At 35.9% G+C, this 135,865-nt stretch overlaps 3 protein-coding genes and 2 long non-coding RNA genes across 10 annotated transcripts; 3 read left to right on the forward strand and 2 right to left on the reverse strand.

Annotated features, from left to right (window-relative positions):
* The first annotated feature begins 1,336 nt into the window (after positions 1-1,336).
* LOC121417548 lies at positions 1,337-13,759 on the forward strand. Of its 2 annotated transcripts, none has more exons than XR_005970381.1 (3): positions 1,337-1,552; positions 11,604-11,817; positions 12,976-13,759. It is a non-coding gene; the product is annotated as an uncharacterized LOC121417548 (long non-coding RNA). The 2 variants fall into 2 exon arrangements; XR_005970382.1 differs by lacking the exon at positions 1,337-1,552 and adding an exon at positions 2,734-3,801.
* A 1,912-nt stretch (positions 13,760-15,671) lies between these two features.
* LOC121417546 (THAP domain-containing protein 5-like) lies at positions 15,672-30,189 on the reverse strand. Of its 4 annotated transcripts, none has more exons than XM_041611284.1 (6): positions 29,974-30,189; positions 23,437-23,642; positions 20,529-20,669; positions 19,875-20,209; positions 16,906-17,022; positions 15,672-15,707 (listed from the first exon to the last, which is right to left on the reverse strand). In XM_041611284.1, exons 2-5 carry the CDS (start codon positions 23,593-23,595, stop codon positions 17,019-17,021), a joined length of 639 nt encoding a protein of 212 aa, XP_041467218.1. In that variant the 5' UTR covers positions 23,596-23,642; positions 29,974-30,189; the 3' UTR covers positions 15,672-15,707; positions 16,906-17,018. The 4 variants fall into 4 exon arrangements, with proteins under 4 accessions (XP_041467218.1, XP_041467217.1, XP_041467219.1 ...); XM_041611283.1 differs by lacking the exon at positions 29,974-30,189 and adding an exon at positions 28,557-28,810; XM_041611285.1 differs by lacking the exon at positions 29,974-30,189 and adding an exon at positions 26,731-27,109.
* A 5,662-nt stretch (positions 30,190-35,851) lies between these two features.
* On the forward strand, positions 35,852-39,533 carry LOC121417549. Its single transcript, XM_041611287.1, has one exon. It carries the CDS (start codon positions 36,247-36,249, stop codon positions 38,980-38,982), a length of 2,736 nt encoding a protein of 911 aa, XP_041467221.1. The 5' UTR covers positions 35,852-36,246; the 3' UTR covers positions 38,983-39,533.
* An 11,325-nt stretch (positions 39,534-50,858) lies between these two features.
* LOC121417550 lies at positions 50,859-53,813 on the forward strand. The gene is made up of 2 exons (XR_005970383.1): positions 50,859-51,333; positions 51,418-53,813. It is a non-coding gene; the product is annotated as an uncharacterized LOC121417550 (long non-coding RNA).
* Positions 53,814-57,274: 3,461 nt separating this feature from the next.
* On the reverse strand, positions 57,275-118,359 carry LOC121417551 (kinesin-like protein KIF21A). 2 transcript variants are annotated; one of them, XR_005970384.1, is made up of 35 exons: positions 117,881-118,359; positions 106,181-106,360; positions 105,176-105,401; positions 104,140-104,199; positions 103,407-103,499; positions 102,569-102,694; positions 102,063-102,245; positions 100,037-100,152; positions 98,930-99,125; positions 97,402-97,594; positions 94,807-94,839; positions 93,648-93,717; positions 92,452-92,598; positions 91,641-91,766; positions 89,799-89,983; positions 88,967-89,161; positions 88,315-88,517; positions 87,818-87,994; positions 86,219-86,458; positions 84,421-84,684; positions 81,865-81,966; positions 81,328-81,493; positions 80,637-80,685; positions 74,408-74,522; positions 73,250-73,434; positions 71,520-71,594; positions 69,491-69,601; positions 67,369-67,505; positions 66,886-67,066; positions 65,921-66,082; positions 64,392-64,509; positions 63,849-64,019; positions 62,232-62,431; positions 58,802-58,913; positions 57,275-58,205 (listed from the first exon to the last, which is right to left on the reverse strand). XR_005970384.1 is itself a non-coding variant. In XM_041611289.1 (35 exons), exons 1-35 carry the CDS (start codon positions 117,922-117,924, stop codon positions 58,154-58,156), a joined length of 4,917 nt encoding a protein of 1,638 aa, XP_041467223.1. In that variant the 5' UTR covers positions 117,925-118,359; the 3' UTR covers positions 57,275-58,153. The 2 variants fall into 2 exon arrangements, 1 of the variants encoding a protein (XP_041467223.1); XM_041611289.1 differs by lacking the exon at positions 58,802-58,913 and adding an exon at positions 71,202-71,237.
* Positions 118,360-135,865: the final 17,506 nt, after the last annotated feature.

The raw sequence follows: 135,865 nt of genomic DNA on the forward strand, positions 1-135,865 counted from the left end.
TATGGTCCTTTGTTTATGTTCTCTTCAAGCGATATAAAGGGTCTTTCGTGAGGAATTTTTCCGAGACGACTGTAACTGTTTCTTCAACGAACATTTTCCCCCCTTTAAAGTACAGAAACAGAGTTATAATTTGTGCCAGAAGAGACCACAAAGGAATAAAGTTTTACGACTTTTACAAACTTCTTCAAATAGTCAGAAACTTTTTTCGGAAAGGTTTTGCTCAACTTACATTACCATGCTTCCGGCCGAAAAAGTACTCTGAAGGTGTGTACATCTGAATACGCCCAATTACCTTTGATATGTACGTGTTTTTTTTTTGCTGCCCTTGATCGTATGTGTATAAGGTATATGAAAACACCCGTGTTCTGTCATTAAGAGTGTGGTATGCCTTTTTCAAAAGACGAAATGCCCTTTTTCCTGCCCCCCCCCCTTAACCTCGCTCAGCCATCCCTGCTTACCCTTATCGATAAAAGATACCAGTAATTCCAATATTCAGTATGGAGTGGACGATTGTGAGATATAAATAAAATGCGATTAAACTGTTTTTTGAATTATTTCTTGATTACCTAGAAATAAACTTGCCATGCTAACGGGGAAGTAGTAAAATGAGAGTACATTTATATGGGGCGCCAAGTGTCCGCCAGTATATTCTGTGCAATTCAAGCAATTCCGTACACAAAATGTGTTTTTATTCAGACGAAAATCTTTTCGTCATGACGCTGTTTTATTTCGTACACGAAATTTATTTTGTGTCACACAAAATTAATTTTGTCTCAACGAAAAAAATTTCGTCTAGACGAAATGTAATTGCGTCCACAAACTTTTTTTGGCGTGCCATACTCCGTCCAATTCACGCCATTCCGTACACAAAAGTTTTTTTGTTCATATGAAAATGATTTCGTCATGATGCAATTTTATTTCGTATACGAAATTATTCTTGTCACACAAAATAAATTTTCGTCGAGACGTACAAAATGTAATTTCGTCCACAAAATTTATTTCGTACACACGAAATGAATTTTGATCTAACGAAATGGCACCCCAAGTGTTCAAAGGAAAATTCTGTAGGAAAATTTGTGTTTCACTCCAACGAAATTCATTTCGTCATGATGCAGTGTGATTTCGTATACGAAATTTATTTTGTGTCACACTTATAATCAATTTCGTCGAGACGGAATAAAATTGCGTCCTCAAAATTCATTTCGTTGCGATGCGAATATCTATTCCGTCGATGAAATGATTTTGTGTCACATCACAAAAAATTCTGTCGACAAAATGATTTTGTGTCACATCACAAAAAATTCCGTCCATGTAAAATAATTCTGTCTCCTCTTTCTGGCAGGGTATATGAGATCGTCGCTGATTGGCTGCACCTTGCTCAAGCCGATCTTCGATCGATCGATATCCGGCCGCGGGACGGTCACACTCACAGGTCGGCATGTTGGTGAACCTTTCCTGTTTAGCTTAGATTTCACGTTATCATGGTTATTCATGCCAACAAGAGCTGCAAACAACTTCTCTAATTAGTAGAATGTGGACGGACATTGCATTCGTAAGTTCAGCTATGTTTGAATTACGTTGAAAACAAAATGGGAAATCGTAGTGGTTGCCATACCTGCTACTTTCATTTGCAAGAAGCTGTGTACTGTAAAAATTATAGTCCCATGTATTCAAGTTTGTGTACTGTAGTCAGACAAAGGGGGGGGGGGGGGGGATTGGTCTTTTCTGCACACCTAAAATGGTGAGGAATTATACAGGCTGAAGATATTTTGGCCTAGAACTTAGCAAATAATGTAAAATTCATACAGAGCAAAATGCTGAAAATTTCATTGAAATCAGATGACAAGTATATTTTTTTTTAATTTGAAATAACAAATTTATTCAACAGTTTGGGCATGTTGGGCGGGCTTGGCCGCAACTTGGCGCAAGTTTACCCAGCCTCACTAACCTCATACCCCGGGGCCGGGGCACTTGAACAAAAAAGTGGTGGGGGTGTGCCGCAGGAGAGACAAAAACGGGGGGCTTGGAGCGGGAGTATTGTAAAAAGGAGGGTCCTCGGAACGGGGTTTGGAACTAAAATTTTGTGAAATGGGGGTCCTTGGAAGTTGGAACGGATCGATCGCCAGCGTGTGAGTACGTGCGTATGCATCCCTATAGGCTATGGAACGGGCATCCGTGATGCAGCTAGCGCAGCCTCCGCCAGGTGCGCTCGCTCAGAGACGATGGTCGGACAGCGCTCTGTGGCCGCTTTTCACCAAAATTGCAGCAGATCAATGCGACCGGAATGGCGTAACGAAAAATATGCGAAGCTTTGGAGCGAATTTCTTCTTTTTTCTAGATGAGAACAAAATGCTTTGCCTTGGAGCAGCTTTCTTTGTTTTTTTCTCAATAAGACAAAAATGCTATGCCTTGGCTTGGAACGGAAATTTGGGTGTAAAAATGGGGGTCCCCTCCGCGGCACATACCCACTATGCATTATATACTGAGTGCCCCCCCCCCGGGCCTCGTACTAGTGTGAGTGCCCTAGCCTACTCCACTTAGTACTTACACGTATTGCGATGTTTCAGTCTTGATTCAGGCCCTCTTCAAATTCAGCTCCTCTGTAATTATGCTCTCGCAGACAAAGTCCGGAGGGGGCATTAAGCGTTCCACCTGTCCATTGATTTGCCTGCCTCCCCCCCCACCCCCACTTGGTTTCAGTGCAATAAATTGAAATATATTTGATTGTTTTTTTTTAAATTTAGGTGTGTTGGTAGATGACACTCTAGGCACCGTGCCTATTAATTCCTGTGTTAAAAAAGTGAGTGCACGCGAATTAAAAGTTGGACTTAAATTACTAGATTTTAACATGGAACTCCATTAAGAAAACTATTTTTAATTAGTCCCTAGATACTACTTCTTTTCTTGGGGTATTGAAGCCTATTCGTCCAGAACTTGCTCAACTTTTGCGACTAGCCTTGTCGCCATAGGGTTGTACACATCCTCGTTTAATACTGATTGTCACGTGACACGGCAATGTGTGTGTGTGTGTCGTTAGGCTGTTTGGCCTGTATTCAAGGCGTTCTATCCGTTATGATTTTATATTGAAGCAGAATACATCAGGTATAGGCCCATGTCAAGTCAAATCGATACAGGGATCGAGGAGGGGGGAGGGGTAGAGCAAAAAATTCCCAGTCACATGAAAAATGATATTTTTTAATGATTGTTCATGCATTAGGGCAAACCCCTGTGTGGCAGGAGCATGATGAGTAAAAAAAATGAAATAGTAGAAAGAAAGAGGCCGAAACATATGGCACGTGGGAATAAAGTTGCTTTATATGTTCCAAGCGAATGAAGCAAGCGAGAAAAAACCTTTCGTGCAAATCTAAATTTGAGACAGTTATCTTACCTTACACTTTTCCTAATTTTGGTTTCTTTAATTCCCTTCATTTTTTTATATCTTGGTTGTACGTAGAACATTCGGGGGGCATGCACTGGGCATAACCCTGGCTTGTGTACCCCAGTGCTAAATCAGCAGGTGGGTTTTGATATCTCTGGATCTTTAGCAATTTTAAAACTTTTTATAGTTGTAATGGATGAGAAAATCCCTGCAATCTGATTGGTTGAGAGCAATGCAAAAATTTTACTGGGCTGCATGAACGATATCCCGATAATCAAAACGCAACGATATCCACTGTAAACAAGCAATCGTCCGAAAAGGTCATTGTGATGTCATCGCGCATGTACTGTTACCGTCGCTTGTTTACATCAAAATTTGAATTTCGATCAAAGCAGAATGAATCAAAGGATGCAAAATGATCTGTAAGTACAAATACGGTACCGTAATTGTCATTGGGATTAAAACTGCCCACATACTCGTTAGTTGAGAAGTCCAGACATACATGTACGATCTAACGTTAGATCTATACTGCCCTGGGCTGGCTGTGCACAGCGAAATATCCACTGCAGGCCCAGGCAGGCGCTGGCCCCCGGCGCGGCCCGCATACACACACACAGCTACATGTATTGGAGGTCGGAGGCTGCCTCAACTGCTCAAGATATAGTCAATGCAAAGCTGTATCTGGCATTTTGGGTATAACAATATCTTTGTGGCAACATTATCCAGTTAAGCCCATATTTATGTTGTCCAGGGTTATCAAAGTGTCTGCGCTCTGCATTAGATTTTGGAATTTTCATGCATCGATCCGGTAAATAAATCATGCGTCCAGTAAATAAATCATGCGTCCGGTAAAAAAAATCATGTGTCCGGTAAATTAAATTTACCCGACGCATGAAATTATCATGCATCCAGTAAATCATTAATTTTTGTGGTTTATTAAAAAAAAATTCCATTCTATAAAACAGATGATGCATGGGTTTCTTTCGTGGGTCAGTGGAACTGTGTGCATGTGGTTACCTTGTACACAGAGTTCCTACTGACCCACTCTAACGCATCATTTGTATATAGATGGCTACTATTTTTTATTAAATCGCGAGTGTAGACCTAAATGTAATTATAGAAAAACATTTCGTTAAGGTTTTTATTTTTTTGACCCCCCCCCCATCAAAGAAGGAAAAACAATTATAAATGAAGTTATAATATACACCCCTTTAATGATTTCGCTTTTTCTTCTCTCTTTTCCCCTCCTTTTTTTTTGGGGGGGGACCTTTTCGTTTATTTCCCAGTCTTCCCTTTCTCCCCCCCCCCTCTCTCTTTCTTTCTTTCTTTCCTTTTCTCTTATCTGGATTTTTTTTCCGGTGAAATCCACTAGGGATCAAGGGCCAGCCTGCATGCCCCTGCAGCGGTTTACGCCTCTGCCGTGGTATACGCATGATCTTAACCCTAAAAAGACTGAATCAGCCCCCCCCCCTCGACATTTTTCGTGATAAATCCGCCGCGCAAATCTTTTTGACCGCGTTGCTCGCTGACTTTTTACTTTCAAGTCTCGCACAACTTTTGAGACCAAAATTGTGACCCCCGGGTACACACTTTCGAAATTACGCAACATTTCGTTCGTGCATGCAGACCCAAAATTACTCAAAAACGTGAATTTGTGTACAAATCCAATACAAATAGTGTTTTTAGCCAAAATTCATAAATGTATTATTATTTTTCCTTTTACTGCTTAAAATCAATTTATTTTATCTTTTTCATGGTCAAAATAAAGTCCCTGACAATTTCCATTGAAAAAACAATGAAAAACAAAGTCGAAAAACAATGAAATACATAAGAAATTTAGAAAACAATAGAATACATAAGAAAATAAACATGATGTTGAAATTTTTTAAAAATAAATTTGATCAGATGCCTATCTAGAGTAGGTGAAACAAAAATTAGCATTTCAGGGGCATTATTTTATTAATTAGAGCAAACTAATGATTTTACGCAAAAATTAGCATAATTAATGAAACATGGGATTTTTTGCATAATTTGATGTGATAATTTGGTAGATTATGCCATGGGTAATGTGTGCCAATTTTCGTCGCGATCGCGCAATCGACGTCCGAGATCATAAGGGGGCGCTGAATCAGCCCCCCTCCCCAGTCTTCTTAGGCATCAAAATAGCCCAGTCTATTTAGGGTTAATCATGATTAAAACTAGAGGTAAATCCAAGATTTTCCAAAGTAGGGGGGGGGGGTGGGGTGAATTTTCTCAAGTACAATTAGACAACTCCCAAAAAAGGTTCTCACTTAAAAAAAACCGGTCATTTTGTCTCACGTAAAGTGATGGTCACTAAAAATGAAAGTCATTTCGTTCGCGTGATATTCGGCAAGCTCCCCCCAAAAAAATAAATAAGAAAAGGGAAAGTCATTTTGTCCATGTTATATTTGGCAACCCCCCCAAAAAAAAATTAAAATTAAAAAAAGGTTTTAACTGTAATTATGATCGAAGGTAATTTTGTCTTGCGTAAAATTTGACAAATGAAAAATAAGATTGTCACTAAAAAAATGAATGTAATTTTGACCCACATAAAATTTGGCAAGCCCCCCCCCCCAAAAAAAATGAAAAGGTTTTAACAAGCAAAAAAAAGGCTAAAAAGAGAAAGAAGAGACAAGAATATGAACGAAATATATCCCCATTACAAATAATGCTGTGATCATCATGAGGGAGGGGTCGCATAACTAATATAATTCCAAAATATTTACTATAAATCTCAATAGGGGGATCGTGTAGAAATGCTCACCAACAGTGAGCATTAATAAAATCCATTTTAATTTCAACTAATTTTATAAAGTATTAAATGTCTTCCCACCAAATGAAAGTCATATCGCATAACTCCAATTTGTATTAAGGCGTACATTTACCAAAGTCTTGAGTTTGAAATCAGATTCAGAACAGCATTGTCCAACCGGCAACCCATATTTTGGGTAATGTCGCCTATGAGGTCCAAACATTAACATTAATCATTGGTACTAGGAGTGTGTGTGTGTATTTTGAGTTTTTGACAGACGTATATCAATCAGGTTTGATTATTTACGTCTGGGACCGACCTTTAATGTCACAATCCGAAAGACGTGATCAGGGCTCGAACCTCTGCATCAATGTGTAACTTCCCCACAGCTTGGAGTGGGTGACACCATAGGAGTGGATGACACCATAGTAATAATAATAATATTCCACATATTTATATAGCGCTTAATGCATCGGAACGACGTCTCTAAGAGACTAAGCGCTTTCCAGACTCAGTATTACCACGGTCATCAGAACCTTGTATGCCTGCGTACAATGTATGCACCTTCTCCACTCCCTGGGGAGCACTCCAACAAGAGTTCCAAGACTCAATTGCTAGGCATACTACATTATACATAGGCTTTCACATCCTACCAGGTACCCATTTAACACCTGGTGGAGAGTGGCAAAGTGGATTAACCCCTTGCCAAAGGACGCTAGTCCATGGCGGGATTCGAACACACGACCCTCTGATAGTACAGGCCAAGTTTGAATTTGGAGTCGGCAGGTCAAAACACATTAAATATGCAATTTAGTTTCCGCATGATAATGTCTTTTTTATGAGTTATGAAATATTCTACTTATTTGAACAAATTTGGGTGTGTAGGTAGATGATACCAATACAGGCTAAGTTCGAATTCGGAATATGCTGGTCAAAGATCACAGCTCATTAAATATGCGAGTTGGATTCCTCACGATATCTTATCAAAAGTCATCAGATTTTTTAAAATTTGGGTGTGTTGGTAGATGATGATGCACAGCATTTATATAGTGCCATATATCTGTTAAAGACATTCCAAGGCGTATTGGAGGAGCCAGCCAATCTGGGTCGCCTACAAGGGTGCGCACACAGAACTGTGACCCGCAGGTATCTCCTCCCAATTACTGGTTGGGGGTATCCGGGTGGACCACTACACTGGGTCATTAAATATGCGAGTTGGTTTCTTATAAAATAACATCAATATGAAATAATCACGTAGGCCTTATATAAAAAGTGCAAAGGCAAGTAATTTTTTTTCTTACTTTTTTTGGAACTTTTATATATGTATTTAGGATGTATTTTGTCCTGAAAATTTAACATTCTAGGCACCGTTTGTGATCCTGAACAAGATGTGTGTGTTCTAGATAATTACTGAGAATGCCAAGCACGAACATAATTTTTAATAAGTGTTCTAGCATGATCCTGTTAAGGACTGTTTAACCATGAGGATGGTACATATTTCAATAATGGGAATGCGAAGCACGAGCTGAAAATTGTTGACATTCCGACCTAAAAAAAATGGTCATTTGTTCTATGCACTAGATCATAAAATGATAGGTACGTAACTAAATAATTGATGCGAGTGCAAATTGGGAATTTGAGTGTGGCAAACTGATTCTGTTTGGTTCTGCTTGCGTAGACTGGGGCCCGTTTCTCAACACCGTTAAGTCTTCTAACTTCTTAACTAAATTGGAAATAGTTAGCTACCTGTTAGCGAACTGTTTCACGAATCCCTCTTTGCCAAGATCGGGGACAACTTGACCAAATAGTTATATATCTCCAAACCTGTCATAACTTACTTCTTTCTTAAGGGTCAAGTCCACCTCAGAAAAAATGTTGATTTGAATCAATGGAGAAAGACCAGACAAGCACAATGCTGAAAATTTCATCAAAATCGGATGTAAAATAATAAATTGATGACATTTCAAAGTTTCGCTTATTTTGAACAAAATAGTTATATTAACGAGCCAGTTACATTCAAATGAGAGAGTCGATGATGTCACTCACTATTTCTTTTGTTTTTTTATTGTTTGAATTATACAATATTTCATTTTTTACAAATTTGACAATTAGGACCTCCTTGCCTGAAGCACAAAATGTTAAAATAATGTAATTCCACGTGTTCAGGGAGGAATGACACTTCATTTCACATGACAATGACGAGAAATAAAAATAATTCATATTTCATATAATAGATTACAAAAGAAATAGTGAGTGATGTCATCAGTTTCTCATTTGCATATCGACCGAGATGTGCATAACTGTTTTGTGAAATGAAGCGAAACTTTAGAATGCCATAACTTTCTTATTTTACATGCAATTTTGATGAAATTTTCAGTGTTATGGTTGTTGAATTTTTCTCTTTTTATTCAAATAAAGTTTTTGTTGGAGTGGACTTGTCCTTTATGTAGTGATATCATGTGGATAGACTGTGACATTCAAATGAGCCTCGAAATTTGAAAATTTTATTACGTAATAATTTAAAGAAAAATGAATTATATAGCAAACAAGTGGGATAAATCATTCAATAGTAATTGTAATGCACAGAAATTATAACAAGTGTTAATTTAAGGTAGTAAAATAATTGAATTGACAAAGATTCTACCACTTCAGGTCATCCATAATTGGACTCGTTTTCAGACCCTTATCAAAATTTTAATAAATTCTTCCTCTAATATACGCATAGCATTCATAAAATTGTGCGTTTAGGTATCTAAAGAGTTTAACAATCCATGATAATATATTTTTTGATGATGTTTGGAATCCTGAAAATCTGTTTGATTATCATCATGTTAAAGGCAAAAAGAAGCTGCTGAAAACTGCTTATCTAAAAAAAAAAAGAGCCAATGGAGTAAATTAGAGAGTCAAAAGGGGGCCTAAGCTTTCGATCCTAGCAGAATCTTCGTCGGAGGCAAAATGACAAACATATAAAGTGGAACAACCATGATATAGACCACAAACATCCAACAGCAACACTAGAAACCATCATGTTAGGAAGAAAGCCTTATGGTTTACTTACGTAAACTATTCAAATTTTATATCTTGGGATAAATATCTCAATGTCCACTTACATGTGATTTTTTTTATCATGATATGAATTAGTGTTAATTTCATTTCCTCAGAAATTTAATGCCCATGTCTGCATGTTTAAGTACTTTTTAAGCATATTTTGCCTCTATTTTTTGCAACTTTTGGAAAATTTGCTATTTTGTGACTAAGGCTACGTCTGGTATGTACTTTCCACCAATAGTATCAATATGATATTAATGGATTCTAGTTAATCCTTTTGGGTAATTTTGGAACTAATTCTGTGTTTGGTAGATAAATAGGACTAACTTGTCCAGGTGTTGAGAAACGGGCCCCTGCTGATGAGTAGGCCTAGAGTTTTTATGCCCCTGCAGATGAAGCCCGGAGGGGGCATTAAGTGTTGCCCCTGTCAGCCCCCCCCCCTTGGTTTCCGCGCAATAACTTGAAAAACATTCAATGGATTTTAAAAAATTTGGTGTGTAGGTAGATGTCACCAAAATACAGGCTAAGTTCACAGCTCATTATGCAAGTTGGTTCAAAATTTATTTTTTTGATTATATTTATATGCGTATTGATTTCTGCATGATATTAAGTTCAATCATATTGAATGGATTTCTGATCGCGTTAACTGGGGCCCGGGTTGGCACGTTTTAACCAGTGTGTTTTAAAACACATTTTTTTTACTTGTGTGTTATAAATAAATCCTCTTTCTCTTCCCCCCTTTACTCTTTCTTGATTGCTTTGTCATGTTCCTCTTCTCCCTGTTCAATCTTGCACAGCAATCAATATTAAGAATATCATTTTAACAAACAAATCTATGTGATTAGCTCACTTTTATCTACAATAAATTCGTAAACATGGCAGGGCCACACAACATTCAAGACTATTTTTGGAATGCATGCATGGTTACGCAGTTATGATATACACAAGTGCATATTATCAGATCCCGAATTGCTTAAAAACTTGATTTCATGTACAACTCAATGTGAGTCATTGCCAAAATTTGTATCTGTATCATTATTTTCAGAAATTGCTGAAAATTTCTATTAGTAATAAATTTGAAAATCTGTACATAAGAAAAATGAAAAAGTAAAAAAAAAAACATTACCAGTAACCTACATAGACTGGGCTATTTCATTTCCTAAGAAGACTGGGGGGGGGGGGGCTTTATGATCTGGGCAGTCAATCATGGGATCACAGCGATGATTGGCAAACGCATTACCCATGGTATATTCTAAAAAACTATAATCAAGTTTTGCCTAAATCTCATTGCTAATTTACGCGTAAAATCAAAAGTTTGCTCTAATTTAACTAAATAATGCCCCTGAAATGATCACTTTTGGTTCACAGACTCAATATATTTCAACATCACACTTATTTTCTTATGTGTTTATTGTTGTTTCAATGGAAATAGTCGGGGACCATATTTGACCGTAAAAAAGTTGAAATTAATTGATTTTAATCAGTAAAAGGAAATATAATGGCACATTTATGAATTATGGCTAAAAACACTATTTCCATAGATTTGTATGCAAATTCACATTTTTCCAGCAACTTTTGGTCTGCATGCACTTCCAAAATGTTGTGTAATTTCGAAAGCACATACCAGGGGGTCGCAATTTTGGTCTCAAAAGTTGCGCGAGACTCGAAAAAGTGAGTGATGCTGTAAGTCTGTGAGTGATGCGGTAAAAAAAATTGTGCAGTGGATTTATTGCAAAATATGACAAGGGGGTAAATCAGCCCCCAGTCTCATAAGGGTTAAAAACATTATATAGGCCTACTGATTGTTTTTAATATACATTTGATCAGAATTCCTGAATTAAAAAAATAAGTAGTTCAAGGGCTATATTTATAGGTTTGAATTGAATTTGTATTTTATGCCCTAAAATTGGTATAATTGATTCAAATGAAATAAAGCATATTGATTTACCCGAAATGAAATTAAGCTTTGAAACCCAATGTATATCAATTTTTCCATTGTGCAAATTCTCCTCGCCCCCCCCCCCCCCTCGATTGACAAGACTCAGGACACCTAGGGACAACACGTATATAATCATGTATTAGGAATGAAATGTCATATTACTTATAAAGTGTTTTTTTTTGTAGGCATTCAATTTCCATGATTTAGTAATTTGGGGGGAAATATCAACTTTTCTGTTCAAAATTCATAAACAAAATTGTGGTAATCTCTTATTAAAACATCAAGAACTGAAATCTTATTTTATTTAGTGTATAGTTTAATTGATTTACAGAAAATTGCATCATAAAACAATAAAAAAACATTTTGTACTACAATTCTGCGGGGGCATCTGTTTCCTTTGGACACGTCAAACTTTCTTAATTATGTGTAATTGATTCTATGACATGTGTTTACATTTGCTGCAGATTCCCATTCAGCCATTGGACTGAACCGGTACCAAGACCGGAACTGTAACACAGTAAGGATGGTCAATATGAAGCGAGCTTCATTGAATTCCTCCAAGAGCTCTGTACTCTGTTCTGATCATTTTGAAGATGCTTGCTTTGACCTGGGCAGACGATACGTCTTAAACAGGATGCTGTCCCAACCATATTTGATTTCCCGCCTCGTCTTCAGAAGGTACAGTGGATCTATATCATACATGCGTTCTAAAGAAATATATATTCTGTTTTATCTACCTTTGTTTTGATAGAACATTGCTTTAATTATTCAATTTTCAGTAGCAAAATAGAGATGAAAATTATCCTAATCAGGAGGATAACCATGGACCGGGGCCTATACTGTGTATTTACAGTAAACTACTAAATAAATATATTTTTTAAAATTTGGTTTAACTCATAATCCTGGGCTACTTTGAGATTGCATAGCCCAGGGAGGGGGAGGTGGGCTTTTTTGGTCCCCCTCTTCAGATCTTGCCTCTGATCAAAACGAAAACCAATGCACACATCAACATCAATGTAATCTGCAAGCATGGAACTAAAGGTTACAGAATTCATTAAAATTTATTGTTAATAAATTATTTATTGTTAATAAATTAGTAATGCTAATTTATGCGTAATAGAGAATTCTTTGTTTTAAAGGTTAATCTCTAAAGAATTCCCGAAATTCTATGATTTCTAACAAAGTTGCTCAAAAATAAATGGTAAATGACATTTCTAATCTTATGTATTTTATTGTTTCTATAATTCCATATGTATTTCTTTGTTTTGGGGCCTTATGTATTTTATAGTTTTTTTAATGGGATCTGTTCATGGCACTATTCTGATTATAAAAAGCAAAGATTTGATTATTTTCAACCAATAAGTGCAAGAATAATGATAAATTTGTCAATTATGACTGAAAATAGAATTTCCATTGGATTAAATGTGTATACAAAATAATATTTTTGAGCAATTTTTGGTCCGACATAAACTCATAAAATGTTGCGTAACTGAATATCCGGGTGTCTCAAAAGCTCTGCAGAATTGACCAAAAAGTAATCATGGTACCTCATTTCTCATTGTGGACTTATCATGAAAAATGTGGATGGGGAGGGGAGCTTATTAAGCCCCCCCCCCCCCGGCTAGATAGGGTTTATATATCATCATGTATATTTTTAAAAAAATTATCTTGTTGCAAGTCACTGCAAAAGGTTTGATTTCTAAACGAATATTGTTCTTCATGGATAATCGAATATTTGATTGAAAAATTATCTTTGAATAGTTATCTTTTCATTCTTGTATCTGTTTTTGTTCAATATTCTTTTTTCTTATTTTTTTATTAATTCGTCTCCTACAGAATTCACCCAAACCAAGGTATTTCCCAAAAGACTTTTCGATTCAGCAAACAACCTCCCAGATACTGCAAAGACACCAGTGCCAAAGTCTTCAGCACCTTAATTTCTCGAAGACCACTCCTACTGAATACCAGAAAGTCCAAGAGGGGTAAAGTGGAAGTCAACAACAATAATGGACTGTATTAAAACTTGGAGAAGAGGCTGAAAACCACACAGAAGTCCTACCTTATACATTACTTGCTTTTAAGTTTGGACAAACATTGATTTGCACAACTTTACAACAAAAAATTTACGCTGTGTGGATTCTGATTATTTAAAATAGCTCAATGAAAACGTTTATCACTGGGCATGTAACAAAAATGAATTCATTGAATTTGAAGATGTCTTACAGTATATTCATTCTGATTTGAATGTCAGAAGAGAAAAAAGTTTGTGAAAAGTAGGAATGACGGCAAGCTGACAGAAGAATAGAATACATGTAGGATAGAACAAGGCCACAGTTATAAATGAGCTGTTGGATAGAGACAAAAAGATGAATTAAGAATGGGGGTGATAGAGAAATAGAGACAGGAATTGGGGAGCCTGTGATGAATGCCTGAGAAAGTAAAAGTTACCATATTTTATTTTTTTAAGGATTTGAACAGTCAGGAAGAATGTGGTCTTTTTTCTGTTGTTATTTCTCAAAATACTGGTATGTTTTGTGTACAGAAAGGGGTATAATCCTTTGCAATAATCACTCTCACAGAAAATATTAACTAATCAAAAGAAAAGTCAAATATTTCACTGATTTACAATTGTTCGGTCACTCTCATATCTAAAGTTACCCCCCCCCCCCCCATCATTTCAAGGTATTGGAGAGAGAGGTTGGGCAGGACATGGCTGTCAGCAGAAAAAAAATGCAGGGTGGGGCAAAACAATTTTGGGATATGTGCGAGGGAGCGAATGCGACAGAGCAGAATTTTGTGGGGGGATATATGCGAGAGAGCAAAATGACAGAAGGAAAATGCAGGGGCCAAGAGATTTGAGGAATATGTAAGAGGGAGCGAAGTGACCAAGCAGAAGAAATGTAGAGGACAACAAATTGTTGGGTATGTGAGGGAGCAAAGCAACCAATTAAAAAAGGAGGTTAGTCAAAACGTTCTTGAATATGAGTAAGGAAGCAACTTGTTCACTTCCGAGCAGTAGGACTCGTTTTAAAATAGCTTAGGAAATATGTGTTTCCTAAGCATGGTAAACACATATTGTAGGCCTATAGTACAATTTAGGTGCTCTAAGAGTTAAATTCTGAATGAGCTGCATTTGCTGGTAAATCATGCGCAGAGGATCTTTGTCTTTTATCCATTTCTACACTTTTCTTTAGATTTCAGTTTTAAGGCGGGAAGGATCCCACCCTCCTGTGGATGCTAATATTTTGACTGACCCTGGGTAAATAGAATAATTACAAAAACAAAAATGATGTTTTAATATGAGATTTTTTAATGCCCCTTGAAAGTCCACCATCTTTCTCACTCTCTCCATCTTTCTTTTTATTCATTTTAACTTTCCAATTCTTTCTCTCTTGATATCTATAAAGTTCAGGTTCACCCTTTTAACTTGCACTATTCCAAGCCCCCAACCAATTGGCATCCACAGGAATGGGGGAGTGGGGCTTCCCCTAGAAAATAAAGTCAAACAAAAGAAAAATGTGGAAAATAGAAATGGATAAAGACAAATAATCCTCTACGCATGTCTTACCTACCAATACAGTTCATTCACAATTTAATTCTTGCAACACCTAAATTCTACTATGAGTTTACCATACTTAGAAAATGCATATTTCCTATGCCATTTTTAAACAAGTCCCTATCGCTGGGAGTGAACGTGTTGCTCACCAGCACGAATTCGAAAATATTTTGATTGACCTGGGGCCCGTTTCATAAAACATTTGCCGCAGCGGCAACTCCCATTTTCTGCGGCAAATCTCAAAACAGCGGCAAATGACAATTTCTGCGGCAATATTTGATGCAGCTATTTGAGCTGCGTCAAATATTTGCCGCAGATACTTTCAGGGGCAAATGACAATTTCTGCGACAATATTTGATCTATTTGAGTTGCGTCAAATATTGCAGCAGAAACGGCTTTTTCATCAAAATATCAACAATTTGGAGGGCCTAACAACCATATTGCTAAAGTTTTTGATGATATTGAATTGATAAATTGCTTTTTGTCATTCTAAATAGAAAATACAGGTATTTTCACTCATTGACAAATAAAAGTAGATATTTATTGAATCACTAAATTTATTGAATTGAATTTACTGAATTTATTAAAGTCAAATTTATTTCATTAAATAGATACATAGGAACATCCATTGTGTTCCTGCAAATTTACACTTTAAAAAAGTATTTCTTTATCCTGTAAAAGAATGAATAATTGTCTCAGTTTGTCAAAGATGTTGCGTCATTGGCTTTTGAGTTTCAATTAGATTCATTTCATTATTCATAAGTGTTTTTTTTGCTGCTGTTGGTTTTTTTCTGATGTGTTTGTTGAAACTCCAGCTGAAGCTGTGGTTGCTGTTAACGTTCCCGGAGTGCTTGTTGGACACCTTGATGTTGTTGAGGTTGCCAGTGTGGTTTTTGCATCTCCTGCAGAAATTGTTGATGCTGCTGTAGTTGTTGCTGTTGGTCAATGTAGTGTTACATCTCCTGTGTGTTTGCTGCTGTTTTTGCTCCTACTGTGCATGTGATTGAAGTACCTGAAATAGTAATTAATTTATAATGCATATGAGCAAGATACTCCCGGGGGGGGGGGGCACTCGACCAAAAATGTGGTGGGGGTGTGCCGCGGGCGAGACAAAAAACGGGGGCCTTGGAGCGGGCTTATTGTAAAAAGGAGGGTCCTCGGAACGGGCTTCGGAACGACAAATGTTTGTGAAAACGGGGGTCCTTGGAACGGATCGCCAGCGTGTGAGTGCGTATGCATCCCCACGGAACGGTCATGCGTGCATGATGCAGCTAGCGCGGCCTCCGCCGGGGGAGCTCTGCGGCCGCTTTTCACCAAAATTCGACTCGTTCAATGCGATCGGAGCGGCGTAACGAAAAATATGCTAGCTTTGGAGCGGATTTCCCTCTTTTTTCTCGATAAGAAGAAAATGCTATGCCTTGGAGCGGCTTTCTTTGTTCTTTTTATCAACAAGGCAAAAATGCTATGCCTTGGAACGGAAATTTGAGTGTGAAAATGGGGGTCCCCTCCGCGGCACATACCCACTATGCATTATATACTGAGTGCCCCCCCCCCCCCGGGAAGATACTAAACTTATTCCTAATTTCAATTTCATTGTTAACCCTTAATAGAGTGGGGGGGGGGGGGGTGGAGGCACCTCTTGGTACTTTGCAAGATTTATCCAAATGGACAAGATCCTCAGGCACTCCCGGGATGACCTACCAGAATAGCCTCACAGTAAGGTGTATTAACAGGATTTTGTACTCATAACATTCAGTTGATTTTGCATGAACTCAATTCATCAAATGAATGTAAAGGGTCTACCAGTAAAAAAAATTCTGTGAGCTTTTTCGGGTAATCTTTCTGAGTCCTTTTACTCCTTTAATGAAATATTAATAATTAAATACATGATGAAGTGAGTTTGACAGTTATTTGACATGTTGCATCTTATGTGCTAGTGGTGGGGTCAATCATTATAGAAATGCAGAATATACATGTACATGTACCAATTTGGCAAGAGAAAGCAAGTCACATTATCGACCAATGATTGATATTGGTTTGTTACTTTTGCAGCTGAAAAAAAAATCATCAACACCTCAAACTAAGAGTTTAATTCTAAAATTTGGATTCCTGACAAAGAGCAAATCAAGAAGACAAAAATAATTCAAATTGTTATTATGACTTACTTTCTATGCCAAAATGAATCAGAATTATAAATAAGTTTAACTTACCTTTAAAATCACATTTCTCGGCTCTTTATCTGGCTCTTCAAACCCTTCAGTTGTTGATTCTGGCATGACTTTCTGATACTATTTTGTGTCCTTCTGGAACTGTGGACAAAACCTCACCTGAAGGAATAAATTAAAATTTTCAAAAAATGTTTGGCACTATAATTTTTTTTCTCACATGAATACATTACATGTATATCAAAAGAAAAGAAAAGGAAACTTCATTTGACTATTAGGTTTTTGTCAGGGGGGGGGGGGTAAAGGGGTCAAGATGGGTCAATATGATGAACAAAAATGCAATAGTAAATAATATATAAGGATCAATCTCTGGTTGAAAAACGTCAGTTCATGCAATTATTCCTCATAATTCATCTTGCACACACATATACACATAGTGAGGATGGGTGAGAGAGAGCGAGCATCGTCATCGTACATGCAAAAAGTATTAAATCCATCACTGATGTATAGATGGGGGCCATGCCCCCCAGTCAGACTGCAGGTCCCAAGAGAGTGGCTTCTTTCATCCAAATGATATTCATGACTTGAGATGTTTTGTATATTTAATGAGCTTGACGCGGACCATAACACCTTTTCATTCGGTCATTGCTGCTCTAACTGTGCATCGAATTTCATGAATTTGGTACCATTGTAAAGAAGAAGAATCATTCTTTCATGTCATATGTTTGGATTTATTCAAAGATTTTGTAATATAGGTTCAAAGTTTGATCTAAAATATGCTATAAAATAAATATTTTCACCAGACAAAAGTTGCTATTTTCACACTTTATTTGTGTTTGAGCCCAAATGATTTTTATATCATGATAAAGCTGAATATGTATGCTTTGAAACGATATAGGTTTCAAAATAAGAATTGGTTTAATCGGGTCAAGATCACACTTTTCATTCGCCAAGTACATAAAGCAGTTTGAAAACAAGAATACTGCATTCTGATTGGTCAAATAGACCACCCAGTGGCAAATTCCAACGGTTCCAGTGCCAGGGTTCGTAGGAAGGTCACACTTCCCATGTGGTAATCTCCTCAAATACCCTGTGCCTGTTGTTCTGTGAACCTTATCCAGCCAATCAGAACTCTGGATTTCATGCAAGTACAAAATTACAGAAATCTCGTATTGTACCTTAGTGGGAAAAGTGTGATCTTGACCCGATTAAAAGGTGCCGCATATCAAGAGTGGCATTGTGAGAAAGAAAAGAAGTTCAGCTTTATGGTGATATGGATATCATTGAGGCTCAAAATAAAAAGTTTGCACAATGTGCAAAAGAAAATGGAAGAAGAAAATTAAGTTTTGAGGCACACTTTCAGGCCAGAAATTTACTTATTTAACAAAATATTGTATACAAAATAAATGACCAATATGAAAGAGTAACTTTTACTCTATCTGATAGTGCAATAATATTTAATTTAACTTGAGGTTAAAAAGAAATGCCAGTAGTTGCAGTAAACACTGATTTCATGAGAAAGTCTGGCTTAATTGTCAGTATATCATCGAGGATCTAGATTTGGTAAAGTTACATAAACTGAACTTTGTGAAATCTTGAAATCTACGCTGAAAAATGTTCACACTGAAGATCACCAACACAGATAGGCACACGTGGGACAGTGTATTATTATTGCTGGAATATGAGCTTATTTTGCTTATTTCTCAGCAATTACACAATTTCTTCCAGAATCCTTTGGCACATATTTTTTATTCATACAAACAGACACTTGGGTGGTCATTATATTAGATTCTGTAAAAAGTCATTTTGAGATCGTTACCAATACTGGAATTTCTCTTTAAAACAGGTAAATTCTTAGACTCGAGAAAGAAAATCTCATGAATCACAAGATTTTGCAAGGATTCAGCCACGAGATGATTTGGATGTATCTGGACTTTTTGCTCATTAGCATAGGGACCTGCGGTCTGACTGCCCCCCCCCCCAATGTTTAACGACCAAGAAAGAAAAGGAGAAAAAGAAAGCGAACGAGAAAGGGTGAAATAGAGAGTATTTACTGGATATTATTACGTCAAAATCTTTCCAAATTTTGATTTCTGTATTAAAAAGTTCTAAAATTTTGCACACTCCCTTCGCTCTCTTTGGAGAACTTTTGTTCCATTCGCCATATTTAGCCCTCTCAAAATATTTGGCTCATTACGCCACTGAATTCAATTGTAAGAATTTTATGTTTGCTTAATGTAGACTTAATCTAACCCTAATAAGACTGCCAGGGTATTTTGGAGGCAGGAAAGATGGGCGGAAGGGGAGTGGGGGCCCTCAATATTGACCGTTAATTGCGCAATTGTGAAGAAATGCAAAATGCCTGCCACAGATGAAAAAATTGTATATTTGATCATTCTAAAATTATTTAGAATTATATGTTTTACTAAATCATGCATGAAATTAGAATTTGGCTGGAAATCTATAAACACAGACCTTGAAGTTTTTGTTCAGACACATAAAAATTAATTGATATCACATACCTTTCATATGTATTTTTTTCCTTTCTTAAGTATTTCTTTGTTTTTTTTTTACTTTTTTTATATTGTTGACAAAATTTTCTGATCATAAGCACAATGAAATTAATAGATTTTAATCAGTAAAAATAAACATTAACCGGTACGATACAATTATGAATTCTGGCTAGAAACAGATTTTGCATTGGATTTGTCCATAAAATCACATTTTAGTGCAATTCTGACATGTGTACTTACACAATGCACAATGTTGCATAATTGCAGAACCGGGTACCCAGGTGTCACAAATTTTGTCTGAACACTCATAAACTTTTTTTAAAAAAGGCTTTATAATGACGCGGCACAATCTTTCACGTTGTGGATTTATCGTGAAAATTTTTGGGCTCCCACGGTCTTTTTAGGGTTAAATCAGATAGCACATCATGATGGGTTTTACTGATATTCATTCTGCAACCCATATTTCAAAGACTATCCATCATATCTGACATTGATTTTTACCTGTGGCAGTATGTTAGTCTCTGCATTTCTACAACTGTGGCCAAATATTCTACTACTAGTTCATTAGATGGGCCCATGGCATTTTTCTTATTGTAGGAGACTGGCAAGCCCTGGCTTTGAAGTTCCTGGTATATCCTTCTCCAGCTGCAATATCTGGTCAGTTGAGGACTTGGGGGCTTTGTGTCAGGAGTGGTCTTGGTAATGGCGGTGGCAATGGTGATGGCAGTGACAGAAGCAGACTTGGTGGTGGTGACTGCAATTGCAGCATTGTTGATGGTGGTATATGCCTCATCACGACCAACATTAGCTCCTGCTGCCATGCTGCTGGTCTCCATCTATTATGTTTTAAATAGAATAAAACATTAAAACAATTGATTATTAACACATCAACTTCAGAACACTAGCATATTGATAATAAAACTTATAGATTAGCAGTCAAAGCATAAAATGAACTTCCACAGAAGAGTACATGTACCTTCTAATAGAATTTCAGACCACCTTGAGGATGTTATGCTCAAAGCAAGGTTTTTATTTGACAACATTGGTCAGAGGGACATGGATTTAAATGTCAGAATACAACTGGTATCATTGGTTGATCAATCATACTGTACAATACCCCATTTAGATATATGTTGCTGTTATCTTCCACTTTACCCCTCTTAGATTTTTGGCATTGAGTAGTAGTCCCAGGGAAGGTGCTGAAGACTTTGGTACAGGTGTCTTTGCAGTATCTGGGAGGTTGCTTGCTGAATCTAAATGACTTTCTTTCGAGGGTTTCCCTGGTTTGTGTGCATTCTGTACGAGAAGAGTGAATAAAAAAAAAAAAACATTAAAAAAAAAAAAAAAATTGAATAAACCGAGATGCAAGAATGAAAAAATGACTTTAAATTTGTCAAATTAATATTCAATAGTACATTTAGAATAATATTTGTTTAGAAATGAATCCTTTTCAATGGACGTGCAGCAAAATAAACATGTTTAAATATTCATGATGATTTATTAACCCTATCTGGCCCCAAAGGAGGAAGGGGGGGTCTTAAAGGAATGGTCCAGGCTGAAAATATTTATATCTTAATACATAGAGTAGAATCCACTGAGCAAAATGCTGAAAATGTCATCAAAATCGGATAACAAATAATAAAGTTATTGAAGTTTAAAGTTTAGCAATATTTTGAGAAAATAGTCATATCATGAATATTCATTAGGTGGGATGATGTCACATCCCCACTTTCTGTTTGGTTCATAAAATCATAATTTTTTCATTATTTCATACATGTGTAAATGATGTGTCTCCATTATGATGAAATAAGTTTCAGCAATTAATATCTAATGTACTAAATCAGTTGTCAATCCAATTTTTCTAGTTCTTGGAGGATAAAATTTAATAAACATAATTTCATATAATAAAATTCAAAAGAACAATTTGAGATGTGACATCATCAGCCCACCTAATGAATATGCATGACGACCGTTTTCACAAACTACTGTTATAAACTATCAAATTCAATAACTTGATTATTTGTCATCTGATTTTGATGAAATTTTCGGCATTTTGCTCAGTGACTTCTACTCTATTTATTAAGCTACATGTATAAATATTTTCAGCCTGGACCATCACTTTAATAAGCCCCCTCCACATGTTTTGCAATAATTCCACAGTTAGAAACATGTCCTCATATTTTTTTGTTGGTCAAGTCTCGCAGAAGTTTAGGGACCAAGTTTGCGGCATCCGGATACGCAGTAATGCAACAATGTATGAGTTCATGTCGGACCTTGAATTGCTCAAAAACATTATTTTTCTTACAAATCTAATCCAATGGAAATTCTATTTTAAATCATAAATGACAAATGCATCATTATTCTTGCACTTATTGGTTGAAATTATAAAATCTTTACTTTGTCTCAAAATATTATATCTATATTTTGATATTAATAGATGCTCTAAGATCTTATCTTTGAAATGGCATTTAAAAAATAAATTCATGCTTGAGCGAACACGGGACGTTTTATACTTTTAGACTTTTGGCTAATCAGCAGACTTATAATATATTCATTATCTTTGCCATAATTTTCGAAAAATGCTGTCAAATTCCACTAATAAATTTATTCATTTACCTGAATTACATTGGTTTTAATTTGAACTTCTTTTACCTTTGAATTTTCCTTCATAAGTAAGAAGAGACTTTCTTGTCAACCCAAGTGAGAAGATTTGCATTTTTAATTGGGATTATTTGTAATCATTCAAATCCTTTTTATTATGTGAAACAAATTATGTTATGGTACCTTTGATAATAATTATGTGAAACAATTTATGTAATGGTACCTATAAAAGACATGAATCCTATTTTCAAGGGGTCATTGAATCCTTCACCAAGTTTAATTGTGCTTGACAGGACAAACAAGAAAATATTCATGTCTTTCAATGGCAATGGTGTATTGAGTCAATTTTGAAGGAGGAAGATATGGCAGATCAGGTAAAATGCATTAAAAAGTTGTGAAGCGAGCAAGCAAAAATTTCCAGTTTTTACTAAAATATCCAATTTTGTGATTTTGACATAATATTCAGAATAATATCATATTTCACTTTCTATGTTTTCTGTTATTTTTCTTTCCACTTTTTTCCTTGGTCATAATTTTGTATTGGGAGGGGGGGGGAGCACCCCGAGCCCCCACCCCTCAGTATGCCACTGTTCAAAGGCATCATTACCTTTGCAGAACACAATGAAAGGATTCGAAAAAAAACACGCTCTACCATAATTTGGTTTAAAAAAATGTTCTTGCCTAAGGAATATTCAAAACTAAAAGAGAACATATTAAAAAGGAACAACACCACAACTATCCAAATAAATAAGTAGATTTGGAAATGAATTTCGACTGCATAATTCGAAAATTATGGCAAAGATAATGAAAAGGTTAAGAGGAATTCTGCTGATAGCAAGAAGTCCGACCATCATATTATGCCATTTTGGCGCAAGCTTCCTTTTTTACCCCAGACAAAACAAAAATTTGTGTTTGCGTAAGCACGAACAAAACCAAATTATTTTAATAGCATTTGAAGGATAAGACTCCATAGCATGTATTGACACCAAAATATTGAGATCATAATTTGAAACAAAAATTTTATAGACTTTTCAAATCTATCCCATTTTTTCATACGCACTGTAGAACTTGGGAACTTATTTAGAGATTTACTTAACTGTACAGCAGAGAATTCTTTATTTATGCATAAAATAATTTATCAAAAATGAATTTTAATAAATTATGAAAAATCAGCAATACACCCTTAGCTTTGCAATTTCAAAGAAGCTCATGCTAATTATGTAGGGCTAAACCAAATTTTTAATTTGTTTGATCATTTAGTAAGCGTTAACTTAAAATACACAGTCCCCTGGTACACAGTATAGGCCGAGGTCCATGGTGACCCACCCGAATAGGATAATTTTCATTTCTCTTTGGCTACTGAGAATGGAATATTCAAAACATTGTTCTGTCAAACCAAAGGTAGATAGATAATACAGAGATTATATTTCTTTAAAACACGTATGATATAGATCTACTGTACCTTCTGATGACGAGGCGGCAAATTAAATGTGGTTGGGACAGCATCCTGTCTTAGACGAATCGTTTGCCCAGTCCTGTCAAAGCAAGCATCTTCAAAATGATCAGAACAGAGTTCAGAGCTCTTGGAGGAATTCGATGAAGCTTGCTTCATATTGACCATCCATACTGTGTTACAGTACCAGTTCAGTCCAACGGCTGAATGGGAATCTGCAGCAAATGTAAACACATGTCATGAAATCAATTATATATAATTAAGAAAACTCTAGGCCTACTCAGCAGCGGCCCGTTTATCAACACCTGGACAAGTGAGTCATATTTATCTACTAACCACAGAGTTAGTTCCTATCTTTAGGATTTTTTACAAGAAATAATCCATTAATAACGTTATATTGAGACTATCGGTAGAAAGTACAAGAGATGTAGCCTTAATCACATAATAGCATAATTTTCAAAAAGTTAAATCATGATAAAACTTGCAATTATTGTGATAAATCAGGAAATACATCCAATCAAAAAAATAGCAGAGCCAAAACTAGAACAAAAGCTTCAATCTCTGTTAAAGGGGAATCCAACCCAAATAAAAACTTGTTCTTAGGGGAATAAGAAAAATCAGTCAAGTTGATAGGTGAAAGTTTGAACACTATCTGACAAATAATAAGAAAGTTATTTTTTTAAAGTTGTGAATATTGGTAATCCCTAGATCCACGAGACTGCAAATTGGCCACATATGTGATGTCACAGTGATGTAAGGCAAGGACTACTCTTCCATGTACTCCAATACATAAAATGGCTAATATGTCATTTTTTCAAATGTTTTACTTCAAATTTTTATTTTTCTTTCACATGAGGACATAAAACAATATACTACCAGGGTTATATTTAGATTACTGCCCCAGGGGAAGGGCAGTTAGGAGAAAAACACAAATCCCTGATAATTAAGTACATGGCCTATGGGAAAGTTGTCCTTGCCTCTTGTCATAATTTACTTACCCAGTTGCCACTTTGAAATCTACATAATCATAGGGATTTCAATTTTAAAGCAGCCATAACTTTCTTATTGTTGGTCCGATTTCTTTCAAACTTTCACCATTCTGTTTTATCTAATTTTCTCCTTTCCAACACTATATTTTATGACCAAGGCTGGATTCCCCTTAAGTGTAAAGGCATCCGGCCGAGCGTTGTTGGAGCGGTCGTGGAGCGGAGAGAAAAAAAAATCATCACTGCTCGCTACCGTTTACCATTTTCAAGTTCGATTTTAGTTTTTTTTGTTTTCGATTTTTTCCCCCCTTTTGAGAGAAAAATTCTACCCTCTTTCCCTACCGCTCCAACAACGCTCGGCCGGTGTGACCATGCCTTTATGTTGGTTGTTCAGCTGAATTTCGTTGGCTTCACTCACCAAATACAGAAAAAGATATAAAAATACTCCTCGAGACAGAGGGCTGCCAGCTGTCTACTAAAGGCAAAACATGCATCAAACATAATTAAACCATGCAGACTTGGGGATTAAAATGCCGAGAAAAATGAAATCATCACTAATTCATTTTGAACATGACTAAAAAACAAGGCAAAAGCAATTTTTGTCTCGCCCACTTATGAAAATAACCAGAAATATTGTGATTTGCGAGGGCACGCAAGAATTATATCGAAACTTCATTGTGAAATTACTGGGATGGAATAACACTTGTCATACCAGCCTTGCACGTAAACTTTAATATTGACCTGAAAATGACCTTTGACCTTACCATGTGACATCCGACTGCAGCATAAGTCTGCAAGTTTGGTTGAAAAGTGACTTACGGTTGCGGAGTTAGGTGTCATAAGAGAGTCTTGCATGTAAACTTTAACCTGTAGATGACCTTTGACCTTTCCATGTGACCTCTGACTGCAGCATAACATGCAGGTCCCCCAAGTCCATCTACCTTCCAAGTTTGGTTGAAAAGTGACTTACGGTTGCGGAGTTAGGTGTCATAAGAGAGTCTTGCATGTAAACTTTAACCTGTAGATGACCTTTGACCTTTCCATGTGACCTCTGACTGCAGCATAACATGCAGGTCCCCCAAGTCCATCTACCTTCCAAGTTTGGTTGAAAAGTGACTTACGGTTGCGGAGTTAGGTGTCATAAGAGTCTTGCATGTAAACTTTAACCTGTAAATGATATTTTACCTTACCATGTGACCTCTGACTGCAGCATAACATGCACGTCCCCCAAGTCTATCCAACATCCAAGTTTGGTTGAAAAGTGACTTACGGTTGCGGAGTTAGGTGTCATAAGAGTCTTGCATGTGAACTGTAACGTTGACCTGAAAAAGACCTTTGACCTTACCATATGACCTCAGACTGCAGCATAACATGCAGGTCACCCAGGTCCATCTACCATCCATGTTTGGTTTAAAAGCGACTTACGGTTGTGGAGTTATGTGTCATTACAGGTTTGTGACGGACGGACAGACGACATTTGGATCCCTTAGTCTCGCCTTCACCTCTGGTGGGCAGGACAAATATGTCATACGGACGTTGAGATATGCCGCGAGAGCTTTTCTCGAAAGGGTGGGTTGAGGAGGAAAGTCAAACAAAACAAACCTTTTCGGGACAACCGGGGGAACTTTCCATGAAAGGCTGCATGTGTTTAATATTTTTTCTGAACCAATCGTTTCTATGAAAATTAGTCTTGAAATAACAATATAACAGTAATATAGACACTAGACAGAGGTGCATAGATGGGGGGAGGCTTGGGATGCTCTCCCCCCCCCCCAAAAAAAAAGGGAAAGAAAAATGAAATATAACATTTTCTGAATATTTTTATGTCAAGCTACAAAATGTGATTTTTTTTAATGAAAAGCTTGCTCGCTCACAACTTCTATTGAATTTTGCCTGATATGACACATCTGACTCCCTCAAAATCTTGGGCTCATTTTGTCTCTGATTATTAGGAGAAAAAGAGAGCTTGCAGTTTTTGTGATTCTGAATAAAATTTCATATTAATGAAGTAATTCTGGACACAAAATAATTACACAAAGCCATATGGAATTATGAGAAATAGTAAACAAATATATCAGGCTTTGAGAAAGTATAGTTGAATTATTTATCCGAGGTTGGTCTGACAATTACTTCCTGAGGGGCGAAGCCCCGAGGGAAATATAGTAGTTTTGCCAGTCCAACCGAGGATTAATAATTCCCACTATGCTTTCGAATGAAACGCCTGATATATTTGTTTTTTATCCAACTTTTTATAATTTATAACCAAAATCTATGTGATGAGCTTGCAAAGTCCGGTTACTTGAGTTGAATTACCTACTTTTCTCTGAGCCATCGTGCTCAGCAGAACGCAGATCAGTGCCTGTGCCGACACATCGCTGGACTTGCCGGGAGAGAGAGCGCGCTGGCCGGTGTGCCTGAGAGTTTAGCTAGATCCAGTTTTGTGAAATAATGATGTCAGACCTCGATATACTAGTATCCAAAAATATATCGAGGTATGACGTCAGAGTTGAAATATATTCGGTCACATGATGCTACTTGAACCAATAGTACTATACATGATTTACTCTATGTAGGATATAATGTATTCTATTCTATAGGCGTAAGTATTTGCATAGAAGTGTGATGAAACAAATCAGTGGCGAAGTGAGCCAAAGTTTTGAAGGGGCTAGATATGAATAATTGGGCAGATCTTTTTTTTGTGAGCGAGCAAAAAAAATAAAAATATTTAACTTTATAAATATCCAATGAAAGCATAATATTCAGAAAAAATATATTTCACCATTTTCTTTTCTACTTTCTTGGTCATAATTTATTTTTGTAGGAGAGGAGAGGGGGCAAGCGCCCGAAGACCCCCTCGCCTCATCTGTGCACTGAAGAAATTACTTTGAAACTGACTTTCCTTTGCAAGCTGCTGGATAATCTTTATATAATAGTTACCATGCAAGGACGGCTGCACTGCCGAGACTATTGAAAATAAATACATGAAAATGCACAAAATTTGTGTTTTCCCTTCTTTCCTTCCGTTTTGTTTCACCTGCATAGGAGAGTAAAATTATATTATAGGCGCTGTTTTTCTGACGGTGGCGGCATCAACACCAAATCTTAACAAAAGGTTGTGTTTTTTAAATGAAAACTTAGAAACCTAGTTCATGAAATTTGGGCATAAGGTTAATCAAGTATTGCTAAACGTCCTGCCTGAGTTTCAGGTCACTCAGTTGTTGTGTGTCCGTACAGGTTGTGTGTCCACACGATCAATGTTAGAAAGTCATTTGAAAAAAGTTAGAAGCGAAGTTTCATCAAATTTTAGTACAAAATGTTGGGAAATATAAAGAACAAAATAGAAGATGATAACAAGTATTGAATTCATATTTTTAGTGTAATCCAAAGACAAAAAGGAAGGCTTCAAAAAGATTGTTTACATTCATAATTCCGAAGCTTCGTTATTCCGAAGGTTTGGATATTCCGGAGGTTCGTTAATCTGAAAGCGAAATAAGGTTCGTTGTTCCGAAGGTCCGACAATCCAAAAATTGAAATGACGTTCGTTGTTCCAAAGGTTCGTTAATCCGAAAAGGAATAATGAGAGTCATAATTCCGAAGGTTCGTTAGTCCGAAAAAAAATGAGGTTCGTTGTTCATTTAGTTTTTTCGGATTAACGAACCTCATTTCGTTTTCGGATTAACGAACCTTCGGAATTACGCCACAAATGTTCGGATTAACGAACCCTTTTTCGATTTAACGAACATTGTGGTTCAGGCAATAATGAATTCACGTGTTTTGGAATTACGAACCTTCTGAATTACGAAGTGTAACCAAAAGATAACATGTCCGGACACTGGACCCCCTCCTATATTAGTTTTGTTTTTAAAGATCGTGATGTTCCATGAGTTTTATATTTCCCCATAAAATCCCACCTTTGTCACTCGGAATATCAGATCGACTTAACGGACACGATGTTCAGCCAGATGGAGCGTATAGTAGTGGTGGTGAAGTGGAGCCGGCACAAACATCGCTCGAAGTAACTAAACTTGTACTAGTAATGAGTGGGGCTAGGACCTAGGCCAAACATACTTAGGCTACCACAACAGGCGATAGGCTTTCTTACCCCTCCAAAGATAACTTCTTAAATTGGAGATAAAATTTTACCTTCTAGGGTGACCTTTTCTTGGACTTGCCCTATACCCTGTACCATGAACCGTTTTGGCAGTGGATATCTAAGTCAGTGGGTCGCGCATGGGATCTCATTCTTACTTCTGGTGTCCATACCACATGATTTTTCTGTGCGCGGTGGCGCATCTTTGGGCCCGAGCCGAGATAGGCCTCGACTCTAACATTAGAGTCTACGGACAAGCCCAACTCATAGTCAAGGGTTCATTACATGCAGAAACAGATCTAGAGGGGGGGTTGCAACCCCCCCCCAAAAAAAAAAAAAAAATCTGGGGACCATTTTTTTTAAATCTTATCTTTTTTAAAAAACTTGTAATTTTATTTTATTCTATTTCTATGTAGTATTCATTTAATTTATTATTATTATTTATTTGGGGGGAGGGTTGGGCGAACAAATGTCACATAGTCCTTTTTGCCCCCCATCAGCTTTTTTGAGGACACGGGCCACCGCGGAAGTGACAATCTAGGCCAGGGTTGCTGATTCTCATCCCCAAACAAAAATCCCCCCATTAAAAAAAAAAAAATGGGGGATTGCAACTTAATTTTACAAATTTTCATGGGGGTTAATTTGGCAACGACCTCTATATCAAAAATAGTGGTGTTTTAGATGCAAGGAAACGCCATTTTCACACACAGATTTTCAAAAATTTTCCCTACGTGGGAGGGGGGACACCCCCCCAAACACCCTCGCTTGCTCCGCTCGCTTGGACTCGGTCGCTACGCTCCCTCACATACCACCCCAACCCCCCCTTTATAAAAGCTGGATCCGCCCCTGACATGCCACAGGCACAGCGCACAGAAAAACCAAGCCATTACTTAGAAGTGGTGTGTTTAATGCCTTATGGACGTGGACATCACTTGCAGAAGTGGGATCGCAGCAAGCCAGCATGCGCGACCCACTAACTCATTAACTGTCAATTCGAAATCCACTGCCAAACATGGTTCAATGGTTTAATTTACCAGTATTAATACTAACCTCGCAATGCGTGTGGGTGCCCAAGCTAAAGCTGTTTTTAATAATCTAAAAATAAAATCACGTCAATCACTGACTCAGTCTCAGACAGTCAATAATTATATAAAATTTGTCATCCAATGAAGTTTCCAATTTCAACATGCATTTTGCTCTGAGTCAGTCTGAGTATGAATTTTACACCATTTATCAAAATCTAGGCCTAAATATCAGCCTGTATAATTCATTACCATTTTAGGTGTGCACAAAAGACCAATCTCCCTGGCCTGGCATGGGCATGGTCGACTACAGTAGGACCCTACACAAACTTGAATACACGGGACTATAAATTGCACAGCTTCTTGCAAATGCAAGTTTGGCAACGACTAACGAATTCCCATTTTGTTTTCAACGTAATTTTGAAGTCGAAAACATAGCTAAACTTACGAATGCAATGTCCGTCCACATTCTACCAATTAGAGAAGTTGTTTGCAGCTCTCGTTGACATGAATAACGTAAAATCTAAGCTAAACAAGAAAGGTTCACCAACATGCCGACCTGTGAGTGTGACCGTCCCGCGCCCGGATATCGATCGAGCGAAGATATCGGCTTGAGCAAGGTGCAGCCAATCAGCGACGATCTCATATTCCCTGCCAGAAAGAGGAGACAGAATTATTTTACATGGACAGAATTTTTTGTGATGTGACACAAAATCATTTCGTCGACGGAATTTTTTGTGATGTGACACAAAATCATTTCGTTGACGGAATAAATATTTGCATCGCAACGAAATGAATTTCGAGGACGCAATTTTATTTCGTCTCGAGGAAATTGATTATAAGTGTGACACAAAATAAATTTCGTATACGAAATCAAACTGCATCATGACGAAATGAATTTCGTTGGAGTGAAACACATATTTTCCTACAGAATTTTCCTTTGGACAATTGGGGTGCTATTTCGTTAGATCAAAATTCATTTCGTGTGTCCGAAATAAATTTTGTGGACCAAATTACATTTCGTCTCGACGAAAATTTATTTTGTGTGACAAGAATAATTTCGTATACGAAATAAAACTGCGTCATGACGAAATCATTTTCATACGAACAAAAAAACTTTTGTGTACGGAATGACGTGAATTGGACGGAATTTACCATCGGACATTTGGTGCGCCATTTTGTATGGCACGCCAAATGAAGTTTGTGGACGCAATTACATTTTGTCTAAACGAAATTTATTTTGTGCATTTCGTCGAGACGAAAATGATTTTGTGTGACACAAAATAAATTTCGTGTACGAAATTGGAAAAGCGTCATGACAAAAAGATTTTCGTCTGAATAAAAACACATTTTGTGTACGGAATTGCTTGAATTGCACAGAATATACTGGCGTACACTTGGCACGCCATACATTTAGCAATCTTTATCTCATTCATATGGTTTAGAAAGAGGAAATAGACAGGATGCTCTAGCGGAAATAGATAACGGTATATTGTTTTGTTGAGAAACAGGTCTAGCCTATGCCTGAACGTGGCGAAATGACAGTAATGGGAGTTGGGTACGGAGCAAAGAGGAGTTTGTGTGTGTGTGCGCGCATGCGTATGAGGGGGCAACCTTGGGAGTAGCCATTAATAATACATGTACGTTTTTATTTGTCAACTTACTTCATTTGTTTATGGCACGCCCATAGGGAATCAATTTAAGATACATTTCACTTGAATGTATATATGTTTTTTTTTCTTATGTATATATGTTTCTCTTCCACTAGACCATTTAATTCAAAGAAATTTATATTTCACTTTCAAAAATACATTAATGATGATAATAATAATAATATAGGGTATTTATATTGCGCACATATCTACCTTGTTAGGTGCTCAAGGCGCTTATTACACTGCTTAGCTAGGCGTTCACAGCACAAAAATATGTGTTTCATTTCTTGTGCCAAAATGTATTTCACTTGTACACAAAATTATATTTCACTTCTCACAAAAATCTATTTCACTGTCCAAAATATTTCACTTCTCCAAAAAATATATGTATATCTCACTCTGAAAAATATATATATTATTTGAAAAAAATATATATATTTCACTATTCAAAGAAATATTTCACTTTGAAATGAAATATATTTCACTAAAAAACATGTATACATCACTTTTCTGAAATACATATTTCACTGTAAAATGAAATATATGTACCTTAAATATATATATATATATATATATATATATATATATATATATTTCACTCAAGAAATACACCGTTCACTTTAAAATATACATATATTTGAATATTACATAGGTTAACGCGGAACGGTTTTCAAAGTAAGGGGGGCTGAGCCAAAAGTGGGGGGCTGTCCATGCGAACAATCTTATGGTCATTTTTACGTTTTTGTACACAGTTATGGAAAAAAAAGTAGGGGGCTAAGCCCCCCCCCCCCTTCCGCGTCCCCTGTATGACATTTAATTTCATTTTGTGTTGGACCTATAAATGTGTATCAAGACACTTCAAGCGTAAGTTATGCTAAAGATGTGTGGGGGTATTAGCGTATGCGTCGGACTTCGTGTGCTGATAAGGATTTGAGGAAAGCACGATCAAGAGTTTTTGTCTCGATCTCTAGGGGAAGGCGGGGTAAGTTGGGCATAGGGGCAAGTTGAGCCACCACCCCCAGGCCAATAATGAATGAGTCAGACATTGTGGTGGTGTCATGTATTGATGACCCATAGCATAACCCCTAACCCCACCACATTGTTTTCCACTTTGAAACAATAAGTAGTTTTTTAGAGGGAAAAGTATGAATATCAGCCAAAAAAGTAAAAAAGAGTATGAAATAGATAAGTACATGTACTTTATTCACACACACACGTCTTTAAATATAGTAAAGACATGATAACAACATTGTTAGTCCAGGTATGGATCTTCATTCTTGTCATAGTCTTTTATATGATGGATGCATAATAAAATGTGTGGATACAAAATTACCGCACTAAGTTCGGACTGGGGTAAGTTGAGCCAAACAGCATGGGGCAAGTTGAGCCATGGTAATTCTCATGGTAATGTATCTTAAAAAAACAAACAAACCATAAAAATCGATTGAAATGCAGGCTGAGAGGAGCAAATTTACATAAATGCTCTTTTCCTTTTAAAGGATGTTAGTATTTATAGATAATTAGCAAGTGAAAAGACTTCAAACAAAAAATTGACATGCGGGTTCTCCCCCCATACATTTTGTACGTAGTTTTTGTGGCTCAACTTACCCCAGACGGTTGCACAACTTACCCCATATATGGGGCAAGTTGAGCCATTTGACATCGTTTTTATCAAAGGTCACGATGACTTTCAGTGTGGGGGTAGAAAGTTATATGTAGGTGAAAAACATTTCCCAAGAATCAAATTTAAAGGCAAGGTACTTATTTCTACAATAGTACTAGTCATATCAATTCTAACATGCAAAATACAAAAAAAGTGTCACAACTTACCCCGCCTTCCCCTACAGATGAATGATTCTACATGTACTTTTAAGGTAATTGGGAGTGTCTTGATCATGAAACTTGTGCTTTATCCTGACGAAAATGGTTATGATGATACTTTGCATGCATAACTTAGCATCTGTTCTAATATTGGGCCATATGCCTAAAAAGTAGCAATTGCTTTTTCTAGGCTTTTGCTTGATTCCGTATGCATTATAATGAACGAAAAAAATGCTTTGCGAGAACATTCAAGCAATCGCTGACTGCTAGCATTTTCTCGAGGATTAAGCCGTTGCTAAAGAAAAAGCGTATGCATAAAGCGAACCATTCGTTTTAATCATGTTTATGCAGGTCCTCAGAGAGAATCACAAGGTGTAACGTAGCCTACATGTATGATGTTTTCTTTCTGATAAGTTTAAAATCAGATGCCAAATATATGAATTTATCAAAAATAAAATAAGTTAGTGCCAGCAATAACCCCTTGGTATATGACCCAATCTATGAACGGAGGGGCGTTGCTCCCCGTGTAGATCTACTGTTTCACTGGGTCAGATGCATAAAAAGTAGCAATTGCTTCAAGCACAAGCAATAGCTAGCTAGCCAAGCAAAATGTCATGCTTAAGCAATATCTTTATTTCATATTGCTTAAGGCTTTACAGTGCTTGAACCCTTTCCTTGCCTTCAGAAAGCTAACGGTTTGAACAATATCGACGTCACGCTGCAGCGCGCTGGACGGACAGTGCGAACACGACTCACGGAAAAGGCGTGACTCGAACGAAAAGAACCACAAAGAACTAAGCAGCAGTGAAAATTACCCAAAGGCGGCGGAAGCAGGAGGGACGGGGGAAATGTCCCCCCTAAATTTGAGGTAGGGGGATGGTCCCCCTCCCCCTACATTTTTTGTTGAAAACCTTTTTTTTTTTTTGCTTGTCTAAAATTATGGTTGATAACCAAAATTTCATGTGGACCCTCCTTAAACGTTTGGCCTTCAGCAGCCAATGAAATTACCTCTTCTTTTTCTCAGACGTGGTGTCAAACAACCTTATTTTTGATAAATTCAAATAGGGAGAAAACATGTACATGCAGGCTACGGTACACCTTGGGCTTCTCTCTCAGATGACTAAAAAACGCAAACGTCCTGATCAAGCAAACGCTCAAGCTTTACTGACGAAGTTTGAAAAGACCCAAGCAAGTACTTAAACGCACAATCGAAATGTTCGCTTCATGCATCATACGCTTCTTAGCAATAGCTTAATCGTCAAGGAAATGCTAGCAGTCAGATAGCGATTGCTTGAACTTACTAGCAGCAGCATTGGCTTACTCACTTTTATGCATACGGTGTCAAGCAAAAACAATATCTACTTTTGACCCATTGACGAGGTTACTGATTTCGACGAAGCTGACCTTTTAAGGTCACTAGTTAAGAACAAACCCAGGAAACAGGAAGACAGAGAAAAGACGGATGTCTGGGAAATGATACCTGTTATAATTCAACCAAGTCTCATGCACTTTGCGGATTTTATACGATGATTTTGGCTTTGTTTATTATTTTATTTCCATAATATTGATGAGAACAAAATACTCAAACAAAAACGAACAAAAGAACCAATAAGATATATTTAAAAATCTAAAGCTATAGGATACAGTCATAAGAAATTAATAAAACAATAAAATACATAACAATAAAGTTGATGTCAGATATTTTTCTACGCTTGAAGGCTTCTACAATACTTTAATTCCGTTCTGGCCGGAGATCTGAGTGCGAGGAGACCCCCCCCCCCGGCCCCCCTGCCATGTTTTCATGGAGTGAAATTATAGCAGTTCAGTAAAAGTTAAGGTCACCACAATGCACACACAATAGACTAGTCTACGATCTGATTTCGCTTCCTACCTACTTCGATTCAGAATTCGGAGACTTATTCATACCACTCATCTGCATTCAAAATTAAATTGTGCAGGTTTATTCAAAAATTTATTTTGGGGGATATGAGGGTAGTTCTTATTGTCAATCTAATTATCATTTTTGGTTTCATTTCGTGTAATATTTTCTTTATATACAGTCAGCATCATATTCACTTCTTTTTTATTCGTTCATTATTTGTGTTGTATCTCATTTTTTGTGTTTACTACTTTTTTTTACTTTTCTAAATTCCTTTATTTATTTTTTTATTCAGTTATTTAAATATCCTTTTGATGGCGGTCTCTGTTGGTCAGGGGCTTGCAATGTCAAACAGTGTGGTTTGATTGAATATTTGTAAAATCTTCATGAATTTCTTCAGAAAAAAACGAACGGATTATTACATCCAACTTAACAAGCTCTATCACAATTTAATGATTTAACACATAACGCCAGATCCGAATGTTATTGTCATATTATTCTCATATTATTTCAATTGCAATATAATGCTTCTATAATTATCATCCAAATCAACTCGTATTTGTTTAATAATAATAACAATAATATTTGACATTTATATAGCGCATAACAGTAGAAAGACCTTCTATGCACTTTACAAAATATATTAAATAACTAAATTATGCAATAACCTTATCTAAATTTTCCAGTAAATCTAAACCTTAAACCTTATATACATACATTTATAACAAAGTAAATCAGTACATAAAAGTTATATAATTAACGAAATGAAAACCTACAATATTAAACAAAATAATAAATTGAATATTATAAACATTATTTTTGAAAATATTAAGTGAGTTTTATGTATAGATTTAAATATGGGGAAGGCTGGTGCACTTCTAATATTTAGCGGTAGATAATTCCAGAGTACAGGGTCAGATATGGAAAGGGCTCGTTGACCATATGTATTTGTATTTATGGAGGGAACAGTGAGGATGATCGAAGGTTACGTCTTGGTTGATATGGTGCTATGAGTTCTGATATGTACTGTGGGGAGAGGTAATTCTGGGCTCTATGATTGTGATAATGATAATATTTTGTGATAATTTGATGTCTTATATCCATGTTTTGTCTCTTAATTTACTATCCTGTTCTCTCTCTCTTTATATTCTTCTCTTCAGGTCACCTTCCGGGATTCTTGACATGGTTGTCGCTTCTTTCACCCTGTGTTTTGTAAATCATTGATGCTCACTTCACCTAATTCAGACCTCTTGGGGAATGCCTTCTAATTGCTGATTAATAGATTTCTGCGGAAAACTGACATTCGTACAACTCTGAAGGATATCAACAAATGAGGATGACTTTGGTTTGATAAGAAAAAAAATTAACGATGGAAAAAATGAAACTGAACATGATGCTTTTTTTAATTTTTACCTTGATTTCAAACTCATTTCTGCCTGCAACTGCAGTCCCTAGCTTCGATGTAGAACCTAGGGATGTTGATGTCGTAGAGGGCGGGCTTGCCACATTCTGGTGTACTGTAGCTGACCATGGAGATGCCAATCTGTACTGGCGTTATGTTGACGGTGAAGGTTACTACGGAACTTTATCCGAGAACGAAGACACACAGACCTATGCTCACCTACACGGTGAATTAACGCAAAGGATCTCAATAAAAGGAGACTTTAACCATGGTGTCTACAACCTCTTTATTAAGAATGTTACCATGTCGGATCAGAAACAATATTTTTGCTCTGCCATCACACAAGATTTTGTTTCTTTTGATTCAAGAAAAGCCAGGCTCACCATTCAACCAAGGACCCGTCCTGAAGATCCCTTACACGCATGTTCGGCTAGAGCAATATCTCCTCCAAACATATTCAACGTTGGGTCGTTAGTACGCTTCACATGCGCAACACCAGCAGGTTCTCCGCCGCAAACACTGACCTGGATTTTTATGGAAAATGGAATACGAACTCTTCTAGTAGGATGTCCAGAGTCCCCATGTATTCATAATCGGTTAATGTCTATCGATGACGTCAACAGAACATTTGTATGCGAGTTGCGTGATTCGATCTTGAATCAGGTTGAATGCACTTATACACCGCTGCAACGTCAGGTCGAAGTTGTAGTAGATCCACCTTTGTTCCAGCACCCACCTGGTATTCGGCAAGGGTTCATCTGCTTGCCTGTAAACTATGATCCAAATAATTTATTATTTGATTGGTATCACAATTCTGAGCTCATACCTAATGGGACTGGTCATTCGTTTTTAAATCTAATGATCAGTCGAGATGACGCTGGCTCCACGGTATCATGTGTGGTTTCATCTCTTGAAGGGTTTTTCCGTGGTATGGCACAAGCTAGGATCGAACCTTTTGATCCCAGTGAATTATTTCCTGACGTTGAGGGCTCTTCATCGCCTCCTCATGACCAAGGTACCACGAGACCAACCAAGACACGAATAGTTTCTAGCAAATCTCAAACCGTCGTGAAATACACTACGATATCACCGTCGAATGAGGGAGGTCACCTCTCTATTCAGCCTATAGGAGAGATAAGTGACCACGATACTCCCCCAACCAATCTCTCAATTCTTGTTGTTGTGTCCGCCATTGCTGGAGCCCTTGTAGCTATGCTCCTTTGTGCTATTGGATTGGTCATGATTATTTTTGTTCGCAAAAGGCGAAAGCACAATATGAATATTCAATATCCTGAGGCCACGCAGATTAATGGTAACCGTGGCCAATTTGAAATGGGCTTCGTTGAAACGAAGAAAATGGAAAGGTGTATAGAAGGAGAACATAACGGAACGGATCCGCAGCGACTTTCGACATGCTCAGACACCGTAGGTAATTTGGATCGGTTTTATGTCACACTTGAACCAGATGAAAACGAAGTGGCGAAAGATGTAGATGAGTCTAAGAAAGTGGGAAAGGAAAGCATTGAGGCTGATGAGTTATCAGCATTTGGGCCACCTTGTACGCCTAATGAATACGCAAGACCTCAGTCGAAACCAACGGTAATTTCAGATCAGTTTCAAGATGGGATCCAAGGGTTGCCTATCCACCAGAGGACTATGTCTGCAAGTGCATATGCAGTGACTGATGTAGTGTCACATGAAGGTCGTTTTATTTTCAAAGGCATGTCTGGTCGTGATGAGGCTCATATGGGTGTTTGTCGTCTCCCGTCAGGAGAACGCTCGGCCACAATGTCTCGAGCACCTACGAGAAATCAAACTGCCCCACCGCTTCCTGCTAGGACACTTCCCCGAACAGTTTCAGTCAATGATCAGACTCCTAGTGATGTTGGCCAATCGGACTCTGGGACCACAAAGGAAAACTTGAAGGGCAAATCTAAGAGCAGTTTTGGAAATCGGTGGCCCTGGTCGTTTAAAAACACCAAACATGGTGCAGAAACACCGGAGTGCTCTATCGATTCTGAAATTGCTCTCGAAATACCGGAAGCCAATTCAAGTGAAAACGAAAACCGACGGCTATCTCTTGTAAGTGGCGGCAGTGGGGACTACGCGGAGATTATTAGCGTTGATAAAGATATCGACCAAAACCCAAACAAAAGGCATTCCATAGCTTGTGAGAGATTGGACAGTATTCCAGAGCGTATTGCCACAGGAAATAACTATCAAGATGTCTCAGCATATTCCTTATCAAAAGCTCATATGCAAAACCAACCTAAAATCGGAAAGGATTTAACGACGGAATCAGGATACGATCGGTTATCACGACCAAACCAGGTCCAAGAATCGCCTTTACAACGGTCACGTACCATGCCAATTTACGCTAAAGTGAAGAAATCTAAAAGTCTGGATAACGATGGAAGCAGAAGAGCAACAAAAGAAACTATTCACGAAAATAAAAGCCAAAATAGAACAGAGAAATCAGACCCAAAGCTTCTACGCAGCATGTCAGAGGGTACAGCGCCATATAGAGGTAATCATAAATTGAAAGCAATTGGAGGCTACGATACCGTAGAAATAACAGAGAAACTTGATCATATCTTGGTACAAATGAGAAATGGATTTACCGGAGAAACTGTTGATATACCTGAGGAAGAGAACAAGGAGACAAATACAAATAGAGGGAGTCATTTTGCTGACATTGTTTAAATAATGTTATATCATTACACAAAGAAAAATAGGTTAAACTTTGCACCTTTAACATGTTTGAGGTGCAGCCCAGATGGCAAAACTTTAAGGTGCAACTTTGTACCTTTTTGGAAAGTTGCAAATTAGCACCAATAAGGTGCAGAATTTCACCCCATAGGTGCATCAAGAAAGGTACAAAATTAAACCTTAAAGGTGCATCTGGTGAGCGTTTCATCAAAATTTTCATCCAACAAGTTTTCAGATCTGACATCTTTCCCTGGTTCTGATTGGCTGAGAGGCTACTATTACTATGGTAACTATCGGATAAGGTGCAAAGTCTGCTATGGATCCTACTTGCAAGTTATTGGGTGATCACAGCCTTGTTAATAATTCACGTGCATAAGATTTATTTACGATGAACGTTTGGAAATATTTGTATTTTATCAATTTAAGCCCTTGTGTTGGCGCCACTGATTTTTTTGTATATAAATATTTTATATTCGTGCATGTAATTATTTTTATCTGGCTTAATCATCATAATCTTGCGACTTTAAGTTTGGTTGGGAGGTAGGGTTCCCATCGGCGGATCCAGGGGGGGTGCGCAGGGTGCGCGCGCCCCCCTAATATTAAAATAAAAAAATATAAAAAGTAAAAGAAAGAAAAGGCGCCGCTTGAAAAATTAAAAAGAAAGGGAAAAGGCGCTGCTTAAAAAAAATTATACACTGATATAACATTAGCAACAGTAAAGGAAAGACTATCCCCAGCAAAGCGTAATCATATCATCTTCCTTATTTTTTCTTTTAACTACCCTTTACCCAACAACTTCGCCGGTAGCAGTGCGCTGCCTGCATATAACTGGCGCCAATCAAGAATAATCAGCGCCACCTTAATCTAAATCGGCGCCGGACAAGACTAATCAGCGCTATTTAGTTATAAATCGGCGCCAGTCAAGAAAAATCGGCACTGCCAGAGTCTTTACCGGGGCCGATCAAGGATAATTAGCGCCACCTAAATCTAAATCGACGCTGGACAAGAACAATCGGCGTCATCTGGTTATAAATCGGCGCCGGTAAAGAAAACTCGGCGCTGCCTGAGTTCTTAACCGGCGCCGATCAAGGATAATCAGCGCCACCTATATCTAAATCGGGGCTGGTCAAGAATAATCAGCACCACCTGGTTAAAAATCGGCGCCAGTCAAGAATAATCGAGGCCTCCTGGTTCTAGATCGGCGCCAGTCGATTATGGATTGCCGCTGCCTGAATCTTACGTAACGTCGGTAAAAATAATCAGTACTACTTGTTTAAATCAAAGGCAGTGCCGATTTGTCTTGACCGGCGCCGCCTTTGTCTTAACCGGCGCCGCCTAAATTTAAATCGGCGCGGGTCAAGAATGATCAGCGTCCCCTGATTTCAATAAATAAGCGCCGGTAGAATAATGAAGAAGGGCCTATTGCTAACCAAATCTAGATCGGCGCCGCGGTCAAGAATGATCGTTTTGCCCTCCCCCAATAATTCCGCATGTGCAAAAACAATAAGATGATAATGTTACACAGAAATCAGCAAACGAGATTGAGCTACACAACTCGTTCTTTATTAAAAATCGTGCTCAAATTATCCGCTTTTCAGATTGGAACATAAAAATTTTCAGCTCGCGCTTCGCGCTCGCATCACTTCTGTAGCAAAACCCCATACTTTTCATGATTAAATAGGTGAATAGAATGTCCCCTTTTTAGTTCTGAACCTCAAAAGAACTCCCGCTTCGATTTGCAATAATCTTTTGTTGGATATAATCTTGTTCTTTATTAAAACGTACATTAAACTGTAATGTTTTCAGATCGAAAAATCACAATTTTAAGCTCGCGCTTCGCGCTCGCATTTTTTTTTAGATACCCATCTTAATCATTGGTACCAAGAATGCTTAGAATATCAAGCTTTCTGGTCAGAATATAAGTAAATTTCAGCTCGCCCTCGGCACTCGCATTATCTGTGTAGTGAGATATGTATCCTCCTCATGAGTTACTACAAACAGTCCTAAACAGGCACCTTTTTCCTGTTTTCAGGTCAGTATACTTTAAAAATTTCAGCTCGCGCTTCGCGCTCGCATTAATTTGTCGGTGAAATATGTGTCTCTATCTCATGAGTCATATATATCTATATGATATGGGTCATATATATATATATATATATGCATGTGTGTGTGTGTGTGCGTGTTCGTGTTTTGACAGGGTCAGGCATTACCCCTTGTTCTTTTTCAACATTTTCTTTTATGGCGCCGGTGAAGTGCAAAAATATGTGCGCCGCTCGGCAGTGCGCCCCCCCCCCTTTCGCCAAAAGCTGGATCCGCCTATGGTTCCCATGTACCCTCTTGATATATTACTGTAAGTTACATTTTGTTTCTTCCTCAAGGTGTCAAGTGAATGAATACAAAAGTATAAATTAGAAAAAAATGTATCAATAGGGTGCATGGGAATCCTATCTCTTCACGACTATTTTGGGATTTGTTGATTGTTTTTTTTTTCTTTCTCTGTCTCCCCTCCTCTCACTATAAGCACTGCAAAATGAAATAGTGACTGGAGCGAAGAAGTCTTCCAATGTATTGGTCGCAATAACCATTGTTTTTTTGTATGTGTCCTACACAGTGGCGTAACTACGGGGGGGGGCATGGGGGGGCACGTGCCCCCCCAATCGGCTGGCCAAAAAAAAAAAAACGGGGAAAAAGAGAAAAAAGGAGAGAAAGGAAGAGAAACGTAGTAGGGAAAGAAGAAATTATTGTTCATTATAATATGTTATATTACATTTGTTATGTTATATCACAAAAAAAACATTTTTTCATCACTTTATGAAACATTATTTGCTCAGGGCCTATGTCCTCATTGTTCGTGGTGCTCGCATAGACTGTTTAACGAGGTCTATAACCCTGTTGTACTAAAACCTCCCGTTTTCATTTCAATATACTGTACGCGAGTACGCCAAATATATTTCTTTGCAATTCGAGTTATTGTTTTATGTAGTGACATTTGCTTCTTTTCATGACCACTTAATGTAATTTCCCTATTTTAAGGTCTTAATATAAATCATTTCCTGTCCGTGCTAACTTTCACTTTAGTTGATTGGTGAGATGTCTGCTCTTCATAAATTCCTAAAATCAGTCCTTAAAATGGCAACTTTTCTGATCTCAATATTAAAAATTTTCAGCTCGCGCTTCGCGCTCGCATCATTTGGTAAGTGAAATACGTACGGTCTTAGTGAATCCCTGCAAACAAGCCTCTTCAGGTCTGAATCTCCTAAATTATCAGCTCGCGCTCGCAGTTTTTATTAGTGAGATGTGTATGACTATGACAACAAAATGTGTTTCATGTGTTTAGATGTAATTCTAACAAAATCAGCAAAGGATGGCATTATAGCATTAGATGACTATGATGAGATATGTATACTCTTAATGGATTCCTAAAATATAGTCCTTCAAATGTCCCTGTTTGGGGTCAATATATACAAAAATTTCAGCTCGCGCTTCGCGCTCGCATTGTTTGTTCAGTGAGAGGTACGTATCATGATTACCAAGAAATTGCTTATAATGTCCCTTTTTAGGTTGAATATCAAATATTTTCAGCTCGCATTATTCAATCAGTAAGATACATATCCGTTTAATGGCACTGCATGTCCTTAAAATGTCTCTATTAGGTCAGTATACTTGGCAACTGAGCGCGCTTCGCGCGCTCCCTAAGTGACTCGAAATTTTTGCTGGTGCCCCCCCAATGCCGTGACCCACGGTACGCCACTGGTGCTACACATAAAATGGATAATATTAGCTGAAATTCTGGTAGATTTGTATCAAGTTTTTGTTTTCCATTATTCTTGGTCGGACACATTCAGCAAGACTATCATTATTCTGACCAATCCTTAGTGGTGTAGATGTTTGATATGCTTTATCAAGAAATTTGAACCATTAGATGAAGCAGTATCAGCACGTAACTGAGAATTAAATGTTCTAAAAAAATCATTCTTTACTCCTTTGAAATAAAGTATAAAACACTAATTCCTTATCACAGAACAAAACTTGAAATTCTGGAGATGTCTGAAATAAACGTGTTATTTATTTTGATTTGTCACTTTTGTGTCCCATGATCGAGCGGGCACAAACAACCTAGAAGTAATGTTTAGTGTTAAAATGTTCATTGTGCCAACAAAATTGTTTAAAAAATGACACAATTGAATTTGTATGGAATATAAAACGAAAAATAAATTGTGAAAATTGTACAGCGAAGTGATTTCGTTTGATCGCCTTCTTCTTTGACACAGATTGCGTATTAGACAAGAGATATATTGGAAAGTGTGAATCCTAGAGGTCAAATCGGAGAACAGGTTTATTTTACGATATTCAAATGTACTGAATCTGATGAGACATGTTCACGAGGAGCGTTTCATCAAAGGACTTGTCAGACGTTTTATCCGACTAGTCCTGTTTTATCCGACAGTTACTATAGTAACAGTGCTTCTCAGCCAATCAGAATCCAGGAAAGATGTCAGATCTGACAACTTGTCGGACAAAAATATTCATGAAACACCACATTTCAAAATGTTTTGACAATCTACTTTGCATACACGCAAGGGCTGCCAAACTGACCACTTAGAATCGCATTTCTGCAAAATTCCTTTACAATATTAGTTTTCACAGACGTGGGAAATGCAAAATCTTGCAAACATAGCATGAGCAGCAGCAGCAGCAGTGAGTGTACTACCAGTGCCATCAATTGTAATTATCACCATTATCAAGAATTATCATCACATATTATGTAACAAAGAAAACAGCAGTGATGAAAATAACATTATTTATTGGTAATGTGTTGTAATCATGAATAAAATATGATATTGATTAAGATTATAGTGATTTGATGACAGGAATAATTCTGACAGTTCTTACTGCAATTTTGCTATTAAACAACTTTCATACTTTAAAAAATAGCTAAATCTAAAAAATGATAACAAGGTTGATTTCTTTTCCATTTTCCTTGTATTATTCTCTCTGTCCATTCAAAAAAAATAGAATGTTTTTACTCTTAATGATATTCTGAAAAGATTTGGTAAAACTGAACATAATCTTGAAATTTTGTCATATCCAAATGGGCTACGCCTATGGCTTGATGAACCAAAAATTTTGTGGGGCCAAACATATAGAGCGAATTTTTTTGAAAGCGATTGAACAAGCGAGAGAGCATTCGTTTTCACCCTCTTACTCTAAGAAAAGCTAATATTGTGACAATAATTATGTTTAGAAAATTATATCCACTAACTGGTCATTTCTAGAAAATGAAAAAGATATAAATAAGCAATCTGAAATGTTTATACACATGTATTCAAAACTCCATGATGATAGATTCCCTATAAAAGTAAAAAGAGAAACAATACTTTAAAAGAGATAAACCTTGGCTTACGAAATCATTGAAAAAAAAATAGGCAAAAGGAAGCATTTACTTCTTAAAAAATGTGTCATAAATCCTACCGTAACTAATTACATGAATTATAAAGCACATAGAAATAAGGTGAACAGTGAAATAAGATATGCAAAACGTAAATACTTTGATGAAAAATTTCAGCATTTGAAAAATAATCAGTTTTTTCTATAATCCTAGAGCCACTTGGAAAGTCATCAATGAAATACTAAACAGAAAACCAAAATGTCAGAATATTAAGAACATAAACTGTGACGGAAATTATACCAGTGATGCTCGTACAATTGCTGAATCCTTTGATATGTTTTTCACTTCAATTGGAAGTACCATACACAATAAAATTGCTGAAAATACCGATTGTATACATGACCACAAGCAATACCGTAAACTCAATGTTTTTCACTGATATTACAGAAAATTATATTCTAAAGATTGTATTAAAACTACAGTTAAAGAGTCACGGATACGACGGCTTCACTACTAAACTTATAAAGTCAACTATCAATTTTATTATTCACCCCCTGCATGTTATTATAAAAAAAATCGTTAGAATCGGGTGTCTTCCCTGATAGCCTTAAAACCGCAAGAGTTACTCCCGTTTATAAAAGTGGTGACACAGATATTTTGAATAATTATCGCCCCATTTCGGTATTGAGTGTATTTAGCAAAATATTTGAAAAAATTGCTTGTGAAAAATTAATGTCGTATTTAAGAAAAGCTGATATTTTATCTCAAAAACAATATGGATTCAGACAGGGCTATGATACAAATTTAGCTTTCATTGAGCTTGTTGACAAATTAGTTAAATATTTTGAACAGGAGATAACTGTTGGGATATTCCTTGATCTGTCGAAGGCTTTCGATTGCATGGACCATCGTATTCTATTTGACAAATTATATTTTTATGGCATTAGAGGGTTAGTTCTTAACTGGTTTAAAAGTTATTTATCAAACCGAAAACAATATGTTGCAATTAGAAATATGAAATCTTCACCGAAAATTATTACTACCGGGATCCCTCAGGGTTCAATTCTAGGGCCAGTGTTATTCCTAATATTCAGCATAATAAAGTGCACATAAGTGATATAATTTGCTGATGACACTAGTTTCTTCCTGTCAGGCAATAATAATGAATTGATAAAAAATAACTTACAAAATGAGTTGAGAATCTATGAGCAATGGTTTTTATGTAACAAATTACAAATCAATGCTAAAAAAACTTCATATGTTATATTCTACACGAAAGGCAGATCCATCAACTGTGATATATGTAATTAATGATAACATCGAAATAAACGAGAAAATACTGTGAAATTTCTTGGCATATGGATAGACTCACAATTAACTTGGAAAGATCATGTCGGCTATATTTCAGGGAAAATATCAAGATTTACTGGAGCATTATACAGAGTAAGGGACCTCCTCCAACTGAGGGTCCTTGTAAATTTATATTATTCGATGATTTTCTCGCATCTTACTTATGGTATAACTGTATGGGGACAATGTCATAGATACCTTTTCCAAAGATTATTTCAACTTCAAAAACAGTCTATCCGCATTATAACAAACTCAAATTATTATGCTCACTCCGAACCATTATTCAGAAAACTACAAATTATCCCTTTGAATGACCTTTATAAGTTTCACGTTGCAGTCTTTATGTATTCTATTATACATAATCTACTTCCTCTCTCAATAAATGAACTATAACGTAAATAAATATAACTGCAGAAATTCTACAGACCTATATATTCCACTTCTTAAATATGATGTTTCCAGAGCAGGTATCAAGCGCCCCAGATTTGGAACAGCCTTCCAAATCATTTAAAAGATAGTCAATCATTAAACATATTCAAGAGAAAATACAAACATGCTCTCTTACATACTGTACTATAGCTTAATCTGCTTCTTATGTCATACAGCATGTTGGTGGAAATTTTTTTTCTTCTTTTAATTCATATTAATCATAAAATATAGAATAATCAAGTGAAATTCTAAATGTTATATATACATCTGTATCAGTATATTTATGTGTATATACGCTATAATGACTTATTACAATACAATGTTATACAATATCAAATGATTAACACTTGTGTCCCCTCCTTTGCCTGCCACCCCCCCCCCCCCTCTCCCCCGCTAGTTAGGGTTTTAATTCCTCTGTTATCCCCTATCTTGTTATCCCCTATCTGTGGAGCGTTGTGGCCCAGTGGATAAGTCTTCTGTCTTTGAAACAGAGGGTCGTGGGTTCGAATCCCAGCCATGGCGTAATTTCCGTCAGCAAGAAATTCATCCACATTGTGCTGCACTCGACCCAGGTGAGGTGAATGGGTACCCGGCAGGATTAATTCCTTGAATGCATGAGCGCTGAAAGGCAGCTCGAGCTAAAGCCGGGGTAATAATAATAACAACGCGCCTCGGAATAGAATATTTCTAGATAGATGGCGCTATATAAATGCCTATTATTATTATTATCTTGCATTATGTTTGTTTGTTTTGTTTTCCTGTTGTACGGTAATCAGGGGGATAGACCTCGATAGGCCAATGGCTTTCTGTCTTTCCCCCACATCCGCCGTACAGCGGAAATCATTCTTATTTACTGTGTTTTACTATCTGTTTATAACTACTTATACTTTATACTTGTCAATATCTGTTCTGTCGTATAAGAATTTTATTTGTATTTATGTATTTTTTTATTTTAAAGAGGTGTGAAATAAATGAATCTGAAATCTGAATCTGAAATATCACGATTACTCCTCTCCTTTTTCTTGTCTTTTTTGTGGGGGGGGTCTGATATTTTTAAACGGGCGGGAAAGAGGATCGGGAAGAGAAAGGGAAGGGACAGAAACAGGCATGTGAGGGTGTAAGAAAGATGGGGGTGACACATTTGGCTGGTTAGGCAGAATATGCTGCATAATCAGTTAATATGTTGATAGGCAGTACATCTTTTCAGAATTTTATATCTTTCGTTTTGGGTCTAGTGTCTCAGATTGACAAAAAAAGTATTAAAAAATCTTTTTTTCATCATATGATTTGACAATAAATTTCATATCATTACAGTTTCAAGGAAATAACGATTTTTTTTGGGGGGGTTGTCAATATTGTTATATATAAGAATTGTAAGAGCTATATACATTCATTTATTTAGTTATTTCCTCTTTTAGCATATAATGATTTAAAATATTCCAGAATGTATCAGTAAAGCTTTGTTGGGCATGCCTATTTAATGAGATGGAGTAATCTCTGTTATTTCTGGAATGTACAAAGATAAACTCCTTAACAATAGAACCTGCCAACAGTGGAAAATCACAATAGGATTAGCTATTTTGTTTACATTGCTAATTTCACTGAGGACATTCAAGAGTCTTCTAGAATTGAACTGCTCTAGAAAAGAAAGTGAATGTCCTTTTTAAAAAACAATATCAGAAGCTTCCAGAATAGTGGAAATTCATATGAATAAGCTGGCAGTTTCTTCATCAAATAAGATCAGAACTCAGAGTTTCATATTAGACTTTATGTCAAAGCATAGTTTATTTCCAACTGGAATGTCATGTGTGCATTTGAAATCACCGAAAAAAGACGATTTGATAAGTTTTTGATCACTTGAGTGTATCTCTAGCCCCAGGTTTAAAGAAGGCAGGGATATATTTACTTTTTTTAGTTGAACTTATTTCCGTTAAATAAACGAATAACAATACGTATAAAATGATACACGTGAATTGATAAATGGAAAACGGGAGGATGGCTCTACTCAGCAGCATCAATCATGGTGCTGCTGGTCTACCGAGGGGTAGCTAGTCGCATGAAGCTTGTAGAGAAATTCGAAACTTTTATCAATGTTTCAGATGATGCTCAGATCCAAATGGCAAAAATTGAATTGGAGGAGAAAATCAAGAAAACAGGGGAAAAATTAATTTCCTCAGTTTTTAACCAATTCTTATAAAATTTGGCACACACATTGATCTTGGGGTAAAGATGTGCAAGATATATTTTTTGTAGGTTTTTGGAATTGTGTTGCCGTGTTCACAGTATATTATAACAAAAATTATATAAAAAATCTTGCGTTTTGAACTACATCCTCAGTTTTTAACCAATTCTCATAAATTTTTGCACACACATTGGACTTGGGGTAAAGACGTGCAAGATATATTTTTAGCATGTTTTTTTAAATTGTGTTGCCATGGTAGCAATATTTTATAGCAAAAATTGGGTAAAAATCTTGCATTTCGAAAGCTTCTTCAGTTTTTAACCAATTCTAATGAAAATTTGGCGCACACATTGTTCTTCGGGTAAAGATGTGCAAGATATATTTTTTTATATTTTTAAAATTGTGTTGCCGTGTTAACAGTATTATAACAAAAATTATATAAAAATCTTGCGTTTTGAACTACTTCCTCAGTTTTTAAAAAATTCTCATAAATTTGTGCACACACATTGGACTTGGGGTAAAGATGTGCAAGATATGTATTTGGCATGTTTTGAAAATTGTGTTACTATGGTAAAAATGTATTATATGCCAAAAATTTGCTACAATCTTGCATGTCGTATTACTTCCTAATCTTTAAACCAATTCTCATATCTGGCACACACATAGGTCTTGAGTTAAGGAGTGCAAAAAACAATTTCCGCTTTTGTCAGAAATTTCGTTGCCATCGCAACTGTACATTATGGTTAAAACCCAGAAAAATTCATCGTGGATTAAAATCCCCCCCCCCCGTTTTTGGCCGGTACTCATGAAAGTTTTTTTACTCTCGTTCTTGTCCCCCCCCCCCCCTCTTTCTGACCCTTTCTCTCCACATGATCTGTGTCCGTCTGTCTGTGTGCCTCCCTCTCTGTCTGTCTCTCTCTCCCCACTTATCTTTGCCCTCTCGCTCCCCTTTCAGTACTTTATTCCTTCTCTCTCCCCTCTTCATTCTTCATCATGTCTTTGTTTTCTTTTTAGTTTTTACTATCGCCCAGTATCTCTGTCATCTTTTTATCATTTCTCGCTATCACTCACCATCTTATTAGTATTTCCAATATTCTATTTTAACTTATTGTATTTACACCTGCGAATGAGTCCCATTTCTCAAATGTTAATATACTTTCTTAGGGGATCCACGCTCCACAAGCAATGCTTTTTAGTGGATCCCCTCATTTCCATATCAAATTCTTAACTGAAATATTTTGGAACTTGTAATTGATTTGTAATCATTGTTATCATATTTCATTTGTATTTGTTTATATTCATAAACTATGTTTTATTTGTATTTGCTTATGTTGATAATGGAAATGGAAAATAAAACTTGAACTAGTTGGCACCGACATTGGTCTTGGGGTGAACATGCGATTCTTTTTTCTTTTTTTTAATCTTTCATATTGTGCTGCCATGGTAACAGTATGTTATTGTTTGTTTTTTGTTTTTTTTTTTGGGGGGGGGCTCCAGAAGTCTGACACAAACATTCATCTTGGGAAAGAATATGCAATATTCACTTTCCAATTGTGTTGGAAAATGGGTTGCCTTTAGTGACATTTCTATTTTCCATTTGCTTATCAAACTGAATTCCATGCAAGAGGTGCTGGTACACCCCAGTAAACCCGCTTCACAGGGCCATGAAGTATGCCAGGGAAAGTTCTGATGACTGCTCTTTTACTCTATAAACAAATTATTTGTATTCTGATTTTCAAAAATAGTGTGGAGTGTGGCCACTAGACATGAAAAGGCAGCAAAAGGATTTCAAGGGGGGGGGGTATACGAATGTAGAAAACCAAAATCATTTGTTTATTCTTTGTACACATTGATTACAAAGAGGAGCTGAATCTCTTATACCATAATTGAAAATCTACTTTCCATTTTTTTGGTACGTACTTGAGAATGCCAAGACTACAGACAAACACACAAAGAAATACTAAAGAAATCCAAAATTGTTGATTTTATATCTTGTATATTTCATTCTTATTAAAGAATGCAAACATAATACAAGGTACTTACAGAGCCAAGACCTTTTTATATTGGCTATTTTTTGCGGGGTGAAACTTCATGCATTATTTTGTCAACCCCTGAAAAGGCTTAAAGTAATTTCCAACCTATATTGGGCAAATTTTAATTAAACATTCACTTTGTTTAAGACATGTTATTAAATGAGATATTTTTTTAAATTCCATTGAAGTTTACTGCATGGAAATTTTTAGAATAAAATAATATGCATCTGTTAAAAGTGGAAATAATTCAACTGACAGAGCATATTCGTCATTAACTTTTAACTATTTATATAAACTTTAAGTTTCATGACACGGGGCAGCTTTATGTAATATCTTCACCATCACATGAAAACAAGATATATTTAGCTGTTGAACGGTAAATCTATGAAAAGAAAATTTTCTTCAGCTCATGAATATTCATGAATGGAAAATATTCACCTTCAAGAATATTCATGAAAAGGTAGAATTCTCCAACATGAATATTCATGCATGAAAAAAAATATTCTGCAGCTGACATGAATAAAAAATATTTGTAAACATTCTTTACATTGCAAAAAGTTGGTAATAACAAGAAAAAATGAATATAAAACAATTTTCACATCAATGATATTTGTGAGTCAATGAGAAACTTTTTGGAGATAAGGCCTCTTATATATAAGATAATATTAAGACTGACATGCTTTGTGATATATTTGATATACTACATGTTTGACTGCACATGTATATGATTGTGTGATTCAAGTTCAATAGGACATTATGTTTTACAATTTATCTTCTTTTTCAGGACATACATATACATGGAAATAAATCAGGAATGGGTTTGTCATTTTCTTTGTCGTTTTGTGCATTCATTATCTGAAATAAATAGACAAAATGTAGATTGAAAAAATATGGAAGAAACAGAATATACACCAAATAATGACACCCAATGGTGCAGCCAATGGTTACCGACATCACATATGGTAACACAATCTGATTACACCACACATGGTAACACCATATGATTACACCACACATGGTAACACCATATGATTACACCATATAAGGTAACACCATCTGATTACACCACACATGGTAACACCATCTGATTACACCACAAATGGTAACACCATTTGATTACACCAAATATGGTAACACCATTTGATTACACCACACATGGTAACACCATTTGATTACACCACACATGGTAACACCATTTGATTACACCACACATGGTAACACCATTTGATTACACCACACATGGTAACACCATCTGATTACACCACAAATTGTAACACCATTTGATTACACCACACATGGTAACACCATTTGATTACACCACACATGGTAACACCATTTGATTACACCACACATGGTAACACCATTTGATTACACCACACATGGTAACACCATTTGATTACACCACACATGGTAATACCATTTGATTACACCACAATTGGTAACACCATTTGATTACACCACAAATGGTAACACCATTTGATTACACCACACATGACAAATGGAAGCAAGTGATATCAAATTTGTTTGATAACTTCATACTTTTTTCCTGAAGATAAAATTCATGTTGCTAGCTCAGGCAAGGCCCCATTCCACAATAAACTCATTACATATAATGATCCTCAATAGAACAATTCATGAAATAAAAGAAAACTTTACAAAAAAAACAAAAAAGAGCTTGAATGGAACACTAAAGTGTTATAATATAAACACAAAGGGTGTATTATAACACTCTAATGTTGTGGTTTGATTATAGGTAGCTAATTATGACACCAGTCTCTAACAGGAGGGGGTTCACTTTGTCAGTGAATTTGCTTAATTCATTCAAACTGTGAGGTTTATAAAATACCATCTTTTGCCATTAGAGAAAACATTAAAAAAATAGGATAACACAATGTTGATATTATTGGCTTCCCATAATTTTATCACTCAGGCTCGAGTTAAACTTGAGCTCATAACAGGAGCATACGAAACACTGGTATTTATTGAGTTCCTCTGGTATTGCAGTTTTAACACCAAAGATTTTGCAGTACACATTTCCTATTAAGGTTATAAACTATGTTTGTTTGTTTTTTCTTTCAATTTGGTAACATTTGGCAACAGTTTCTGGTCATTCAAAGCTGTTGAAAGAACACAGTTGGAATGAATGAAGGTAATAGAACAGGTAAATCATTAACTGGAAATACAAAGAACAAAACAAGCAAATGTTGGATCTATTGATCTCATTGTACATAATTATTTGAAGGTTTACAGAAAATGAAATTAATGTCACACTTGGTTCAATGTGGGGATAATAAAGAGGACTGAACAAACAAACTAGTCAGACGATCCCATCTATCTATTGATTCAATCTGAGAAGATATTGTGTAGGTTTCTTTGCTCTTGAATGTAGACAAATGCCAATAGATGTATTAAAACATTGGTCAATGGTATTTGATACCATCACACACACACCGGTTATGTGATCGTATAATGATGTACCATTCATTCCCATTATATAAAGAGCTAAACCATGTAGTAGACAGATGTTTCCAGCAACAAAATATACTTAAATTATTACCTGTATCAGACATCTGAGGCGGTCATTTACAAAACGGTACTGCCCAAGATTTCATGAACATCGGGAAAGGTTAGGTACATTATTTGTATTTTGCTCGGTCTCTATGCGCATATTGACTTTTCATACAGAGACGACGCAAAGTGTAATAATATGTTTTAATAAGAAATAATATAGATACTGCGCCCGAAGCCTGCCAGGGACAGGACATTACACCACAATGCCCTGCTCAATCACACTTATCTCAATTTTGATGTCTGATATAGGTATAATAAAGATATTGACTTGCTACTTTTTTGGGACATCAAATATATTGCAGTTAAAAGAACCATATTTCCTTTTTATAAAGACTCTGGTCAATACCATTCTTGTGCAGACAATATATTGCAAGTTACCCTAAAGGGTCCAGTCAATATGATATAAAGATATACACAAAGAATGGTAATTATCATGATACAGTACTCTACATAAAGTCAAATAATCACCTTACTCAAAGTATTATTTCAGACCAGGATATGTCTTATATATCTTCTAAGTCAAATTCTGCCCAAATCAGATTTTATTTGGTCACTAGAGATTTGACTTAGAGGGAAAGTTACTTGTATTTCAGAAGGGAGTTGAGAAGAGGAAAGAGCAATACTAAATTTGAATCTCCAATAATTACCCACAGATACAGATGTGTATATCACCGAAGGGGTTTCAATCACACCGCTATTAAATACATTGCAATGAAACAAAACATGTACATGCAAAAATGGCCAATGCATTGATTGTTCGATATTGCTTTAATATATCATTGTCAACGTATCAAATTACTTCTTTACTGGTTCTTAAATTCAAAATTTTGGCAAATTTATTTGTCCAATTCATTGAGTCCAACTAAGTATGCTGATTCAAAATATTGGCAACTATTTTAAAACAGCTGTTGGAGCTTACATTTTTAATAAACTGACAAACTCTTGGTAAAATAATGGATACCAACTGGTTTGTCACTGTTACTATGGTACCTGTCGGACAATATATATATATATATACATGTACATAGTTATATTTTTGCCATAACAACCTCTATAAAGTAGAGCCCTAAATCTTCTAATATAATTTTTCCCCAATAAACAACATCTAAATAAAGGAATGTATGTTGATGACTGGCAATTAAATGTATTTTGTCCTGTGTGAATAATTTTAAGTTTAATGATGATCTATTGGTTAATAATTTTCTATTTATTTTCTAAGCTTTATCAGCATTGAAATTAATGGGATGCTCCGAGCTGAGAATATTTATATCTAAATAAATGTTATGTTATAGAATTTCATAAATAAATTTCATTCATTAAGTGTTAAAATAAATGACACCCAAGATTTCTCTATTCTAATTTCTTTTTTTAACATGTATAAAGCAATTGTAAATAGTGAAATCTAGGAAAAACATTAAAAGGATGCTCCAGGCTGAATATATTTCAATAAATAGAGTAAAATTCACAGAGCATGGAGGCCGTGTAGCTCATTTGGTTAGAACGTAGATCTCAACGTGAGGTGTTCGAGCCCCGCTCATGATGAAACAAGTCTAACACAAAATCTGATGCCATAGCATTGTGTGTTAGCGTGCGTCAACACTGTATTCACTGCAGGTGTGAACGCCTTTGGAAAACACTCCGGAAAGGACGCAAATGTTGGTCCCATGTATAGGAGAGTCACAACCTATGCACGTTAAAACCAATACACTGTTCGTCAAAGAGTAGGGTGTTCACCCGGTGTATTGCACCTGCCGGTCCCGACAAAATTCAGGTCAATCTTGATGTTCATATGCTATAATAATCAATACAATGATTGTGGGCATTAACGGAAAGACAAGACAAAATGCTGAAAATTTCTTCAAAATCCGATAACCAATAACAAAATTAAGCAATTTTTGTGAAAACATATGCATGTCATCAAAAATATTCATTAGGTGGGCTGATGATGTCACATCCCCACATTCCTTTTTCTTATGTTATTACATGAAATCATAATATCTTAATTTTTTTCCATACATGTGTAAATGATGTGTCTCCATTATGATGAAATAAGTTGCAGCAAGAAATAACTACTACACTTAATCAGTTGTCAATCCAATTGTTTTTAGGTCTTGGTTTTTTTTTTTTTAATAAATCTGATTTCATAATAAAATACATGAGAACAAGTGGGGATATTTGTCATCTGACTTTGATCAGATTTTCAGCATTTTGCTCTGTAAATTTTACTCTATTTATTGAAATATAAATATATTTTTTTCACTATTTACAATTGCTTTATACATGTCACAAAAGAAATTAGAATATGATGTTAAGAACTGTTTAGAAAACTTGGGTCTCTACTATTTTACTACTTTTAAAGAATGAAATTTATTTATGAAATTCTATAACATTTATAACATTTTATGTAGATATATATTCTCAGCCCAGAGCATCCCTTTCCAAAAACCCTGTGCAATTTATTTGCTTGTCTGTATCACAGAAAAGCAAAGCTATAAAACATGACAATATAATGATCTACAAAACGATAGTTATCATATTGCATAATGAAATACATTCTGAATTGAAAATGATAATAAAACAATGATGTAAAATCAGGCAATGTGTATTATGTGGTAGAATCACACACTATTTATATCCAATCTTCATTGATTGTCAACTCACAGGTCCACAGGTTAAGGCATATCACTTATTAATATGGAACTATCATAACAATACAGCTGCAATCTATCTCTCTCAGCTTTTGCAAATCAAATAACAGAATAAGCCAACACACTCATTCAAACAGAATAATAAATACATTATATTTCTCTACTATAATCTATACAAAAATAATTTGGAATATGCTTGAAGCTTCATTAATAACATCACTTGGGATCAGACAATAATCCATATTATATATGCTGAAGAGGATTCATATAAAATCTATTGTGTATCTAGTATGTTGATTGTTTGCATGGAATGATTGTATTAATACTTGTGTAGCCAATAAACAAAGACTTGTTTACACATGGGTCAACAGAGCTCAACATTTGTTCAGGGGTCAGTTGCAGAAAGAGTTGCGTTTAAACGCAAGTAAAAAAATCAATCAAGTCCCAAATGCATGCTGTTGATTGGTTGAAAATCAAGTTGTGCATGATTTAAGAGTTGCGATTGATTGCAACTCTTTCTGCAACGGGCCCCTGAAGTCAATTGCACTCAATCCGCTTGACATAAGTGGGAACCTGGCAGGAGTTACATTACTTGAAATGCAATAGTAGCTCAGCAAAAGTCATTTTAATTATACTGCATTTATTGAAGCAAGTATAATTACTATCTGATATATTGCGCAATAACTGACAAATGATGATGATGGGTTCTTGTATAGTGCCGGTATCTGCCTCAGCTGGGCACTCATGGCGCTTGCTCAAAATGGGACATATTTCACAAATTTCAATGTCTTCAAATTGCAAGAAGATTGAAATAATTGCGCAATAATAGTCTCTGTGGTTCAATACATGATAAAACATAATCATCTCACTCCTTCTCTCGACAAGGAGAGGAATACTGAAAGAGGGGGGAGATATTTCAATTTTATGCCAATATATGCCATTGTCAAGCAATATTATGTGCACTAACATATACTTACATATACACATAGAAAATAAATATAAACTTTTTCTACAGCATGCATATATTACACTGTTTAACATCTATTCTGTCATGATTTCTTAGAATTTTGAATTAAACAATGGTTTTTCAACAAAAATAATATAATATTCATATTTACAAACAATTGAGGGTGCTATTTCCTATTTGTCAAGCTACAAACATTGATTGCATACTTCTGAACTGGGTTTTGTGTTCAAAGCTAGGTGGTATTGGTCTTAAGTGGTATAAAGATTGTTGCATTAAGAGTGTACACATCACGAAAAATCAGTTATGCACATCTCACCAGTATGCCAAGCTGGGCTGTTTACACCAAGCCAGATTGCAGCACATCTGACAAGTAAGGTGTAACTTTTATAGTAACTGTCAGATAATAATAATAATAATAATAATAATAATAGCGGCATATTTACCCAGGGTAGCCACTTCAGTTCCGAAAACTGTTCTCCCAGCGGGCCCTGTTATTATTACCCCGGCTTTAGCACGGCTACCTTGATCGGGCGCTCGAGCATTCGAGGAATTTCTTCCTACCGGGTACCCATTCACCTCACCTGGGTCGAGTGCAGCACAATGTGGACAAATTTCTTGCTGAAGGAAATTACGCCATGGCTGGGATTCGAACCCACGACCCTCTGTTTCAAAGTCCGAAGACTAATCCACTGGGCCACAACGCTCCTTATGGTCAGATCATCAGGACATCCCCAGATATAGTATTATCCTGGTCCTCACATTCTGGATTGCCTATTAACACATTATCCACTGCTTGAGGAGTATACTACCATCAAAAAGCTAAGACACCATACTGTATGAACACCATATTAACTCTGGACCAAAAAAATCTGGTGCTGGTAATCTTGGTGTCGTGGCAATATAGCATACACCCTACGGATTGTTTTTTTTACATCTATTTGTCTCATTTAATTGACAGTAATTTGTGTGGTTTTCTCCTAAGCACTTTTTCCCCAGTGTTGAATAAGATTAATATACATGTATATCCTCAGTAATCCTTACCTTACAGGAATCAAAACTTCTTACAGGTAAAAATTGCATAAATTACTTATTATATGCAAGTTTTGTTAAAATATTCACCAATTAGCTTTCCAAATTTTCTCATTTCCATTTCATAATTTTGTCTACTTGGGTCACATTTCCTCTTTAATGTATTAAAGAGGAAATGTATTATTTTCGTCCTGTTCTGTACATCTTTGTAGGCATACATTTCACATGAAAGAATAAATGACTTAATTTAGATTATATGTTGTTGTATATGTGTCATGTAGAGTGAAACAGCGTATAATGGTGCACTTGCGCATTACAGTGATATTCATACCTATAATTCTTGCATTTAACTGCGGCAATTCAGAAATCATATAGTTATTAGTTTCATACTAACAATTCAGCATGAATTTCACAATTCCATATCCACACTGTATGAATGTAGCACTGAGAAGAACCACTGAAAATCAAAGTGCTGGAAACTGGTGAAAACTGGATGCAACCAGTTGGATGTGACTCATCAAGCTTGCAGTTATACATCATGATGTTATGTCATCATCAGGTCAAAGGTCATGTCCGATCTGCTTCCCCATTTTTCTTCCACACACTCACGGTCCTATCACTATAAAAGACAAAAACAATCATTGGTTATTACAGAGAAATATGTTTCTTGTTTTGCAATATTTCATACATATCATTTCTAATAAATACTACAGGTTTTCATCAAACGGTTTTGCACTCCAAAACTGTATTTCATACAAGTGTAGAGCAGAAAATTGACAATACTGCAATGACATTTAGTTTTCATACTTGATATTACTACAATTTTTTATGACCTGGGGTGGTATTCCTAAAACTGTGTTAGCACAAAAAGGTGTTAGTTAATATAATAGGTATTCTGCAAATCATGTAGGAATGAAAAACATGTAGCCCAAGTTCAAAGTTCCTGTGATGAATGAACTTAGCTCATTGTATGTATTTGAGCAGGAATGACCCGAGTTAAATTTTGGGTTACAGAGGTCACTATCTAAACTATCATTTGGGGGGAAGTAAAACAAACAAACACTATTGGGAAGAGATTGATATTGATCCATTTGCATTGTAAAGATGGTTATATTCAGCTTATGTATAAATGATAGTTTGACCATCACCTTCATAAATGGTGATTATTTGCTAACTATTTGTACCAGTATTAATAAGACATTACAGCATTCTTACCCAAAATATATGCAGAGATATAACTATTGAGACCACACTATAAACCAGTTCAGCGTGCTATAAACTTGATAGTCTTGTGTTTTCAGACTTTCTCCATAATTTGATCATGTCACTGTTTCCATAACAACGGGAGGCATGCCAGCCAGCCAACATAGATCAGGTGAACACACGAGAGCAGTAGACAGTGCAAAGCATGCAGGGATAGATGGGATATGGGAATTTTCAAAGCAATAGAGAGAGATAAAGCAAACATATTGATGAATCATAAAGCAAGCAAGCAAGAATTACATATTTAAGAAGTGCAGATTTATGTATTTCAACATGCATTATGCAATAAAAAAGATTTAAGAAGTGCAGACATCAAAAAACATTTCTCTTGATTTCACATAGCAGATATTAACGTGGACGAAATCATTCAATAAGTGAACAGAATAATGGAGCAATGAAATTAGACTCAGGAATTTGATTTCATGATATGTTAATAAGATGATAATGATGAGATGTCAGGTGACAGAGATAAGTCAGGTAACAAAGTGAGTAGTCAAATGACAAAGTGAGTTATCGGATGATAAAATGAGTAATCAGGTGACAAAGTGAGTAGTGAAGTGACAAAGTGATTAGTCAGGTAACAAAGCGAGTAGTAAGGTGACAAAATGAGTAGTCAGAAGACAAAGTATTAAGTCAGGTGACAAAGTGAATAGTCAGGTGAAAAGGTGAGTAGTCAAGTTGCAAAGTGAGTAGTCAGGTGACAAAGTGAGTTATCAGATGACAAAGTGAGTAGTCAGGTGACAAAGTGAGTAGTCAGGTGACAAAGTGAGTTATCGGATGACAAAATGAGTAGTCAGGTGACAAAGTGAGTTATCGGATGACAAAATGAGTAGTCAGGTGACAAAGTGAATAGTCAGGTGAAAAGGTGAGTAGTCAAGTTATAAAATGAGTAGTCAGGTGACAAAGTAAGTTATCGGATGACAAAGTGAGTAGTCAGGTGACAAAGTGAGTAGTCAAATGACAAAGTGAGAAGTCAGGTGACAAAGGGAGTAGTCAGGTGACAAAGTGAGTAGTCAGGTGACAAAGTGAGTTATCGGATGACAAAATGAGTAGTCAGGTGACAAATTGAGTAGTGAAGTGACAAAATGAGTAGTCAGGTGACAAAGAGAGTAGTCAGGTGACAAAGTGAGTTATCAGATGACAAAATGAGTAGTCAGGTGACAAAGTGAGTTATCGGATGACAAAATGAGTAGTCAGGTGACAAAGTGAGTAGGGAAGTGACAAAGAGATTAGTCAGGTGACAAAGCGAGTAGTTAGGTGACAAAATGAGTAGTCAGAAGACAAAGTGTTAAGTGAGGTGACAAAGTGAGAAGTCAGGTGACAAAGTGAGTAGTCAGGTGACAAAGTGAGAAGTCAGGTGACAAAGTGAGAAGTCAGGTGACAAAGTGAGTAGTCAGGTGACAAAGTGAGAAGTCAGGTGACAAAGTGAGAAGTCAGGTGACAAAGTGAGAAGTCTGGTGACAAAGGGAGAAGTCAGGTGACAAAGTGAGTAGTCAGGTGACAAAGTGAGTAGTCAGATGATGGAATTTATGCAAAGCATGAACAATTAAATAAAGATAGGAGGGAGAGAAAAAACACAAATGAAATGATATAATACATATACATACAGACAAGTACAAAGAAATGTGATAACAATACGTATACAGACAAGTATTAAGCGCACAAAGAAATACATAGAAAAAGCCTAGTAAACAGACAGTACACAACTTTAACCCTAAATAGACTGGGCTATTTTGACACCTAAGAAGATGCAAGAAGTGCCCCTTATGATCTCGGCCTTCGATCATGCATTCACCATGAAAATTGACAGTGTATTTCCCATGGCATATTCTACAAAACAATAAGATCAAAATTCTGCGAAAAGTCTCACTGCTAATTAGTCATGCTATTTTATGGATAAATTCAAATGTTTGCTCTAACTAAAGAATGCCTCTAAAATTGTGATTTTGGTTCACAGACTCTTAATAGGAATCTTATCAAATTTACTTTTAAAAAAAATTCAAAATCACATTTATTTTCTTATGCATTTTATTCTTTTCTAAATTTCTTATGTATATCTCTATTTTTCAATTGTTGTTTTTTTTTTCAATGGAAATTTTCGGGGACTTTATTTTGACCTTAAACATGATGAAATTAATTGATTTCAATCAGTAAAAAGAAAATAATACATTTATGAATTTTGGCTAAAAACAGTATTTGCATTGCATTTATACACAAATTCACATTTTTGAGCAATTTGGCGTCTGCATGCACTTACGAAATGTTGCGTAATCTTGTAACCACATATCCGGGAGTAGCAATTTTGATCTCAAAAGTTGCACAAGACTTGCGCAGTGGATTTATTGTAAAAAACGTCAAAGGCCCCCCCCCCAGTCTTATCAGGGTTAATACTTGAATACACATCATGTAAAAATGAATTATGATATGGGAGTTGACAAAAAGAAGATAATATAAAAAGAGGAATGACAACTATTATAATGGATAACAAGCAGTAATCTAAAACAGTATACACAAAACAGAAAGTAAAGACATTTATGCAACTTTTTCTTAAACACAAGCCTTATAGCATACCAAACGCATAAAATATGCACATCAAATGTACAAATATGTTATACATCACTCATATTAGCACTATACAGTATCTACAATACAGATAACAAAACTTGGCAGGATTTGGGTGATGTCCATTTGATTTCTCTGGAGAGATACTATTGATTAAAATCATGATACAATTATGGCATGCATCATGTTAACACTATTGCTATTGTGATCCTGAATGCCAAGATTATTCTGTTCCATGTTAAAGAAATCAATATGCAATTTTAAGTAAATTCATCAAGGCCCAAACATAAGCTGAATCTATGTTTAACTGATATGATTTGAAGGTTTGAGAACATTTCGGGGGCTGTAAAATCCAAACAAAGTCGGACACATAATAACAATAATAATAATAATGAGACTTGTAAAGCGCCAAATCCACTCTGTAGAGTGCTCAAGGTGCATAAAGAGCTAAGAGTTAAATAGCAAAGTTTTTAGAAGATTTTTGAAAGCTTTGACAGAGGTACATAACAATTAGAGTGTTTCATGAAAGGAATTGTCAGAAATTTGATCTGGCAAAATCTGTTTTATCAAACAATTGCCACAGTGACAGTGCTTTTTAGTTAATTAAAATCAAGAGAAGTTGTCAGATCTGAAAACTTATCAGGAAAAAAAATTGACGAAAAACACTACCCAAGTGGCTTTTAAAGATTTTAAATTGTGGCTTGAGTCAGACGTTCATATTGTTACTGGAAATCTGAAATCTTTAATCGTTTGTATTATGGAGGATTCAGTAGTGGTCACATGACCAGGGGTAATCATTTGATTGGACAAACAAAATCACCTTGAAGCAGTGAAGACATGTGTTGAGTTGGTTGCTATGGAGTTGATAGGACTAGTATGAGCTTTCATCTCTCCCACAGGGGTACACGTCTCGATATTCCACAGCTTTAAATAGCCCCCTCTACAGCCACTTAACAGACAGTTGTAACTTGGTAAGAAGTCTAAGGCACATATCCAGTCTTTATGAGCATTAGACATTGCCTGTTGAAGATAAGATTTAAAGTTGTAAATACATGAGACATTGCCTGTTGAAGATAAGATTTAATGTTGTATATACATTAGACATTGCCTGTTGAAGATAAGATCTTATGTTTTAAATACATGAGACATTGTCTGTTGAAGATAAGATCTAATGTTGTAAATACATGAGACATTGCCTGTTGAAGATAAGATCTAATGTTGTAAATACATTAGACATTGCCTGTTGAAGATAAGATTTAATGTTGTAAATATGTTAGACATTGCCTGTTGAAGATAAGATTTAATGTTGTAAATACATGAGACATTGCCTGTTGAAGATAAGATTTAATGTTGTAAATACATTAGACATTGCCTGTTGAAGATAAGATTTAATGTTGTAAGTACATGAGACATTGCCTGTTGAAGATAAGATTTAATGTTGTAAATATGTTAGACATTGCCTGTTGAAGATAAGATTTAATGTTGTAAATATGTTAGACATTGCCTGTTGAAGATAAGATTTAATGTTGTAAATATGTTAGACATTGCCTGTTGAAGATAAGATTTAATGTTGTAAATACATGAGACATTGCCTGTTGAAGATAAGATTTAATGTTGTAAATACATGAGACATTGCCTGTTGAAGATAAGATTTAATGTTGTAAATATGTTAGACATTGCCTGTTGAAGATAAGATTTAATGTTGTAAGTACATGAGACATTGCCTGTTGAAGATAAGATTTAATGTTGTAAATACATTAGACATTGCCTGTTGAAGATAAGATTTAATGTTGTAAATATATGAGACATTGCCTGTTGAAGATAAGATCTAATGTTGTAAATAAATTAGACATTGCCTGTTGAAGATAAGATTTAATGTTGTAAATACATTAGACATTGCCTGTTGAAGATAAGATTTAATGTTGTAAATACATTAGACATTGCCTGTTGAAGATAAGATTTAATGTTGTAAATACATGAGACATTGCCTGTTGAAGATAAGATTTAATGTTGTAAATACATTAGACATTGCCTGTTGAAGATAAGATCTTATGTTTTAAATACATTAGACATTGCCTGTTGAAGATAAGATTTAATGTTGTAAATACATTAGACATTGCCTGTTGAAGATAAGATCTTATGTTTTAAATACATTAGACCTTGCAGTTGAAGATAAGATCTAATGTTGTTAATACATTTATTTCTTTCAAGATTTGCCTCCCCATTAATCCATATAGCAGCCAAATCAATTGCCTACCAATCAGTCAACAGAACTTTACATGGACGGATTTATCATTTGATTTTACATTACATTTCAAAAGCCTGATAGCCAATCAAAGTGTATACCCTAACATGAAATGATACGTACCTTTGTAAGTTAGCTAACATTATATGATACGTACCTTTGTAAGTTAGCTAACTATTATATGATACGTACCTTTGTAAGTTGTTTTTGTTCCAAGTCCCATTTCTTAATACATGCATCCCTTGAACCACTGAATAGGGAATTCCCCTTGATAGCCATTGATTGGATACCATCATAATGAGGAGGATCAAAGTTGAATGATGATGTCAGACAACCAGATGCAGCTGGCTCCACCTCAAACATCTAAAATAAACAACACATCAAACTCCTTTTGAGAAGCTCTAACACATCAAAGTCTTTTGAGGCACATTCTATAGCTTGATACCGCTCAGAAAACAACCACAAATGTTTGCATTATTTGGACCATAAATAGGATGGAAATAATTGATTTCAATCAGTAAAAGGACAAATAATGATACATTTATGAATTTTGGCTAAAAAACTGTATTTGCATTGGATTTGTACACAATTGAAATAAATTTGAGTAATATCATATCAATAACTATTGTTTTATGTATGAACATTAATAAGAAAATGATTTTTTCCAATTTGACAATCAACATAAAATAAATGTTGACAGTATGAAAGCCGAGTTCATCTGTGAAGAGTCCATACCTTGACATAATGATCTTTGGATCCAGCAAAGACTTGATCATACTCAGGTGTAGTCTTTACATCCAGACACATTACTGCTGCAGAAGGTCCACCAAATAACTTACACATTGACTGAAAGCTACAAAAGAATGATGATAAAATCAAAATGTATCAATGAACATATAATACAGCAGGCCTGTTTGAATAGATAATACAAGGTATGAATAAGGCTCACAATGCAGCCGACATGAAAGATATATAGTAAAGATATATAAATCACAATGGCCAAGATTTTGACTTCAGGTTTCATTTGAACTCTTGTCTTAACCCTATCTAGGCTGGGGTATTTTGGGAGTTCATATGGCCAGGGGGGGGGGGGGCTCCCAGGGACATAATCTACAAGATTATATAGTAATTTATTTCATGCGAATCTCTATTAAGTGATCAGTATGTGAAATCATACTTTTTCCTCTAACTCCCTAAATAAAGATCTAAATGTACTAACTTTTGGTATAGAAACTCTTTGTGGTGTTCTTAGCAAGTTTACATGAAAAAAATTTTGATATCAAATTATTTTGTTATGTATTATATTGTTTTTGCAATTTCTTATGTATTTCTCTGTTTTTTGACCTTTTGTTTTTCATTGCTTTTTCAATGAAATTTGTTGGGGACTCTTCTGTGATCATTAAAAAGCATGAAATAAATACATTTAGACCAGCAAAACTAAAAATAATGATACATTTATGAATTTTGGTTGAAAGCACAATTTGCATTGACTTCAAACACAAAATAACGTTTTTGAGCAATTTTCGGTCTGACATGCACTTACATAATGTTGCGTAATTTCGGAACCACGTACCCGGGTGATGCAAAGTTGGTCTCAAAAGTTGTGCAAGACTTGAAAGTAAAAAGTCAGCGAGTTGCGCGGACAAAAAATTTCGAGTGGCGAAAACATTGCGCGATTGGTTGAGGGCCCCCCCCCCCCGGCCTAGATAGGCTTAAGTTATGGTATGACTGTGTTACCAATCTGGTAGATATTCAATTCATTAATAACTGTCTGGGAATCATTGAAATCATTTTCTTTACTATTTTTCAGCACAGAGTTAGACCATGTGTAACTCAAATTTAACTTGAGAATACAGACTAATATATCAGCAAGCTTTCATTCTTCAATGCATATTGGGTACATTCAAAGTATGGAAAACAGAACTCATAATATCCTACATATTGACTGAAGATTGTTTGAATGAAACACCATACATGTATCTCTCTTGGTATATGAAGTCTGTCAATTGATACACAGACTTACATCACATTAACTCTGCTTTCCCATTTCTCTTTCCTTTAAATCCCTTCAAAGCTCCATCCTCCTGCTTGTATTCATTCAAAGTAATATGCCTAAATGCCCCTTCAACTGGCCTTTATTAGGTCAATTTTAATATTTATTAGTACTGTCATATAAACATGTTTCCTATTGAAAATTATCCTTGATCTAAGGCTGCTTGATCATTTTATACTATGATTATACATCCTATCTGAGGAAAACTTACCTGTTAAGATCCCATACTCTTACTATATTACCAGCAGCTGAATATAGTCTAGTTCCATTTTGATTGATAGCTATATCATTGATCTGTGTCTCTCCTTGTGGTAGTGTAACTGTTCTAGATGAGCTACTACCAGCAGTCTTATCAAGCTGCATTCCAGATGAACTGAAACAAAGAGATCAAAACAATAATTGATTGTAGACAATCTATTCAATACAAAAAAGAGATTCAATCAGAACAATGATTGTAGACAATCTATTCAATACAAAAAGAGATTCATTCAGAACAATGATTGTAGACAATCTATTCAATACAAAAAGAGATTCAATCAAAACAATGATTGTAGACAATCTATTCAATCCAAAAAGAGATTCAGTCAGAACAATGATTGTAGACAATCTATTCAATACAAAAAGAGATTCAATCAGAACAATGATTGTAGACAATCTATTCAATCCAAAAATAGATTCAATCAGAACAATGATTGTAGACAATCTATTCAATACAAAAAGAGATTCAATCAGAACAATGATTGTAGACAATCTATTCAATACAAAAAGAGATTCAATCAGAACAATAATTGTAGACAATCTATTCAATACAAAAAGAGATTCAATCAAAACAATGATTGTAGACAATCTATTCAATCCAAAACAATGATTGTAGACAATCTATTCAATCCAAAACAATAATTGTAGACAATCTATTCAATCCAAGCAAATCTTTAAATGATTGAAAGGAAGAAAAAAAGATAGAGGGAAAAAAATGAAAAAGGGTTGGAAGAGGAGGAGGATACTAAGAAGTACAGGGGAAAGCAGAAAAGGAGAAAAAAAAATCAGAAGAGGATGAAGAAAAAGAGATGAGGAGAAGAATGAGGAGTGAGAAGAAGAGACAAGAGAGAAAGAAAAGGATGAGGAGGAATGAGGATAAAAAAGAGGAAGGAAGAGATGAATAAAGAGATAACTCACCTTAGTGTAGTAACACATTTAGTTGTATCTCTGATATCCCATATTCGTATGAATGCAGTAGATACACTAAATACAAGCTTGAGTTTCTCACAATACCTCACAACACCTACATTATTAGTATGACCACCAAGAGTAGCAATCTCTTTCCCAGTCTCCAGCTTCCAGATCTTCACACTCCGATCTAACAAAGGTACAGAGCAAAAGATTTCCACATTCGTACATAAAAGATGTCAAAAACATAATTACAGTAGATAATCACAAAATATCAGAAAAAAAAATATACAAAATACAATAAAGAATAAAAGAGAAATTAATAAAATATATCTAGAATGAGGGGAAAGCAACAGAGGTCAAAGACCTATTGAGGTTGCTTCCTGAACCATATGGTTAATGGTTGTTGCTATTTTGAGGAGCAATAAAAAATTGGACTCTGAATGAAAGCTATGTAGCTGTATGGAAACACAATGTAGATGAAAGAATTACCTTTAGATCCACTGAATAGTAGTTCTTCTGTGGCTTGAACTGATAAGACTGCTTTATTATGACCTTCAGCTGTGTATGAACACACTAATGGAGCACGTGGTGTTGTAGGTTTATTAATCACAGGAATGATTGAACCTCTGTTTAATAAAACATTCAATATTACATTCATTAAGCCATCGTACAATCGTACCATCGTACAATTCAGTGGATTCAGTGCGCCATCTAGCGGTTACAGTGGACAGGCCAAATTTTGCAATGGCTCATTGGAAAAAGGCATCATCTGTGCACTAGTCATGGATGTAATGACGCTGCTCTGGCTGATGCAGCTCAATTTTTCGCATATTTCTTTGCGAAATAGTGACTGTTTTCGGTGAATACTTTCTCTGCTTTTACCAAATCGATTTCATTTTGAAACGTCACATTCACATTACAGTACACTAGCACTGTGCACTTCCTGCACGGTGAAGACTGCGAAGTTAAACATTTCGCCAGATCGCTAGATGGCACACCACATAGTGAGAATTCACTGAAATGAAATGACAGATTCTTCACAAAACAAAACACACATCCATTAAAAATAGACAAAATTACAAAACATCAAGAAATTATAAAAACAATTGCATTTTATTGAACAAAGTGCTTGAGAAAGTTTTTCTGTCAACCTTCATTTATGTTCCTAAGTCTATGCTCAAGTTTGAGACAGGAGTGCTTACCTATCTTTCTGAGACTGAGCAGGTGAATTGGTTTGAGATCGTTGGAGTGCTTACTTATCTTTCTGAGACTGAGCAGGTGAATTTGTTTGAGATCGTTGGAGTGCTTACTTATCTTTCTGAGTCTGAGCAGGTGAATTGGTTTGAGATCGTTGGAGTGCTTACTTATCTTTCTGAGTCTGAGCAGGTGAATTGGTTTGAGATAGTTGGAGTGCTTACTTATCTTTCTGAGTCTGAGCAGGTGAATTGGTTTGAGATCGTTGGAGTGCTTACTTATCTTTCTGAGACTGAGCAGGTGAATTTGTTTGAGATCGTTGGAGTGCTTACTTATCTTTCTGAGTCTGAGCAGGTGAATTGGTTTGAGATAGTTGGAGTGCTTACTTATCTTTCTGAGTCTGAGCAGGTGAATTTGTTTGAGATCGTTGGAGTGCTTACTTATCTTTCTGAGACTGAGCAGGTGAATTGGTTTGAGATCGTTGGAGTGCTTTACTTATCTTTTTGAGACTGAGCAGGTGAATTGGTTTGAGATCGTTGGAGAGCTTACTTATCTTTCTGAGTCTGAGCAGGTGAATTTGTCTGAGATCGTTGGAGCGCTTACTTATCTTTTTGAGACTGAGCAGGTGAATTTGTTTGAGATCGTTGGAGTGCTTACTTATCTTTCTGAGTCTGAGCAGGTGAATTTGTTTGAGATCGTTGGAGTGCTTACCTATCTTTCTGAGTCAGAGCAGGTGAATTGGTTTGAGATCGTTGGAGTGCTTACTTATCTTTCTGAGACTGAGCAGGTGAATTTGTTTGAGATCGTTGGAGTGCTTACTTATCTTTCTGAGTCTGAGCAGGTGAATTGGTTTGAGATAGTTGGAGTGCTTACTTATCTTTCTGAGTCTGAGCAGGTGAATTTGTTTGAGATCGTTGGAGTGCTTACTTATCTTTCTGAGACTGAGCAGGTGAATTGGTTTGAGATCGTTGGAGTGCTTTACTTATCTTTTTGAGACTGAGCAGGTGAATTGGTTTGAGATCGTTGGAGAGCTTACTTATCTTTCTGAGTCTGAGCAGGTGAATTTGTCTGAGATCGTTGGAGTGCTTACTTATCTTTTTGAGACTGAGCAGGTGAATTTGTTTGAGATCGTTGGAGTGCGTACTTATCTTTCTGAGTCTGAGCAGGTGAATTTGTTTGAGATCGTTGGAGTGCTTACCTATCTTTCTGAGTCTGAGCAGGTGAATTGGTTTGAGATAGCTGGAGCGCTTATTTATCTTTCTTCTGAGTCTGAGCAGGTGAATTTGTTTGAGATCGTTGGAGAGCTTACTTATCTTTCTGAGTCTGAGCAGGTGAATTGGTTTGAGATAGTTGGAGTGCTTACTTATCTTTCTGAGTCTGAGCAGGTGAATTTGTTTGAGATCGTTGGAGTGCTTACCTATCTTTCTGAGACTGAGCTGGTGAATTGGTTTGAGCCAGCCTTGAGAAGACATTACCAGTTCTAGAAGGAGGAGGTGATCCAGGAGGTGTATGGTCTGGAGTATGATCTCTGAAACAAACAAATTTTACACTGAAATATAAACCACAATCAGATGGGTCTTTCATAAATGTAATTCATAAAGTTCAGCACAACTTTACACACGACTGGAACGTATTCTTAGGTGCTAAATCATCTACAAAAAAGGTCCCCACGTGAGTTACCAAGTCATATGTCAAGTCATTCACAAATTACAAAGAGAATCAGCTGAACCGAAAGGGGATATGAAAGGAAACAAAAAGGGAGTTCACAGAAAATGTAATGGGCAATTTGGGACTGGAGAAGGAATAATGTGGCTCCCCCAAACATACCTGAAAGTGGCCAATGGTTTTCAATATTAACATGATGAATGAACTCCCTGGAATATATCATATGACAAAAGATATTTAATGAAGGTGGATGGGATAAAGGCATGAAATAATTTAATGTCCATGGATCCCCTATTATATGATACCAATATGGTGTCTACAATTAAAAGGAAAACCACAGCTATAGATAACAACTGAGCCAAGGGTATTGTCATATCTCAGTTTTAATACATTATTTGCACTATGAATAACAAGCTAACTAGGCATAGAGCAATATGACATTATAGACTTTCAACAGTACATTTATAATATTCTTTTTTTGGAACAGTTTGATTTTCAATTGTTTTTGGCCTCTCGGAAAACTTTAGGATAATGGTATATGGTTGGACCTATCCCTTATCAACCACCTAATCTTCTAAGCATCCTATCTGTGAAATTATCTATCCGTTTTACCAAGTTTTCATCTCATTTGTGCAGAGAATGGAGCAGATCAGAATCCCATTTAGAGTGACGACCCAGATGCTATGCACATAGATATCGGCAACCAACGAATGCGACAATATCAAATTTGCTAATTTGCACCCTTTATTTAGGACTGAGCACCTGCCATACACTGATTTTACGGTGGATTCTTATCATGCTGGCAAAAGACTCTTCCAAGCAAGATCAATGATGTCATCACGATGGTTGATTGTCTCAGTACTTCCATCGCCAGCTCTGGTACATGATTAACGACTGACTTCTAAAGCTGTTTCCTTTAAAATTTCAGGGTATGAAAAGCTATTTTGCACTGGGTTCGGGACTGGTCAATATAAACTTGATGAATTTAAGAATTTTCTACCTTTTTTTCCTCTTTTTCTCTCTAAAAACTAAACCTGTGCTGATACTACCATTCTACACCAAGGTAAAACATTGTGAAACGCTATCTCTCATTCACCTGAAGTAAAACCGTTCAACAATCATGGACATTACTGCTACTAGTACACTATGTATGCAATGATTTGAGCGAGTGTACATACATATATTCAGCGCCAGTGAAAATAGCTGTCATATGCCGTGCCGCAGCGCCATGTTATTATCAATCTATCACAATAAAAGTATTGTAAACAATAACACAACACACATTAAAATGATTTCAGACTTTGTGAGGAAACCAGGGTACCCTAAAACACTAATAATGAATAAATAATCTAAGAAACTGGCTGATTTTCAGGAAAATAAATAAGGCATCATGCTTTATGTTACAACATTGAGTGAATCAATCCATGAAGTCAACCATGATGAGAAGAAGAGAATTACATTACTGTTTTAATCTCTCTAGTCTTGTTTTCACCGTTATCCTGTCAAAAGATAAATGTAACATTCATAATTGCATACACTTACATACATGTACTTGTAGTTGAGTTGTGCTAAAGCGGTATATAATTTAATTAATGGTGATATGTTCTAAAATCAGAAGCCCAATTATTTTCAGTCCTGTCAGATAAATCTGATCTTATTGTGAACCAATATCTGTAGGCACCAAATTAAATTTCATGATTGCAATAAAAAAAAAGTTTCCTCACTAATTGTCAGCACGATATTTGGATGTATATGAGAGGAATACTTTCATTGTTACTTACACAGAGCTAGGGTTAGATAAAGCTTGAAGTTGTGTTATATTCTTCCTTCTAAGAGCAGGAGAAAGCTTCTCTATTCTAAATAGAAATATAAAAAGGAGTGTGTTAAAAGTCCCATCTATACCAATGATAAATACATTCATATCAATCATGATCATTGCTATCCGTAACTTTGGCAAAGAGAATTATAATCAGATTATTTCTTATTGCTACCTGAACATTTTGGAAATCTAAAGATGATTACTGTAACTTGTAAGAGGGGAAGAACAATTAAATTGGTACATGAATACTTGTGGGGAAAATTCAATTGTAATATACATAAAACAATATTACACTTCATTTTTTGAAATAGAATAGTGTTTTCTACTGGGCTTTTCAAACATAAATGTCTGTATTCTCAAGTCAAGTTCAACTTAGCCCATTGTCTAACTCTGTGCTAAAATTATGAGAAGCAAATGATAGAATTTTGTTAACATTTTGTGTTCCTTTATGTTCAGTGTGCTCTAACAGTGGCAAAGAAAATTAATTCAATACTAATCTGAGTAAGAGATGAGCTTATAAATGGAAACTGTACTGTTAGCAAATTGGCTATCCATATTAAACCACAATTCTAGACCAGAGTTTGAACAGAGTTCACAATATATGATTCAATGCAGCCAAGGTTGACATATTTCTGACTAGTAGGCTATAGGGAGAATTTGTAAACCAACTATTGGTTTTACTTCAGGCTTTAAATACATAGTTTTATCCATCATGTTTTGATTGGTGTATCATTTTTTCATTGACCCAATAATGCAATACCACAATTGTTTTGCAGGGGAAGGGGCTTACACTTGTCTGACAAATTTGTCTTTATCTCCAAAGTTTTCCAACGACTGATATACACGGCTTTGTTTGACATTTTATGTGCGTCAAAGACTACACCTAAAACTGATTTTTTTTTTCACTCTCTCTTCTTAAAAAAAAAAAAGATTTATCCTAATTAGTTCCTATTATCTAATCGGTGTATGACTAAAGAGTAGACCCTCACCATGCTAACAACTAAAAAACTGATTAAGTTGATAAGCTTTTTCTACCTGCCATTTTTTTTAATTGATATATGACTTGATAGTAGACATAGCATGGTTTATATTGAGGACCATCACTAATAAACTGAGTATTAACTTGATAAGCTATTTTTACCTGCCATCTTTTCTGATTGGTATATGACTTGATGGTAGACCCTCAACATAGCATGGTTTATATTGAGGACCATCACTAATAAACTGAGTATTAACTTGATAAGCTATTTTTACCTGCCATCTTTTCTGATTGGTATATGACTTGATGGTAGACCCTCACCATAGCATGGTTTATATTGAGGACCATCACTAATAAACTGAGTATTAACTTGATAAGCTATTTTTACCTGCCATCTTTTCTGATTGGTATATGACTTGATGGTAGACATAGCATGGTTTATATTGAGGACCATCACTAATAAACTGAGTATTAACTTGATAAGCTATTTTTACCTGCCATCTTTTCTGATTGGTATATGACTTGATGGTAGACATAGCATGGTTTATATTGAGGACCATCACTAATAAAATGAGTATTATCTTGATAAACTATTTTTACCTGCCATCTTTTCTGATTGGTATATGACTTGATGGTAGACCCTCAACATAGCATGGTTTATATTGAGGACCATCACTAATAAACTGAGTATTAACTTGATAAACTATTTTTACCTGCCATCTTTTCTGATTGGTATATGACTTGATGGTAGAACCTGAGATGAATCTATTGAAGCGGTATCTGTTGATGATGATGTTTCATCAGATTCAATGACCACACCTACAGCAGGGTCAGGAGTGAAGTCAGATGAACCTTTGAATCCTAATAGTTCCTCTGATGTAGCTGTTCGTCTTCTTGCCTAGAGGCGTTTTACAAAGAGTAAAGGAGAATGTAACTCTTCAAGAGCATAAGCTTGTGTGAAAGCAATAATTCAAAGAATACGATCAGAGAGTCAAAAGGGGCCTAAGCTTTCGATACTAGCAGAATCTTCGTCGGAGGCAAAATGACCATTCGTCATTTTGCCTCCGACGAAGATTCTGCTAGGATCGAAAGCTTAGGCCCCTTTTGACTCTCTAATTTACTCCATTGGCTCTCTTTTTTTAGATAAGCAGTTTTCAGCAGCTTCTTTTTGCAAAAGAAAACGATCAACGAGAGTTGGATTTTAATTGGTTAAGAAAAAAGAAAGTTAATAGAATTTTAATATTGAGATCACTATGGAGATCCTCCCAATGGCAATATGACTAAGATTTATGATGTCACAACTCTCTTGACATTTTGACCTGAATCGCAAAACTTCTCTTTCTTTTTGTTTATTTTAATGATATGACTAACAAAGAGAGAGAAAATTGAGGTAAAATATGAGTTGTACATGTGTCACATCAAAAATCTTGGTTGCATTGCCAAAGGGAGGATCTACATAGAATTAGTGATCTCAATATTCAAATGTTCATAACTTTCCTATATTATTTATCCAATCTTCTTCAAACTTTCTTAGATCCGTTATTATTCTTCTTTTATATGAATTCAACTGGTTTCATTGTCCTTTATGACGCAGTAAAATAAGTAATACGGTTTGTCTCACAAAAAAATCGACCAATCAGATTACAGAATTCACGAGAAATATGGCCCCCAAGAGATAATACATTTATCTTACCTTTCCCTGGCCTGGCACTTGCCCAAAGCTAAATAGGCTTAGCCAAAGAATTTCTCACTGGAATCTCCCAATTCATTTCCATTACCTTTCACAATCATGTGATCAGCAAATAATTGTACTCCATCTATTAAACATATTAAAAGGCAGAGTGTCTTTGAATAGTGGAAATGAGACATACCTTGTCTTTAGCCTTGGTTTGGGTGGGTACAGGAATAGATGATACAGAATTCGCTGGTCCTGTATGTGGTAGTGTGGTGTGATCAGGCACATTCACTGCTAATGCATTCAAGGCACTGAACAGGGAGCAGCCAAATCCCATAGAGTTATAACCATGGATAGTATGGAGGGCAGTCAAGTGTGATGCCATGCACGCCGCCAATATGAAATATATAAAAAAAAATAAAGAAAAAAAGAAAAATTGGATAGAAATAAGATTAATGATATACTATGAAGCAAACTGATTAAGCTATTACTACTACAGGCAAAATAAATAGATTCAGTTCATGTGCAGCAATAATCATCTACCATACATGTACTTGTGTTTTCTATTTAAAAAAACATATAAGTATTTTTGATGTATTCATATTTTTATGTAACTGCATTACAGAGTAATATGAGACTGATCACAAGAAAGACAATTAAATTATGACATATTTATCCATAGATGACAACTATATTACTACCACCCCCCCTCATATTCCCTTTCTCTCTTTCTAGATTCTTCCATGTTTTGTAATTGAAAGGTCTGTAATAAATTGTTAAATGTCATTTGCTAAAAAATCAAGATCATTGTTTCATGCACCAATCACAGCAGTTCTTAGTAATTCATCACAGACATTAACGTTATGTAGGCCTGGGGTGTTTCACAAATATTTAAGTATGACTTAGAATTGCACTTAAATGCTGAATTGCATACGATATAAAAGGCATGACAGCATTGGTAAGATCAAGAGGATGCACACTACTGCTTATTAATCATTAAGATTGTGAGTTGCATACACATCGTCATTTAAGCATCATGTTAAGTCAACACACTTTATGAAACACCCCCTCTCTTTTATGTATTCAAGTCAACGCTCATATCTCTCTCTCCTCTCTCTTTATTGTATATATGTTCTGTATTCTCTGGTTTCCTTATTACATACAATTTTCTATACAATGATTAGTTTTATATCAAAGCAATGCTGAAGCATTAAATGAATTTGATCAATTACACAATGAGAGGCCTTTAATAAACTACTATAATGTTGGCTAGTCTTGATAAAGTATGTATCAAGGATTTAATACACAACTTCGAGTTGTGGTACCGATCATAACAATATTTTGAAAAACATCTTTAAATATGATGTACCAAGAGTCTGTATCTATAAGTGTCATGTGAATGTTTAAAATGATTATACATTATTTGTTTTATAATACACATCCAAGGCCCCATCTTACAAAGAGATGTGATTGATCAAATCAACCACATATATGGAAAGCCTACATCTAAAATGCATGTTTGTTCAAAATATTTATTTTATAGATGTAATGTACATGTATAATAATTCATTCATTGTTTTCTAGAAAATTCAATGTGCTTCTCTTTGTTTACAAAAAACATCATGCAAATTTCCTGGATAAAAAATTATGACATTGTTGGATTTCCATATATCTTAAGATGACCAGATAAATTGTATCTCTTTGTTGACGGGGTCCATACATGTATATAACAAATTTGTCAATCTCTTATCGAAATAGAGATTGTAATTTTTTTACTTGATATACACATATATCAAAATCTGCCTGCAATGTATAAATTTTTCTTACATCGAACATGCATGTGTGTAATACAGTATAAATCTGATCTAACAATTATCTGCTCATGTACATAAAGTTATATACCCAACATAGAGTACGTTAATAAATCATTAGCATAAGTAAATTGTAGAATTATTGATAATTCTAGTATTACAAGCACAACCAGTCCTAATCACTGGTTATGCATCTACAGTTTTGTGACTGTCCATATTCCACTAATGCCATGGCACAGAAGAAAACAATAGAGAATAAAAAAAAAAGTTTTGAATAGTCAACTGAGAGGAAAATAAGCTCAAATTTACAAATGTGATTTCAATTGTACTATGGTACAAAAGCATGGGCTATACAGGCTTCTCATACAGTATCATTGCACTTCATTCAAGACTTGTGGTTGGTTTTAAGTCCAAATATTAAAGCTTCAAGTTGCACCAGAAGATTACATCATTACACTTTCAATATTCATTCCACTATTCAGAACTTTGCTTGCTTTTAATGGTTGGAATGTTCATGTCGAGTTTTATTTTAATTTCTTTGAAAAGCTAATCCCAACTAATCATGTAGTGAAAGCATGGCTAAAAAGCCACAATAAGTTGGCCAATATTGATTTTGAAATTTTTATCAAGTTTCAAGTAGATCTTAAGCTTTAAAAGGATATTTAGAAAACTAGTCAAAATTAATCAAAATTTACCCAGGTAGTGGATTTATTTTAAAAGCATAAATTTCAGTTTGAACTTCAAGAATATTTAAAGTTTGTGGTTCAATGAAGCACAATATATGCATACTATGTATATATGCATGAAACTTCCAAAACTCTGGAAAGAAATGGTCTCAAAGAAATTCTTGTATCTCCTTTTGGGGTTTAAATTTATGAGAGTAGAGTGAAGAGTTACTACTCCTGGGGACTGCTTCATTAAAGACTATGATGGTAACTTATTGCAACTACCATTGAAACATTGATTGTAAATGGCTGCTGAGCCTTTTTACCATGGTAGTTGCCATAATGGCAAAGTTACCATAGTTTAATATTTATGAACAAGCCCCAAAATAAACAAATATGTGTAATTTGAGGGGAGAGAACATTACTAGTTAGGCTAGAAACAGAGCACCTGGCCTTGACAACTGTGGCTTTGAGTCATAAGCCTAATTATAAAGAACTAGCTACTAATTGATAATTCACTCAAACAAATAGTTTCTTGCTTGAAATACACAGATTGGTGAAAAGAATTCCTATGCATCCAAGTGAGATATACAGTCTTTTCATTTCTTCTTATTACTCCGTTTTGCCTTCTTTATAATATCCCCACAGATTTGAATCACAAATACTATGAGAGCAATAAAACATGCAATGCCAAATAAAATTGGTCTACTTAATATGAATATTCATGAGATGGGTGTGGTCCAAATAAAATAAACCAATCCAGTGAGTATAATGAAATTATTCATCAAGTGAAAGGGGGGAGAGAAACCAAATAGGATACAGAATCAGGAGTGTTTCAAAGTCCAAAAGAAAAACCATAACATGTAACCTGAACCTAGGTTAGATTTCAAATCAAGAATAAAGTTGTGCTTTAACTATGGAAAGCAAATTGTGAACAATAAAATCTAACAAGGTCAACTTTTCAACTCAATGGGACTCTTTAATCATTCATAATAATAATAATTTGCAACATTTATATAGCGCTTAATACAAATGTTTCTAATACTATTACCCCGGCTTTAGCACAGCTACCCTGATCGGGCGCATCGAGCATTCAAGGAATTTCTTCCTACCGGGTACCCATTTACTACGCTTTTTTCATAACACTGAACAAGTGGAATGCCTCTGGCCGTCTCACCTGCATCACGTGTTTCAACATAGCAGCAGTGCTGACTTTGAAAGCTACTATAACTCACACAATATGTTCAGTGATACTTGGTTACTCTAATTTCCAAGTTATATGAACTAGACCAATACACTTACAGAGATAGGATGGTAATTCAACAAATGATGCAGTATTTGGTACCCTGGGGTACCAAATAATAATCCGCCATTTTGTTGAATTATTTATTTTATTTTATGCGCTGTACCCTGGGTTACCAAAAATGTGTACAAGTATATTTTAATGTTTTGTACAAATTTTTTTTTCTTTTTAGTGATCTTATGTAACAATTAATGCATGCAAATGATAACTTTATTCTATTTGTTTACTATTATTGGCATAAGATTGTATCACAGAAAGGAAATAGGTGTTGTGATCATTGTCCCCATCATTGTCATGATTGTCGCACCGATCGTACGACCGTGATCACCATGACAACAATGTAACTGTACACTATTACAACACCAGATGGCGCTGCACAACGCCGTACCCCGGGGTACTACGGTTCCCCGGTGTACGGCGTGGTGCATCAAATACCCCCAATGCGGCCAAAGTTCATTGATCTCACATGACCTTTGAGCTTCATCATGTGACCTGAAACTTGCACAGGATATTCAGTGATACTTGATTACTCTTATGTCCAAATTTCAAAAGTCAGATCATTAAACTTGCTAAGTTATGATGGTAATTCAACAGATACCCCCATTATGGCCAAAGTTCATTGACCTTTGACCTTGGTCATAGACCTAAAATGCGCATAGGATGTTCAGTGATACTTGATTACTCTCTTATGTCCATGTTTTATGAACTAGACCAACATACTTCAAAAGTTATGATGGTAATTCAACAAATACTCACAATGCAGCCAAAGTTTACTGACCCTTAATGACCTTTGACCTTGATAATGTGACCTGAAACTTGCACAGGATGTTTAGTGATACTTGATTACTATCATGTCCAAGTTTCATGAATCAGATCCAAAAACTTTTAAAGTTAAGATGTAATTCAACAGATACCCCCAAATCGGCCAAAGTTCATTGACCTTAAATGACCTTTGACCTTGGTCATGTGACGTGAAAGTCATGCAGGATGTTTGGTGATACTTGATTAACCTTATGTCCAAGTTTAATGAACTAGGTCCCTATATTTTCTAAGTTATGATGACATTTCAAAAACTTAACCTCGGGTTAAGATTTTGATGTTGATTCCCCCAACATGGTCTAAGTTCATTGACCCTAAATGACCTTTGACCTTAATCATGTGACATGAAACTCTGATAGGATGTTCAGTAATACTTGATTAACTTTATGGCCAAGTTTCATGAAATAGGTCCATATACTTTCTAAGTTATAATGTCATTTCAAAAACTTAACCTTAGGTTAAGATTTGATGTTGACGCCGCCACCGCCGCGTCATAGTCTCACTCTGCTATGCAGGTGAGACAAAAATGACTAAAATAGTTTTTTCTCCATTAAAGCATGATAATAGAGCAAATTTATGATACACACAAGGAATAAATGTATGATTCAGTGTTAAGATAAATCAAGTTGATGAACTGAGGTCTCAGGGCCATTTAATAAAGCTGTCTGTAAGTTACTTATTATCAGTGACCTACAGTATGCTAAGAAATGTAGATGAATAGCCATTAAGAACATGTTCATGCCATGTGTAGACATACAGTGAAATATAACCAGTTTATACTTCCCAGGTAGGTAGGTTTTCATAAAGCTCTTAATGACAGGAACATGTTCTTAAATAAGCTAGATAGGGATATATTACTAAGCACAACAGTCACCAATCATAAGGGTAACTAAAGTCATTGAAAATAACTAAAACCTTTTGATTGAAACACCAACCTCGTGTTTTGTAAATATACAGTAAAATTATGGAATGGTTTTGAGTACCTATGCATTAAAAAACACTTTTATTCACCTCAATATGATGAGGACTTTGTACAATCAGTTAATTGTTCACTGCAAACTTCTTACTGTTTTTTATGACACTATCATAACTACATTATTAAAATGTAGCAAAGAATAAGTAGAAAGTATTTTCCATGTGTTTGTGAAAGTTGTTCATATTATGATGATCTATTATGGGAATGAATAAACCACTATCAAAGTTTATAAAATTATTAACGGTTTCAATTTCAATAGCAAGAATTCCAATCTAATAAGATCAAATATCAATTTCAGCTTATGAATATAAACAAGATTGAGAATTATAATAAGCACCAAATAATGGTTTTCAAAATGTCCTTATCAACCTTACTTTAAGATCATATTGACCAAATTAAAAAAAAAAAGAACAAATCAAAGTCAGGTACCATTATCACATTATTTCACCGTACAAGAAATTTTGATAATGCACAACAACTAATGATGTGGAAACGCATTAAATTTAGATTTTATCACACAAAATATATAAATATGCATTCAACTGGCCCTTGTATTATTGAGGTAAGAAACTAAGAATGTACCTCTGTAGGAATAAAAGGAATGAGGAAAATGTGAAGGATAAAGATCAAAAGAAGAAGGATAAGAAGTAGAATACAGAGGAGAATAGTGACAGTTACGAGGCACACATGTAGGATAAATAGAAGAGTAACTCCTAAAAAGACAAAATCAAAATACCATTAGTTTGAAGTTATATTTTATTTTCATATTAATAATGCCCAGTCACTTTTCCTTTGCTTTCATCAATAAGCTGGTTTCCCTAATTTGATTTCCAGTAGTATACAAGACTTACCTGATATCAGGTGAGGGAGCCCTTGAACTATTGCTGCTACTCTCGCTATCTATAAAAAAAAGTGAGTATTGATATTAAAGTGATTCAATATTAGTTACAATGTAATCTTGAAATATGCACAATCTTTTAATTACTTTGGACTGATGCAAATTCTTTATTACAACTATAGTTATCATAATTATCATAGCTATCATTATCATTGATTAATAATACATGTATTTTCAACATTAATATGATGACAACAGGTATTATCATTTACTCATCATTTTTAAAGTGATTGTCTTACATTGATTTGACTTTAAAAAAAAATTGAGCTAGGTCACACTTGTCACCTGTGTGATATGTTACAAAATTGTAGCACAGAAAAAAAATTGCGTCCGTAAATCATTATTGTTGCTTCAAAAAGTGAAATATAAAGTGACCGGAAACACCACCTTAATTTCATCCCATACACTTATGTGTTCTATTTAAGCGTCTTTGAGACACCTAATTACAAAATTGGGTGTCGCCTTGTATTTTTTTTTTATGTGTTTTATTTTGCCTTGTATTTTTAGCTTTTCATTCTCATTTATTGTTGTTTTCAGGGTATTTTAGTGCTAATACATGTACTTGTACACATGTTTCATCTTGGTTTGAGATTTTTTAAATCGGCTGCTTACAAAGTTAAACTTTAATAATTTGTTTTTCTCACCTCTATTAGGATGACTAAAAAGGCCATCTAATTCAAGATCTTCTCCCTCTCTATCTTTCATCATATGTTGTAATAATGTCTGTTGTACAAAGCTATTTTGTTCTTCTTGATGAAGCTTTGCTGTCAACTCTTTGACTTGAGACTCCTTCTGTGCAGCACTCAAACCCTGTAATCAATAATTCAATCCTTCATAATGGTTGCATGTTGCGCACATTTACCATTGATAGTAAAGATACCATAACTTTCATACAACAGTACCAAGCATGTGAGAGTTATAACGTCAATAATATTCAAATAATGACGTCTGTGACCTTTGACCCCAGATCTACTCAGATCATATCCCCTAAAACATGAGCTAAGTTTGAATGATTTATCACTTAAAGGTGCTTTTTTTTTCAATTTTCGCAAGAAAGATATATTTCCAGAAAGATATATTTCCAGAGAGCAAAGTAGAGATAAATGGGAACCCCGCCTGAATGGCAACCATATCTATTTGAAATGGAAAAAAAAGTATGATTGTAAAATAGGCATACTCACCTTACTGATAGCTAGGTTAATGAAATGCTCCAGCATGTATTTAGCCTCTCTCAAGGAGCATTGTTCAACTACAGCAGCTGCATCAACAGCATCTATCTCCTCCTGTAAGGAAAAAAGGAATTGAAAGCCTGGGATTGAGTCTAATATTGTGAAATACACAAATACAAATCAGACGAAAATATTCACTACTGAATGATACGCGCCGTATAAGTTAAAAACAACAAGAACAAATCAATCAGAGAGCTAATTTCACTGAAGAATTCAATCAATTATAAAACCTGTTACAAGGCCCATGACAACCTGTTAAGACCTTATGGTGTACATCATTGTCTTGATGATCAAGTGTGCTCATCTTTAGTTACATAACATTTTGCAACAGAGAAAAAAATTGACATTAATGGACTGCCATAGTTGAGGTTAATCAGATCATTCATATAACTCTTTGTAATACAGTGAAATGCTCTTTGATTGGTCAAAAAGTATAGGAGCCATAGAAACTACTTCTGACTAAATCAATAATGATACTAGTCCATTTTTATATTGCGCATATCACTATGTGCAGAGGCTATGTCTCCACCAGGCTAACTAGCTAGATATGTAACCTGCTACAGAGTACCAAAGTGATGACATAAAAAAAAACTTTTTTGGTATTTCTGCATTTTTGATACCTTATTCTGGTAGAACATGACAAGCCCCCACTTCCAAAATTTGGTGAGAATCAGTCCAAGGGGGCCTGAGATATGGCATCATGAATGCATAATTAGCCCATTGAAGTCAATGGCTTGGTTCCTAACTTTCAGAACCAGGTCAATAATGCATCGACTTCAATGAGGCTAATCATGTATTCATGAGGTCATATCTTTGGGCCCCACGGATGGATTCCCACCAAATTTGGGTTGTGGGAGTGTTTCATCATGCTCTACCAGAATATGGTATCAAAATGATGAAACACAAAAAGTGAAAATTAATGATGTCACACTTCGGTACTCTTTTTGTATCTAGATTTGGACTTGTCATATCATCATAATGAAAATGGAAATTTTTCTGACCAATATGAAATTAGTACAGTGTATGCCATAATATTCTCCAATAAAGATGTACAATAAGTGGTCAATGGTATATAATGCATATATTGACCGAGCAGTGATTAAGCATGAACATTTAGATAATAAGGAAAACAATAAATACAAGAATATTTAATACGATTAAACAGCAAAATAATGCAGTAAGCAAAATTTACAAGGGACATTTTATCAATACATAGAGTTCAATGTACAGGACTGAAAGCCAAGGACAAGACCAGGCTCAATGATTACAACACTATAAATACTTTTACATATAAAAATATAGTCATTATATCTATTGACATATTGTTGTTTTTTGAAATATTTCCTGGTCTTATTCAGGGAGCTTCATCCAAGGCCTACATGTAGGCCAGGGTCCAAGACCAAGTCTCACTATTGTTCTCAAGACTAGTGACAAGGTACACTATGCTTGTAGAGTGTAAAACATACATACAATATTTACAATATATACATATTATGTACATCTAAAAATAAGGACTATGAGCTCTAGGTGATATCAATTCAAACAGAAGATCATTTTCCTTCTTTGCTGAATTAATAACGATATTAAGAGCTATGTGGCTTATCCACTGACACACATAATAAAACAGACTAAATGATAACAAGTCTCGGGAGTTTAAAGAAAAGCTGGGACAACTCATTTCAATTTAACAGAGAAAAGAAATGTACAATAATATACAACAAAGACAATGAATCTGTTGACGAATGTTTACATACCCATGAACCATCCTTTGTTAAGAAGCAAGAATAAGTAAATAACTTTATAACAATGTCACAACTTTATTATTGGGCAATTGAAAAGCTGCTAAAATATGAATGTGTAACATGGTAAAGGTTTGTTAAATCATGACCTTCATTCCACAATGAGTAAAACTGCTGTAAGACCATTTAACTTGCATGATCTTTCTTAATGAACTTTCAATAATCTCTGAGGTCTTACATGATTCCTAACCAATATTTCAATGGTCTTCATGGTCTCCATTAGCTCCAAAACTTTTTGAAATAGTTGAAAATAGTCTTTCAGCTGACTTGCAGGATATAGTCTTTCAGTGGTCTTTCAGCATTTATTCATTCAACGACTATCAAAGGTCTCATCTTTAGGCAAAGTATCCCTTTAGGCAAAGTTTGTATTTCAGAGTTCTTTCAGGCAGTTTTTTGGAGCCATTCGACAGAGACCACAAATTTCAGTGACCTTGGAGAGCTCTGAACTTCAGACCTTGCCAATTCGTGGTCTTTCATTGTCATTCAACGGTTCACCATTCTATGAAATGGGGAACTCAGAAAATGTATCATGATAACTATCAGTCAGAACTATCAGAGCTTATTTATAGAAAATAACCTTCAAACTGTCATGAAAAACAAAAACCACATAACAAATTTGGACTGAAGATCATATCACATGAGCCATTCTGTCACCCCCCCCCCTCCTCTCTCTCTCTCTCTCTCTTTCCTTTCTGTCTGTGTATCTTACCTTTCCCTCCATGACTTCCATAATCCCACTCTGACATTCTGTAATCTGTTCCTGTACATACTCTATGTTATCATTTAATCCATCTATCTGTTCATCTAAATCTTTCAGGATACTAGGATCATTGCTGCCTGTCTTCAAAGCTTCATCTCTCTTTGTCAGGTACTTCTCAACCTTCTTGCTTAGTTTGTGTCTATGATGGATAAACCTTTCCATATCTCGCTCCATGAAGGACAGTGTTTGCCGTCTTGCTATGATATCTGTGATCTGCAAAGAAAACACAACTTATAATTCAATTTCCATATCACCTTTCTTGTGCATGTACGGTCGTTTCCATGACATTTTCAGTAAAAAAAAAATACATCTGAGCTTCAAACCTTAATCATAATCCTTAAAAGTGATTCTGAATCACAAACTTTATCACAACACCCACTCTCACCTTATATTTTCGGTCTAAAACATAGAATTATTAACTTCTTTTATGCTGAATTTCACTTATTAGCAGATTTCTTCTGTTCCAAAAGATTCAATATTGGGATGGTTACCTGGGTCCCGTAACACGAAGGATGGTAATTAATCGCCTGCTTGAGTTTCACGATTGATTGTACAATGTAGTCAATGAAATAAATTATTAAAAAATATTCTACGATCAATGCTAAATTTGGTGTTACGGGCCCCTAGTTACTGTTTTGTGATATCTGCTTTTTTTTTTAACTTCAATTAATTTGTGTTTGAGTTTTACAAATATGTCACAGCCATATTACAGCAGCAGCTCAAGACCAAAATTCCCCCTTTATGTTTCCAAGCACTCCTGATTTTTCCCAATACAGATTGAATGACCATTATAAATTCAACCAAAATATATTTCTTTTTTTTTTACTATGCAACTATGCATCAACATTTTCCTATGGACCTAGTGTGGTAGGGTAGGTCAAGGCTCCACACTACCCCTTTTTTTCCACCTGACCAACCTGTTCACATCGGACCAGTAGATACCCAATGAAACAGAGACATTTTTTAAGATGCCAGATCTATTTTCATAATTTACCAAAAACAGAGAAAATATCATTGTATCAGTTTAATTGATTTTTACTGGTCGTGCCATTCCAGTTTTTCTGGCTAATTCTGAGCAGTTAATGGCCCGACAGGAATCTTTACTGGTCTGGGACTGTCAGACCAGTGCCAGTTTTGTGCGCTGGGTAGAAGATTGACCGTCTTCTGGAGCTCATTGAGTATGGTACCTCTTTGACATGTAACTTTATTCTCTATCATAGAATGTGAGAAGGAATCTTCAGGAGAACTTACAAAATATGAAGTATTAACATGATCTGATAAAAACAAGAAAGGTCAGAGGAAGGTTTGACTTGGAAGAAAGTGTTGTGGAAGTGTTAAAGAGAAGTACTTTGAGATGGATTGACCATGTGTTGAGGAGGGAAGATGATGAACCTATTAAAAGAGCATAGGATCAAGAAGTGAGAGGCATTAGAGGTATGGCAAGACCAAAGATTACAAGGAAACTAATACAGTAGGTCTGAATGAGAAGGATGGTCAAGACAAAAATAATGATGATAATAATATGAACATTTGTAATGTGCCAGTATTCATCATAAGAAGATGCTCATCGCGCAATAAAGAAAAGAAAAGGAAAAGGAAAAAGAAAAAGTAAGAAAGGAAGACAGAAAATCTACTAAAAAGAGGGGGCAAATAACAAATACCTAGAAATTTGTGAGAATAACCAGATGAGTATGATTATGGTATGAGAGTGAGCCATAAAAATAGACATGGTAACTGAAATAAATACCTTTCTCTCCATAACATTCCATTTCTGTTTGGCTGTTTTTGATGAGTATTCACTTGTTCCTTTCCTCTCATGTTTGGTAGGTCGGCCGGTGTCAACCTTCGCCTTTCCTCTCCTGCTAAGTGACCTTTGACCTCCTGTACCTGTCTCTGTTTGGACTGTAGAGGGCTTCTTCACAGGTCTAGAGACTCTTCCAGCGACCTTGTCTGACATTGGTTTCTGATTCTTACGCAGCATCTCAAGCTGAAATGATAGAGGGTAATAATAAGGGCATGTCCATTCTCCTTGATAGCAAGTTTCTAAATTACATCGCAGAAAGGACAAACGTTGTACTGCACCAGAATTACACCACAGAAAGGACATAGGATGTAGGGCAATAGAATTACACCACAGAAAGGTCATAGGATATAGGGCACCAGCATTACACCACAGAAAGGACATAGGATGTAGGGCACCAGAATTACACCACAGAAAGGACATAGGATGTAGGGCACCAGAATTACACCACAGAAAGGACATAGGATGTAGGGCACCAAAATTACACCACAGAGAGGACATAGGATGTAGGGCACCAGAATTACACCACAGAAAGGACATAGGATGTAGGGCACCAGAATTACACCACAGAAAGGACATAGGATGTAGGGCAACAGAATTACACCACAGAAAGGACATAGGATGTAGGGCACCAAAATTACACTACAGAAAGGACATAGGATGTAGGGCACCAAAATTACACCACAGAGAGGACATAGGATGTAGGGCACCAGAATTACACCACAGAAAGGACATAGGATGTAGGGCACCAGAATTACACCACAGAAAGGACATAGGATGTAGGGCAACAGAATTACACCACAGAAAGGACATAGGATGTAGGGCACCAAAATTACACTACAGAAAGGACATAGGATGTTGGGCACCAGAATTCCCCAAGGCCAATGCATTGAGGCAATGCAGTCAATAGAGCATTCCATGTATTCCCATGACCTAGTATTCATTTAAACTCTGTACTGGTTTAATCAATGAAGTCTGAAAAGTTAATGGTGTTGTTGATCAAATATTTCAGAGCATCTTATTTTTTTCTGAATTCTAAAAATGTTTAAGTTAAACTTTTACTAATACAACTGAATACAATTTGCAAGAAACAACCAGTCCCTTTTGCCTTTGTTGTTTATATTACAATTCATTTCTAGTTTAACTTTAAATAATAGAGGAAATTGTCTCACTAAATTGATTGTGAAAGGTGTTTCATAATGTAACTAAGAAACAGTGTTTGAGGAAATACAATATAATCAGCAACAAGTTGATTTTATTCTTCTAAAGGCTACGTATACTGCAAAAACAACTATGAATGTATGGGACTATACAAGATTGTCAGCCCAATGGTTTCAGCCATCGTATGTTGAATGTAAGAGCACTGAAAGAACAGTTCTTTGCATGTAGTCATATTTCACGATTGTCTTTCTAAATATCTTGTAGAATGTAATTGCTCATAACAATCATTTCCATGTTTACTACAGTTTTCATGTATATATTGTATCTATTTCTGAAGTGAATGATTGATACAAGTTTCTTTCTTTCTCTCTCTGTCTAACTCACCTGTTCATGTTTTCTCTTAAGCACAAGTTCCCTCTGTTTAGCTGAAGCTTCCAATGTTTTAATCTGCGTTTCTTTCTTCCTAGATTCTTTCTTTAATCTTTGTATCTCTCTGCTTGATAGCTGATCTTTATTACGACTCTTCTGTTGTTCTTCTCGGATTTGTTTCATCAGCTTCACCTATTAAAAGACAAAGATCATGGTTGATTAACACTCTTTAATTTTGTTCTTAAACTAGATCCTATACTTCACTCATTGTAATAGGCTTGATTAGTCAGGGTGAGGTTTCAGCAGTATGACTGAGACACTGATTTTTCAGAAGGCAGTTGTAGTGGGATTGTATGTTGAGAATAAATAGATAACTATGATAAAGTTTTAGGTGTTTTTTCGTGTATCTAAAACATGTAACACGTCAGTTTCACGTATTTTTCATTCCTACCATGCCTTGGCTGGTAAAACAATACTGTCCCTAAAATATATAACCTTGTGGGATCCCTTACCTTTGTTTCTTTCATTTTAGAGACCTCATCTTTGAGTCCTCTCATCTGCCTTTCAAACTGTGACTTGCTCTTTAAAATCTTGTTATGTTCCTTCTGAGCCTTAGTGAGTCTATCTTTCTCCTCTGAAAGTTTCTTCAGTTTTATCTCATATTCCTTGCGGATCTTTTCAGCTTTGTCTTTTGTCCTTGATTCAGCCATTGATCCTAAGGTCAAAGGTCAAATATAAACAATAATAAAGCTAAATAACTTGAAATTTAGACATACATGGGAGGTACGCAGTGGGTTTCAGCAGTATAAATAGAAATGAAAATTAGAAATCATGGTACATTTTATAAATGCTATCTATCTTTTGTTTACAGCTCTCTGATATGTCTCTGTCTATTTGTTCTCTACAACTTGTATGTGTTAAAAGTCTTGTTCAGTAAATAATACTGTCTCTACTACATAACCTTGATGAATGTCTCAACTTTGCAACCTTCATTCTAAAAATCACTCTCTCTTTTCTCTCTCTCTCTCTGTTTACACATGTCATTCAATGAAATAACAATCATATTTCTCAATCTGTATCCAAGAATGCCATTTGTTTACATTATTAACTGAAAGAAAGATATTGCTTTAAGTGAAGAGGCCACCTTGTTCTATGAGAACTCACCCAGGTTTTCCAAGACTTTATCTCTTTCACTTTCTGTTTCTTTGATCTTATTAAGTAAAGAGCCTAGTTTCTCTTCATATTGCATCTTCATAGTGTGAAGTCTCTTTTGACTTAACTCCAGTTCTTCTATTAGTCTTTGTTTGATGGTGATTTCACATGCAATCTCGGCAAGGTTCTCCTGTAGTTGCGCATTCTCTGGTAAAAAAAAGATAAACAAAAGAAAGTGGTTATGTCAATCTGGATATTTGTAAGATGCTTTAGACATACTAGTTGTGTGTATCAAAGCAATGGTCTAGTGGTTTTTACACTCATCTTTCAATTTGAGGGACACAGGTTTGATTCCAAGTCATATCATGTTTTCCTTCAGCAAGAAATTTACCCACATTGTACTGCACTAAAAAAACTCCTTGAATGCTTGAGGGCCTAGGTAGCCCAGCTAAGGCCGGGGGTAATAATAATAGCAAGGCCTTCTGGGAGAACAATTTTTGGAACTGAAGTGGCTACCCTGAGTAAACATGCCATTATTATTATGAAGAACTGGCAATAATGCAAATTTCTCTGCTCTTCATTGATATCAATTTTAAAAAAGCTTAGTTTTTCTTGGATCTGTTTCACATAAAGACATACTTCCACTCCTAGTGAGTGTTTCATGTACGTAAAGTTACGCACAACTTTACGCACGACTGGAACATGATCTTAGGTCCTAACTCAATTACAAAGAGATATATCACTTGGCATGAGAAAGGGTTATCAGTTGTGCCTTAAGTCCTTTGTATCTAACAAACAGTTTTATGAAACACCCACCTGGTTCAATGGGTTCTGTAATACTAACCTTCTTCATCTGATTCTGAATCACTACTACTACTACTATCTTTCTCATCATCATCTTCATCATCTGAATCCTCTTCTTCTTTTTCTTCATCTTCATCTTTTGTTCCTTCCATCTCATGATCCTGAACTGATTCATGGCTTTCGTCTGTAATCTCTTCACATGACTCCATGTCTTTTTCACTACCCCTGTCAACAAATAAAGTTCAATCAGAATTGCTATTTTAGGAAAGTATTCCATTGAATAAAACTTGAATGAAAATTTCCTTCCTCAAATACGAGGTTTTCAATAAGATTTAATCAATCAAATAAACTGAAATCTTAAGAATTATTTATCAAATAAAGGAATATAATTTCATCAATCAAAATTAGAACGATCAGGTCATGATCAACAAAGGTTTATAGATTATGCTTCAGTGGAAATGAAAATGAAACAATCAATCATATCTCATCGGTTGGCAAGTAAAAGAGCAATATGGCCAATATTATTGAAAAATAATGTTTTGGGTTTTTTTTTAATATTTTCTAAGAGAGTATTGAAATCACTTTCAAGTGATGTCTCCAAAATTACCAAACAAAAACTCAGTATTTTGTAGAAATTTGATAATAAAGGGCAAATTGCACCAAATTCTAAATTTGGTTACAGGAAAGGCAATATTGAACATGCCCTTATTCCATCCCGAAAAACAGCCTACAAATATATGCTGTAGAATGTGAAATTTAAACTGGTATCATTTTTGCAATCGATAGTATCATAATGCCCTTTTACTTGCCTAACCTTAATCTGCAAGAATTAATACAATTCAATAGTAAAGAATAGAATTGTCTATATTTTAGAGACACTGAGAGGGTACTTTGTAAACCTAAATTCATTCTTCACCAGTAAGAACAGAGTTTCATTTATTGGACAATAAATCAAATCAATACTACATTAGGAATAGACCTTGTTAAGTTACCCATGTGAATGTCTTTTATTTTCAATAGGAATAGACCTAGTTAACTTACCCATGTGAATGTCTTTTATTTTCAATAGGAATAGACCTTGTTAACTTACCCATGTGAATGTCTTTTATATTCAATAGGAATAAGACCTGGTTAACTTACCCATGTGAATGTCTTTTATTTTCAATAGGAATAGACCTAGTTAACTTACCCATGTGAATGTCTTTTATTTTCAATAGGAATAGACCTAGTTAACTTACCCATGTGAATGTCTTTTATTTTCAATAGGAATAAGACCTAGTTAACTTACCCATGTGAATGTCTTTTATTTTCAATAGGAATAGACCTTGTTAACTTACCCATGTGAATGTCTTTTATTTTCAATACGAATAGACCTAGTTAACTTACCCATGTGAATGTCTTTTATATTCAATAGGAATAAGACCTGGTTAACTTACCCATGTGAATGTCTTTTATTTTCAATAGGAATAAGACCTAGTTAACTTACCCATGTGAATGTCTTTTATTTTCAATAGGAATAAGACCTAGTTTACTTACCCATGTGAATGTCTTTTATTTTCAATAGGAATAGACCTAGTTAAATTACCCATGTGAATGTCTTTTATTTTCAATAGGAATAAGACCTAGTTAACTTACCCATGTGAATGTCTTTTATTTTCAATAGGAATAGACCTTGTTAACTTACCCATGTGAATGTCTTTTATTTTCAATACGAATAGACCTAGTTAACTTACCCATGTGAATGTCTTTTATTTTCAATAGGAATAAGACCTGGTTAACTTACCCATGTGAATGTCTTTTATTTTCAATAGGAATAAGACCTGGTTAACTTACCCATGTGAATGTCTTTTATTTTCAATAGGAATAGACCTTGTTAACTTACCCATGTGAATGTCTCCTCTTTTCAACTTGTCTTATCTTCTCTTGATCAACTTCTATTTGTTTCTTAGCATCAGAGAGAACAGAAGAAACCCTCACATCATCATCACCATGAAATTCATTCTCAAATCTGTAGGGAAGATTAAAAATAACTTCTAATACTTATAATATTTCTAATATATTTTGATTCATCCAGAGAGTTATTCCCTAAACTATGAAATTACTCAATCACAAGGCCTTTTACTATCTGATAGCCTAGCTTTCCTCAACCTATTTTACTGCATTCTACAGTAATGAAGATTAGCACCATGAAGCACAAAGGTTTCATACAATCATGCCTAAAACAGTAGATGATAATGAAAGACTTATCCATGGTAGTTACCAGTTTCCTTCTCCCTCCCTCCCCCCTCCCTGGCATGTATGTCCTTTTCTGCCATTCTCTCTCTTTCTCTCTTTCTCTCTTTCTTTCTTTCTCTCTTTCTTTCTTTATTTATTTATTTCTTTTTTTCTTTTGTTCTTTCTTACTTTCTTTCTTCCTTCTTTATTTCTCTTCCACTGACTAATTCCAAGGCAATGATAGGTTCCTAAACAATTGCTAAGCTCTGAATTCCACACACTAATCAAATGACTAACTTCAACCTTGGGTTTAACACTATACCCTATCCTAAACCTAGCATAAAACCCTATTGCAACCCTAACCCCACGTCTTACACAAAATTAATCCCGGAGCAATTGCCGAAGAAGCAAATGTTGTTTCACCCAATGAAGTACTCCTCGAACATGTATTGACCCTCCTCCTATAATGACATACTCACATTGGTGCAGTAAAGATGGCAGAGCTTGGTCTAAGTGAAACATGAGAAGGACTCATTACTGATCCTCTAGAATTAACCCTGACTGGTGAATCAACATTCTTCCTTCTTAAAGCAGAGTTCATACTCTCACTCTCAACCAACTTGGCCCTGTTAAGAAATAGATACAGTGGTATCATTAAATGAATGAAAAACTAGTTCAATGGTATAGCTATGAAAACAAAACCAAGGGTATATGTACAAGTCCTCTCTCCCTCTTATCAATTAATGTCAGACATCAAGACTAGCAAAGAAGTCATTCATGGCAACTCTTGATTGTTAATCACATTATTTTCTGATGTACTTAACATTTCTTCTTCGTCTTTTTAGACACCTGAAATTGGTACCTATGTCACATGCTCCTCCTCTCTCTGACTGAATTCTCCCCATAGAAAATAACCTGGATGTAGTGCAGGATGAATTAACCATTCACTTTATGCACTGAACTAAAAATTCTACTTTTTCTTCAGTGATGTGTGACCAAACAACTTCCGGTCTGTTCGTACCGATGGGGAGCTAATCCATTCACATCTGCTTACACACTGTATTCTCAATCGCTTCTCACATATTGAGAAGGAATCAGCATAAAACTTGCTACTTATGTTATCCCTCTTGCTGTTCTTAACTTCAAGCTACAGGAAATCACTTTATTACACATTTAAACAGCATGAGCTACATACAGGAACTTTAAATCAATATGAAAAGTGAAATAAGCTTGGAAACAGTAATGGAAACAAACTAGATGAATTAACATACATTGCAGTCTCAAAGCAACACACAGTATTAGACAGTCTTGCTGAGTTAATAATAATAATAATAATAATATAGGATTTATACAGCTCACGTATCCACCTTGCTAGGTGCTCAAGGCGATCCTATATTACCCCGGCGAAGCAAGTCTACCGATTCCGGTCCGCAAAGCTTTTTAAGTTCATCAGACATAGTGAACAAAAATTGCACAGAAAATACGCTTGTGCAGGAGACGATCATAATAATAGCAATAACTTCTTTAATACTGTAAATTTTAATAAATTGGTGTTTTAAACTATCTTAATTTGGCATGCCTGTAATGATTGAATTGCCCACATGAAGGAAAAATATTGAAATACAAATGGAAATAGAATAGAAACATTTCTTTGTTAAAAATGAATAAATCTTACCTCAATTCTTCTACCTCTTTGATGTATCCTGTCATCATTAACATTGTTTCATCATCTCCATCTGTACCACCTACAATCAAACATAAAAAAATAGTCTAGTCATAAGTCATGTAATCTAGGGATTAGAACATTAGACTCATGATTGGAAGGTTCTGTCATCTATAAGAGCAGCCAATTTGAGTTTGACCGATTAACTTAGACGAAAAACGTTTCCTATGTAATATACCAACTTGGCTTTGACGCAGCATTAAGATGATTTGCCCAGTTGAAAAGAGTTTTATATCAGGTTTTGCACCCATTTGTAAACAGGATGGCTGAATTCACCCCCATGTTTATCGTCAATCATGTTATGCCAGCTATGTAATTAAAGAAAGAAACATGCAGAGATATATCAAAGGGGAATGAAACCTTTGGAACAAATAGGCTTGTGTAAAAACAGAAAAATCAAAAAATAAGAATAAAGAAAGTTTGAGAAGATCGGACAAATAATGAGAAAGTTATGAGCATTTGAATATTGCAATCACTAATGCTATGGAGATCCTCCCATTGGCAATGCGACAAGGATGTGTGATGTCACTGATGAACAACTTTCCCTTTGGTGGACTATAAAATACCCTCAAAATGTCTCTTTTTGCTTTTTCTTATGATGATACAAACTCTCTATCCATGATGTATTCTAAAAAAATATGTATTACATGCCCTCATGTAGAAAGAACACATGATCTATGGATAGATGTGATAAAAGAGGCAATTCAAGTGAAATATACACTTAAGTAATGGGGAGAGTTATTCACAAGTGACATCACACATCTTTGTCGCATTGCCAATTTGCTATCTCCATAGCACTAGTGATCGCAATATTCAAATGCTCATAACTTTCTCATTATTTGTCCGATTTTTCTCAAACTTTGGTTGATATGTTTCTTTGATTTTTCTGTTTTCACACATGCTATCTTGTTCCAATGGTTTCATTCTCCTTTAAGTAAGTGTTAAGAATGCAAGCTCGGTAAAGAAATAAACAAGCAGAGATACAGAAAAAAGATAATCTAAGACTGTCAGCAACATAGGCAAAGGAAGAAACATGCAGAGATACATTACAAATTTGAGTCTAAGAATGCTAGCTATAGAAAGAAAGGAAGATGCAGAGAGAAACATTCACCTAAGTCTGTAGACATGGTGTAACGAGACCGATCTGAAAAGGACCAACCCACAAGACAAAAGAATACAATTCAGTAAGGAAACAGAATGAGAGAGAAAGAGAGAAAGATAAAAGGAAATTATCACAGAAGGTACATTGGGTGTGAAATCATCAAAACAAAAAACATAGTTTAATAATATCGATCATAATAGCAGAAACAATTGTGACATTTCATCTCAAAAACAAAAATGAATTGACAAGTATCGGTTCTTTGTAATTAACAGAGAAAAGCAGATTTGTCTTTAAAAAATACAATCATTCAAAGTTCACGTTATTTGATAAAGTATAAAGTATTTACCAGTAAAATGTTAACAAAAAAAAAGTTTCCTTGAAATCAATTTTTTTTTTTCAACTGCTAGCAGCTCAAACAAAAATGCTACATGTAGATATATTAGTCAGTTCAAACAGAATCCAATGAATTAAAATTCTTCTTCATTAAATCAAGTTCTTACGTGGGTTGAATGTAGATTAATTTTAACAAAGTATATATCATTTTGAAGTTTAAAATCTGCTTGTTAAACTATACAAGTGGAATGCCTCTGGCCGTCTCACCTGCATCACGCGGTTCAATATAGCAGCAGTGCTGACTTTGAAAACTACTCTAACTCGCACAAGATGTTCAATGATACATGGTTACTCTTATGTCCACTTTTTATGAACTAGACCAATAAACTTACAGAGATATGATAGTTATTCAACAAAAAACCCAACATGGCCAAAGTTCATTGGCCTTACATGACCTTTGACCTTGATCATGTGACTTGAAACTCGCACAGGATGTTCAGTGATGATTGATTACTCTCATGTCCAAGATTCATGAATCAGATCCATAAACTTTCAAAGTTATGATGGTAATTCAACAGATACACCCAATTCGGCCAAAGTTCATTGACCTTTGACCTTGGTCATGTAATCTGAAACGTGCACAGGATGTTCAGTGATACTTGATAACTCTAATGTCCAAGTTTAACGAACTAGACCTATAAACTTTCAAAGTTATGATGGTAATTCAACAGATACCCCCGATTCGGCCAAAGTTCATTGACCCTAAATGACCTTTGACCTTAATCATGAGACCTGAAACTTGCACAAAATTTTCAGTGATGCTTGATTAATATTATTTCCAAGTTTCATGAATCAGATCCATAAACTTTCAAAGTTATGATGGGAATTCAACAGATATCCCCAAATCGGCCAAAGTTCATTGACCCTAAATGACCTTTGACCTTGGTCATGTGACCTGAAATGCACACAGGATGTTCAGTGATACTTGATTACTCTAATGTCCAAGTTTAACGAACTAGACCAATAAACTTTCAAAGTTATGATGGGAATTCAACAGATACCCCCAATTCGGCCAAAGTTCATTGATCCTAAATGACCTTTGACCTTGGTCATGTGACATAAAGCTCACGCAGGATGTTCAGTGATAATTGATTAAACTTATGTCCAAGTTTCATGAACTAGGTCCATATATTTTCTAAGTTATGATGACATTTCAAAAACTTAACCTCAGGTTAAGATTTCAATGTTGATTCCTCCAACATGGTCTAAGTTCATTGACCCTAAATGACCTTTGACCTAGGACATGTGACATGAAACTCTAATAGGATGTTCAGTAATACTTGATTAACCTTATGGCCAAGTTTCATGAACTAGATCCATATACTTTCTAATTTATGATGTCATTTCAAAAACTTAACCTCAGGTTAAGATTTGATGTTGACGCCGCCGTCGGAAAAGCGGCGCCTATAGTCTCACTCTGCTTATGTGCAGGTGAGACAAAAACGGTCGCAAAATCAATTCTGAGCTGCTTATTGTTAGATTTGAGGTGAAAAGACATGATTGCGAAAGTGTAAAGTAGATCTTAAAGAGAAATACAATTTTTTATGACATGCGAACAAGAGAGGAGATTGAGATTTAGAAATGATATTCCATGCAATAGAAATTGCAGGCCTGCCAACATTTGAAAATGAAGAGTCTTAAATTGTGTGGCTTGAATGTTTCTGCTCAACTTTTTTTTTAATTCAGACATGTTTGGGGCATTTCTTTTTTATTGTTAATTAATCAGTGAGAAAATCTTTATTACTCTTACACTCATATACAAACCAATATGGCTGATTTGTTTTTTATCTTTAATACATAAAAGGAATAATAATAACGCAATTCTTGTATAGTGTGTATATAACGTCCCTATGCGCTTCAAAAGAACTTGGATATTACCCTGGCTTAAGCCCCGCAGCCTTTTTACAGCACGCTGGAATTTCAAGGAATAAATTCCTGCCAGGTACACATTCATCTCACCTGGGTTGAGTGCAGCACAACGTGGATGAATTCCTTGCTGAAGGAAATTACGCCATGGCTGGGAAAAACAAAGTGCTCCTCTTTTTGGTTGATAAAAAAATCTAAAAACCTGGTAACTCCTGGAAACAAGGAGTAGTTGGCAGGCCTGGAATTGTTGCACTTCTTGACAAACTATTGTCAGTACATTTATATCTTAGATACATTTTACATCATGAGGAATGTACTTTGAAGAAAAGGGTTAATTTAACTGACCTGTTGAAGCAGACATGCCATATCTAGCTTGTTCTGCAACCAATAAAGCAATCCTAGCCGTCAGACCATCAATGGTTTCTTGTAAAGCTTTAATTCGTTGACGTAGATTACTATTCTCCATCTGAAGCATTGTGTTCTCATGAAATAGATCATTGATCTCCTCAACTCCATCTGAGTTCACTGACCTCTTACCCTAATAAAATCAATTTAAGATATATATTTACTATTTATTTATTGGAAATATTTAAAAGAAGGGTAGCCCAGTCAACATCAAGCTGGTTTTCGTTGGAGCCCTTCGTAAACCAACATTAATATCAAACATGGTGACATATTCAAATATAAACAAAGAATATAGAATAAATACAAATATCAAATAATAAAATAATTATATTATATTGGATGGCTCAAAATGGAATACCAGAAGTATCCCAAGAGGTTGGGCAAATGTTCTACGAATCGCAGATGAGTGGAATATTGGCCTTAATGAGTGGAATATTTCTGGTATTCCAGAAAGCCATCCAATATAATCATTATCATCTATCCAACCCCTAGCAATAAAAAAGAGGGAGAAATTTGATGAAAAAAGTCATAATCACTTATCACAAAAATGGTATCATCAATTCTTAAGACAAAAATTTGGTTGTTGACATGCGACTTGCATGTAGTTCATTATGACATAATTGAGTGTCGTTGTGCTCTTATGCTGCGCATCGCATTGCTTTCATCATTGTACGCGTTGTATATTACACGCATTTGCGCATGCGCACTATACTTTTGAACCTGCTCTCACATTCAATAGCAAATTTTGTACAGGAGCCTATTGGATACTCTTCTGAATTTTGGTTATTCTAGGGATACGCATTTTTAATGTATGGCTAAAACGCTCTATCAGTTAACTATGGAAAATAACAAAATAAATGAAATATGATACTGCACAAATGTTTCCTACATATAAAAGTAAACGAAAATTGTATATACACATGAAAAGAGATAAGATATGTACAAAGTGAGGAGAAAGAATAGATTAGGCCCTATTACACATCAAATATTTTTTCCCATTTTGCCAATTCCTATTTATACTGCTTAATGTCCTATATGAATCGGAGGTGTTCGGGTGATTCATTCTAAAGCATTGAGCCTGTGACAAAAAATGATTTCTGGTAGAAGGTTGTAAGAGCATATAGCACCCTAATTATCATCTTATTTGTGTTCCTTGTTGTTTGAGAGGATACTTCCTCTTTTTATGAATAAACTTATCACAAAGCACCTGAGGACCAGCTATGTGACCCACTTACACAAGAAAACCTCAGTTAGCCTTGAACAATATCTATTATGAGTTCAATGACCTTTCAACAGAACCGCCATGCACAATATAACTCATACAACTCTCATTCATTTGTGTAAGTGTGCCTTGCAATAAAATAATTCTACATGAACTACACAATACATTACACAAGTTTAAAAAAAAAAAATTAAAATGAAGATTACTGGATACAATGAGAAAGAAATGCACACTCTACAGTGTTACCTGTTTGTATTCATTGAGTTCATCTTGTAGTCGTTTAATCTCTGTTCTGAGTAGAGCTAACTGACGGCTTGTCTTGTCTTGGTTAGCAATGACTGCATTCTTGATATTTCTTGCTCTGTTGGCGTATCGCAACGTGTTCAAGGTCTCCATGAAGTCAGGATCAGATGGACTCACACAGGCTATCATCAATGTACGGCTAAGAAACAAACACACATCATCAATATCATTAATGTATGGCTAAGAAACAAACACACATCAATATCATCAATGTACAGCTAAGAAACAAACACACATCAATATCATCAATGTACGGCTAAGAAACAAACACACATCATTAATATCATCAATGTACAGCTAAGAAACAAACACACATCAATATCATCAATGTACAGCTAAGAAACAAACACACATCAATATCATCAATGTACGGCTAAGAAACAAACACACATCAATATCATCAATGTACGGCTAAGAAACAAACACACATCATTAATATCATCAATGTACAGCTAAGAAACAAACACACATCAATATCATCAATGTACAGCTAAGAAACAAACACACATCAATATCATCAATGTACGGCTAAGAAACAAACACACATCATCAATATCATGTTAAATATACAATAGATCTCAGGACTCTCTTACGAAATGAATCATTATCAGCTGGTATATTAAATGTCTACATTTATGTAGAATGAAAAATACAAGTCATCATCACTGGGAGATAACATAGACATACCTATAAACAGTGATGGTCGCTCGAGCTAGACGGGGTAATAATAGCAACACTTTGTATCCTCAGCCAAAAAGCACTGTATAAATCCAGCTACTATTATTATCATATCTAGTGGTATGTATATGAGATTTTGCTCCCCCCCCTTTTTTTACTTGAAACTAAATGCATATAAACAAGTCTTGACCTCATAAATGACTAATGAGTTCTTACACTAAATGAGATAACCAAATTGTTCTCTGTTTTCATAAAGGCAATTGAATATCCAATAACAATTAGATTATGAAAAATATCAAACTGGATTAAAATGTTGAAATTAAAGAACTTGATGATGAATCACCCCACAGGAGCAATGAATCATTTTCTTACCTGTTACCACCTAATGAATCTTGAAGTAATCTTGTCAATTTAGAATCTCTATATGGAACATGAGATGACTTCTTTAATGGATCACCAAGAGCACTGATCACATTACCTAGAGCAAGCTGCAAATAAAACATACTTTACTTAGTGATCTATTCACAAGTATTAACCAAACTAAATCAAGCTGCATAGTACAAATACTTGTTTTCTGATTTAGATCAAGAAGAAGATGACAGATTTTTCAATAATTCACATTAAATTAGGCAGCAAAACTATTTAATATATATATTTTATATCAATTGAGAAAAACTACAAAGCTTTCTACAACAAAATTTACAATGTCAAGATGTACATTGATCATATGGATTGAAATATTTGTATCATAAAGTGTGCCCAAGGACATGAACATGTTCTAAAAATCAGTTCAATTACAAGACCACCACTGTTATCTATTGTGGGCTATCATATCATCATATAGTTTGATTATATGACCCATAATCACAGATTTGAACCCTATACGAAAAAAAAGAAGGTCTGACAACTGAATGAACTGAATTCATAATTTTCATATGTTTGATCTGACTATTGTGTAATATAAACAGGGAGAGTTATTTTAAGGGTGATAAAACATTAATGGGGTCATTTAACAAAAAATATTTTCTGCACGTGTATACACTCAGCTTACCAGTTAGTACAAGGGAAGGGAGAATGCATGTTTCCTTACTTCTACCTCATATATAACCTTAGTTCTACCTATCAATGCAATGTTTGAGGTTCATTCTTTAGCTTTAAATGAAATCTTTATCTAAAAAATACCAATCCAATATTGATATTCCTTTCTTAGCTCTTACATAATATCTAAAATGAACTCATCAATCCACAATTGATTGATATTCCTTCTTTAGCTCTTACTTAATATCTAAAATGAACTCATCAATCCACAATTGATTGATATTCCTTCTTTAGCTCTTACTTAATATCTAAAATGAACTCACCAATCCACAATTGATTGATATTCATTCTTTAGCTCTTACATAATATCTAAAATAAACTCACCAATCCACAATTGATTGATATTCATTCTTTAGCTCTTACATAATATCTAAAATAAACTCACCAATCCACAATTGATAGATATTCCTTCTTTAGCTCTTACATAATATCTAAAATGAACTCATCAATCCACAATTGATTGATATTCCTTCTTTAGCTCTTACATAATATCTAAAATGAACTTACCAATCCACAATTGATTGATATTCCTTCTTTCGCTCTTACATAATATCTAAAATGTACTCACCAATCCACAATTGATTGATATTCCTTCTTTCACTCTTACATAATATCTAAAATGAACTCACCAATCCACAATTGATTGATATTCCTTCTTTCGCTCTTACATAATATCTAAAATGAACTCACCAATCCACAATTAATTGATATTCCTTCTTTCACTCTTACATAATATCTAAAATGAACTCACCAATCCACAATTAATTGATATTCCTTCTTTCGCTCTTACATAATATCTAAAATAAACTCACCAATCCACAATTGATTGATATTCCTTCTTTAGCTCTTACATAATATCTAAAATAAACTCACCAATCCACGATTGATTGATATTCCTTCTTTAGCTCTTACATAATATCTAAAATGAACTCACCAATCCACAATTGATTGATATTCCTTCTTTAGCTCTTATTTAGTATCTAAAATAAACTCACCAATCCACAATTGATTGATATTCCTTCTTTAGCTCTTACATAATATCTAAAATGAACTTACCAATCCACAATTGATTGATATTCCTTCTTTAGCTCTTACATAATATCTAAAATGAACTCACCAATCCACAATTAATTGATATTCCTTCTTTCGCTCTTACATAATATCTAAAATGAACTCACCAATCCACAATTTATTGATATTCCTTCTTTCGCTCTTACATAATATCTAAAATGAACTCACCAATCCACAATTAATTGATATTCCTTCTTTCGCTCTTACATAATATCTAAAATGAACTCACCAATCCACAATTAATTGATATTCCTTCTTTCGCTCTATCCCCTGTTGCACCTGTTCTCTTCAATCTCTCGGAGCCAGCCAGATCAACAAAATGGAATTTAGCCGTAAGCATTTCAAACTCATTCATTCCATCGCCCTCAGTCTTCTCTGTTTCTTTCTCATCTTCACCTTCTATTTCAGCTGTCTATAAATAGAACAAATCAAATATAAAACACATCAAGTTTGTAGCATACCACTTTACATTCAAAATTTGAAAACAGATATATATAACCAACTAATAATACATTGAAATAGAAATGTTACTTTCTGACTCATTTTTGTGCCTTGGACTCTTCACTCTATGGCCACTGTGTGAACCAAGTATAACATGCATTGGACAAAAACTGAGGAAGTAGTGCACTCAAGATTTGTCTTAGACTTATTGCCATATGTCATTACCAAGGCAACACATTTCTAGTTTAACTTTTCAGTTAAAAAGCATTTGTGACAATGTTTTTTTTTTCTTACCACTTTAATAAGCCTCTGTTGTTTAATATGTAATGTAAAGATTGCATGAGATCGAGAACTCTGTGAATTCATCTTTGTACTGGCTGTTGTCCTTGATAATGCCCCGCCTTGTAAAGCTTGCAATGTCTGGCAAAATAAAAATAAGATTACAAGATAAAATTGTTAACCACAATCAATCAGAGGGATGTGGGTTAGAATCCTAGCTATGGCGTGTTTTTCTTCAGCGAGTAATTTATCCACATTGTGCTGCACTCAACCCAGGTAAGGTGAATGGGTACCAGGCAGGATTAATTCCTTGGATGCACTGAATGCTGAAAGGAAGCTCAAGCTAAAACCATCTCAAGCTAATTATAACAAACCTCAGAATAGGATAGATGGCGCTATATAAATGCCTATTGTTATTTAGTATTTTATTGATAAAACACCTAGAACTTCATATTATCAAATTGACTACAAGTATGTTCTGCCAAATCAAGTAAATACATGGACTAATGTAAGTATATAATGATATGGCAGTCAAGGCTTAACACTATCTTTTATTGTGATGGAACCCAAGAAAATAATTAAATCATTATTCAATATAGTCAAACAAATGTAAATAAAACTAATTTCATAAAAAGAAAAGTTAAGAAGAAAATAACTGAGCATTATGAGTAGATCTTCAATTAATTGGGATATAAGAATTGCATTCTGACTAGGATTGATATATTCATGCGCCATGATATTTCTCAGCACTATAGGTTCAATAAAAGGAAATGGAGCTGAAAAAATGTTGGGAAATTGCACAATATCCTATTATTGTCTGAAACTTGGCACAGTATGCTCAGCAGCAGTTTACCTCCTGTTCTGATGTCACAGTCCGTGTTGTCACGCCAACCACATAGATCCCACCCCCAGCATCTTCATGAATCTTGATGTGAGATTTCTTACTCTATACACAAATACAAACAGACAATAGTCACATTAAAATACATTTCTTACTCTCCACACAAATACAAAAAAAAGAGTAGTGACATTAAAATACATTTGTAACAAAAAAAAATCTACTTTTCTCATTATCATTCATTTTGCCATTGAAATAAGAAAAACACAAAAAATATTTAATCAGCTTGCTAGAAAGTGAGTAACACAGTATAAAATGATCAATGTTGTCTGGACGCGTGAGAACTCTCTAGGATTGGGCTAAAAGGAACTTCGAACACATAGTGAATTTTCCTTATGTGGGGCTAAATGGCAAGTTAGTCCCACTTACAGTCCACGGTTAAAGTATAGTCCATTTTGTTCTCACAAAATATACTATACTTTAAGTAATCTTACCACACCTATAGACTATCTGACCATGCAAATAAAAAGAAGGGGAAAGCCAGGGAATTGAAGTGTGAAAGTAAAGCTGTTCGTAACTTAAGAGCGATTTTAAGAATTGGTTATCCTTTCTTGTGGTAAATGGTAGGCTATATTCATTGGCGATGGTAAAGCGCATAAGGTTCACCAGTCGTTCTATAAGTTGCTCTTTACGAGCAGCTTTATGAAACGGTCTCCTGGTTGAAGAGCATCAATAAATGTTTTCTTACCCTACTAGATTCCATATCCCTTGCAGAATCAAACAGGTCTAGGATCTCTTCATTGTATAACTAAATGAGAACAAAGAAAGTCAAAATAAGATTAACTTAATAAAACAGAAAACAAGAAGAAACTGGACATGTAGTTCAGTGTGCACAATATATAATATCATCTGAATCTCAAACATTATAAGGCCCTCTCCTTCAACGGGAATGTTATTCGCCCCCCCCCAAAAAAAAAAAAAAAACAATTGGTGATTTGCCAAACTTCACAGACAGTTGTAATTTTTCAGTTGTTTTTTTTTTCTTCATACTGAATAAGACTAGATGAACGAGAAGAATTTACATCAGTAAACAAACAAAGGTGCTTCATAAACAGTAGAGTGTGAGTTGAATGTTTTTGTGTTGAGTATTAAAATCTTATCATGATGTAAAGGAATGTCTATATTCTTTCATAAGTAATTGGTAGCTCTAAAATGAATAAAATTCTACTGGAACAAATTATAATATCACAGTTAACACTTTATGAAACCCCCACCAATCATAATAAATACATGTGACAAATGAAATGAAGTGTGTACATCTTAGCTATTCAAGAATGTTATCAGTCTCAATTTCATTTTTATTTTAATCAATTGATCACAAAGTCCCCTTGTTCCTCCATGAATTCTGCATAGATCTTAAACTCGGGGCCCGTATTCTGATAGCAGGTTTAGCTTAAACTCGGGTTTAAAGTTGTGGTTTAAGTACGGATAGCCAATTGTTACATAAATCACTTACAGTAGAGATATCATATTTCAGCTCATTTAGCTCTCAAATCATTCATAGTTGTCTAGGATGTATAAATAGATGATTGTCTTCACCATCCATGAATCAGTAAAGAGCACAGTAAACATAAGAAACGTCCAACTTAATAAAATTTTTTGATACTTTGGCTTCCCATACTTTAACCACAACTTTAAACCTAAGTTTTAAGGTAAACCTGAATACGGGCCAGGAGGTTCACTCAATTGATCACAACTTAAAGTGAGAAAGTCCCCTTGTTTACCTCCATGAATTCTGCATAGATCTTAAACTCAGGAGGAGGTTCACTTTTATCAGCAGCGTTTCTTTGCCTTTCTTCAATTCCTGTGAATAGATGCCTTACAGCTCGGGGTATGATTCCTTTCTGATCTTCAGTAAGTCCAGGCTCAAACCCAGTCCCCATACTATACGTTTTACCAGCTCCTGTCTGGCCGTAAGCAAAGACAGTTGCATTGTAGCCCTCGAAACACCTGGGGGAAAAGACAAAGAATGTCATTCATAGACTCAAACCCAGTCCCCATACTATACGTTTTACCATCTCCTGTCTGGCCAGAAGCAAAAACAGTTGCATTGTAGCCCTCAAAACAACTGGGGAAAAAGACACAAGATTGTCATTCATAGACTCAAACCCAGTACGCACCCACATACAACTGTTTTACCAGTGAAGCCCTCATAGAACCTGGGTGTAAAGGAAACATTTATCCACAATGTAATTTTTAGGGGAATAATATTGATATTGTTTAGAGGGATCAGTGTTTTAATTTTATGATTATGTACCAAGAACTAATCTTACCGGATGTAATTTTTTTAAATCTGGGTTTTAAACTTTTAAAATTGGGCAACAGTTAAAAAATTATATTTTTTATAATATCCATGCATGTAAAAACATATGGGAGATGAATTGCATTATGTCTTTGTTTCACAAAAAGTCTGCAATCTACATGTATCTGCAATTTACCACACTCATAAAACATGAGGGACTGCAGAAATACACATAATACTGTGTGAAACAAATAATTTTTAGGGAATTCAATTTCATGAATAACATAAAGGGGTAATAACACAAATATTTAAATAACACAAATACACAATGAATCATAGTTTGCGAGGTTCACAAAAATATCCAACAATGAAAAAGAAATAAAGATGTTTTTCCTGATGAAAAGGACAACATGTGGGACCAAATTTACATACATCAAAAAACATTTGTGGGACTCAACTGACAAAAAAATACATATATGGGACTTACCCTTCAATGAGATCATGTACCGTTCTTTGATAGATGGAATCTTGTTGACTGTCCATATCAAATACATGATCATATGTAAACATACGATCAGGTCCAAGAATAACCTGTGGTTGATCTGGACTGACTGCTGTACACACACGACATGCATCTATCTTCTCTCTTGCTAGCTGAGGACGGATCCTAATCAACAAAAAATGAATAAATAAATAAATAACTCAAAGACAGTATTCACTTGATCAGCTTTCATATGGAATTCAATACAATTTGCTGACAATAGACGTACATGTAGATGTAACTTAAGGTCAAGTCCACCTCAGAAAAATGTTGATTTGAATCAATAGAGAAAGATCAGACAAGCACAATGCTGAAAATTACATCAAAATTGGATGTAAAATAAGAAAGTTATGACATTTCAAACTTTCGCTTATTTTTAACAAATTTAGTTTAATATGAACGAGCCAGTTACATTCAAATGAGAGAGTCGATGATGTCACTCACTCACTATTTCTTTTGTTTTTTATTGTTTGAATTATACAATATTTCAATTTTAACGAATTTGACGATTAGGAACTCCTTGCCTGAAGCACTAAATGTTAAAATAATGGAATTCCATGTATTCAGGGAGGAATGAAACTTCATTTCACATGACAATGACAAGAAAATAAAAACATTTCATATTTCATATAATAAAATACAAAAGAAATATGTGATGAGTGAGTAATGTCATCAGTTCCCTCATTTGCATACCGACCAAGATGTGCATATGTGAAATGAAGCGAAACTTTAAAATGCCATAACTTTCATATTTTACATCCGAATTTTCAGTGTTATGCTTGTTGAATTTTTCTCTTTTTATTCAAATAAACATTTTTCTGAGGTGGACTTGTCCTTTAAGTAAAGTGATCTATGATGACAGTCTGTTGTGATAATGCAGTGCTATACTCAGAATTGAATTGATATATATTCAGAATAATTATCTCAAATTCACTGCAAATTGCAGGTACCAATATTCACAGCTGAATGATATGCACCATAAACTGGAACAACAAAAAGCCCATCATTTTATAATCATAATGATAATTATTAATTTTATTAATTGTATATTTACTTTTATTAAGTTTTGATTTCTTATTAATTTTTTATTTCTTATTTGACTTGATTTCTACATTTATCATAATTGCATGTATTTGTTGGGGAGAGACCTGATGGAATCCAACCCACTACATGTACATGAATATATCAGAGCTTAATACCCCTTCCCTGTCTGGTTTTTAATTAAACAGCTAGTTTTGTGAATTTTCCTTTTATTTCAACCCATATTTATATTTTTTTCATTCAATTACTGATGTCTCCCTTTGAACAATCCATTATCTATACTCCTAACACATTGACAATCAGTGTCATTTGATTGTGTACATTAGAGATTAGTACTAGTATATTGACAATATGAGACAAGAACACACTTCATTAAATACTCTGAACAACCCAATAACTCTATTCACACAATATGACCCTCTCTAGGCAAGTACAATAAATCAGTCGGAATTGAATATGGTGCAGCATGAAGAGTACTTGTGTGCATATCTAGCCTAGATGACTAGGATGGATGCTGTTTTCCATTAAGCTCATGCTCATGTAGTGTGACAGTCTTCTAAACCAAGCAGGTTATTCTTTTTTTAATAAAAAAAGCAACTTGTTAATCAACAACTCTGCATACACATAATGTGTACAGGTCTATGCTCTTAAGAGTAAGGATCACATAGAAACGACTCAGATATCCATGTACATGTAGGCCTACATGACTAAATCATCCTCTTTTTTTTTTAGAATGCCTCAGAACAGTTTCTACATTTTATGTACAACACAACACAACTAGTCTGCAGGTACAGACCCTGACCCCATTCTCATTACACTCTGTAGTTTACTGGAAACCAGTTCAGGAAACCAGTTTGGAAAATCGCTTTGCTAGCATTCCCTTTGATCTTCCAAAAGCGTTTTTTAAAATAACTTCACGTAAAGCAATCTTGTTGCTACGGGAACGCTCTCAGTGGGGTGACACATTTTGCGGGTTATTGAAACCGTAGTGTAAGCATTCTACACAGTGTGTGGAGTAGCGCACTCAAAATGTGCGAAGATGGCTTCCCAAAGAATGGTTCCATCCACACTTACGCTAAAACCAGTTTAACGGGGCAAAGCGATCTTGAAAACTACATCGCGAGGTGGTTTTATGAACTGGTTCGGAAGATCGCTTCCAAGATTTCCACTAAACTAGTTTCCAGTTAACTAGTTTTAGGAAGGTAGTGGGAACAGTGTCCCTGATTAAAACTTTGATCAACAAGTGGTCGACAGACAAGCACATACGTGTATGTGTTGCTGTTTGAGGGAATTCAGTACACAAGGATTTGTAGGCTACACATTCAGACCCTTATTGAAGGGTTTGCACAGCAGACTATACATAGTATTACATGTAACTTCCAAGTCCATAACTTTCAGATAGTGGTAGTTGGAGCAATTTAATGAGTGATCTTATGTAACATGTACCAGTACTTGTATCAAGTGGAATGACCCCATTCACACTAAGGATCAATTCACACTAGACTGATCCTCTGTACTGGTCTTTAGTTGTGATTAATCCAATCAACATCAACTATATCATCGCCATCATTTTCCTACCAGAAATCTGCATAATGTCATTTGTATTAAAACAAAGAGGAAGCACACTGAATTGTCAAGACTACAATAATGAGGTTTGAGAACAAACATGCATTTTACATGTTGACGTTGCTGGCTTTCCGTAGTTGCAGTTGATCTGGGATCAATCGCAACTCTTTGTAAGACTGAGCCTAGATTAACATTTTGCTTTAGTTCACAGATCCTTTTGTAGTGAGCTGGATTGAGCTTGTTGCTAATTAATAAGGAACTGAAAGTACTAGACTGGGTGGGGATAGTGGTGGGGGGGGGTTGAATGTCGGTGATAAATCACTTCCTGGGTTGCTTTCTAATCACTCAAAGAGCCTGTATTATAAACACACCATAGATTCACTTATAGACCGTTTCATCATAGAGCCTGTATAAACACATCTTAAATAGATTCAAAATATAAAGCTACATATATCAAGGGGATCATTTCATGAATCAAAGTGAGTTTGAACTTACTTAGTTATAAGCTACTGAAATCCTTGCCTCTGATTGGCTCAGGGCAATTTTGTCAATTAGTTAACACTCCCCTGAATACACACCAGGATCAGGTGAGTATAGAGGGCCAGTAAAACATATATAAAAAATCCCATTTCAAATGGAAAAAGACCTATTCAGTGTCACTTACTACTGTAGCTCTGCCTAGCGTACAGTGTATATGGTATACAACTGCTATTAAAAACCACCCCTCCATTGGAAACAGTATGAAGGTTTGAGAGACTGTTAACATGTCTCAGTTTTAATTGAATGGCATGTCTATATAGGGATAATCACTTCCTGAATAACAAGACATGATTGGAGTGGTGCCAATACACTCATCCTCATATCATTACATGGATGGATTCCTCAGGTGATTTTTACCAAACTCTCTTGTGACCAATTATCCACCCAGGTTGCAACTCAACTACACAAATATATATATTTTTTTTTCACATTACTTTGTATTTTGTATCATCATTTTAAGTCTCTCCTACATGTACATATGTGGAGGTGTTGTGGTATGGGCAAGTCCAAGAAAAGGTCACCCTGGAAGGCAAAATTTCATCTTTAATTTAAGAAGTTATCTTTGGTGGGGTAAGAAAGCCCAAATGTTGAATTTTAAAATTTAATTAAGAAAAATTTGATAATATGCATATTTATGCTAATTTGGGGCACCTAATTTGCATAATCTGTAAAATGGGCGTTACATGTACACGTATGGGACAATTATAAAAACTCATAGAAAATGAAAACAAAACTTCTGAGATTTAGTCATAGGTGGGACATGGACCCCTACATCTTATTACTTTTGGCAGAAAAAAGTGGTGTCATCTAATTAATTATGCAAATTAGGTCTTGTCCAAGATTGGAATGTCCCATACGTAACATTTTGAGGATGTTTTTTTAAGTTATTTCTCATAATACAATACTTGTATTGTTGCATCTCTGGGAAGTTCTAATTTATTAAGTATGAAAATGTTATACCACAAAAAGTTTCAAAAATGGAGTTTACTTTTTAATTAAAAGTTAATTAAAAAATTGTTACGTATGGGACAACATGTTACGTATGGGACATTTACACACAATGTCAATGGGGAGATTTGTGTACAAAGTGAATGGAGAAAAACAAATTTCAAGAGTGCTCTAAAAAGTGATTATTTACCTTTTCTAATAGTTTTTAAACACTGATTTGTTATGAATACTGATTAATGAATACAATCCAAGCAAAAAAAAAGGTGAAAATTGAAAAATATAAAAAAATAAAAACAATAGAAATACATAAGAAATTCATAAAACCATGAAAAACAAGGAATAAAAAGGTTGAAATGGCTAATTTCCCCTTCAGTCATATCAAATATGTCTCAGTAGAACATTTAAAAAGAAAGAAACTCTTTTGTTATTTCCATATTTTAATTTATTTCAATTTTTTGAATTATGGGGAAAATTGTGTACGTTCTCTATGGGGACAAAATGTCCCATACGTAACTGTCCCATACGTAACATGTCATTAATTTGTTTAATTAGAGTCTCTTATTAGAGGGATTTGGCTTATGACATGAAATTTGCCATACTATAGTATTGAGACTTTTATCACACTAAGTTTCAAGTTGTCAATTAAAATACTTTCAGAGAATTCTCAACTTGAAAAAAATGTATTAAAAATTGTCTTTTCTCTGCGTCCCATACGTAACGGCGCATCTTTACGCTCTAAAAGGTCAAGATCAAGGTCATATGTCACAATTTTTTGCATGATTATTCTTCTCCTAGATGTCTACCATCATGAGGGTATTCAATCTAATCAAAGTCATTTAACACTATTTTTCAGGTCATTAAAGCCTCTGAAATGTCCCATACGTAACGCGCGCAAATTCTTGGACTTGCCCGTATAGTGGTTCAGTCACTTAAACCAAGATGTTAAATGAAATGGTAACCCGGTAGGATGTGAAAGTCAATGCGATTAGATTGGCAGTGCGCACCGATAAACAGTGGCCTGGCCAGGATACTCCCCAGGAAGTGGAGATGGTGTACTTTATGTGTTGAACAGTGATGGATCATATGACCGGGGTAATAATAATTTCAATGTAAAATGCTTAAAAACCAAAGTATGAAGCCCTATAAGTGTAACTATTATTAAATAATTTCTATCAGTATTTATTATTATCATTATTATTATCACTTTATTATCATTATATCATCATTATCATTAGAGTTAAATTGCTATTTCATGGAGGCTGGGAAATATAAATATATATATAAATTCTATAGGGCCTCCTCCTACTACAACAATTGTAAAGCCATTCATACCCCTTTCATAAACCCAATTACTATGAATTAGGCGGCTAATAGCAGCATAATTTGGTCGTAAAATTGGAGGAGGACAAGAGTTATCCGCATTACTCTGATGCTGCTATTATCCGCATAATAGCGACATCGGGATAAGATTTTGAGCTTATGAACGCATTTCCAAATAATGCGGATAATTGCCATGGTGCGGTCATAAGGTCACCCTTTTCCAACACAACCGCATCGGAGGGGGCGTGTCCAGTTGTCATGGCGATTATCCGCCTTTTTCAGGACGGGCGCTCGTAAAAATAATGCGGCTTATTTTCGGAGTTTATGAACGCAATTTTTATTGAATTATCCACATTACTCTTAGGCGGCTAATTGGAGGATAGGTTTATGAAAAGGGTATCAGATTCACTCTGTAAATCAAGATATAATACAGCATAGCACCCAACAAGCAATGTCCAGTAACTCACCCATTCTAGTCATAAATTGAATGGGAAGACTTCTATCATTGTGTGCCTATTTTAAACATGTGGTATTTTACTGGTTAGAAGTGATTGATTTCCCATTCTATTTCACTCACACACAGCTGCAAGGGCAATAGGGCATGTTCATACTTTTATCTTTAATTGGTTTTTGTACAGTCAGCCATAGTGTACATGCAAATTGTACAACCTGGCAATGTGTTTTTTCAGCCTGTAAGCTGCCTGTTTGATGTTAAAGGTCAAGTCCAACCCACAAAAATTTTGATTTGAATAAATAGAGAAAATCAAAGTAGCATAATGCTGAAAATTTGACTGAACGATGAAGTATCAAACAATGTTAATTCCACATGTTCAGGGAGGAATTAATCCACTTGACAATGAGGAGAAATAATATTTTATTTTTCATATATAATTAAATACTGTTCAGGATGTACTTCAGTGTTTCCACAGCTCAAAAATAAATTTCCCGAAACTGAATCCCAAATTTCCTGAAATTCATAGATATTTCCTGGAATTTTCAAATTTGATTTTAAACGAAAATCGGGCAATAATACAGCGAGCCTAAATTCAGCCTAGGTGGCCAAAATCAAGGATTTTAGCATTTTATTTTGTTCACGCCCTCTTTAAAAAAAGGAACAAAATTACAGATGCGAGCGCGGAGCGCGAGCGGAAAATTTTGAGCTACGTATGGCTGTAAAACATTGTTAAAATGTAACCTGAATATCATGAATATTGATAGTTTCTACGTTTAATTGTTGTTTAATTGTAATTTTTGGATTTCCCGAAATTTCCTGGAATATTTTCATTTCCCGAACCTTTCCTGGAAAAAGTCAAAATTTCCTGAAATTTCCCGAATTTCGGGAAGAGTGGAAACACTGGTGTACTTACAGGTGTATAAATGTTTAAAATATCATAACTTTCTAATTTCATATCCAATTTTGATAAAATTTTCAGTGTTATGCTTGTTGGATTTTTCTCCTTTTATTCAAATCAACTTTTTGTTGGGACTGTGGACTCCATTCAATTCAATTTAATTCAATTCAATGAAGACCTTAAAAAAAGGACATGTTTAGGATCAAACAAAAGTCTGCAAATGGCCGCTTTCATTGGATGGGTTTTTTTCACTGTATAATCATTTGCACAGGATCTGAAATATACATGTACATGTGCAAGTACAGCACATACATATACTTAGTTCTTACAGCAGTGAGAACATGCCTGATTATGCCCTAAGCAGTGAGTGTGTGAGGACACATTATGAGTCATAGTGAAAACGACTTGAGACTGAAAATAAACAGGGATGAAGCTCTTCTCATTCATGAAATTAATGTTAATTTGGTCTCCTTTCCTTCTCATTGCACTTCTACACGATAGTGAATCAGAATACCTTTGCAAACAGTCAATGTCAAACGTTTACATTTTAGTACAAGTTAAATGTTGTTCTAGAATCTAAGAATTGTCCAACCATTCCCATATAATAATGGGTATGAAAAACAGAATGGAGAAATGTTAAAAGAAATTGGAAATTACATACTTCGCAGCAAGGGGGGTTCAAATTTTACAGTAGGCCTACGTGAGTAAGTTTGTGTAGGTAAAAGAAAAAATGTTTTTGATGAATATATGTTACATTATTAGAGAGGGGTCCCACACTGACATCACAAGCAGGGAAGACAGGGCCCAGGGGTGGCTTTCTGTCATCAATTTTGTAATTTCTCTTAGATGAGTCCACCACTATGATTGTCACTAATCGGTATTCTAAAGATCTTTTCCTATCATAAATGTACATGTATCTCTGTGAATTCCTGCACATCTTTTTACAGACAAACCAATAAAAATCACAATTAGTTCTGATTGGTAGCCCTAGTAACCAATAGGAAGACTCAGGGAAACATGGAAACATATCCTCGATACAGAAGTGGACACTGTGCAACTAATCGTTTCCCATTATAACGCTATCTATAATGTATTCCAGGGTGCACTATGATCTTTAATACATGGAGGAAATGATTGATTTGTTGTGGTTGTGGGTATGGTGATTGTATCCCTTGTGTAAATGAGAATCAGTCTGTGTACTCAAAGAGTTGTCTAAGATAGGAAAGTAGTTGGAGCAAACAATGATTTCATTAGAGAGTCACGATTAAAGGGGTAGTTCACCCTGAAGAAAAATTTGCTGTAAAAAAAAGCAGAAAAAATAAGAAATATTGGTGAAGGTTTATAAAGATTATGAAAGTAATTAAAGTTTTGGATTTGTGACATCATCAATGCATGAATTTCATTTTTTTAATGGTTCCTGTTGACTAATTTTTCTTTTCTTTTCATGATCATGTGTGAAATGATTTGTCAACTGATATGAAAAAAAAACAGTAAAAACCATTTTCAATTTTCTGAGGTTTTTTTATATCACCTTTATTCAAAGCATAAAACACCTTTATGTCAGGCAAATTCAGATCTCTGAAAAACCCATCATTGAAGAAAATGCCTGATGGTTCCCTATTTCATCAACTGTTGTCACTCCATCTGTTTATAACTCCTGGCTTGATCAGAACAACTATCAATTACCAAAGTCATAGGATTCTCCATAGGAAGTGTGCTGGAATGCTCCCTAGGAAGTGTGCTGGAATGCTCACTAGGGAGTGTGCTGGAACGCTCCCTAGGAAGTGTGCTGGAATGCTTCGTAGGAAGTGTGCTGGAATGCTCCGCTGCATTGCTTCCTAGGAATTGTTCTGGAATGCTCCCTAGGAAGTGTGCTGGAATGCTCCCTAGGAAGTGTGCTGGAATGCTCCCTAGAAAGTGTGCTGGAATGCTCACTAGGAAGTGTGCTGGAATGCTTCCTAGGAAGTGTGCTGGAATGCTTCCTAGGAAGTGTGCTGGAATGCTTCCTAGGAAGTGTGCTGGAATGCTCCCTAGGAAGTGTGCTGGAATGCTTCCTAGGAAGTGTGCTGGAATGCTCCCTAGGAAGTGTGCTGGAATGCTCCCTAGGAAGTGTGCTGGAATGCTTCCTAGGAAGTGTGCTGGAATGCTCCCTAGGAAGTGTGCTGGAATGCTCCCAAGGAAGTGTGCTGTAATGCTCTCTAGGAAGTGTGCTGGAATGCTCCGTAGGAAGTGTGCTGGAATGCTTCCCAAGGAATTGTGCTGGAATGCTCCGTAGGAAGTGTGCTGGAATGCTTCGTAGGAAGTGTGCTGGAATGCTCCCAAGGAATTGTGCTGGAATGCTCCGTAGGAAGTGTGCTGGAATGCTCCCAAGGAAGTGTGCTGGAATGCTCCCAAGGAAGTGTGCTGGAATGCTCCGTAGGAAGTGTGCTGGAATGCTCCCAAGGAATTGTGCTGGAATGCTCCGTAGGAAGTGTGCTGGAATGCTTCCTAGGAAGTGTGCTGGAATGCTTCCTAAGGAAGTGTGCTTTAATGCTCCTAGGAAGTGTGGTGGAATGCTCCGAAGGAAGTGTGCTTTAATGCTCCCCCAGAGGCCTGTTGCATAAAACTTTTTACCTGAGAAAACTCTGGTAAAAACTGAAAACTAAGGTTAGTCTGATTTCCCCCATTGACTTTAACACAAGGCAAAAACTCTGGTAAAAACAACCTGAGTTTTCTCAGGTAAAAAGTTTTATGCAACGGGCCCCAGGAGGTATGATTTAACACTCCCCTAGGAAATATGCTTTAATGCAGCCCAGCTAAACCTGGGGTAATAATAATAATAGGGCCCGCTGTGAGAACAGTTTTCAGAACTGAAGTGGCTTCCCTGGGTAAATAAACCTACCTGTATATTATTATCATTAATATTTTTATTATTATTAATGCTTCCTAGGAAGTGTGCTTTAATTTATGAAAGGAATAATGAACTTAACCCTGGATTTGACACTAAAACTAAACCCTTAAAAAGGGTTTAAAAACCCTAACATAAAACCCTATGGCATCCTAAGTTAAAGGGGAATCCAACCCAAATAAAAACTTGTTTTTATAAGAAAAAGAAAAATCAGACAAGTTGATAGGTGAAAGTTTGAACAATATTGGACAAACAACAAGAAAGTTATGAATTTTTAAAAGTTGTAAATATTGGTAATCACTATATTCATGGAGACTTCAAATTGGCCGCATATGGGATGTAATTGTGATGTAAGGCAAGGACTACTCTTTCATGTACTCCACTACATATTATGGCTAAAAAGTCATTTTTCCCATAAGTTTTATTTCAAATAATATTTTTCTTTCATGAGGACATTAAACAATATACTACCTGGGTTATATTTAGAATTTTAGATTACTGCCCCAGGGGAGTGGGTACTAAGGAGAAAACCACAAATCCCTGATAATAAAGTACATGGCCTATGGGAAAGTTGTCCTTGCCCCTTGTCATAATTTACTTACCCAGTTGCCAATTTGGAATCTACATACTATTAGTGATCCCAATTTTTAAGCAGCTATAACTTTCTTATTGCTTGTCCGATTTCTTTCAAATTTTCACCATTCTGTTTCATTTATTTTTCTCCTTCCCCACACAACATTTCATGGCCAAGGCTGGATTCCCCTTTAACCCTATATCTTTAATACACAAAATAAAGCCCGGAGCACTTGTAACCAGAGAAAATATTGTCACCATAAATTGAGACATAAAATCGTACCACTCGTTAAATTTCAAAGTTGCTTCAAATTCAATAGAGGCGCTGGTAAAATACATGGGCTCGTCCCAGAAAACAAGGATATCATCATAATTCAAAACAAAGTAACCATGTCTTCATAAATTCAAAACATCCTTGTTTATGGGGACAGCTTTTTTCACTTACCCCTGCCGCTGCGGGACATAGACTGCAATTACCAGGATTGGGTGTGCTAAAAATAGATTCAATGACAGTTACTTTAATTCCCCCATTTCACCATCTATTTTTTCATGACTTGCCGAATAATCTTGTTATGAAAGCTGATATGTTTACATTGACTAGCCTGCTCGACTGATGTCGCCACTTGACAGGTGAATGAACTTTCCTGTATTTCTTGTGTGGAGAAATCTTTGAAAACTGAGACAGTCTCTGTTAAACTGGGACGATCCCAATTTTCTGACCAGCGCCTCTACTGATGATAAATGTATTATTAATAATAATAAATACAAACAACAACAACAAACAATCTCCCATATCAGACTTGATTGCAAAGTCAAAAGGAGAAAAGAAACACCAACAAGAACATAATTTTTTCCATCCAAAACTTTGTCTCAGACGTCAGAAGCCCATTTGTTTTGCATGTGGATGACAACAAAAACCCTTATCAAAACTATAGAAGGGAAATTTTAAAAGTAGACGGTGAAACTGAAAAGGGGTAATTTTTAATGAGGATTCTGCTTATCACATTTCCATTTGCCATCTAGGTAATCCTTTTACAGGAAATGTAAACAAAGGAAATTGGTCTCCCAAACTGGAGTCTTGGAGAGACTGTATCTGAAAGAAAGTGGATACAGTACCCAAATTCTTTACAAAATGTCTCTGAGTCTGATATTGGTAATTGGACTCTTTTTGGAGATAATCTCCAAGATGGGAGACAGTCTCCCAAACTGGCCGTGCGCCTCTATTGCATTGTTATCTTGCAACTGATTGGCTGAAAGCAAATTAGTAGGTGAAAAGCACTGGCTACATTTTTCTGAGGCACAGATTTCAACGTTTGTCCAATAGCAATAGCCTATTCTATGTAAAAAAGTTAGAGAGTGAATGGGACATGGGACTGTCTTAGTCGGCTGTACGGTGTTACTACTGCATTGCCTACTCACCGAACAGCCACTCGTACACTTGTATCATCTTGTTTCTCTGGCATGTTAACTGCTCGTTACAGGAATGACTACAGATAATACTAGATTGACTCAATTCAATTCAATCTCTTCGCACTTGTTCGATTGTGAACACTGACATAACGACGTTACGCTTCTTGAATCTTGCGGCAGGTAGGTTGACTGCGGAGTGCGGGGGCGGGAGCCTACTTCCAGCAGGTCCAACAATGGTGCTCCGCTGATGAGCATAAAAACTCTTTGATCGAAACGTTTTGAAGGCTGACTTGCATAAAATACGGAAAGGCAAGAGAATACAGATTGCCCGACAGCAGCCAAGCGTTTTGCCTATGAGTCACAGCTCCCATACACGGAGTGAACGGTAATAAGAATAAACCAAATTTCCCGTTTCCTTGCAACGACTTGCCAGCTAGCGCAGACCACTTGTTAGAACTGATATGCTTCTACCGCAAGATGGCGCTCTTAGAATTTTAGTTTTTTTCACATAATCTAGCTAGCTACGCCAATATTTCGAAAGTGTGGGCAAAATGTGCGTTTCAGAAAAGGAAATCCAAATCTAGAGGGCTATTATTCGAATCACACTTAATTTTGTGAAATCATACTGAATGGATGGGAAAGAAAAACCAATAGTTTTCCATTGATACTATATCTGTACTAGAAAGCATGACTTAATTAATTTGATGTTTATAAAGACAACAAGTGCAGATACCACATTTCCCCCACATTTTTCCAAGTTTTTGAAAACTTGATGCAAGGGCAGATGCTGATGCAAATACTTTCATCAATGCCTGAGTTGGCAAAAATCTTTAGATTGGACCATTTTCCTCCAAGGAGAGGAAATAATGGGCGAATGTACTTACAAATGATCTACGAGAAGATCTTACCCCGGGGTCGTACCACAGCTGAACCAAAAAGAGAAAAGTTCGGGAGTGTACCTGCATCTTTGGTGGATTCAGGACAGCGCTCCTGTCCATCGTTCCAACATCATTCGCGATAGAGTCAGAGAATTAACTCTGACATCAAGTTGTTGCCCTCCATGTCGTAGAATGGCCGCCAATATCATCCCCAGACCTCATGCCCTAATTGTGAATATAAGAAATCAGTGTATAGGACCCTTAAAAACTCCCAAGATTTTGATGATTTTCAGGGCAGAATTCGACACGAGATGGATGCTTCAACTTGCGCAATGATCCGGCAATGGTGATCGAGACGAGCTATTTTTCTACTGATTTTGTGTGCAAGGGAGAGGAGCTCATATTTAAGATGTGGGTGAATAAGACACCTTTCAATCCTCATTTCAGAGGAATGTGTTGACCCTTCATTAAAAAAAATTGCTTTGAAAAACATTTTATTCTACAAGCACACATTCCCATAACTTTCCCAAAAACTTGGAGAAAGTGGTACGGTACATGCACCTGTTGTCCTCAACATCAATTAATTCGGTCATGCGTGGCGCATATGGTAGGCCTACAAATAGGGTATATTGTAACGGGCCTCTCCCTGATTCAAACTAGGATTTTAAGTTTACCTAATTTTATATTAAGAATCAACTCGAGTCCCTCTATATCTCTACTTCTATTTACCTTTTTATCTTGTCTGTCTCCCTCTCTCTTTCTCTTCCTGCTCACTCGAGTAATTCACTATTGTGCTATACCAGTTTCACTTTGTAAGTTATATTTTCAAGGTAACCAAATTGAGATTCTGATTATCTTTATGTCTGGAGTATGAACACGAACTATGGTCTGGATTGTGTGTATAATTTTATTCAGCCGTGTTTGCTTAGTGCAAAAAGGCTTGGTTTTGGAAACACTGTATGAACACTCATATATGTAAACAAAGCGGACGCGGAACGACGCGCCGTTCCGGTTCACATAATCTAACTATAAATCGTAAAAGAAATACTTCAAAAAGAATTATTATAAAATATATGTGCCTATGATAAATGTATAGTATCAGAAATGAAAACAAATTACTTACCTTCATTATGCTATCCCTCACTTGTGATTACTTAAGAGGTCGAAATAGTTGAAATTACACTTCTTTTGCCGTTAACTTAGGATCGGATTGTTAGTTCAAACAGCGCACGCGCAAACTAAGAAAGATGACTACGGATCCTCATATTGTTCTTTAAATAATTGTTTATTATAATTAAATGTCTTTACAAATAAGAGATTGAAATAAAAATGTCTTATTACATTGTATAAAATAATAATGCAAACTTTTGCTATGTTTTTATTACTATAGCAGTTACAGTTTTTGTATAAATAAGCATTTTAATTGGATTTTGTAACTTTCGAGGTCCGTTGGTTCTATAGGCGCGCCGCTCTCCTGTACAGCATCGCACTGCGGCTACGCGCATAGGCTTTCCCCCACGTACGCATTGAGCGCATATATAGAAGTGAATTTTCATAATTCGTGGCAGACTAGTTTCTGACACGGCCCCAACTACTTAAACTGGCCAACGTACCTTTGTACACAACTCAACTCAAACTAGCCAGACGGAACTCTTGTTTCTTTATTATTGCCTAAACAAATTAGGTAATTAACTAATTCCCAAGTACTTTTTAACAACTAAGAATATACCCGAATAAATCATTCGAATATTGAACTATTGATTAATCACCAACAACGATATTTATTATCAAGTTTATTTGAAATATAGAAATATTAGTCCCCTATCTTAAAGAATTAATAAAGAATGAAATACATGTATTAGAGTTGATTAATGATAATACATAAATCTGAAATAACAATTTGTAACAGTGGCGAAATAATTGTTTGATGTACAGAATGATGAATTATTAAAATTATAATTTTTGTTTTTCTTGTTGAACCTGAAATCTTGTCTCCAAACCATTGTGTCTTCTTTTCTTAAGTGTTCCATTGCCTGTAATTCTAAAATCATATACTTTGATTGAAACGAACAAAAATAATTTATCACAAACACCACCTCCTTTCATATTTCCATCTATTTTTCTCTCTTCATCTCTCCCCTCCACCTCACCCTTTTCAACTGTCTTACCGCTCGGACTATCCTGAAAATATTAAACATCTTATTTTCTGCTAAGGGGTGATATGGCCATCAATACCCGGTCAAGAGTGAAAGGGAGTGGGGGTGGTGTGGTCGAAACCGTAGAGGGCGACGGTGACGGCCGGTACAAAACTGGTGTCAGAAGTGGGATGGAAATACAGGTAGAAAGTAATGGAACTGAAGAAGATGCTACCAAATTGATCATAAATAATTCAGGAGAACAAGTTGAACTTAAACAGAATTTGAATGAGTGTAAGAAAATCGAGTCAGAATGTGACTCAACTGATTCTGAGACTGAAAAAGCCACTCGTAGGAAAGCTAAGTCAAGAAATAATCGTAGTATGCAAAGTAGCTAGAATTCTCTCAAGACTTTCCCAATTAATGGAACAAATGACTACTTTGACTAGAAGAACTAAAACGAAGCGAAGCATTGATTCTGACGCTTCTAGTGAAGAAATGAGTGATACGAGTTCTATTGATAGTGAGATAACCTTGAACTACGACAAACCCACTACCAACAAAACCAACGAAGAAAACGAAACGAAGTCTTCTGGACTTCAAAAGGACATAACAAGCCCTACTAAACCTAAACTGGAACAGAATTCTAACCCAAAACCTAATCAAACCGCGAACAGCTCACGTCCCAACATAATGCCCGATAAATATGACGGTAGTGCGGATTGGAACGAGTATGAAACTCACTTCGATTCGTGCAAATTGATCAATGACTGGAACAATGAACAAGCAGTCAAATACTTGTCCGCTAGTCTTAGGGGACCAGCCCTGAAGTTACTAAATGAAAGAAAGCAAACAAACTGGACTTATGATGCTTTGAAAAATAGGCTATCCCAAAGATTCTCTTCCTCGAAGCAATCAGAAAGTTACCTAATGGAACTGCGTGGTCGCAAAAGAAGACCAAATGAATCTCTCCAAGAACTTGGGAGAAATATTAGGGAATTGGCAACAAAAGCCTACCCCGATTTTGACTTTGACGGAATAGACCGTCTGGCTAAAATCCACTTCATGGATTCAATTCAGAGCCCTGAAATTCGAACCGGCATCTTCCATGCCAAATCAAAAACTTTGGATGAAATGATTGAAGCTGCAATCACAACAGAAACGTTTCTGATAACAGAATCTGAGCGTTCTTGGAAAAAGAACACTCATAATAGAGTTGTAGGAAAGGAAGACACAAGTCAAAATGACTTGCAGAGAAAAATCGACATTGCTGTAGAACAAGCTTTGCTTAAGCATGATAAACCGCAATATTCTGGCAACAGACGGGCCAGAACTAATGACCAATCTCGAACAATCACGTGCTACTTTTGTCAGAAACCTGGTCATATTGCAAGGGATTGCTTTATGAAGCCCTCTGACATTCATCAGGCACGATCTAATGAACAACAACGAAGTCAACCTCGAGGTCATTTAAACGACATAGGGCCACCCATGGGGGCATTGGCGCGCCCAAACCGACGTTAGAACCGGCCCCAACACCTACGAGTGAGAACTATGATAGAATGACCGCAGAAAAACTTCCTTTCAACAGCTCAAACTGTAATGGTTTATTTGTTAAAGTTAGGATCCATGACAATGATTATAGATTTCTGATTGATACTGGTGCTTCTGAGTCCTATATATCTAAACAGGTGTATGAGAATATCCCAAGTAAGGATAGGCCTTTATTGCAAGAATCAAACAAAAGGGCAAAACTTGCTAATAACGCCCCTCTTCCCTTATTCGGCGTTGTAACACTTGAACTAAAGATAGGCCCCACTTGCGGATTCACTAAGTTGTTAGTCGCAGACATAGGCAATGATGGAATTATAGGCCTAGATAATTTGTGCAAAATGGGTATCAAGTTAGATCTTACGACTTTCCAACTTTCCACTAAGTGGGGAGACATAGAATGTGAACGTGATGACGGGGAAACCCTATTCTGTCGTATAAGTACGTCAGAAACAGTAACCATTCCTGCAGGACGTGAAGTCCTAATTAGAGGAAAAATAAAAGATAGATTGAAACCAAATAGACTGGGTATTGTAGAGATGGACAAAGCCAAAAACCATCTAACCCAGAGTGGTTTAATTGTTGCTAGAACTTTGGTGAGAACAGGGAATGAAGAAATTCCTGTTAGAATTTTCAATCCATCACCGTCAAACAAGGTGATTAAGAAAGACACTAATCTTGGTACAATAACAGTAGTAGATGAGAATGAAGTTGAAACTGTACCAAAGTACACAAGGTCTAATTTCGACAAAGTGCCAGAGCACTTACAAGACCTACTAGATAGAAGCACCCAAGAACTTCCTGAACAAAATCATCAGGACATAGCAAATTTGCTAATAGAATTTCAGGACGTCTTCTCCAAAGGAGACAATGATATTGGGAAAACAAATCTAGTTGAACATCCAATCAACACGGGAACGCAGCATCCCATTAGACAACGACCTAGGAAGCATCCTTTAGGTCAGAGAACTGAGATTAACGAACAAGTATCAGAACTATTAGACAAAGGTCTAATTGAACCTACGGATAGTCCCTGGGCCTCCAACATAGTTCTTGTTAGGAAGAAAGATGGTACACAGAGGTTTTGCGTCGACTATCGTCAACTTAACGCTGCAACCATCAAAGACGCGTACCCATTACCACGCATCGACGAGACACTTGATGCATTATCAGGTGCTCGTTGGTTCTCAACACTTGACTTGGCCAGCGGATATTGGCAAGTTGGACTCGACCCCGACGCAAAAGAAAAGTCCGCTTTCTTAGCGGGTGGCGGTCTTTACGCTTGGAACGTTATGCCTTTCGGATTATGTAACGCTCCCGCCACCTTTGAACGGTTAATGGACAAGGTACTAGCCGGTTTGCACTGGGAAACACTCCTGGTATACTTAGACGACGTGATCGTCTTTGGCAGTTCAATACCTGAAGAACTCGCTAGGCTTAAACAGGTGTTTCACCGACTTAGGCAAGCAAACTTGAAACTGAAACCGAAAAAGTGCCATTTGTTCAAAACCAAAGTCTCCTATCTTGGACACTTCGTGTCCCAGTTTGGAATATCTACTCAGACAGAAAAAACCGAGGCTATAAAGAACTGGCCTACTCCCACAAATGTGAAAGAAGTAAGAAGCTTTCTCGGATTGGCTACATATTACAGGCGTTTTGTGAAAGACTTCGGATCAATTGCGAAACCGCTTCATCAACTTACTGAGAAGCACCGTGCCGGGCGGTTCGGATGGAGTCCCGCCTGTCAAAATGCTTTTGATGAACTGAAACTTAGATTAACGTCTGCCCCGATTTTGGCATATCCTCGCTCGGATGGAGAATTTATCTTAGACACAGATGCTAGTAACGACGGCATCGGTGGGGTACTATCTCAAGTCCAAGACGGGTATGTACGGGTGATAGCTTACGGAAGCAAAGTCCTTAGCAAGTCAGAAAGAAACTATTGTGTAACTAGGAGGGAACTTTTGGCAGTAGTTACTTACTTGAAACACTTCAAACAGTACCTCTACGGGAGACATGTAACTGTTAGAACAGATCACGGAGCCTTAAGATGGCTAACTAACTTCAAACAACCGGAAGGTCAACTCGCGCGTTGGTTAGAAGTTGTATGTGCATATGACATTGAAATAGTACATAGGGCTGGTAGAAGCCATGCAAACGCAGATGCACTTTCGCGACGACCTTGTAAACAATGCGGTAGGGAATCGGATTGTAATGTAGAACTTGTGAAAACGGATACGGATATCGGTCGGACTTGCGTTATTGAATTGACAAGCACAAGTAACGTTGAGATTAGAAAGGCTCAACTTGAAGACCCATATATCAAGCCGGTAATCGAAGCTCTAGAACAAAGTACAAAACCGACTAAAGAGGAAATGTCGCCTCTTTCGTACAAAACGAAGGTGTTATTAGGACACTGGGAACAGTTAGAGATCCACGACGGGATTCTCTTCCGAAGATGGGAGTCGGATAATGGTAGAACTGTTAGGAAGCGACTAGTATTGCCAAGTAAGAGTATTCGTGAAGTGTTAGAGGAACTGCACTCGGGTGTATTTGGTGGACATTTGGGGTCCACCAGAACTTTGAAGAACGCTCAGTTGCGCTATTACTGGGTAGGAATGAAGGCGGATGTTAGGTCCTTTATTCGTGAATGTTTGGCATGTAATAGAAGAAAGTCGCACGGACCGAAACGAAAAGCACCTCTACAGCAACGACGCTGTGGTAGCCCAATGGAACGGATTGCGTTGGACATTCTAGGTCCACTTCCCATCACCGAGGATGGAAACAGATATATTTTGGTAATAGCGGATTATTACACAAAATTTGTAGAAGCATATGCAATTCGTGATGAACAAGCCCACACGGTGGCTCAGAAATTGGTAGAAGAATTTGTTTGCCGATACGGTGTACCAATAGAGATACACACGGATCAAGGTCGAAACTTTGAATCGAACCTATTCAAGGAGGTTTGTAAGATTCTAGGTGTTAGGAAAACTAGGACAACTGCGTACAATCCTAAATCGGATGGGATGGTCGAACGCTTCAATAGAACCTTGCTTAACATGCTAGTAACAATGATAGACCCTGACAAACACCAGCAAGACTGGGATAGATATATTCCTTTTGCTGCTGCCGCGTATCGTAGCACTGTACATGAAACAATACAAGAAACCCCAAACATGATGATGTTTGGACGTGAAGTTACCCATCCTGTAGATCTTTCGTTTGAGCAACCTGATTCAGAACTACACACTGATTACGCTCATGATCTAAGGAATAGAATGGACAGTATGTACGTTAGGGTAACAGAACAAAGTGACAAAAACCTGCGACGACAAAAGAGAAATTATGACAGGCGAACTGATAGTGCAACATACACCGTTGGCCAATTCGTTTGGCTTAGACATGATTCTCGAAAGAAAGGCATAAGTCCGAAACTAACAAACCGGTGGGACGGACCGTTTCGGATTATGACCAAACTATCGGATGTGACTTATCGAATTCAGCGATCTCCACGAACCCCTCAGAAGATCGTACACTATGATCGACTGAAACCCTACAATGGACCTGAACTCGACGCTTGGAAGAAACCAAGAACCCCAAGAACTCTCACTCAGAACTCTGTCGCTACAGATACCCCCGACAGAACTTTGGACGGAAATAGGCGTTACCCACAAAGAAACAGACAACCCCCAGATTATTTTTACTAAAATATTATTAAACACTGAACAAATCTTTGTGTCATTACCTTAGATCGTCATGACGTTTGATTGCGAATTTTGCAGTTACAAAACAGCCCACAAAGAAGTCCTGGGAAGGCACATGATGAGGAAACATGAACGACAAGTAGTAAAAGGCAGCAAGGCTAGCCGTCATCACAGGAGCCGATCCCCACACAGGAAGACACCTCCTCACACGTCCAGATCCTTTACAAGAGTAAACCGCTTAACCAGCTTGAGTCCAGATCCTACAGTACGCCACCCCACTCGTCCCACCCTCCCAAAGTTCCGAAGAGCCCTCCGTCTCCCCTCATTAACCCCTCCCAGGATGATTTCCCCCATCAAAGATCCGGTTTCCTTAGATGACTCCGACGACGATAGCATGTCCATTCATATTGACACTCCAGCTCCTGAACCCACCAACACCCATGCTCCTACCCCCGCAGAACCCGAGAAAGACGCTCCGACTCCCTCTCTCCCTGATGTTCCAGCAGTCGCCAAATCCACTAATCCGACCCCAGCCCGCGAAGAAGACGCCATCAGCCTCGTAGCACAGACCGAGTGGGAGGAGGTCTTCGAAGATGTGAGCACGCAAACTACCGACCCTGAAGATCACATTTCTAAGCTCATGGAAAAGTGTCGGATTTCTTTGTCCAAGAACCCTAATAGTTCCCACTCATGCGGCGAGTCCCAGAGCTATTTTCATAACTTACAGAATAAAGAAAGCGTCACTCGGGTTGTTGAAACCCTTCATCTTCCCGGAGGAGGCTTTTATACTCGTTTTGAGTATAAGGTACGCAAATTCTGAAGCCTCCTCCAACCTATCTCTAACGTTTCCTCCTTGCACTCTCGCACGCTATCTCTGTCCTTTCGTTCTTTTCTCTCCGTTTCAATAATTCGAGTGAAGTTTTTACATGTCAATTTTATTATGTACATTTAAATATATATATATATGAATGTTTTCTGCTCTCTCTGTCATCTTCTTTTCCTATCACCTTCTTCCTGCTGTTCTCTTAATTCTTTCCTTTCCTTTCTCAAACAAAACAAAAACTTTGTAACGCCACTGATAGGAATATGATGATAAATGTTATTTCTAAGTTTATTGCACACTTTGATAAAGACTTCATTGGGAGGCCGAAAATATTAGACATAATTTTTCGAGGTGAATTGACACCTCAGAGAATATTGGTCAACATTTGGCAGAAGAAGAAATGCTAATGAGTATTTGAATAAATGATTGATTGATTGTGAGGCGGTGATTGATTGATGAAATGATGATGATAGGACGGTTCCTATCGGGTGATGTTATATGTAAGTTTGTATATAAGGAAATTAAGAAATTGTACTTAAAAGCATCTCTTGTATCTGCCAAATAGACTGTTCATTATGCCATTTGGAATTCTTGGCGATTCGAGTTTGTTAATTGCCAAAAATGAAAGTTTTGTCTGTAAGGTGTTTTTTTTTATATATGAAGTCTCTATTATGTGAGCATTCTATATATACAAGTACGTTTTAAAATGCGAGGACGCATTTTTAGAGGGAAGGAGGCTGTGTAACGGGCCTCTCCCTGATTCAAACTAGGATTTTAAGTTTACCTAATTTTATATTAAGAATCAACTCGAGTCCCTCTATATCTCTACTTCTATTTACCTTTTTATCTTGTCTGTCTCCCTCTCTCTTTCTCTTCCTGCTCACTCGAGTAATTCACTATTGTGCTATACCAGTTTCACTTTGTAAGTTATATTTTCAAGGTAACCAAATTGAGATTCTGATTATCTTTATGTCTGGAGTATGAACACGAACTATGGTCTGGATTGTGTGTATAATTTTATTCAGCCGTGTTTGCTTAGTGCAAAAAGGCTTGGTTTTGGAAACACTGTATGAACACTCTTATATGTAAACAAAGCGGACGCGGAACGACGCGCCGTTCCGGTTCACATAATCTAACTATAAATCGTAAAAGAAATACTTCAAAAAGAATTATTATAAAATATATGTGCCTATGATAAATGTATAGTATCAGAAATGAGAACAAATTACTTACCTTCATTATGCTATCCCTCACTTGTGATTACTTAAGAGGTCGAAATAGTTGAAATTACACTTCTTTTGCCGTTAACTTAGGATCGGATTGTTAGTTCAAACAGCGCACGCGCAAACTAAGAAAGATGACTACGGATCCTCATATTGTTCTTTAAATAATTGTTTATTATAATTAAATGTCTTTACAAATAAGAGATTGAAATAAAAATGTCTTATTACATTGTATAAAATAATAATGCAAACTTTTGCTATGTTTTTATTACTATAGCAGTTACAGTTTTTGTATAAATAAGCATTTTAATTGGATTTTGTAACTTTCGAGGTCCGTTGGTTCTATAGGCGCGCCGCTCTCCTGTACAGCATCGCACTGCGGCTACGCGCATAGGCTTTCCCCCACGTACGCATTGAGCGCATATATAGAAGTGAATTTTCATAATTCGGGGCAGACTAGTTTCTGACACGGCCCCAACTACTTAAACTGGCCAACGTACCTTTGTACACAACTCAACTCAAACTAGCCAGACGGAACTCTTGTTTCTTTATTATTGCCTAAACAAATTAGGTAATTAACTAATTCCCAAGTACTTTTTAACAACTAAGAATATACCCGAATAAATCATTCAAATATTGAACTATTGATTAATCACCAACAACGATATTTATTATCAAGTTTATTTGAAATATAGAAATATTAGTCCCCTATCTTAAAGAATTAATAAAGAATGAAATACATGTATTAGAGTTGATTAATGATAATACATAAATCTGAAATAACAATTTGTAACAGTGGCGAAATAATTGTTTGATGTACAGAATGATGAATTATTAAAATTATAATTTTTGTTTTTCTTGTTGAACCTGAAATCTTGTCTCCAAACCATTGTGTCTTCTTTTCTTAAGTGTTCCATTGCCTGTAATTCTAAAATCATATACTTTGATTGAAACGAACAAAAATAATCACAAACACCACCTCCTTTCATATTTCCATCTATTTTTCTCTCTTCATCTCTCCCCTCCACCTCACCCTTTTCAACTGTCTTACCGCTCGGACTATCCTGAAAATATTAAACATCTTATTTTCTGCTAAGGGGTGATATGGCCACCAATACCCGGTCAAGAGTGAAAGGGAGTGGGGGTGGTGTGGTCGAAACCGTAGAGGGCGACGGTGACGGCCGGTACAGTATCAATGAAAAGCTGATGAGTTTCTTTCATACGCTTGCAAAATAATTAATGATCCGAATATCGGCTTTCTAGATTTTTTTAACTCCCTTTTTTCTGAAACGCACTGTATAATAGTAAATTAAAAACAATTAAATAACACGATTATCAGAGTTGGACAAATAGTTGGCACATATTATTGATAACTTGAAATGAAATTACCCATCCCTGCCATGTATTCCAGTCCCACCTAAAAGACTTCGGAATTCGTGTCTGAACATAAATTTTGACGAAATTACAGCATGCATGCACCTACCAACTTTTAAGTCCATGATTACAGTGACACACTGGCGTAAATCCAGGGGGTGAGGGTAATATACCCCCCCCCCATTTTTCGAGGAGTGGGGATGGCCTGTACAACCACCCCCCCCCACACACACACACACACACTTTTTACGAAATAAATTTAAAAAAATCACAAGAGATAATTGTTTTATTTATTTTAGTGAAAATTCTTCCTAAAATACCGCTTAACAAATAAAACAGTATTATTGAATCATAAAATGCAAATAAAGAGCCAGTTCACCATTTCCAAACGAAATACTTATTCCTTATCATAACATTGAAGAGAAACCCCCGTTTCTTTCAATTCATCAATGTTGGGGTCTTTGGGAAAGGATTAAGATGGAATGTCAAAATAAGTTTTGATGTAATCTCTAATAAAACCACACAATCAGAAAGTTGATAATATTGGAGAGGTATTTGCCATATGGACATACAGTGGCGTAACTACGGGGGACATGGGGGCAAGTGCCCCCCATCGGCTGACAAAAAAAAACAACGGGGAAAAGGAGAAAAAAGAGGGAGAAAGGAAGAGAAACGTAATGGGATTAAGAAAATATTATTCATTATAATGTTATAATAATGTTATATTATAATTATGTTATGTTACATTACATAAACATTTTTATATTAACTTTATGAAACATAATTTGCCAAGGGCCTATACGTCTTCATTGTTCTTGGTGCTCGCATTGTCTGTTTAACGAGATATATAATCCTGTTAAACTAAAACATCCGGTTTTCAAGTCAATATAAGCCAAAGATATTTCCTATAGCACTTGAGTTATCATTGTTTTATGAAGTGACATATGCTTCTTTTTCATGACACAAAAAGTGATTGCCCCATGCATATTAAGGTCTTCGTATATATGAAACATTTCCTGTCCGTGCTTACGTTCGCACTATAGTGAGATTGGTGAGATATGTCTGCTCTTCATGAAATTCCTAAAATCAGTCCTTAAAATGTCTCTTCTTCTGATCTGAATATCAACAATTTTCAGCTCGCGATTCGCGCTCGCATCATTTGGTTATAAAATACGTATGGTCCTAGTTAATTCCTACAAAGAAACCTTAGAATGCCCCACTTCAGGTCTGAATTATCTAAATTTTCAGAGTCGCGCTCGCAATATTTGAATAGTGAGATGCGTATGATAATCATGATTGCAATGACTACAAAAAGTGTTTCATGTGTTCAGTTGTAATTCTAATAAAATCAGCAAGCGCTTGACACTCGCATTAAATGATTATGGTGAGATATGCATACTCTTAATGGATTCCTAAAATATATTCCTTAAAATCTCACTGTTTAGGGTCAAAATATACGAAAACTTCAGCTCGCTCTTCGCTCTCGCATTGTTTAGCGAGGCAGGTACCTATCATGATTACACAAATTTGATTATAATGTCCCTTTTTAGGTATTGAATATAAAAACATTTCAACTCGCGCTTCGCGGTCGCATCATTTGATCAGTGAGATACATATCCGTTTAATGACATTGCCCTTAAACTATCTCTATTAGGTCAGTATAACTGGCAACCGAGCGTGCTCACTCAGCGATTCAAAAATTTTGCTGGTGCCCCCCCATGTACGCCACTGCGGACAATTTCTTGCATATCTAAAGACATGATTGCAAAAAATATGCCAAAATATTTCAGTCACCCCCCCCCCCCCATCAACACGCATTTACGCCAGTGCAGTGACAGATAAAATCGCTTTTGGTTCTATAAATGAAAGAATAAATAAATAAATACCGATTAACATTATAGCTCAAGTCCTAGAGGACAGACATATTTTCCTTCCATTTAAGTTGAAATAAAAAAGTCAACCCCTAGACTCTAGAGAGTAGACCATGTTAATTCACAAAATCAACTTGAAATATTCACTGCTAAACGATACGCAACATATAGGAAAGATTTCCTTTAAAAAAATTGAATCTCAGACGTAATTTATAATGGATGAACATACTGTATAGAATTCGAATTAAATTGATTGCTAGAAAAAAAGGTGACCACCCTCCTCCCCTTGCCCCCAGAAATTTTGAAAAATTAAGAAAAAAAAGTATCATAAATGTTGTTAAAACATCCTATTACGCATTTTGCTCCAAACAGCATTTTTCAATTTTCAAGTATTGAAAATTTGCTCATCCTGTCATTGTTACCTCTTAACAATATTAGTCACTAACAGAAATCCCTCAGGTAATCATATAAAATTCAAAATTTCGTTCTTGGCTTCGCGCTCGCAGTCAGGGCAGATCCAGACTTCGTCAATTGGGGGAGGGGGGGGATTCAGCCATAATTTCCCCGATCGGCCACTCGAATATGATTTTTTACCTTATTTAAATAGTGCGAGCGCGAAACGCGAGCTATTTTTTTTAAATTTCATGTGTTTTATCCTAAAATTTATACATCCTGGGTAATGTTTGTGATCCCAGGGGCGGAAATCTCTCCCAAAAGGTAGGGGGACAAGGGTCTGGAAAATTTGACAAGCCAAAAAAAAGGCTATTACCTAAAATTTAAGGTCATTTCGACGAAAATATATTTGACAAGCAAAAAAAAAAGGAAAAAAAAAGGTCATCTCGTCCCAAAACGCACGTTTGATTCCCATTTTGAGTTATATATTTCTTAGCATCACCAAAGACCAAAAATAGTAGGGGGGACATTTGATATTGTGTCCCCCCCTACTATTTTGAGTAGGGGGACACGTCCCCCCTGTCCCCCCTGGGATTTTCGCCCATGATACGATACGTGTATCCAACTAAATAATTACCGCGAGCGCGAAGCGCGAGCAATATTTTTTATATACGTGTTGATCTGATAAAAATGATCTGTTAACGGCTGCTTGCAGTTGTTAAATATTTCAAAAATCAAATAATGCAAGCGCGAAGCACGAGCTGAAAATTTTGACATTTCTATCTGAAGAATTGAAATTCTAAGCACGCTTTTTCTAATCGTGAAAAAAGGATAAGTATATAACTAAAAAAATTGATGCGAGCGCGAAGCGAAGCGCGAGCGGAAAAAAAATCGTGATTTACACCCAAAGTGGGACACTCTATTCAATTTTTTTTTAAATCATGAAAAGGACGAGTAATAAACTTCCTATAATACAAGCGCAAAGCGTGAGCAGAATATTTTTGATATTGTGATCTGAAATCACTGGATAAATATAGAACGAGCTGCGTATCTGAACATGCGCGTGTGTGTTTCAGATTTTGACCCAGAATCTGGGCATTCTAAATACCTTTTTGTTTTGAAAATCAATAAAGCGAGCGCGAAGCACGATCTTAAAATATTTGATATTCCGATCTGGAAAAGAGTCAATTTAAGCTCTGTATTTCAATCACTGTGTATATTGTGAGGTGGATATATGGATCACAGTTAAAAATAGAAAATGTTTCATTATTATCACTTTGAGTTTTGACCCGAGGGGAGGGGGGGGGCACTCAGTATCAGTGGCGTACCGTGGGTCATGGCATTGGGGGGGCACCAGCAAAGTTAGGGAGCGCACGAAGCGCGCTCAGTTGTCAGGTAAACTGACCTTATAGAGATATTTTAAGGACATGCAGTGCCATCAAACGGATATGTATCTCACTGATTAAATAATGCGAGCGCGAGCTGAAAATTTTTGATATTGAGGGCTAAAAATTGACATTATAAGCAAATTGTTTTGTAATCATGATACTTAACTGTCTCGCTAAACAAACAATGCGAGCGCGAAGCGCGAGCAAATTTTTTTGTATATTCTGACCCTAAACAAGGAGATTTTAAGCATTATATTTTAGAATCCATTAAGAGTATAAATGTCTCACCATAGTCATCTAATGCTATTGCCATCCTTTTCTGATTTTTTACATCTAAGCACAGTCATGAAGCACCTTTTGTTGTCATGTAATCATGATTATCATACGCATCTTACTAATCAAATACTGCAAGCGCAAAAGCGCGAGCTGAAAATTTAGGAAATATAGACCTGAAGAGGGGCATTCTAAGGGTTGTTTGTAGGAATTCTCTAAGACCCTACGTATTTGACTAACCAAATGATGCGAGCGCGAAGCGCGAGCTGAAATTTTTGTATATATTGACCACAAACATGGATATTTTAAGGACTATAGTTACGAATCCATTAAGTCAGAGTATACATATCTCACCATAGTCATCTAATGCGAGTGCCAAGCGCTTGCTGATTTTGTTAGAATTACATCTAAACACATGGAGCACTTTTTGAAGTCATTGTAATCATGATTATTATACGCATCTCACTAATGAAATACTGCGAGCGCGAAGCGCGAGCTGAAAATCTAGGAAATTCAGACATGAAGAGGGGCATTCCAAGGCTTGTTTGTAGGAATTCACTAAGACCCCACGTATTTCACTAACCAAATGATGCGAGCGCGAAGCGCGAGTTAAAATTTTTTGATATTCAGATCAGAAAAATTGACATTTTAAGGACTGATTTTAGGAGTTCATGAAGAGCAGAAATCTCACCAATCCACTAATGCGAACGTTAGCACGGACAGGAAATGTTTTATATTAAGACCTTAAAATAGGGCAATAACTTTCAGTAGTCATGAAAAAGAAGAATATATCACTACTTAAAACAATAATAACTCTAATTGCGAGGAAATATATTATTTTGTTGTATATTGATTTGAAAACGGGAGGCTTTAGTACAGCAGGTTTATATATCTCGTTAAAAAGTCTATGCGAGCACCAGGAACAATGAAGACACAATTAAGCAAATAATGTTTCATAAAGTTGTGAAAAAATGCTTCTTATGTTATATAACATAATATAATATAACAATATGATAAACAACAATTTCTTCTTCCCCCCACTACGTTTCTCTTCCTTTTTACCTCTTTTTCTCCTTTTCCCCGTTTTTTTTTTTTTTTTTTTTTTTGGCCAGCCGATTGGGGGGGCACGTGCCCCCCCATGCCCCCCCGTAGTTACGCCACTGCTCAGTATATAAGGCATAGTGGGTATGTGCCGCGGAGGGGACCCCCATTTTTACACCCAAATTTCCGTTCCAAGGCATAGCATTTTTGTCTTATTGAGAAAAATAACAAAGAAAGCCGCTCCAAAGCATAGCATTTTCTTCTTATCGAGGAAAAAGAAGAAAAAATCCGCTCCAAAGATTTGCATAATATTTTTCGTTTCGCCGTTCCGGTCGCATTGATCTGCTACAATGAAAAGCGGCCGCAGAGCACTGTTCGACCATCGCCTCTGCGCGAGCGCACCGGCGGCTAGCTGCATCATACACGCATTGCATGCCCGTTCCAGATGGATATGCATACGCACTGGCGAATCGTTCCAAGGACCCCGTTTTCACAAACATTAGTAGTTCCAAAGCCCGTTCCGAGGACCCTCCTTTTTACAATAAGCCCGCTCCAAGGTCCCCGTTTTTTGTCTCGCCCGCGGCACTCCCCCACCACTTTTGTGGTCGAGTGCCCCCCCGGGTTTTTTGACATATGACCGGGACATTCTAAGTACATCATATGAAAATGATGACTATCTTCCTATTTCTTTTCCTAAGCGCGAGATGAAACTTGTCGATATTCCATTCTCACAAAAAAAGGACAATTTGATTAGTCAATCAATATCTTATTCATATAAGCCTAATGAGAACCAGAAATCTGTTGATGTTATGGCCTGAAAGCTGGACATTTAATGCACTTTTGTAAATATGAATAAGATGCATGAATATATTTTTAACAGGCAATGCGAGCACAAATAATCGCGAGCAATTTTTTTTATAAACTCTCATGAAATGGGAATTTTCAGTTTGTTATAGAAATATTATTGAGATGTTTTTTTTCCATTTCCATTCAAACAAAATACAAAGTAATGTAAAGTACAAATCAAGTAGAATTTTACAGACGAACAAACAGTATAATATTAACCATAAATGGAAATGAGGGGGTCCACTAAAATGCAAAGCTTGTAAAGTGTGGAACCCCCCTTGGAAATAAAGAAAATATAGTCGATAGTGATATTTTGAACTTTCGGGAATACAGGAAATTAATAAGTACCTGACAAATCAAATTTTGTGAGCGCGCAGTGCGAGCAGAAAATGTTAATATTCAGACCACAAAACATAGATTTTACAAAGCACTTTTTGAAAATCAATTTGTGAATCAAACAAAATAATGAAAGCGCGATTTCCGAGCTGAAA

Source organism: Lytechinus variegatus, chromosome 6 (assembly GCF_018143015.1).
Source record: "Lytechinus variegatus isolate NC3 chromosome 6, Lvar_3.0, whole genome shotgun sequence".
Taxonomy (NCBI): Eukaryota; Metazoa; Echinodermata; class Echinoidea; order Temnopleuroida; family Toxopneustidae; genus Lytechinus; species Lytechinus variegatus.

Excerpts from the sequence above, each read along its gene's own strand:
- LOC121417546 (XM_041611283.1), bottom strand. The coding sequence starts at position 28,602 with ATGGTACAGGGTATAGGGCAAGTCCAAGAAAAGGTCACCCTAGAAG. Across the intron at positions 23,643-28,556 it reads AGAAAAGGTCACCCTAGAAG|ATTCCCATTCAGCCGTTGGA; the intron begins GTAAAATTTTAT and ends CATTTGCTGCAG. Across the intron at positions 20,670-23,436 it reads TGCCGCCTCGTCATCAGAAG|AATGCACACAAACCAGGGAA; the intron begins GTACAGTAGATC and ends CTTCTCGTACAG.
- LOC121417549 (XM_041611287.1), top strand. The coding sequence starts at position 36,247 with ATGGAAAAAATGAAACTGAACATGATGCTTTTTTTAATTTTTACCTTG.
- LOC121417551 (XM_041611289.1), bottom strand. The coding sequence starts at position 117,924 with ATGCCAGAGAAACAAGATGATACAAGTGTACGAGTGGCTGTTCG. Across the intron at positions 67,506-69,490 it reads GCTCAGTCTCAGAAAGATAG|AGGTTCAATCATTCCTGTGA; the intron begins GTAAGCACTCCA and ends TTTATTAAACAG. Across the intron at positions 67,067-67,368 it reads ACTATTCAGTGGATCTAAAG|ATCGGAGTGTGAAGATCTGG; the intron begins GTAATTCTTTCA and ends TACCTTTGTTAG.